At 36.7% G+C, this 144,179-nt stretch overlaps 1 protein-coding gene across 1 annotated transcript; it reads right to left on the reverse strand.

Moving 5' to 3' along the window:
• Window positions 1-48,523: 48,523 nt before the first annotated feature.
• Window positions 48,524-100,365, reverse strand: GNAT3 (G protein subunit alpha transducin 3). Its single transcript, XM_002918261.4, has 8 exons — window positions 100,248-100,365; window positions 79,833-79,875; window positions 74,530-74,671; window positions 67,909-68,066; window positions 62,585-62,713; window positions 52,132-52,261; window positions 51,783-51,936; window positions 48,524-48,714 (listed from the first exon to the last, which is right to left on the reverse strand). The coding sequence occupies exons 1-8, from the start codon at window positions 100,363-100,365 to the stop codon at window positions 48,524-48,526; spliced, it is 1,065 nt and encodes a 354-aa protein (XP_002918307.1).
• Window positions 100,366-144,179: the final 43,814 nt, after the last annotated feature.

The following is a 144,179-nucleotide window of genomic DNA, read 5'->3' on the forward strand; positions in this document are numbered from 1 at the left end:
AAAATACCACAATAAGTATAGTTACCATTTGCTGTAATACAAAATTATTGCAATATTATTGACAATAATTCCCATGCTGTATTTTTTCTCCCTGTGATCTATTTATTTTATAATCGGAAGTTGGAACCTCTTAATCCCCTAATCTGTTTCACCTATCAGTTTGTTCTCCATATTTATGAGTCTGACTTTGTTTTTCAGATGTCAGGTACAAGTGAAATACATGGCATTTCTTGGGCTCTGGAGGACTTATTTCATGTAACATAATTTGCTCTAGGTCCATCCATGTTGTTGTGAATGGCAAGATTGTATTCTTTTTAATGACTGAATATTCCATTGTGTATCTATACCACATAATTTTTATCTATTCATCTATTGATGGACACTTAGGTTGCTGCCATATGTTGGCTATTATAAATAATGCTGCAATAAACATAGTAGTGCACGTATCTTTTTGAATCACTGTTTTTGGTTCGTCCAAGTAAATGCTTAGAAATGTAATTACTGGGGGCGCCTGGGTGGCATAGCGGTTAAGCGTCTGCCTTCGGCTCAGGGCGTGATCCCGGCGTTACGGGATCGAGCCCCACGTCAGGCTCCTCTGCTGGGAGCCTGCTTCTTCCTCTCCCACTCCCCCTGCTTGTGTCCCCTCTCTCACTGACTGTCTCTATCTCTGTCAAATAAATAAATAAAATCTTTAAAAAAAAAAATGTAATTACTGGATTCTATGGTCTATTTTTTATTTGTTTAGGGAATGTCCATACAGTTTTCTGTAGTTCCTGCATTAATTTACATTCCTAAAAATAGAACACAAGTGTTCCTTTTTCATCACATCCTTTCCAACACTTGTTTTTTCTTGTCTTTTGATGTGTAGTCATTCTGATAGGTGTGAGGTAATATCTCATTGTGGTTTTTATATGCATTTCCCTAGTGATTAATGATGTTGAACATCTTTTCATGTATCTGTTGGCCACTTGTTTGTCTTCTTTGAAGAAATGTCTGTTTGGGGCCTCTCCCCATTTTTCAGTAGGATTGTGTGGCTTTTTTGGGTTTGAGTTACAGGAGTGCTTTACACATTTTGGATATTAACCCCTTAACCAATAAAGCATTTGCAAATATCTTATTCACTTGGTGGCCATTTTTGTTTTGTCCATAGTTTCCTTCACTGTGCAGATATTCAGTTTGATGTCCTAATTGTTTGTTTTTGCTTTTGTTTCTCATGTCTGGAGAGACAGGTTCAGAAAAATACAGCTATGACTAATGTCTAAGAGATAACTGCCTACATTTTCTTTTAGGATTTTTATGGTTTCTGGCCTCGTATTTAGATCTTTAATCCATTTTGAGTTTGTATTTGTACATGGCATATGAAAGTGGTCCAGTTTCATTCTTTTGCATGTAGCTGTCCCATTTTCCCAGTACTATTTATTGCGGAGACTCTTGGCCCATTGTATATTCTTGCCTCTGTTGTCATAGATGAACTGACCATATAAGCATGGGCTTATATATGGGTACCCTACCCTGTTCCTTTGATCTGTATGCCTATGTTTGTGCCAGTACCATACTGTTGTGATTATCATTTTGTAGTGTATCTTGAGATTTGGTGATAACACTGCCCTGTTTCCTTTATCAAGATTGCTTTGGCTATTCAAAGTCTTTGTGACTCCATATAAATTTGAACATCATTTGTTCTAGTTTTGTGGAATAATGCTGTTTGTATTTTGATAGAGATTGCATTAAATCTGTAGATTGCTTTGGGTAGTAAGGACATTTTACCCAATTTGAATCCTTCCAATCCATGAGCATGAACATCTTTAATTTCTGTCATCTTCAATTTCCTTAATGTTTTATAGTGGAAAGGTTAAATAAGAGTTAAAAGTATTTGATCCATTTTGAGTTAATTTTAACATATGGTGTGAGGCAGGGATACAACAGACTTTATTCTTTGCTTGTGGCTGTCTTGTCCTAGCACCATTTGTTGAAAATATTATGCTCCCTGATTTAATTTTCTTGGGTTCTTTGTCAAAAATTGTTGTAATTTGGGAGTGTCTGGGTGGCTTAGTTGGCTAAGCGTCTGCCTTCAGCTCAGGTCATGATCCCAGAGTCCTGGGATAGAGCTCTGTGAAGTCATAAGGCTCCCTTCTCAGCGGGGAGTCTGCTTCTCCCTCTATCCCCCCCCCATTCCTGGGGTCTTACATTGCCCCCCTCAAATAAATAAATAAAATCTTTTAAAAAATCATTGTAATTTGGAAACATTAATATAGTATTTTAGGTTCTGGTGTATAACTTTAGAATAAATTCTACATTTATTTGGTTATTTCGTCTTTCTGGAAACTTGTAGAAAAACACATTAGTAAAATTCAAAACAATTTAATATCAGTCCTTTTGTGTAGGAATTTTTATACTCCTATGCTAGGCCTTTATTCTGACATCCAACTGGTGGCAGTTTTACAACATCTGCAAATCTTCGACACTACTTCAACACAGAGGTGGGGTCTGTGTCCTATCTGCTTGAATCTGGCCTTATTTAATGACTTGTTCATAACTGATAGATACATTTTAAATGATGTTATGTGACCTCCCAAGAGTAGGTTGTAAAAGTGACATAACTTCCACATGGCCTTTTGAAGCACTCACGCTGGTGGCTTGAGCCACAATGTAAACAACTTGACTACCTCGTAACTTCTAATCTGTGGGGAAGGCCAGCCACGTAGAGACCAGATGGAGTTCGTATGGATTCAGCTGAGGTCACCGCTACACGATAGCATCAACTGGGAGACATACAAGTGAAGATGGCTTCAAATGACTCACCGTCATTCAGTCACCCGTACCCATTGACTATTCCCGGTTGAGGGCCCGGAAACTGCAGAGACCAGGCATTCTCACTGTTCCCTGTCCAAATTTTAATATTTTTTTAGTTTTAATTGAAATTTCAGTTAACATCTAGTGTAATAGTTTTAGGTCTATGATACAGTGATTCAACACTTCCATACAACACCATAAGTGTACTCCTGAATCCCCATCACCTATTTATCCCATTCCCACTACACACCTACCCTCTGGTAACCATCAGTTTATTCTTTATAGTTAAGAGTCTGTTTGTTGGTTTACTTCTTTTTCCCCTCCTTTGCTTGTTTTGGCTTTTAAATTCCACATGTGAGTGAAATCATATGGTATTTGTCTTTCTCTGACTGATTTCACTTAGCATAATAGCCTCTAGCTCCATCCACATCATTGTAAATGGCAAGATTTCATTCTTTTTTATGGCTAAGTAATATTGATTATATATATCATATCTATTTTATCCATTCATCAGTCAACAAACATTTGGGCTCCCTCCATAATGTGGCTATTGTACATAATGCTGTAACCATTGGGCATGTAACCCTTCAAATAGAAACTTCTTTACAGATATGTTCCTTGAAGCAAGGCAAACAAAAGGAAAAATAAACTATTGGGATGTCATCAAAATAAAAACCTTCCACACAGCACAGAAAACAACCAACAAAACTCAAAGGCAACCTACAGAATGGGAGAGGATACTTGCAAATGATATATCTGATAAAGGGTTAGTATCCAAAATACGTGAAGTACCTACCAAACTCAACACCCAAGAAACAAATAATCCCATTCAAAAATGGGCAGAAGACATGCATAGACATTTTTCCAAAGAAGACCTACAGTTGGCCAACAGACACATGAAAAGATGCTCAATCTGATCATCAGGGAAATAAAAATCAAAAGTACAATGATATATCACTTCACATCTGTCAGAATGACTAAAATCAACACAAGAAACAGGTGTTGGTGAGGATGCGGAGAAAGGGGAGCCCTCTTGCGCTGTTTTTTGGGAATGCAAACTGCTGTAGCCACTCTGGTTGAGTATGGCCGTTTCTCAAAAAGTTAAACAAACAAACTACCCTATGATTCAGCTATTGCAGTACTAGGTATTTACCTGTCCAAATTTTAAACCCTGAAACTGTGAGCATGATTAAAGGATTATTTAAGGCAGCTAAATTCTAGGGTATAGCAGTAATAATGATTGTTTCTATTAATATAAATAATATAATATTTACTGTAACTTTTGTGATATCTGGTACTATACTTCGTCATTGATGGGTGCTCTTATTTTCTTTGTGCTGTATTTAGAAATTTCTTTTATTTTCTTTGTATTGTATCTAAGAACTTTTATTTTCTTTGTACTTTATATAGAAACTATATAATATCACATATTTCACATTTTAAGTCACATCTGTATTTCAGAATCTGTGAACATAGGTTTATATTTTTTCCTAGAGAGGTTGGAATCTAGGAGTTAAAGGAGGCAAAGGAGGTGCTGGGCAATTCTTTTACTCACAATGCTTTGGGCCTGACTAGTAAATTAATTACAATACTTTCTGTTGACAGTACACTTGGGGAATTTATTTAGATCTACTCTCAGGGCTGACTTCCCAAGAGAATGCAAGTCAATTATGGTTCTAGCTCTTCCTGTCTCATTAGCTATTTGAATAATAATATATTTGAATGATGGCCCAGGAGACTAGAATTAGGAACTGCTTGTCTCAGTCCCAAATGAGCTTCTTAGTCAGATAATCCTAAGTGTCCATTATTAGTTCAAGTTGTGCCATGACTGACTCCTGGATGTTCTACTCAATTCCAGAAAAACTGGTGGGATATATAGCTTTATTTCTTTTTACTAAACATCCAATTGTACTAGATATCTGCAGCTTAGCAAATTTTCAAATCATCAAAACTGCTAAATCAAGAGATCTAAGTATACGTCAGTTTTGCTCATTTTCAACTTATAAACATAACTACTGTGTTCTAAAAAAATGGAGTTTTGAAGATATTTTCAAAATGACTATTTTTCAGTAACCAAAAGTAACACCGAGTGCAAAATTAGGTTATTGTGTTATTGGTAGCTAGATATCCTTTGATGCATGGTTTGATAAGATGCAGATCGATCTATAAAATTCCAAATGATGATGACCTAGGTAATTATTTAAGTAAATTAAGAGAAATTATTATTTTAAAAATTGTATTCCAAATGCTTGAAAAAAAAAAGGGCAAAGCACAATACAGTATGAGTGAAGTAAGAATATATAAAAGAAAAACACGAACCATGCAGTAACAATGTGAACAGTAGTCCCAGGAAAAAACAGGATGGCTCTTATATAAGTTGCAATTTTTAGTATCTGTAAAAGTGAAACTAAGAAACAAAATCAGCCTTGGAATTAATCTTTATAAAACTCTAGAGAATAGCTGATAAAAGATAAAAAACTCAGGACCATTTCCCATTCCCAAAGGAGGTGTTTCCTATGTGATTACTACTCCATTTTGGTAATGTATTTAGCCAACTTGAAGACGTCATTGCTTATTTGTAGTAAAATCTCTCTCCCATCCTGTGAGATGCTGACCCTCACCAGCTGGAACATTAACCCTTTGTCTCAGAAACCTCAGAATTTACAGGTAACATGAACTTCATTATCCTCTAGTTCTATGTAAATCCTGTATCATCATTAAATTCTTCCTATCATGTGTTGATACAAAATGTTCTCATAGAAACGCTAATACTAGAAAGGCCTACCTTTCTTATAAAGATATTTCTATTTATTTTTTTCTACAGAATTTATGTACATTTTATGTATGTTATGTACTTTTTTTAACGTAATACCTGATACGGAGTATAGGATTTTATGAGTTGATAGATTACCCATGCATGTGAAATGACTAGATTATAGGTGAGTTGACTATTGATATTGGCTTCTTTGTTGATAGATGGGAATTACCACACTAGCAGTGACCTGTGTTGATTAATATTGATCAGCACAGAAACTATAAAATGGAGCATACCTTTTGCAGGTGCAGTGACCAAGTGAAAACCTAACTACAGTGAGCATATCTCATTTAAGCATAAAGAGCCCAACTAAAATGGAGATAGAATTATTTTATAAAAGATTAGCATTGGGGTGCTTGGATGGCTCAGTCAGTTAAGAGTCTGCCCCTGGCTCAGACCATGATCTCAGGGTCCTGGGATCAAGCCCGCTGGGTTGCGCTCCCTGCTCAGTGGGGAGCCTGCTTCTCCCTCTGCCTATCCTCTCCCCCTGCTTGTGTGCTCTATCTCTCTCTCTGTCATATAAATAAAATCTTTCCACAAACAAACAGACAAAAAGGATTAGCATCCTCATTCTATGATAAAATCTATTTAGCTCATCTTTCTGGTGGCCTGTCTTTGGATACTGTCTGTAAACACACAGAGCTTATTTCAATTATTTTCAAAAGGTGAAGAAACTTTACTTATAAATGATGTTTTAAATAGATCCCTAATGGTAAATATTCCATCGTAACCTATAGCACCCCCCGTCTGTTGTCATAGTTTAAAGACAAATATCCTGGCCTATGTAAGTCTATGTTTTCTCATGCTAACTCAAGAATCTATTCTCATTAAAGAAAATAACTTGTATGTATTACTACTAGACTTCGGCTCACTTGAGTACTCTGAAAGCGGGCTGCCTATAAAAATATGATGACAGTTCTCTCTAATTGTGCAGATGCTGCGGACTAAATTGTGTTTCTGAGAAATTCATATGTTGAAGCCCTAACGTGACTGTATCTGGAGATAGGATCTTTAAGAAGTAATTAAGTTTATATGAGGTCATAAGGGTGGAACCCTAATTTGATAGGACTATGGCCTTATAAGAAGAGGAAGAAATCTCTTCCTGTCCTCCTCTCCCCTTCTCCTTTCCCCTCCCCCCTCACCACCCCCCAAGTCATGTAAGGACTCAACAGGAAGGTGTAGGTGGCTCTTTGCAAGCCAGGGAGAGAGCTCTCACCAGAAATTGAATCCTGCCAAACTTTGAACTTGGACTTTGTAGCCTCTAGAGATGGGAGAAAATAAATTTCTGCTGTTTAAACCACTCAGTCTATGGTATTTCACAGACTAATACAGCAATTTATAATTAGCGTGTTTTGATAGAAGATCTGCTGGCACATTGCACAAGCTGCATCACAAATTTTAAAACAAACTGATTAATTATGAATTGTACTTAATTGGGCAATAGCTACAGACAAAAATCAACACTTTCTTACAATTATAGGATGAAAAGTCTCTTCTAAAATGTCACTGCTATATTTAACAAAGGTTTTAAAATACTGTGCTTACTAGGTGTATGTCCATAGCATCTGTAACAGCAGTCGCAAGCCTTTAAGTGTGATAACTATAGAATAATTAAGATACCTCCTACTTCTTGAGCGCATACCTCCTAGGAGACAGTCACATTATTTAAATCTCCTCTTATAAAGTAGATACTATTTTTCCCTTTGCTCAAATGATGAATTTGACCATGGGCATGCAAATGAGAATAAAGAGATTACGCTTAATTCATTTAAGACCATGGTAACCAATGCTACACTTTTATCATAGATATACATACCTGCCACCTAAAACATGTGTTTATGGAATAATGCTGAAGATACCATGCCAGTTTGTTGTTTGTTCTCTTTTTATAGATGATGTTTAGACCATTTTTCTTCCATGAATGTATTTTTTTTCCACTTCAAGCAGAGAAAAAGAATCTACAAAGATAAGAGCTTGCTCACTTATAATCAATTTACAGTCTTTCATCCTTGAGTTTATATTCAGGGTTTGATTGAATACTTAGGTCATTGTTTGCAAAGGGCTAAACTTAGTCCTTAGAAAGTTTCAACCTACAGGGGGGCCTGAGTGGCTCAGTTGGTTAGGCGTCCAACTCTTGATTTCAGCTCAGGTCATGATCTCTGTGTCCTGGCGTCAAGCCCTGCAATGGGCTCTGTGCTCAGCAGGAAGTCTGCTTGAAGATCCTCTCCCTCTCCTTCTGCACCCCCCGAATACATAAATCTTTAAAAAAATTATTCCAAGTACCATAATTTCAGTTTTGAAAATGCTTTACTCTTTACCTACAGAGAAAAAGTTAAAAAAAAAAAAAGGTAGGAGAGAACCATCTGTCTCTGTAGAGATTCGTTTTAGATATCCAAAACGGATCAAGTATGTCTCCCTTTTTCTTAGATTGCCTGTCTCAGTGAATTCAGGCAATGGAGAGTTTCTGAAAATTTGTGGGTGACACCAGTAGGCAGGCAAGTGACCCACAGAAACCCTTTTCAGGATAACCTCCTGTCTATTCAGCTTCTTCTAGACCATCAAAATGGAAGGGGGTAGTGAGAGTCATGTGCTCAGCAAATTCTCCCACGGCCCTTAGGAAGGGGAAGAGGGCCAAACTGCTAAGAAAAATGAGCAGGAAGCAAATGTTAAAATGATAGCACTTTCCAGGGCTTTCTGCCACGAATGTCTACTGGGAAGATCAGTACTACCTGGTCCCTCGTTATTTCAAACATCAGCTTCTTAGCCCAAATAGGCTGTTGCCATATTTTCTCCAAGTCTAGGTTTATAGATGTCACAAAACATGTATTAAACAAGTAAATACAAACACAAACTCATCATACAATCAGATGTCTGTCATCCAATAACAATACTTTAAGTATAACAGCTACACAGAGGGAATAACTTTTCCTCGGAGGTGAAATGTATTATTCCTAGGGCTGGTTATGATAAGGACTTGTGGAAAGCATTCCTTGAGAGGATAGGCTATCCGTGGGAGAGAGCAGTAGCTGTATGGACAGCTGAGTCAGAGCGGGTCTCCCAGATCCCTGACTTCCTCTGTAGACTTGATCCATATGCTTAACCCATGACCATATTTATGGTGGCCATCTTAAGGAAATTTAAAAAAAAATAGGGAAAATTAAAAAGTAGAAAGCAGGCAGTTAAGGTACACATAAAAAGAGAAAAAAATTAAATAGGTACAAATGGATGAGAGTATTTAAAGGGTAATCTGTGATTTAAAAAAATTGGAAATCAGAAAAATAGTCATAGACACATCGACCAATGGAACAGAATAGAGAACCCAGAAATGGACCCTCGGCTCTTTGGGCAACTAATCTTTGATAAAGCAGGAAAAAACATCCGGTGGAAAAAAGACAGTCTCTTCAATAAATGGTGCTGGGAAAATTGGACAGCTACATGCAAAAGAATGAAACTTGACCACTCTCTCACACCATACACAAAAATAAACTCCAAATGGATGAAAGACCTCAATGTGAGACAGGAATCCATCAAAATTCTAGAGGAGAACATAGGCAACAACTTCTATGACATCGGCCAGAGCAACCTTTTTCACGACACATCTCCAAAGGCAAGAGAAATAAAAGATAAAATGAACTTATGGGACTTTATCAGGATAAAGAGCTTCTGCACAGCCAAGGAAACAGTCAAAAAAACTAAGAGACAGCCCACGGAATGGGAGAATATATTTGCAAAGGACACCACAGATAAAGGACTGGTATCCAAGATCTACAAAGAACTTCTCAAACTCAATACACGAGAAACAAATAAACAAATCATAAAATGGGCAGAAGATATGAACAGACACTTTTCCAATGAAGACATACAAATGGCTAACAGACACATGAAAAAATGTTCAAAATCATTAGCCATCAGGGAAATTCAAATCAAAACCACACTGAGATACCACCTTACGCCAGTTAGAATGGCAAAGATAGACAAGGCAAGAAACAACAATTGTTGGAGAGGATGTGGAGAAAGGGGATCCCTCCTACATTGTTGGTGGGAATGCAAGTTGGTACAGCCACTCTGGAAAACAGTGTGGAGGTCCCTTAAAAAGTTAAAAATTGAACTACCCTATGACCCAGCCATTGCACTACTGGGTGTTTACCCCAAAGATACAGACGTAGTAAAGAGAAGGGCCATATGCACCCCAATGTTCATAGCTGCATTGTCCACAATAGCCAAATCATGGAAGGAGCCGAGATGCCCTTCAACAGATGACTGGATTAAGAAGCTGTGGTCCATATATACAATGGAATATTACTCAGCTATCAGAAAGAACGAATTCTCAACATTTGCTGCAACATGGACGGCACTGGAGGAGATAATGCTAAGTGAAATAAGTCAAGCAGAGAAAGACAATTATCATATGATTTCTCTCATCTATGGAACATAAGAACTAGGAGGATCGGTAGGGGAAGAAAGGGATAAAGAAAAGGGGGGTAATCAGAGGGGGGAATGAAACATGAGAGACTATGGACTGTGAGAGGCAAACTGAGGACTTCAGAGGGGAGGGGGTGGGGGAAGGGGATAGCCTGGTGATGGGTAGTAGGGAGGGCACGTATTGCATGGTGCACTGGGTGTTATACGCAACTAATGAAGCATCAAACTTTACATCGGAATCTGGGGATGTACTGTATGGTGATTAACACAATATAATAAAATAAAATTAAAAAAAAAAAAGAAAAATAGTCATAAAAATTACAATATAAAAATATTACAAGGAAAAGTTCATAATATGTAAAAATAGAAATAAAATATCTCAATGTTTATATTGTAGGTAGGTAGAATTGTAGAATGAGAGTAATAATTTAGAACTAAAGAGGTCGAACATAAATTACGGTAAAAAAAAACCTGACAATAAACACAACCAAGAACAATTTTAAAAAGTTAATGATTAGACAACTAGGTAATAGAATTAAAAAGTTACATGAAAAGTAACAGAACTCAAGTCAATAAAAGAACTAAAAACATATCAAGACATTAAACTTCATTCTGGACCTTGATGGTATGCTATGGATCAACAATGACGGGCCATGAGCTTAGTATGGTGATCAAAACTTCTACATAGCAGATAGTAATTCCACAGAAGAAGAAACTAGTCTACATCTGTCTAAATACACTTATCTGTTTGTTTTTAAGAGATTAGCATTTCAGACTGCACAGAAAAAAACTGTTTCTGCTAGATGGGAAAAGGAAAAACGTTTCCATTTTAGTACAAACTGAAGTGTTTAATGTATGATTATCCATATCGAGATAAACGGTCTCAACTTGGGCATATTTCTTTGTGAATCTGTCTTGGCACCCAAGAATGATCTTCAAGCACCAGAAAAATGAACTCTGTGAATCAAACAGCTGAGCAGTTTAGTTAAGATAAGGCCTTTCAAAGTTTCTTTGGTCTTGATCCTGGTGTGGTGTCCTTTTCTGGATAAAGAAGAAATCTGCTCTGTAATTTTTGAATTGCGTATGTAGCCTTTCCTTTGTTTGGAGTTCAGTGGAGGAGAATGATACGGCCAGCAGCCTTGGGTTGGTGGGATCATGAGTGTGTGTGAGGTTTTAATGCCTACATTAGCTTGCCCATACAAAAAGGAATTGAAACCAGAGAGACAGCAAGGGAAACAGGAGGAAGCTCTGGGCTGTAGTGAAGGGCACTTGACAAAACGTCTGAAAGATGAGATGCATGGATGGATAAGCTGGTCATTGGGGAACTTAACTAATGCTCTATAGAAGTCCAAAGGTTATAGATGAAGATGTTTGTTTTCTACCTTCCTTGTCGCCTTACGGACCAGTCCCCTAGAGAGACTCAGGTCACAGTTTGGCTTTGGCTTCATCCCTTTCATTGGCCCAGGCCAGCTTGGAGCACTCTCCTCTCCCCGCTCTTGGGCTCAGTGTCCTCTTCTGTCCAAAAGCACCTGAGGCACCAAGAATCCACACACGGCCGTCTTCTTTACTCCCTTGGAAGCACTCTGTGCTAAACCCTTTATTTCCACTCAGACTCACGGCCTTCCACTCAGTCTGATGTCTGCTGGATCTAAAAGGAAAGCAACTAGATTATATGAATTGATACCAAAAGTATGAATAGCTGATAACAACCGACACCCACTCACACACCTTTTGAGAAAAATTAGCATTTTAAAATAAGACACTTTAACCTCAAATACTCATTTCATGGTAATTCAGTAACTATGAGCAATTGAGAAAGGGGAAAACAGGGCTTGTGAGAGAACTCGGAAAAGGAAGGGCATAATTAATACTTTCTAAGGTAGGTGATAGAAGTGGCTGTATAATGTATGTCCACATCCCATTCTTGAAATGCTGATATTTGCCCATTAGTGCCTGGTCACGTATTTCCTGTGATTTTTTGCCCAATTTTGCATACTTTATTTAGTAATATTGTAGGTACAAGATTCCTCTTGGTTACTTCTTTGATGAAACGCTTGGTCTTTATTGGCAGTGCAAATTAGGAGTGTAATCTTTGTCACGTGCCAGCTTCTTTCCAGGCCACAGTAATTTAATTTCTGCTCATTAGATGAGTGAATTTTTGTTTTTGGTAGAATAAGTTCTATTTTGTTAAAAGGACAGCTGTAAATACAGGTGAAAATATCTCTTACAGATAAGAACGGAAGAAAAACCAACGTAACTATTAGTATAATAATTCATAGATTTCATTGACTGAAGGTTATGTACAGATATTATACACGCACATTTCTCCCTAGTCTTTTCCATAATGAACATTTCCCATTCTGGAAAAACTATGCGTGTGCAGCAGAACTGTGACAGGAGCCTTGTGTGTTTTCTGCTGGTATTTCTTGTTCTCTAAGTTTCTCTTCTTTCACTGGGTATAAACGCACAGACCAGACTTTTGTCAGTTCCAAGGAAAGGGACACACAATTTGGCAATTGTCATATCTGAATTTGGAATGAATTTTGGGGGAAGTATAATGTGGAAAAAAGGTGAGACTGAGCAAACAAACAGGTACATACATAGTCTGAAGACAATCCCAGAAGCAAGAGAGCTCGTTTTAAAGTGAACAGTTTAACTGGGGATGTACTGTATGGTGACTAATATAACAAAATAAAAATTATTAAAAAAATAAATAATAAAGTGAACAGTATACACTTCCTACAGGGCCCCTTCTTATTTCTGAGTGCATCCATGAAAATGGAAAATATTAACCATGGACTCCTACAGACCTGGGCCTGAATTTCAATTATAGTCCTTACTCGAATGTGAATTTGGAGTAAATCAATGGCTTGATTTCCTAATGTATGAAAATATGGTTAAATGTGTTTACTCTGTTTTTTTCTTACTTAATCCTTGGACGAACCAAATAGGATATTGATGTGAAACTTCTGTAGGCTATTAACTTTTTCTTTTAAAGATTTTATTTATTTGAGGGAGGTAGAGAAAGAGAGAGAGAGAGAATGAGCGGGGCGGGGGGGGGGGCAGGGAGAGGGAGAAGCAGACTGCCTACTGAGCAAAGTGCCAGACTCAGACAGAGATCAATCCCAGGACCTTGGGATCATGACCTGAGTGGAAGGCAAACTCTCAACCAACCGAGCCTCCCAGGCACTCCTGCTATTAACCTCTTTAAGCACAAAAGTATCATTCCTTCAGAGAATTTCTTGCAAGAAACAAATGTTAATAGCGCTACTACTTAAATTGATAAATGTTCGTACCAATACAGTTATTGATATCTGGAAGAACTGCTAAGTCAAGCATACAATGATTCATAAAGAATATTCATTTTGGCAATAATTTGATAATGTTTTACTGGATCCATGTGGTAGATGACTATATGTCCATTCAATTTTCGATGTAACGTGTTTCTACTAATAGGGAGTATTTTACAAATACAGTTTATAAAAACGGTTTGCAGGAAAACATATCTTACTGTTATGGGTTGAATGTTTGTATCCCTCCCAAATTCATAAATTGAAGCCCTAAACACCAGTGTGATGCTATTTGGAGATAGAAACTTTGGGAGGTGATAAAGGTTAGATGGGGTCTTGAGAGCGAGACCCTCATGATGGCATTAGTGCCCTTACCAGAAAAGATACTAGGGAGCTTGTGCTCTTTCCCTGTGGGCCTTCAGAGAGGTCATGTGAGCACATAGCCAGATGGTGGCTCCCTGAAGCCAAAAGAGGCCTTAGAAAGAACCTTGCCTTGCTTGTATCTTGGACTGATCTTGGACCTTTCATCCTCCAGACGTGTGAGAGCCATATTACGTTGCTTAAGCCACACAGTCCACGGTATTTGTTACGGCAGCTTGAGCCAAGATAGTTACACAAGTTTACTTTGGTAAGAACCCTAGTATGTGTGTTTTAGGGCAATAAAGTGGAAGAAGAGACACCATACACTTAACAGCAGGTAGCAGTGGATTTAACATTCAGGGCTTCTGACTTTTTACTCTCTAAATTTGCACAAGATAGAAATATTTTCTAATGTGCGTGCATTATCCTTCTGACTTCAAAAGAGAAAAAGATACATTGATGTAAAAAGTAAATCACAATTAAAATTTTAGAAGGAATGCTTGAGTTTAAGGTTAAAAGAAGTGATACTATTCTTGATGGTGTTAACCTCATGGATACCTTAGGCAACTTTGTCAAGCTTTCTAAGCCTCAACCCCTTCATTTGTAAATTACATATAATGATATTAGCCCTACCCCAAATCCTGGAATTTTGCAGGGGGAAAACGGAGATAAAACATAAGGAAATTTTTAGAAACCATAGAGTATTTTTCTATGTACAGTGTATCATAAATAACTTTGTTACTACATACGTTAAGAAAACCTATTTCTGAATAAGAAGGTAGGAGGAAACGTTACCTAGACGCGAGAATTTTAAGAATCAGCAACACACAAAGATGTTTTTAAAAAGTTACTCAACTGTATGGAAAGGAGTGAAGATTGAAGCTGTTAACTTCACCAATCCTATCTGGTAACGGAGAACACTTTCCTATTATTCTGAGATGTCACGCATCTCCAGTGGTATGCTGTTACCTTGTTTAAAGCATTATTCAGGTCTTCTCTGTCTGCTAATCTTACCTTCTATTCTTTCCAATTTCTCTGCATTTCAGTCTTTGTGTATTTCAGAAAATAGTTTATATTCTTAGTTCTGATCAGACTAGATTTCAACAGTTCAATAGGACCTATTGACAGAAAACAATACTCTGGATTTTCTTAAGAAAAAAAAATATGTGCCATTAAAAAAAAAACCCCAAACCCGTCTTTTATATCTTAATTGATGCTTAATTCAGTGCCGTGTACAGTAAGAAATTAAAAACAAGCTAGGGTTGACGTTGAGCAGCTTTGCTGTGTATGTGATTGATCATTTACTCTGAAAAATACAGTACCATTTTCCTGTCACTTTTTAATATAGGAGTAAAACTCTTAGTGAAGCAAAGGTCATATATGGCATTAATTGAAAAAAAAAAAAAAACCCTGACATTGCTTCCTTAGAGGACAAGTTTTCTATGGAATAACTGGCACTTGTGGCTGAAGATAAGTCTGTCCTTGGTGTCTTCTCTTCCTCAATAAATAGATACGTTACCTTGTTAGAAGACATGGCCACCCCGTCATATGTATATAGTCATGGCCACACAAAACTTCATATTTTCCATTGGAAAATTAGAAGAATAGAAAATTTTCAATAAAGAAAACTCAGGGGTACAGGCTTTGACTTGTCACTACAGATCAAAAATGTAGTATGTAGTGTTTTCACATTAAGTATGGAATGAATCTGGTGTTCTATTATTAGTTTCTTAAATCTATGCTTTATAAGAAAAATGTAAATAAAAGTAGAATTCTCTCTCCAGGTTCTCTGGGTTCAAAGACTGCCTGACAAGCTAGAGAAGGAATAGGTATTGATATAAAACACAGGAAGATGCGAAAGCCATAAGTTGAGGTTTAGAAATGAAAATGGGGTTAATTCAGAAACCCTTTCAAAACGAAAATGCCTTAAGGGAAAGTGATTTTGTAAAAGGCTACTTGATGCTTACTAGTGTTTTATTTGTGTATGTACTTACTTTAATTTCAATAGCCTTGAGACCTAATTCACATATCCTACAATTCACCCATGTAAAGCATCCAATTCAGTATTTTAGTATATTCACATGATTGTACAACAATTACCACAGTGAAATCGTAGCACATTTTCTTCTCTCCTAAAAGAAACTCTGCCCGCGTTAGCACTCAGTCCCACCCTCTCCCACCCTCTAACTCTGATGAATGGTTCATCTAAATTCTGTCTCCAAAACATGTGGCCTTTTGTGATTGGCTTCTTTGACTTAGCAGAATGCTTTCAAGGTTTGTCTTTGTTGTCATGCGTGCCAATACTTCATATATTTTTATTGTGAAGTAATACTCTGTTTTATAGATACATTGTATTTTATTCATCATTTGGACATTTGGCTTGTTTCCACTTTTTGGCTATTGTGAATAGTGCTGCTCTGAATATTCGTCTTTGTTTTTTTTGCGTGGCTGCATTTTTTCTCTTGGGTGTATACATAAGAATGGAATTGCTGGGTTAAAATGGTGGGTGTCATGGGATACTGCTGGGGATGGTGGATTTGAGACTCATTTTTAGAAGGATGATGAGTGATAAGATAATACACTAACAGTACAGAGCAAAAAAGAAAGGGGAAAAATGCCTCAAGGGTATGTCCATATTTAAGCAGTTGATGGAAAGGTGACATTGAGGAAGGGAGTAAAACAGAGCTGCTGGGAAACTGAAGAAGAAAGCCGGTGTCCATGCTGCAAACAGTTCCAAAGAGCAAGAACGTGGGTACTAAATGTGGCACAAAGGAGATCAAGCATTGGTGACCTTGGGAACAAAAGTTTTCATCGTAGATTGAAAAAAGTAGTCCTACATAACAAAGGTTTAAGGAGTTAAGAGGCAGGGAGGTGGCCACTGTGGGGTAGTATTTAGCAATTTTGATTTTTGAATGGAAAGACTGTGACAGGCCTACCATTCAAAGTAGGAAAGCATGTTTGTAATCAGAGAAGAAAAGTCAGTACAAAGAAAGGAACTCTGAAAGAAAGGGAATTGTTCATTGAGAAAAATGCCAAATGAGGTGATAGAGCATAAGGCAAAGAACACAAGTAAAGTGCCTGGTGGATCCTTTGAAAGAAGGAAATACCATTCTAACAAGTACACATTTGTATTTGGGGAGGCAGGGAAGTTATTCTGTGAGGAATTTTTATTTTAGTCCCAGGGAACACTAAGTAGCTCATTGAATGATCATTTGACATTTATTAAACATGCATTTTGTTCTAGAAACTATGTTAAGTGCTTTATGCATGAAATCTAATTCTCACAGCGATTTTTATGGAATAACATTGTTAATCGCAATTTACAGTTGATAAAACTGAGGTTTAATGTTCAGGCAACTTAAAAGATCATAGAAAAATGAGGATATGATTTAAAACCCAGGCTTGTGTAACTTTGCTTTTAACGGTATATTTGTCTTTTTATTATGTCGGCCTTCGAAGATTTCAGTTGCTGACATTTGGAGTGTGATATATGGTTGACTGGATCTGTGACTGTTTTAACATGTAGGCATATAAATCTAGAGTAGGTTGGAATATGAGAGCAGAAGATATTTCCGCTTTCTAAATGTCTATCTTCAACAGTCAATGTGAAGACAATGACGTGGAGTCTTGTTGAAGCAGTGTCCTACTCATGAAAACCTAGCTTTGCCCTTTTCCAGTAGGGGGCAGCACACACCAACATACACCCTCGTTCACTGTGCCTGCAACCAGTACAGGTAATATCAAGAAAGATCTTTGAAGAGCCCACTGTATAAAGGTAGTAAAAAAACGGAGCCTATAGTAATAGGCACCTGCCTTGAGGAAGCATTTTGTGAAATATGTAGATTAGTTTAGATTCTTCCTATATGATTTTATTCATTGGTTAGAAGAACTATGTTGTCGATTCAGCTTGAGAGTCATCATAGAGATACTAAGAAATTGAACTGATAATAAATTAATCTCCATCAAATAAATTGAATATAAAAACATAGTTCTTAGAACTCAGAATAAGGAATTTCATAACATCAGTGCTTGGAAATTGATGCATTTAAGATCTTCCAGCATCTAAAACTTTGGGGTGTGTGTAAGGAGATAATAATAGTTATTGGCTATATGAAAGACAACATAATAATACTACAAAATGAAATTTATTTTTGTATTTCGAAGGCCACGCAACTATTTTGGGTTTTCGTTAATACAGCACATCTTATGTTTGCTATTGTATTACTTGGGTTCAAATCACCATTATTTCATCAAATACTTTGTTTTAAAAAATTATTTTATTTTGGTGTCATTAATGAACAGACCAAAGGAAAAAAATATATATATATGATTGGTTGCTGAGAACACAGACTAGGAATTTTAGAAATAAAAGGAAAATAGAACCTATCTTGTGATAGCTTTTGCTTAAACTTCAGGTTTCAAAGCAATTTTTGATATTTTCCTTAACACAAACTTTAAAAATACATTAATTTTAGTTTGAGTGTTCCATTACCCATAGAAAATAAGCTTAGATTTGCTGAGTGACCTAATTGTGTATTATTTAATAGACAATATTTTATAGCTGGAAAAAAAGGGTCTTACATGGATTATGTACTTTCCCCAGTGTCACATAGCTGGTAAAGCTAGGATTCAAACACAGGCCTAACTCCAGATCCCATGATCTTTCTGAAAACCACACCACATCATTCCCACGATCCTACTGTAAGTATTTGAATCTACAATACAGAATGCTTTCTCACGAGGTAAGAATCCTAAAGATCGAGACCAAGAGGGCTCAGAAGAGCCAGTAACAAAGTAGATTGCCTTCCCAAAGTTTCCTTTTCCACCCTTCTGTCCAGATACTTCAGAAGCCATTCCCTAAGTCTAAAAGCAAGGGTGGGGTAGGAGGAGAACTCTAGATACAGACTGTCTATCATCCACAAAAGCAATGAAGGAGCCGTGTCTTCAAAGAACACCCTCCTCCTTTGGTTCCTATGCCTCTCTTCCCTGGAACACTCTCCTACTCAGGAAGCCAGTTTCCTTCCATCTTCTTCTTTTGGTCATTCCCTTTCACAGGCTGTGCTGGGCTTCCTTCTCTGACTTGTCCCTTCCAACGTTTTAGACAAACTCCATACCAAAAAAATTCCAGGCTTTGCCACACAGATTAATAACCAATCTGTGAGGTACATTTAACTATGGCTGCACCTTGTAATAAAGTTACTGCATATTTTATAAATTTACTGAGGCATAATTGAAATATAGTCAACTGTACATATTTAAAGTATGCTATTGGGTTATTTCTGACATTTGCATATATCTGAAACACCAACACCTTAATGATGGTAACACATGTTTCTGTAACTCCGAAAAGTTTCCTTGTGCCCCTTTGTGATATTGTAATTTATGATAAAATAGATATTTGGCTTTTGTCCCCCATCTCTGGTACAGAGCTCCTAAAACCCTTGGAATTTTCAAAGTGATAAGATCAACAAAGGTGTCTTTTGTTATTCATAACAAGCCCTTTCAACCACCTGAGTTCAGGTCAGTGAGGTGACTTTTGGAAAGCCCCTAGATAACCGCAGGATGGGGGTTCAGTTGCCAAAGGAACCCACAGTGTAAGTAGAGGGTGGAAACTTTCAGCCCTGTCGCATGGTTTTGGGTTGCAGGGAGGCACTGAAGGTTGAATTAAACATCAGTGGTCAGTGATGTAATCAGTTATTCCTATGTAATGAAACCTTCATAAAAACCAAAAGGATGGGTGCCTAGGTGGCTCTGTTGGTTAAGCATCTGCCTTCTGCTCAGGTCATGATCCTGGGGTCCCGAGTTCCAGTCCCACATTGGGCTCCCTGCTTAGCAGGAAACCTGCTTCTCCCTTTCCCCTTTCTCCCCCTCCCTACGTGCCTGTGTCTGTGTGCATTCTATCTCAAATAGATAAGATCTTTAAAAAAAAAATTCCAAAAGGATAGGTTCCGAGGACTTTGGGGTGGTGAGCGTGAGGACGTGCTGTCAGAGCGGGTCTGGAAGCTCTGCGCCCTTTCCCACCTACTTTGCAGATGCCTCTCTTCAGTGTGGCTGTTTCTGAGTTGGATCCTTCTGTAATAAGTTGATATTCTAATGAGTAAACTGTTTAACGAGTTCTGTGAGCCGTTCTAGCAAATGATGAAGCTGAAGGAGGGGATGCGGAACTTCTCATTTATAATGGGTTGGTCAGAAGCATGGATGACAGCCTGGACTTTTTATTGTCATCTGAAGTTGGAGGAAGGCCTGTGGGACTGAGCCCTTAACCCATGGGATCTGATGCTATATCCTGAGAGATACTGTCAGAACTCAGCTGAAGGACACCCAGCTGGTGTCAGGAGAATCTGAGAAGTGCTTGGTATGGCAAAACAACAAAAACAAGGAAAAAAAAAATAAAACCAACAAAACCCCAAACTCATATATCTGGTGTCAAAAGTAAAATACTGAGAGAAGTAATGGAGTAATGAGTAAACAGAAAACAGGAGTGTTTCTTTGTACCCTTGCAACCCAGGTATTACTCCATTCCTGTCCACAGGCAACCACTGGTCTGTTTTTGGTCATCATATGGTCAAAAAACACATGCAAAGATGTTCAATATTTTTAGTCATCAGCAAAAAGTAAATTAAAACTGTAATGAGATACTGATACATACTTATTTAATTAGCTATAAGTACAAAGCTGGACTTTTTCAGGTGTTGGCAGTGATGTAAAGCAAACCAGGCTCTCAGGTACGTACACTACTTTGGGAATGTCAAATGGTGCAAGTGCTTGGAAAAAACAGTTGGACAATTTCTTAAAAAGTGAAATGACACCTACCATATGATCCAGCCATTCTACTTTCAGGAATTCATCTGAAAGGAATGAAAACATATGTCCACACCAAGACTTGTACATGGGTATTCATAGCAGCTTTATGTCACAGCCCCAAACTTGAAAAACAGAAGTCCATCCATATGTAAATGGATAAACAAATTAAAGCTACTGTCTGCCTTCAAGAGATTTTCAGTGAGAGGGAGGAGGGGAAGAAATGGAGAAGGGAGATCTGGCTTTATGGTAATCATTTGAGGATTTTTCCCCAAATATACATACACACAAGATAGCCTCCCTGGTGTATATCAGGTGCAGGGGGTGGTATGCAGAGATGATTTGAAATGTCAGCCACCCTTTCTGTCTTTCCTGTCTCCTTTCCTCCTGAGCAATTTCAAACATGAAAGGAGTATTGAACCTTCTTGGCACGTCTTGAGTCAAACTGCGCAGCCTCAGATCTTCTCAGGCACAGCTAACTCTAGACAGTAACAACACGAAAGTATCATTTTAAAGTCTTTGCCCAAAAAAGCATCGGTCTGTGAGGAGTGACAGACAGCTAAGGAAACTCGGGAGCATAAACTTCTACTTGAGTTCCCAAGGCCCAAGTGAAGATCCAGCAACATCCTGAGGCCAGGGTGCATTTTATTTGGGTAACATTACTTCCGGTACTTGTTCTACTTTGAAGAAGTCCATCTTGAGTTAAAGCAAAATAGGAACTATTTCAAGGTTAAGCTAAATCACTCTAGTCCTTTAATTAAGAGTCTCTCCCATAGCCTAATTTTTTCTATAATTTGTCATCTTTTTCATAAAGCTCTTCTAATTAGATAACCTCTTGCTATATATTCAGCCATCATCTCTTTTTGTGTTATTCATACCGAATCAATGGATCTTCCTATTATGAAAAATTCTTGATGATCCGTTTGGACGTGGTCTGTTTCTCTACAGGCTTCCGGTTGTTTCATGAGTCCTGTGTCCTTTATTTTTCTTATTAAAAGCAAACCCTGCTCTTCTCTAAGGTTTTTAATTAGAGCAATTATAAAGAAACAACAGAAGCTTTTCTTTACCCTTTCACTTTTTCCTGTTAAATTTCATCTCACTTTGTTGCAATAAACCAAATTCTTAGCTCTCAGGCTGGTGGAACGGCACGTATGCAGTGGCTCCCACGTCTCGCTACGTGACCCGGGCCAGGGTCACTTCTCAAGCCAGTCCTCCACATCTGCATGCAGCCTAGATATTTCTCCATTTTTGTTTTATCCAGATGTTTTGTAATTGCTCTCATTCTCTGTCCTACAAAAGAAGGCCCCATAATATTAATACAAAGCAATCTTCTGCTAAGATCAGTTAGGCCAGCTTATGAGAGGCAACAGCTCCTGATGAGAACAGGACTAGAATCTTCATCCAGGTTTGGAGAAGGCAGACGATTTGGAAAGGCTCGATCAGCACGCACTCAACACAAATTTGAAGGCGTGCTTATGGTTGTAAAGATTTCGGTAAAAGTAGAGGGAGAATAAACAGCTCCATACATTTTACAGCAAATAGGAAGAGCAATACATTTTCATTCTTTTTAATATGATAAACATTTGAATCTGATTGAGATTATTCACTTCTGCTTATATTTTTAATTTTTTAAAGATGTTATTTGACAGAGAGACAGAGCATGAGAGGAGGGAGGGGCAGAGGGTGGAGAACAAACAGACTCCCCACTGCGTGGGAGTCAGACACAGGGCTCCATCCGGAACCCTGAGATCATGACCTGAGCTTAAGTCAGATGCTTAACCGACTGAGCCACCCAGGCAACCTGAGCTATTCATTTCTGTTTAAACATGCTATCACAAGGTTGTAATTTAGAGTTCAAAAACATGATTATTAGGTTTTTAAAGATCTTTAACCAAATCAAATACACTAAAAATTGAGAAATGTAAATATGTCTTACATGTATGTGTATATATATAGATATATATATATTATACGTATACATACACAAAGATTTGTATTTTAGAGTTAGAGAGTGGGGGTGAGGGGCAGAGGGAGAGGGAGAGAGAATCCATAGCAGACTCCCACTGAGCATGGAGCCCAATGTGGGGCCCAATCCCACAACCCTGAGATCATGACTAGAGCCGAAATCAAGAGTCGGATGCTTAACTAATAAAGCCACCCAGCCTCCCCTGTTTTACATATATTTTGTCCTAACTGGAGTTTTCCAGGGAGCAAACCTGAAAAGAAAAATTCCGTAGGAATCACTTGTTTGGGAAGTGATCCTGGGCAGTAGGGATGAGGGCTAGGAGAAGTGAGAATGTGCACCAGAGAAACACAAGGTAAGGAGGTACTGTTGAGTTGGCTATTACTCTACCTGGTGCCCCATCCTTACGGGCCTCTGAGGAGCCTAGCAACTGCCTCCCAGAGCTGTCTATCCAGAGAGGATAAAAGAGGAGAGCGTTATGGATAAGCTTCTCATCTCCTTTGATGATGGCTGGCCTCATCAGCGTTAACCACCCTTACTTCCCAGTTGCACTTCTCTGAATGTCCAGTGGGCTCCGGAGGGTGTCCCCTACCATGGGATTAGAGTTGTCCCCAGTCAGGAAGCAAAGAGATGCTGCAGGGCCCAGACATAGCACTGTACAGTTTCACGGGAATAAAGCTGGTGAAGTACTGGCTGAAGTAAGAGAAAAGGTCAAGAGGATATGAGTAGGTTCCGATCCATAGCCATTGACGTAAAGGTCAGTACCAGTGGCAGCAGATAGGAGAGCTTATGAGCCACTTGCCTAAAATGCAAATGTTACAAGATAAAAGTGTATTTCCACGTCTGCGTAGAGATGTAGGACTATAGTGATCTCAATGTTGAGAGTATACAAACGTGACTAAATACAGTGATAACAAAAATAGTGATTACAATATAAGCTAGCTTAGAAGCAAAGTTTGGTTAGTCAAATCCCAACAAACGCAAGACTACCAGACTGTCTCTGCCATTTTGTGCTTTCTCAAAATGTGAATCAAATGTCCAATGGTTCAAAAAATTTTTATTTCCTTAAACATTTTATTATACAAGTAATACTGTGATGACATCAGTGAGGTTTCAGATGGTTCAGAAATTGAACTACAGTAACCTATCACCTAAATGGTTATATATATCTTTTTAGCATCTAATCCTATGCTTATAATGTGGACAAAATTGCAGTCAGACTGAGTATTCACTTTATATTCTGTTTTAATGTTTTCTCGTTCTGCAGTGTTCATTATGAGTTTTAATCTGAACATTTTATATCAAATTGAACTATAATTTATCTGGCTAGTCTTCTACCATTGTGCCCCTAGTATGTTTCAAAATATCCATATTTAGGCCCAAAATATGTTGTATTGAACATTTTCATAGCCATAATCTTTTCCTTATTTTGTATTACTTCTGTGGATAAATGTCTGGATTTTAGACAACTGCATTTAAAAAGTGGGCATATTTATTCTTAGGATATATTGTCGAAAAGGCCTGTATAAATTGTTATTAGCACATTCTCACGAGCTTTAGGAGTTACATCATTATACTCATTAGCATTAGGAATTATTTTAAAATTATTGTTGAATTAATAGTTGAAAAGAATTCTTGACATACTTCGTGGTTTTACACTTTACTCTTTGTTATTACCAGAATTTTTCCTTTTGACTTTTTTGTGGGTGTTAATTTTTTAAAGCTACAAATAACAAACTGAGTGACTTGAAACATTATAGTTTTATTATCTTACAAATTCTCTCCATCAGAAGTCTGGGTATTGGTTAGATAGATTTTCTACTTCATGTCTCACCAGGCAGAAATCAAACTGTGAAACAAGGTTGCAGTTTCATCTGAGGCTTGGAGTGTTCTCTTCTAAGCTCAGTTTTGGGCAGAAATCAGTCCCTAAATGCTATGTGTCTGAGGTCCCTGTTTTCTTGTTATCAGCTCCTAGAGACCACAGATCCCCCACCCACTCATAGAACTTGACAAAGTACTTCATCTTTCAGACCAACAGAAGAGCATCTCTCTGGCACTGCATTTTTTTAAAGAGCTCGTCTGATTAGATCAGGCCCACCCAGTGTATTATTCCTTTTGATTACCTCAAAATCAACTGATAACCAGCCAATCACCAGAGTGATATCATATTCACAGTCCTGCCCACGCTCAAAGGGGGTATTCTACAAGCTGTTTACACCAGAGGGTGGAAATCTTGGGGCCATTTTAGATTTCTGCCTCCTACATTGAGCTAAACTTAGAAGATTCTGTATTGAACAGGTAGAAAATTACATATTGAACAGGTCAGGAGATTAAGATGAAATGGAAGACAAGCATAATCATATAAGAAATAAGGAAGTAAACATTTTAACCTCAGTTTCATGATGGTTAGGATAATTGCCTTATTTTTTCACATGGATTTGAAATGTCCTAATGTTAAAAGTTGCCAAAGAACTATCCATTTTCATGACATGGAAAACCATTTGATTATAGACCTGTCAGTCCAGGTGATTACTTTAAAATACAATTTAAACTATAGGCATAATAGCAACATGATAAAAACTGGAGAGAAATGAGAAAAGAAAAAAAATGATGACGTCAAACCCAGGCCTCTCCACCATATCCCACTGACCTCCCTAATTCTTGCCTGGAGGGCTTGCTTGTGATGTGCCTCCTTACCCTCTTCCCCTCCTTCCTCCTCTGAAATGGGTCACACTCCAGACAGAACATTCACTTGCTTTTTCTCTAATTGCACCCCTTTGACTCCAGCTCATCACCCATATCTGTTCCTGCCCTCTGCCGTCATGCTGAGTACGTACGGAGTCCCACTGAATTCTTCCCACTACCATGTGCCATTTCACAGGATTTCCTGTATGGCTCTATGTATGAATACCTCTAGGTCACGTCCACTGAGCTTCCACATTGACACTGAAAAAAACTGCCCATCACTTGTCCCTTGAGAATTAGCTGAGGTAGACACAGGTCTTGGTAGTGCCTGGTACACCTTGGAGATTTTCTGTTGGTCAGCAAGGTCAGGTTTCCATGTTGTCATTTCTGTATTTCTCGGAAGGCTGAAATCACCAATACAGCATTTATCTGGTGTTTAATATGTCTCAAGCATTGCACAGTGTGCTTTATATACGCTACTACTTGTACCAGCTCAGGAAATGAGAAAACCACTGCTATGGATTGTTTGTGTCCCCCTAAAATCCATACTTTAAAATCCTAACTCCCAGTGTGATGGTATTAATTGGTGAGGTATTTGGTAGGTGACTAGGGTGTGAGATGACTAGGGTGTGACCCTCATGAATGGACTTGTGCCCCACCCCCTTTCGGCAAGTGAGGATGCGGTGAAGAGTGAACCAGGAAGTAAGCTGTCACCAGACCCTGAATCTGCCCCCATCCTGGCCTCCAGAATTAAGCAGCAGAGTCCTGTTGTTTGTAAACCCCCCAGTCTTTTGTATTCTGTGATAGCAGCTCCAACAGACGAAGACATACACATTAAGGATGAAGAAAGTGAAGCTCAGAGGTGAGGTCGCACACTTAGCAAGTGGTAGGGCTGGGGTTTGAACTCAAGGAGACTGCATCTACATTGGCATTCTAGATCTGACATGCTTGGCAGTGGGCTGCGTTACTCTGATCACACGGTATCATTTTCTTCAAAGACTGGAGTCCAGGAGAGCAAGGAGAGAGTGGATACTAGGATTTCTCTCACTTAATAGCCTATGATTCCCTGCCAGGGTTCCACTGAATGTAGGGGCCTCTCCTACAGAAAGTTAATGATTTATTCTCTAAGCTACAGTCTCATAAATGTTTTCTTCTTATTTATGTCCTGTTCAGTTAATCAAGTGTATAAAAATCACCTACCTCTATTACTGCTACCTCAATTTTTTCTTCCTAGAATCATGCTCTTATCTTGGAAATTTTCCAACTTTACACCAAAATTTAATGAGAGCATAAAGGGACATTCTTTTTATTCTTTTTAACTTTATTAGATCATCTGTTTCTAGTTTAGTTATTTATTTCTTTTATTAGCCTGTAATATATGTATTATTTGTTTCAGGGGAGCAGGTCTGTGATTGATCTGTCTTACACAAATCACAGTGCTTACCATAACACATACCTAGTTTAGTTCTGTTTGAGATCTCAAAGACCCATCATTCACACAAAGAAAAATGTATACATTTAAAAAATTAATATGTGATTTTCCACCATTCTTTGGTAAAAAGGCTCTTGATTTTTCTCCTCTGTTCTTTTATTTTTCCATATATAGGCTTGTTTTTCCTGTTTAGTTTGCGAATCCAGGTGAGTGAGTGGAAATTATGTCTCCACTCCTCTGAATGGAATACTTTTGCCCATCCCTAATATTAAAAATAAAAGTGATAAACTCTCAACTTTAATTTTTGTCACATCATTGTTTTCAAATTTATTTTTAAATTCTCAAGTGAAAAAAATTATAAATCATCAAATTATGTTAAAGTTAACCTCTTAATCTTTCAGTAAATGATAGGGATAATGTACATGACTTGAACTAATCTACCCTCAGTTTGTTTTTTTGTACTGGATTCAATTAGTTGAGTCTAGGAAATTGACCTTGCTTCACTTCTTATCCTAAGGATTTACAGTTCTTACAGATTAATGTGATGAAATGGGAGTTGAAAAGACAGAAATAATCTCATACTGCAATGGTAGCATTAAAATATTCATGAAAATAGACATGAGATCTACATACCAAATGAATAAAATATTTATTCTCCAAAAAAAACCTCTTAGATTGGAAGAGCATTCCTCTAAATTATAAAATTTAGAGGAATATTTTGTGATTCAACTCAATTTGAATTGCTATTTAAAGATTAATTTTCTCACCTGCATTTAGATCATTCCTACTCACTTATACATGTAGTTATTGAGTTACTGAGTAAATAAATGAATAAATGATTTAATAAATGCAAGATTGGAGATAATACCTTTATTATAGAATTCCTCTTAAGATACCTGGCTTATTTCTTTACTACAATAGTTGGTTTTGAAAGTAGACACTAATCTAATCCATTCATTTCCCTCGGAGGTCTGAATTGGAACATAGTTTAAGTGCTCTGTTAACGTTTAAACTAAAAAAATTTTTTTAAATTCAACTGAGTTAATTTTAAAGATTTTACTAGCTATGTTCAGTGACTTATGAATCACACAAGATCCAATCTAACAGATGGAAAGGAGCTCCAAGGAGCAGTACAAGATGAAAAACTTCTATAGGCAGAAAGGAATAGGAACAAGGAAGTCCCACTAGGCAAAAAAAACAAGTTGGTTATTGTAAAGCTGTTTTCCTTTAGGGGATGGTGGGGATCTATCAGGCAGATTACCTAATTAGTTTCAATCAGATGATTCCTGGTTGATTGGTTTAAGATTCCATTTCTTGGAGAGGCCGATACCAGTCTGTTTGGTGACACAGAGCTTACCATAGTCCATTTTGGGCCTACTGCCTCATTCCTAACACTGGATGAAAGACATCAGGCATAGATGAGTCAAATTCAAATTCAACTGATGATCATTGAGATCTACAGTGATCAGGAAATAAAATGAGCCCTTAGGATTCATTATTTCGTTCAAATTTCATAGCAATCTATGAAGTAAGCACAACACTTCGCTTGTAGTTGAGCAAACCGTTCAAGAGAAGTTACATAGTGAGGGTTAAGTTGTTAACTAAATGGTAGAGCTAGGGTGGAACTTCTATGGAAATTAAGTCACATGCTCATTTGGGTAGAGGGGAAAGAGAGCTCAGGGTACCTGCCTTGGGGAACCATGGGGCCATTGAAGTCCTGGTAGAGAGGATGAGTTACAGCAAGACTACTAGCTTCTGTGACAGAGAGGCTCATGGTATGTTTAATAGAAAAGAAACATAAAAGGAAATTAAAAGGTTGAATAAGAGAGTAAAGATGATGTTTTGGGAAATAATGTATTTGAGATGTTAACTGGCCTTTGAAATCACCACCTCTTCTCTCATCTTTTTTTTTTTTTTTTAAGATTTTATTTATTTATTCGACAGAGATAGAGACAGCCAGTGAGAGAAGGAACACAAGCAGGGGGAGTGGGAGAGGAAGAAGCAGGCTCATAGTGGAAGAGCCTGACGTGGGGGCTCGATCCCATAACGCCGGGATCACACCCTGAGCCGAAGGCAGACGCTTAACCGCTGTGCCACCCAGGCGCCCCTCTTCTCTCATCTTTATAGTCAGATTAAAAAAAAAAGTCAATGTTCATCATCACCATTATCCTCTTACTATTTCTGGGTTATCTGACTTCCAGCCACACCACTTTGCCAACTGTCATCAGTAACATCACTGTCCCTAAATCTAGTAGATATTTTCTAGGCTTCATCTTTGTTGACCTTTTTTCATGTATAGAACTATTTTTTTTAAAAGATTTTATTTATTTTAGAGAGAGCGAGCATGGCCAGGAGTGGGGCAGAGGCAGAGAGGGAGAGGAAGAAGCAGATTTCCTGGCTGAGCAGGGAGCCCGACATGGGACTCGATCCCAGGACCCAGGGATCACGACCTGAGCCAAAGGCAGATGCTAAATCTACTGAACCATTCAGGCATCCCTCCTGTGTAGAACTACTGGTAGTTCTCCTCTGGTTTTGAAAAATTCTTCCATGTTGTCTTGTCCCTGCATTCTCCTTGGCCTGACCCTACCTGTATTTTTCTTGACTTTTGACTCTCTTCTGCAATCTCCTCCTCTTGGCCAAGTAACTGTTAACAGTGTGTCAAGCTCTTTTTGATTTCTACTCTGTATCCTCAAACAATCTCATTTGCATCCACGTTTTCTATTACTCTGTTTCTTGATGCTTCAGAAAATACCTATCTCTGGTCCAGACTGCTCTTCAAATTCATCATGTTCAACACCATTTTCATGTACTCCCTCTGCCTTCCCTACACTTGGTGCTCTTGACCATTCCTTACCTTGTTAACTCACCACCAACCCTAATATTTTCTCTCCCTAACTGTCCACTAGCCTTACCATATCTCATAGTGATGAATTAATCAAAAGATCTGTTGCATTGGCCTTCAGAATACATTATAAGTAGGTCTGCCATTTTATTCTCAATCTCTGTAGTCCTAGGTTAGGTTATTATCTCCTTTTGGAGCATTTTGAAGAACTTCCCACAGATCTGTGCAAATCCAGTCTTCTTTTAGTCATTTTTCCACAGCACGGCCAAGGTGAACTTTTCTAATTGTTAATCTTATCACACTGTCTCATTTCTGAACACTCATCTTAAAAATAAAGGCAAAAATCCTTAATGTATATTAAAAGACTCCGACTAGTCTAATCTTTTCAGCCTTAATTCATTGTATTCTCTCTCGTCCTCTTTGAGCTCTAGCAACCATAGTAATTTACATGCCCCATGATTTCTCTGACCTCAGGGCATTGGCACATGCATTTCCTTGGCCCAGAATAGTTCCCTTCCTCCTTTCATCTCATTACTGCATCCTCATTCCTGGATCAAGTTTATTTACTTAGAAAAAACTTGGTGGCCCCATCTGAGTAGATCACTGTTTGCATGTTATGTGCTAATGAGATCACGTTCACTGCTTTCATAACATACATTGCATTTTATACTGTGTTATTAATTTGTGTAATGGCTCTCTCCCACCTAGAGTAGGAATTTGATGAAGGCAGAACTAGTGCTTGTTTTTGCTCACTATTATGGGCCCCTAATTTGACATAATGCCTGTGCTGTAGCAGGTGAGTGATACATATTTACTGCATAAAAAAATGAATAAGTAAATGATTTAATAAATGCAAGATTGGAGATAATACCTTTATTATAGATTTCCTCTTGAGATACCTGGCTTATCTCCCTTACTAGAACAGTTGGTTTTGAAAGTAGATACTAATCTAATCCACTCACATTTCTCTCAAATATTTAAATTGGAACACAGTTAAGTGTTTCATTAACATTTAAACTAAAAGAAAATATATAAGTGGAAATAAAAATTTAAATCAGTGTTTCCTTTTTGATGTTTTAAGCAATGTTTCACCTACAACCTAATCATAACAATCACAAATTCATGGATATTCTTCAACAGAATCAGAGTGTAACCTCCAATACATTTCTAAACAGTCCTCTCTGGTGTTAGCAAGGCAAGTTTGAGGAATACCATTTAATATCGTTAACGTATTTATATTTATAATAGATATAGTAATGAGCAAAAAAAATGACATCATTCACATGTCTTAAGAAAAAAAATACACTCTTCTATCTTTCCTACCTTCTTTTTTCCATCCACGCATTCATACTGATGTATTCCAAAATCAAAATCAAGTTTATTTACAATAGACTTGCAAATTGTGTCTTCTTTTCCCTGAATCATAAGTACATTTGGGATTTGCTGTATCAATTTTTTGCTAAAGGCAGAAATATGTTTGTCTTCCTGAGTGATAAAGGAATTGTTACTTACGTCTTCAGGTTGGAGATATGCTACTTAAGATTGAATGCTGATAGTGTGGTTGTGTTTAGTGTGTAATTTATTGTAATCCGCAGTGGTGCAATTATGTCTCATACATCTTACTGTATATTCTTTTGGGAACGCTCAACCTAAGCGCTAACATTTTTCTAGGTTCAGCTGTGTGGGTTAAATTGTCTGGAAAATAGCTAAGCTGAGAATGCCATGTTAAGATTATTAACAGCATTTTAGTGAAAAATTAAGAGTGTCATGGAAGAGTTGTACTCAGATGAATGACCTCACATTGATTTTATACAAAGGGGCAAGTGGTTTCCTAGGGAAAGAGAGAAAGGATCTTGTCTCTGGCTCAGCATTTTAAAATGATAATAAATCAGATTAATGACATTCTAATGGTTTCAGTCTTAGAACGGTTAAGATTTCTGCTAGAGTTGGATCTGGGTTTCTGAATTAGGATTTCAAAACTTAAAGATGGCTGTTCAATGTAGTTCAAAGAGTCAGGATGAAAGTCAAAGCCCTGGAGAACCCCAAGGGCCTCCCTTTAGTCACAGCTTTTTTTTTTATTAAGAAAATTGCCACACAAAATGGTATCTGTGATCCATTCTGGGGGAAAGGGAGTGGGGGGAAGGGCAGTGCTGATTCCCAGCACAAAAGCATTACCTACAAGATGGCCAGACCATACCCAGGACATGGCTCCCTATCTTGCTACCTGGACTTGGTCAGTTATCAAAACTGCTTTTTACTGTGCTGAAGTCTGTTTCCCGTGTGTGTGGTCTAAAGGAATACAGTGCCCTTATTTCATTGAAATTTAGTCTGTGGCCATGTCACCTTACGCTGACCAAAACTGAAAACCAGGAAGTAAGTAGAAAAGGCCTTTGACCAAAAAACCTGTCACAAAATCCATGCAATAATGTTATTGCTGTGAACTTATTATATAATATTACCCAGACTGTATTTCTCAAAACTACCTGCAACGATAGGAGTTCCAGAAAGGAATCTTTACAGTGTCTCCTCAAAAATACACAGCATTAAAGAAATGTTGAACTTTATTTAACCTACTATGTTAAAAATTTGTCTGACAAAGCTCACCCCTCAATCCTTACTTTTACTGATGTTGTCCTATGTGGGAAGCTGTTCTATTAATTTGAAAGTATCTTGGTAACAGAGACCTCCTATTAAACTTGAATGATTTCACAGGAACCTTCAAAGTGCCAATTTGCAGTAGTTCTTTGTTGAAAAATTTAATAAATGAATGGGTTAGTGGATGGATGGACAGATGGAAGGATAAGCAAGTAAATAAATTAATAAAAACTCTTAAGCCTAATACAATGAATGTAACATAGATATAGTAAAGATGAAAAAAAGTTTGCTAAACTCAGATGGTACCAGTAATATGAACCAATATTTGCAATAAATGTATGTATATATTCTTTAATATCCTTTTTAATCAATGTATTAACCTTGTAGAGGGCATTTCTTCCAAATCTTTTCCTTTTTTACCAATACTTTCCTTCAATCCCTTCCTCCTCCCAAGCAGGTTCTCTGAACCCTCTTCCTGTTTCTGCATGCAATATTACAATTGCACATTAATTTTTCTGCTTCCTCGATTAATAACCAATAATCTCTAATGTGGATCAGGCATTCTTCTGAGCACTCCACACATATTACCTCATTTAGTTCTGGACTCTGACCTGTAGTTGTTGTTATTCTAATTTATGGATCTGGACCCTGAGGAGTTAAGGACCTTGCTGCAGGCTACAGCAGCTAATGGGTGAGATAGAGTTGAGTTACCAACCCAGATGTCTAACTGCAGGACCCTTACTTGGCACTGCTCTTTTCTATTTGTATTCTCTGCACACTAAAGAGGAGGGCTTCTCTTGCTTCTTTGTCTTTAAAGCCAAGGGCACTTTTTTTTTTAATGATTTTTTATTATATTATGTTAGTCACCATACAGTACATCCCCTGTTTCCGATGTAAAGTTCTGCTTCATTAGTTGTGTATAACACCCAGTGCACCATGCAATACGTGCCCTCCTTACTACCCATCACCAGTCTATCCCATTCCCCCACCCCCTCCCCTCTGAAGTCTTCAGTTTGTTTCTCATAGTCCATAGTCTCTCATGTTTCATTCCCCCTTCTGATTACCCCCCTTTTCTTTATCCCTTTCTTCCCCTACCGATCCTCCTAGTTCTTATGTTCCATAGATGAGAGAAATCATATGATAATTGTCTTTCTCTGCTTGACTTATTTCACTTAGCATTATCTCCTCCAGTGCCGTCCATGTTGCAGCAAATGTTGAGAATTCGTTCTTTCTGATAGCTGAGTAATATTCCATTGTATATATGGACCACAGCTTCTTAATCCAGTCATCTGTTGAAGGGCATCTCGGCTCCTTCCATGATTTGGCTATTGTGGACAATGCAGCTATGAACATTGGGGTGCATATGGCCCTTCTCTTTACTACGTCTGTATCTTTGGGGTAAACACCCAGTAGTGCAATGGCTGGGTCATAGGGTAGTTCAATTTTTAACTTTTTAAGGGACCTCCACACTGTTTTCCAGAGTGGCTGTACCAACTTGCATTCCCACCAACAATGTAGGAGGGATCCCCTTTCTCCACATCCTCTCCAACAATTGTTGTTTCTTGCCTTGTCTATCTTTGCCATTCTAACTGGCGTAAGGTGGTATCTCAGTGTGGTTTTGATTTGAATTTCCCTGATGGCTAATGATTTTGAACATTTTTTCATGTGTCTGTTAGCCATTTGTATGTCTTCATTGGAAAAGTGTCTGTTCATATCTTCTGCCCATTTTATGATTTGTTTATTTGTTTCTCGTGTATTGAGTTTGAGAAGTTCTTTGTAGATCTTGGATACCAGTCCTTTATCTGTGGTGTCCTTTGCAAATATATTCTCCCATTCCGTGGGCTGTCTCTTAGTTTTTTTGACTGTTTCCTTGGCTGTGCAGAAGCTCTTTATCCTGATAAAGTCCCATAAGTTCATTTTATCTTTTATTTCTCTTGCCTTTGGAGATGTGTCGTGAAAAAGGTTGCTCTGGCCGATGTCATAGAAGTTGTTGCCTATGTTCTCCTCTAGAATTTTGATGGATTCCTGTCTCACATTGAGGTCTTTCATCCATTTGGAGTTTATTTTTGTGTATGGTGTGAGAGAGTGGTCAAGTTTCATTCTTTTGCATGTAGCTGTCCAATTTTCCCAGCACCATTTATTGAAGAGACTGTCTTTTTTCCACCGGATGTTTTTTCCTGCTTTATCAAAGATTAGTTGCCCAAAGAGCCGAGGGTCCATTTCTGGGTTCTCTATTCTGTTCCATTGGTCGATGTGTCTGTTTTTGTGCCAGTACCATGCTGTCTTTGTGATCACAGCTTTGTAGTACAGCTCGAAATCCGGCATTGTGATGCCCCCAGCTTTGTTTTTCCTTTTCAACAGTTCCTTGGAGATTCGGGGCCTTTTCTGGTTCCATACAAATTTAAGGACTATTTGTTCCAGTTCTTTGAAAAATGTCCTCGGTATTTTGATCGGGATAGCATTGAAAGTGTAGATTGCTCTGGGTAGTATGGACATTTTAACTATGTTAATTCTTCCAATCCATGAGCATGGAATATTTTTCCATCTTTTTATGTCTTCCTCAATATCTTTCAAAAGTGATCTATAGTTTCTAGCATATAGGTCCTTTACGTCTCTGGTTAAGTTAATTCCAAGGTAACGTATGGTTTTTGGTGTTATTGTAAATGGGATGGATTCCCTAATTTCTCTTTCTTCAGTCTCGTTATTCGTGTATAGAAATGCAACTGATTTCTGGGCATTGATTTTGTATCCTGCCACCTTACTGAATTGTTCTATAACTTCTAATAGTTTGGGAGTGGATTCCTTTGGGTTTTCCATATAGAGTATCATGTCATCTGCAAAGAGAGACAGTTTGACTTCTTCTTTGCCGATTTGGATACCTTTGATCCCTTTTTGTCTTCTGATTGCTGTTGCAAGGACTTCTAGTACTATGTTGAATAATAGTGGCGAGAGTGGGCATCCTTGTCGTGTTCCTGATCTTAAGGGAAAGGCTTCCAGCTTTTCCCCATAGAGAATAATATTTGCAGTAGGCTTTTCATAGATGGGTTTTATGAGATTGAGAAATGTACCGCAAGGGCACTTTTGCCAGATCAATCATATTCGCTCCTCACATGTATGAGTTCTTATGGCAATGAATAAAATAAAACCCACATGCCTAAAACGAAACTAAGGCTATTGTTGCGTTACAATATAGTAATTATTGTTCATCATAATGATGACAGGACATTAAAGAAAGAATAAAATATGTTGAATATGTTCTATCTCAGAAGACAGAATAGTCTATATAACAGTTGAATAATTCATTATGGTTTAAGATACCAGGGTTTGAAAGGAGCAAATACTCTAGTAGTTTGAAAACACCCTATTTAGGAAGCAGTCTCCCATATAGACAGATGATAATGTCCTTTGAGTTCCAGATGGCACCGTTTTATCATATTCTGCTTATACAACTTGTGTATCAAAACAGAGATTTTTTTTGTTTAAAATTCATACTCAGCTATACTATTCTTGCTCTCCTTGTTGGAATAGTAATAAAGTATGGCACTCGATGAGTTACTTGATGAAGCGATTTAAAACTGTGACCTGTTTCCAATACAGTTCTAACACCTTTAGTCAGCTGATGGCTGCAGATTAATGTCATGATTAGTATGTGGATGTTTGATATGCCAGTCTCCTAGGTTTGGAGCCCTTGTAAAATGCCATGGGCTCAGCTGGGCGTTGTGTGGTCATTGCTCACAAAGGTAATATAAACAGACAACTTCTGGGCCTTTGCTGAGATGGGGTTTCAAGATGGGCCTCTCCTGAGGTAAGACTTGATTTGACTTACAAGGGAAAAAAGACTTCCAAAGTAAAAATACTTTTTTTTCAGAAGGCAACTATCACACAACACCTTTTATGGACAGTTAATAATCATCAGAAAGTCAAATTGTGTACATTCACCATTCACAGTGTGGGAGTTTAATAGATTGCAAAGCTGTTATAGTTTGGTCATTATGCATGAGAGAAAATCTGTCCCTTCAAATGTCTTTAAAAATCGAAACTTAACGCTGGTTATATTTTTACATATTTTTAAAATACAACTGAGATAGCACAGAGTACATACACAGTAAATTCATTGAATCTTTCTTAAAAGGTTTTTCTTGAATTTTTTTTAGATTCAATTTTTGACGTTTTAAAAATTCAATTTTATTGAATTATTTAAAAAAAGCCCTGTGAATTGAATAAAAAATTTACAACCCCTAACTGGTTGGACTTCAGCTTCGGATTTAAAGAAGGACTAAGTAACTGGCAGGTTTCATTAGCTTAAAAGATACTTTTTAAACTGTGTTTAGCAAAGGTGTTTTAGGTTTTCCTGAAGCATGAGATGATGTAGGCAGTTATATTTAGCAACTTGGCTGCATACTTCAATATCAAGAAGATAAAATTACTGAAACTTGCTAGATTTGATGAGTTTATAAATTTAAGGGAAGACAATAAAAGAACTCTCTCATGTTTATACACCCCCTACACACATGATCAATGGAAATGATGGAATTCCTAAATCTTTATTAAATAGATCATGATCGTTAAACTTCATTGAGAATAAGTATTGATTTTCAACTGAAATCTATCCCAAACAACTAAATATATTCACGTATATTTCAGTGAAGGAATTTTTTTTTACACAAAGATACGTTAAAATGTGAGAAACTTAAAAAGAAAAATTATATTCAGATTATAGAATATATAGAAATAAGTATTTCACTATTACCTACCCATGTTTATAGGCATTAAAGGGTAATTTATTCGTTAACTTTACAAATTATATCGTAAATTTTATTTACAATTAAAAATTTAAATTTTATTTAAATTTTGAGATGTAAGCATTTTCCAAAGCTCTGTGATAGAATTTGGATTGAGCATATGATTTGTACTCTTTTGGAATGTTACAGTTAAGGGTCATTTCTACTACAGTTGGTATTAACTTTAAAAGTGATACTTTGGTAAAAATCTGATTTATGTTTGTAAAGTAGTTGTGTACATATGTATGCAGTTCAAAGTCTGTCCTGTTTTTAAGGGGACAGAATTGCTTTTGCAAGCCTTAAAGACAGTTTTTGTTTTTGTTTTTTTGAAGAACATAAAAATATTAGTAAATCTAAATAGGTTACTCTCTTATTATAAAGTTAGCATAAAAAGCTTCCAAAAAAAACATCTAAAGATTCCAAAGGTTGGTTCCTTTATTATTGTGTTTTGCTGTTCTACGGACAGTGCTTTATACAGCAATTCTATCTTTATAAGATGGTAGACAAGAGAAATGCTCACATTTTAAGGTTTGTTTTTCATGTAATGGACTAATCATTATGGCTTTTGTGATATGCTGCTATTCATTATCCAAACAAGCCTTCTGAGGTAGTCCAGAGTGGTTTCTTTTTAGGATGGCATCCGTGTGGTCCAAAGGCAAGAGTGGTGTTGCTTTCTTTTCAAATGTCTTTAGGATGATACTGTTATTTCTTAGAATAGTGATGGGTTTGACTTCTTCTCTAGAAGCTTGTGTAATTCATATTGATACTAATAAGAAATGGTAAATAGCTTTGAAAAAACAGAGATTGCTAACATTCATGAAGCCTCCTTTGGAATAGAACAGAAATAGGTGAAGAATGACTGATTGGGAACTTTACCAAATGCATTCATTCAAGATCTTTTCTTTAAGTTTGAATTGAGTAGAAAATTGGGGGGTTTTCTTAGTCATGATACATGACTTTCTTTAGACTTTTATTATCTTTGCTGCCACACCAAGAACATTGACAGAGCTGTGAGCTTTAAAACACATGGCCACACATCACACAGTGTAAATACAGCATACCTGCAACTATGCTTATCTTAAAGTGGATTATGTACTCTTCACAGGGACCGACACAGATTTACTTGACTTCATTAACATGATAAGGCTTACAAAGAAGGAGATGCAAGGTGGTCAGGGAGCACAAAGGACATTCAGGTAGCCAAGACCTGGCAAATAAGGAGAGAACGTCTGAAAAAAGTAAAAACTTAAAGGTTGAGTTAATCAGTCAACAAATGGGGAGAAGGAGGGATATTCTAGGAAGGAGCACACTTGCCAGTGGATTTAGATTGAAGAATGGTAAAAGATTGAGCTAGAGAGGTGAAAAAGTATCAGGGCATAGAGGACATTTAAACCTCATGGCAGTTGGACTTGGTTCTGTAATAGTGAAGAACCCGGAAAGCACTTGAAGCCCTATATGAAGTTGTTTTGCAATTTAAAATGAGTACCATCATTTTGTCAGTTGGATGGAAAATAGATTGGACGTGTGAGAACAGATGCAGTGCAGACAGTTTAAGGAGCTGTCCCAGAAATCTCTGCAAGAGAGAGACTTGAATTCAACAAGGAATAATGATGATGGAAAATGTAGGCAATTAAAGAAACAATTAGCATGCAGAATCACTAGAACTTGTGATGAGGGGGGAAAAGGGGGCAGAAACCTAAAGTTGACATTAAACAACTGAGAGACGTCATAAGAGAAAGGATAGATTCAGTGAGTTTAAATTTAATTAAACTCATTAAATCATGAGTTTAATTTTGAGTATTGAGTTTTATTTGTATATGTCTCAGGAGGCAGTTGAGATAATACATGTAGAGATCAGAAGACTGATCGTACCTACAAAAGAATGAAGTCATAAAAGTAAGATTCCTAGTAGAGAATGCGTAGAGTAGTAAAAGATGGTCTAGATACATATTTTTAATAATACTAATATTTACAGGACGGTCAGAGGAGTTGGAGAAGAAACTGGATAGGAGGAAAATCGGAAAAGTATTGTATTCCAAAGGCAAAGAGAATAGAAGCTTTCCATGAGGAATTGGTCAACAACCATTAATTGATCCATTAATTTCATAAATACTCAAGAAAGGGCTATGCCCTCAGGGAACTTACAGAAAGGTGGGAAAACAAATGTAAATTAAATAGTCACAAACATTTCATTGTAAATTTCAATTAGTCAAAAAAAGTAAAATTATCATAAAGAACTATAAAAATACAAAGCAGTTGAACTTCTATGAGTTTTGGGAACCCTTGTCTGAAGAGGTAAACTCTGATTTAAGATTTAAGGAAGAAGTAGGAGCTAACAAGGCATGAAGTGGGAGGGGGCAGTTCTGGCAATGAAATAGCAAATATTATGCACCTACTGTGTGAGCGATTTGGCCATGTACCCTGAACTCTATGAGTTAACCTGAAATTTTTAGCATTACAATGATCTCAGCTTCCAGGAGTTTAAAAAAATAAGTTATTACTTTTAGGCAACCAACCATGCAGGGAGGGTGGTCCTAGATCATCAGGGATATAGGAGTTTGGTACATTTCCATTTTAGGGTGAGAGGTAATTAATTGTGGGAAATGTGAACTTAATAACTTATTAAATATTCCATTACATGTAATACGTGTGCAATACTTTGGGGAAGAATTAGTTCCATATTTTTATTTATTTATTTGTTTTAAAGATTTTATTTATTTATTCGACAGAGATAGAGACAGCCAGCGAGAGAGGGAACACAAGCAGGGGAGTGGGAGAGGAAGAAGCAGGCTCATAGCAGAGGAGCCTGATGTGGGGCTCGATCCCATAACGCCGGGATCACGCCTGAGCGGAAGGCAGACGCTTAACCGCTGTGCCACCCAGGCGCCCCTAGTTCCATATTTTTTAAAACTGACTTTATTATAATTTGAGGAACAATTCATACATTCACCCATTTTAAGTGCATAATTAAAAAATTTGGTAATTTTACTAAGTTGTCACATTTTCTTTAAGAAAATTTTTATACCTTAGTTGATTTTCCTCCCTTGGATGGCAAAAGGACTCTACCAGGCTTAACAATGAAATCTTGCCTTGTGAAGCCTTTACTAGGGGCAGTGTTAGATGCTTGGTTCTTCTACCCAGCAATAAATAACATTTCTAAGCCCTCAACTTAAAACTGAAAAGTAAAGGAAATCACAAATTTTAAACATCCAGTCGCATTTTAAATGTTAATTAAAAATCCATTTGTCTTCCTATTTCTATTTTCTTTAAATAACTTAATTCAAACAAGAAAGAAAAATAGCCACCTTATAAAATTAAGAACTGTTCAAAGTCCCACAGGGAAAGAGTTCGTCTTAGAACTGATACTTAAATTCAAGTTCTCACGCATAGTGTAGGGTTCCCTAAAGTTACCATATCACCTGTTCCAGAGACAAGATGTAGTTCAGGAGAACTTTTTGCCACAAATTTACAATGAAATACCCGATGAATAATTGGCTGTTGGAATCTCTGAGTTTCGTGGAGGTCCTTCTAAGCACGGTGGTCCAGAATACAACTGCCTAGATATTTGCATTACTGTTTTATAGCAAAGCAGTACCTCTTTTTATATTTAGAAAAAAAGCAAAATTATGAAAAAGGAATATGTTTGTGTCTGTTTTGCAGTAATGTATATGATAGACATATATATAGAGAACTGAACTGAGATCGAGTCGGATGCTCAACCGATTCAGTCACCCAGGTGCCCTGGATTACATATTTTCTATAATGAAATTTTCTGCCTTTTGTTTCAAGAGGTGGGGATGGTTATACATCACCGCTACAGCTATCATTGGGGAGCGCACCATATATGTGAATAAAAATGTGAAGTGATTATTTCTTGAATGTAATAGATACTAACTAAAGATTTGTAGACTCACTATGATGAATTAACTTGACTTTACAAGGGAAATAAAATTGTTTCTTTGTTGGAAAACTATCTCACATGATTTGTGCTATTGCAGGCCTCTCTCAGAGATATTGCAGGTTTGGTTACAGACCACCACAATAAAGTAAATATCATAATATAGTGAGTCCAATGAACTTTTTGGTTTCCCAGTGCATATAAGTTAGGTTTACACTATTCTGCAGTCTATTAAATGTGCAATAGCATTATGTCTAGAAACAATGTACAGATCTTAATTAAAAAAATACTTCATTGCTTAAAAATGGTAGCCATCATCTGAGCTTTCAGTAAGTTGCAATCTTTTTACTGGTAGAGAGTTTTGACTTGATATTGATGGCTGCTGACTGATCAGGGTGGTGGTTGCTAAAGGTTGGGGCGGCTGTGGTAATTTCTTAAAATAAGACAATAGTAAATTTTTCCTCATCTATTGATTCTTCCTTTCACAAATAATTTTTTCTGTAGCATGCAGTGCTGTCTGATAGCATTTGACCCACAGTAGAACTTATTTCAAATTTGGGTTCAATCCTTTCAAAAACCCTGCTGCTGCTTTTTAACAAAGTTCCTGGAATATTCTAACTCCTTTGTAATCATTTCAACAGTCTTCACAGCATCTTCACCAGGATTAACTTCCATCTCAAGACACTACTTTCTTTCCCATGCATAAGAAGCAACTCCTCATTCATTCAAGACTTCTCATGAGATTACAGTCATTCAGTCACGTCTCTAGGCTCCACTTCTAATTCTAGTTCTCATGTTTCTACCGCCCCTGTAGTTACCTTTTCCACTGAAGTCTTGAACCCCTCAAATTCCCTCATGAGAGTTGGAATTAACTTCTTTCAAACCCCCGTTCAGGTTGATATTTGACCTTTTCCCATGAATCACAAATGTTCTTTATGCCATCTAGAAAGGTGAATCCTTTCCAGAAGGTTTTCCGTTGACTTTGCCCAAATCCACCAGAGGAATCACTATCTGTGGCAGCTACAGCCTTACGAAATGTATCTCTTCAATAATAAGACTTGGAAGTAGAAGTCACTCCTGGATCCACGGGCTGTAGAAATTTCGGATGCTGTGTTAGCAGGCATGAAAACGTTAAGGTTGCCGTACTTCTCCATCAGAGCTCTTAGATGACCAGGTACATTGTTAATGAGCAACGTTATTTTGAAAGGAACTTTTTCTTTTCTTTTCCTGAGCAGTGGTTCTCAACAGTGGGCTTCAAATACAGTAAACCACATTGTAAACAGTTGTGCTGTCATCCAGGCTTTGTTGTTCCACTGATCGAGCACAAGCAGAGTAGATTTACCATAATTCTTAAGGACCCTAGGATTTTCAGAATGGACAATGAGCACTGGCTTCAAATTAAAGTCATCAGCTGCTTCAGTCCCTAATAGAGTCAGCCAGGCATTGACTTCTCTCTAGCTATGAAAGTCCTAGATGACGTCTTCTTCCAATATAAAGCTGTTTTCTTTACATCAAAAATCTGTTGTTAGTGTAACCACTTTCCTGAATTAGTTGGGTCTTCTGGTGAACTTGCTACAACAGCTCTTGGTGCTTTGCTTTGCACTTTTATGTTATGGATATGGCTTCTTTCTCTAAGTCTTAATTACCAACTTCTGTAAGCTTCAAAGTTTTGCTATGCAGCTTCCTTCCCTCACTCAGCTCACATAAAATTAAAGAGAGTCAGGGCCTTGCTCTGGATTAGGCTTTGGTTTAAGAGAATGTTGTGGCTGGTTTGACCTCCTATTCAGACCACTAAAATTTTCTTCATATTAGCAATAAGGCTGTTTCGCTTTCTTGTCATTCACTTGTTCACTGGAGTAGTATTTCTGATTTCCTTCAAGAACTTATCTTTTGAGCTCACAACGTGGCTAACCATTTGGTGCAAGAGACCTGGCTTTTGGCCTATCTCCACTTTGGACATGCCTTCCTCACTAAGCTTAATCATTTCTAGCTTTTGATTTTAAAGTGAGAGATGTGCAGCTTTTTCTTTAACTTGAACATTTGGAGGTCATCATGATGTGGGAAACAAAGGCAGAAGAAAAATTATTAAATTTCCTTACTACTTACAGCCCATTGACATGTCCTTGAAACAGGCAGAGTGACATTCCTCTAGGGACTCAGCTGCATAGATGCTAAGACTGTGCTAAGGGCAAAAAAAAATCTTAGCCCAACCCTCCAGGATCCTCTAAGTCTGCTTAACATATAAAAAGTCCTTTGGAAATTTTATCTCTACCCCCCAAGGTACATGTTAGCAATCATCCCCCGAGCATATGACCCACCCATATACATCTGAAGGGTCTCATGACTAAGGTTCTAGTAGATGGTAATAAATGACCTTTTCCTAATGATAGCTAGCCTCAAGGTCCTGGAATCCTTGCTTTCAAAATTCCTTAGAGACTTATCCCTAATCCCTTCCCAACTTGAAAGTCTATCATCAGCCCTTCCTCCTGATCCCAGTGCAGATCTTTCTGCCCAGGGGTCCTGTTCCCATGCTTTAATAAAACCACTTTTTTTTTTTTTTTTTTGCACCAAAGAAGACCTCTCAAGAATGCTTTCTTGGCTGTGGACTGCAAACCCTAATGTCTTTCCTACATCAGTTGTAGGGTGGATTAGTTTCCTAATTTCAATCTTACTGCATCTCAGAGAACAGGGAGAGTGTCCAAGGAGAATGAGAGCGATGGGGGAATGGCAGGTGGGCAGAGTGGTCAGAACATACACAGCATTTATTAATTCAGCTTGCTGTGTTATATGGTTAGAATTCATGGCACCCAAAATGACTACAATAGTATAACATCAAAGATCACTGATCACAGATCATCGCAACAAATAAAATAATGAAAAAGTTCAAAATATTGCCAAAATTACCAAAATGTAACAGAGACATGAAGTGAGCAATGCTTTCAGAAAGGTGGCCCTGACACACTTGCTGGAGGCAGGGTCAAACCTCGAGAAACCTACAAACTGTAAGCAAAATATACAGCGAAACACAATGAAGCAAAGTGCAGTGAAACAAGATACGCCCGCATGTGACACTTCTACAACAGTACTTTTTAAATGTAATTAAATATTCAGATTTTAATTGGATAGGATAAATAATCTTAGCCTACAGCACCTTTTTCTTTGGCATTCTGCATGTGGGGCTTTTTATGCCAAACTTTCTTAAGCTAACTCTGAGCACAATCATCTATTGTTTTCTCCAACGTAAGGCTTTTAATATGTTAAAGTAGAAACAGTCACCACTGTTTTTGATACTGTAAGAGCATGTCTTATTTGGCCATTTTTCTTTTTCAAAAAAGAAAGCACCACAATCTATACTTTTCAATCACATATATGTACTGGGTTTGGTTCCAATCTGATGAATTTAGAAAACATGAATGTCTTTCAAATAATCACTTTGCTTGTGTGTCTCATATATTATCTGCTTTCTGAAGGGTATTAAAATCAGAGGGCCATTACTGTCCATCTGAAGTAAATTAGGGCCTTTTTATTTCCTCTTTCTTTCGTGTGACTCTATTTACTTAACTAGTGTGACAAATGTGGTTTAAAGTAAAAATTGTGCTATTACTAATGAAAAACGTGTTGGCAGCCCCAGAGCTGGGAATCGCAAAATGTCACAGAACACTTATTTTCCTGTTGATTTGGTGGAGTGGTGGTTAAGGAAAAAGTTGTAATCAACGTAATCATGGGATGGTTAATGCTCTAGCAGAGTGGAATTTTACTTTGATTTACTGAAAAGGAACACATCGATAAGCAGCCATTTAATTACTATTCATGAAACATAGTTGTTAAACATCAAATTATTTTTCCCGTACATTTCACTGTAAGCTAATCAAGATTTTAGAAGCAATATAGATGAATGGAAAAACACACTGTACAGAATTAATGGTAACTTAGATTTAAACAAGAGTTTGGAAATGGCAAAATAATTTAAGAGCGTGAGCAAGGACAGTATCTGTGTAACACTGAACAAATCTGGAGCCGTTTCAATAGCTTTGTCATTCACAGATTTGACTACAGTAGCGCATATTATGATGATCAGAAGATTATCGTAGGCTGCTCAGCTGGCAGCACGAGACAAGCTATGCTTCTTCACAGGATTTATCTGTCTCTTTCAGGCTATTGGTAATCTAAATTTATTATGTTTCCAACATTTGGGTAGAAAAACACATGATGTTAGTGTGCCCCCGTGTGGCTGCAGACTGTTGGGAAGAATGTCAGAAAAGGTCGACAAAGAAAGGAGGCCGGAACTGGTTAGATGATCAATGGAATACTTGCTGCGTCCAGGTGGCTCCTACTTTTACTATAACTCTGAGAGAGTTCACAAGTGCTTCTCTAGTTCTTTTTAATTTTATTTTTATTTTTAAAAAGATTTTATATATTTATCTGACAGAGCACAAGCAAGGGGAGCGAGAGAGGGAGAAGCAGGCTCCCGCTGGATCCCAGGACCTTGGGATCATGACCTGAGCAGACGGCAGATGCTTAACCACTGAGTGACCCAGGCGTCCTGCTTCTATAGTTCTTACGAATCTTTTACTTTCAGTAGCTACTCCTGCTAACTAGCGTATCCGCCTGTGATTGTGAAATAGCATTGCTTAGGAAAAACACGTATCTCCACACGCAAGATTTCTTTCTCCTCATGTGCATAGCGTGTGATGAAGTCAAGCCTGAATGATTCTGTGCAAGCATTTGTAAATGTAGTTCGTGATTCAATAGGGTAGTGGATCAAGTAAGAAAACTTGTCTTAGGACAGGCCCATGGCCTGAGAAAAACCGGTTTGCCAATTTGTATGATGTACATGAAGACTGGTATTTGTTTATAAGTTTTGTGAACCAGTAGAATATGGGATATCTATAATGTACGTTGTAGATTTCACGGAATTTTTTTTAAAGGTTTTATTTATTTATTAGAGAGAGGGAGCACAAACGGGGGGTGGGCAGAGGCAGAGGGAGAGGCAGGCTCCCTGCTGAGCAAGGAGCCCCATGCAGGGCTCAATCCCAGGACCCTGGGATCATAACCTGAGAAAGCAGATGCTTAACTGACTGAGTCACTCAGGCGCCCCAGATTTCACAATTTTGAAGCCCCTTTTTCTATAGAGCTGCTTTTTAGAGTCACCAGCTTTAATATTTTGACTACAGGGTATTAATACCAATGAATACTCTTCTTCATTGAGCCCTTTAGTCACTAGTCCCAAAATGCAAAGACTTATCTGTTGACCAGTTCATGCTTCTGGAAAAACTGCAAGGACCAGTTGTTCGTGACTCTGTTAGCTGTAAGCCTGCACCTGAGCTCTGAAGTAGTGTGGCGTATCTACAGTTGGACACATTTTTGAAATGAATGAGTTGGGAGTGTTAATCTGAGGCAAGAGGATTTAAGGGCATTCTGAGTGAGAAAGAGAAACCTCAAATAACAGAAAAGCAAAATAGTATAATAACATTTGAACTTTGACCAAGACCAAGACTGCTTCTTTGAGACACGTCAAAGCCAGATCACTAACTGTACAGTTGGAAGGTTGAATTTTCCATTGAAACAGGTGTTTGAATTCTAACCAACTAAATATTGCAGGTCTCAGTGCAAGTTTCTTCCGGCTAAAGCATGGTTTTCCAGATTTTCCATTTTTTATTTTCTTTATTTCAAAATACTGTGCGTCTAGGCCGACCTTTTTTTATTAAAAATTTAAGAAGTGAAATCAGAAATAGACTCAATTTTAAGGAGGGTGATCATTAAAGAAGTAATGCAAACATTTATTTTCTCCACTAAAAATTTCTCTTTTTAGTTAAGATGAATTGTTTAGCATAACAATGATTTGTGATTGTGAAGGAATTTAAAAAATTCCAATCATTGGGTTGGAAGGAATAGGTTTTGTTTTGTTTTGTTTTCCTGTAATCCAAAGTGACCTCTAATTTCAGTTGGATCATTTAACATATTTTTTTAAATTTCTCAGAGAACAGTATTTTATAAATATTGATACTTGTCAGTTTTTTGCACATATTGAAATGAGTTACATTTTTTTAAAAGAAAAATCGAAACACTTCTGACACCACCATTTACACCAAAAAGAGAAATCCTAAGGGTTAGACTAAGTCGAAATCCAAATAATAGTAATATTTCACAAACTGTCTTACTACTTTCTGTAAAATTCTCTTCACACTGTTAGAGAAAAGCAGGTTAAAGTAGAATGGGGAAAAAAAAGACACGGCAAAAGATGAAATGATAGTGTTCGTGATCTTAATTTAGTATCTCTTAGCATTGAATATCTCCTAGCAAAATGTTGGGTTTTTATCATATAGGTATTGGTTTTTAGCCAGAGAACTTTGCTGAATTCTTGAACTAAGTGTTTTCTCTTTTTTTTGTCCTTGCTATCTTGGGCTCCTTAATAATTTATATTCTGCAAAGAAATTTCCAATTAATTTTTCTTACTATGACATTTTTATTGGATTGTATTTGTTGATAACTCCTTTGTGTTTTTGAAAGTAAAGCCAGAAACACTCCAGTCAAGGCTGTTTATTGAATAGTGGTCATTCCTAAGTGTCTAGAATGGAAATGTTACAGAACCAGGAAGAAGTGACCCCGAGACAGTGCTACCTAAATCCATCTGAGCTACAGATCGGCAAATTGCTTAATTTCTGTTTTCCTAATTTAGCTGGCAAAGCACTAATTAGCTCCTTTTTCAGGGTAGTTATAAGTCTCATGTACTGATCTATTCTGACCTATGTATCACCTTCTACTAGGATAGAGAGAGAGTAAACAATATCGAGACCTGCTTGAAAAGGATATGTTGTAAGTGGTACATACGCTTTAAAAAATAAAGGTCATCTTTTCTGTTTGCAAATGAGAGTTTGGTTTGTAAGGCACCAAATTAGCTATTAAAAACTTGACCATTAGCATGCAGTCAAACACTCAGAATGGACCATACAACACTGAGAAGCTCAATGTTTCTCTTCTACAAAATCTCCTAATTACTCACTCTTACTTCCTACTTCTTATTTACAAAACCTAAACATACTAAATGCCAAGAAAGTGAATTATTTTTCCCTTTTGTGGTCTAAAATTGTTGTCCCTCCACCATCAGTTGTAACAATGCTGCATGTCACTCTGGAGCAAAATGTGGGAAATGAGTACTCCATTAAGGACTGTTGTTCAGCCTGAACAGCCCTACGCTGTGTATTGACTGCGCACAGTCCCATTTTCAATTAGGCTAGTACAAAAAGATAGATTGTTAAAAGCTCCAGTTCTAAGGGTAAATTCGGCATGAATGACTTTTTTCCCTAAGATTAAAATGTAGCAGATAAAATTGCATGCATTTCTTTTGCATATGGAATTTCCTATCAACAAGTACATGTCTAGTGAACATTTCATTAGCAACTTACTGATTAGGAGGAATTGACCAATTATGAATGGTCTTTATAACATAGGCACAGTTACATACCAGTGAAGACAAATGCCTCTCAAAAATGTGGCCAATGAAATAATATGGAATACCTTGCATTTTTCGTTGTTCTATGATTAGAAATAGATCACAAAACAGAAATTTACTACCAAGCAAATTCACTGTCATTGATACGTACCGATAGAGCATTACCAAAATGTACATTTTCAGACTTGAAGATGTGAAAGACACCCACCTCCCCGTCCTCAATGTTCCAGAGAAATTGAAACTTACCCAGATACAGCTGGCAATATATTAAAATTTTTGAATGAAAACTTTTTGCTTTATAACACTAATCTGTTAAAGCTAAACACATCACACAGCACCTTCCTTTTGTATCTTGAAAAGTGTACATGAGCAAAAGTGGAAGAAGAGGATTGATTAGAAAAGCCCACAGTCTTTTAGATTCTCTTTGATTATTATATCTGTAACTGCATCAAACACGAACTTGACATTTTGGGTATCTGTAGCACAGGTCATGTGGGAATAAATTTCCTTATCTTCTTTCTTTAAATTCAGGTCTAGAAACTGGTTTTTGATGTAGTTCCCTGCATCTTCGAATGTATTTGGTCCTTGTTAAAAAAAAAAAAAAGACACGTTAATTGCATTTTAAAAGGAATAAAATGAGAAATATCAGTTAAGTTTTAGGACTTTACTTCGTGTGTTGTTCGATATACTCAGTGTTGAAAAATCAAGATGGCATTGGTGAGGTCTGGGATTTACGCGATATTAAATTTGTGTTCGTAACTATGCTTGCCCCACTGACCAGGGGCTTCACTTGGCCTAAAATACTCACAATATAGTAAAAATACTAAAATATATACATAAATGAGCAATGAAGTCTATATATATGATAAAGGTTGTGAATATATCTGTGTATGTGGGGGGTGTGAGTTTTCATATGAACTAAAAGAAGACTAGAAATTGTAAATGAGCGGATATGGAACGAGGTGGTGTTCGAGTTGGATCTGGAGGGGTAGCTAGAAGAGAGAAGGAAGTAGTCTGGGTGAAGGCCAAAAAGTGGCAGTGAGAAAGGCCTGTGTCACTAGACTTGAGGGTAGGGTTGAGAGTCAGATGTGCTCTTTGTAGAGTCTAGCTGGATGGAAGGGACAGATTTTTGCAGAGGTACTGTAGCAAATCAAGTAGAATGGATGGTATGGGCCAGATTATGGGCTGTATTGCTAACCGAACAAAGGAGCTGAGGCGACATCTGTAGAACTAGGAAGAGCTGTTCTTGACTGATGGTTCAATAGAGCTAAATGGAGCATTGATGAAGGGTGGGCTCGGGAATGGTTAGCCTCATAGCAGGACACACAGTGGATCAACTGGGAAAGGCAGCAGTAAAATACAAATGCTAAGAAACACAAGGCAGCTAAAAGTGACCTGTGTTGATGGGCTTTATAACAGAATATACTTTGAGGGAACCTAACATAGGATAGGGCAGCAGCATGAAGATTTTCCAAGGAGATATGATTTTTGTTCCTCACTCTATTGTAACTAGGAGAAAAATTCCATTGGGGACCATCTTTAAAACCATGTAACGTGGCTAAAATCCAAAGCACTAACAACACCAAATGCTGGCAAAGATGTGGAGCCGCAGGAACTCAAAATGGTACAGCCACTTTGGAAGGCACTTGGGCAGTTTCTTACAAAGCTAAACAGAGTCTTACCATACAGTCCAGCAGGCGGGCTTCTAGATACATACACAAAAACTTACATGCACACAAAATCCTGAAATAGATGTTTATAGCAGCTTTATTCATAATTGGCCAAAATTGGAAGTCACTAAGATGTCTTTCGATAGGTGAAAGATCAAAGAAACTGGCTTATGGGATGAAATATTATTCAACAGTAAAAGGAAATGGACTATCAACCCATGAAAAGACATGGAGGACATTTAAATGCATATTGCATTTTATAATGAAAAGTGAAAGTCTGTCAGAAAATGCCATATATTGTATGATCATAGCTCTATGACATTCTGGAAAGGGCACAACTATAGATAGAATTAAAAGATCAGAGATTGCCACAAGTTGGAGGGGAGGGGTAAAGCATAGGTTTATAGTGGAACACAGATGATTCTGATGGCAGTGAAACTATTCTGTATGTTATTGTAATGGTGGGGACATGACATGAATTTGGCAAAACACAGAACCGTATAACACAGAGTGCCCCTACTAAACTATGGACTTTAGTTATAACATATCAATACCTGTTAGTCAATTATAACAAGTGTTAATAGTAGGGGAAATGGGAAGCTGACCAGAGAGGGAGTAGATGAGAACTCTGTGTTTTCCATTCATTTGTCCTGTAAACTAAAACCTGCTCTAAGAAATAAAGCAGTTTATTGGTTAGAAGAAAACATGCAGAGCCTTATTGAGTCTATATTTAGTTTGTAATATTTAACATGGAATCATGATTCTATTTAATCACATGATAGATGTGTTAACATATAATTAATATTTACAAAGCTAGAAGAAAGATAGAAGCACCAGTTTTAGATTAGCATGAATAGCTACTCTGACAGAATGCCATGCTTCTAATAACATCTGGCTACCCATGAAATGAAGTGGTGGAATTGGACTTCTACTTGTGTTTTTTTTTTTGTTTTTTTATTTTTTAAAAGATTTTATTTGAGAAAGCAAGCGTGCACATGAGTGCGGGGGAGGGGCAGAGGCAGAGGGAGAAGCAGACTCCACGCTGTGCAGGGAGCCCCATGTGGGGCTCAATCTCAGGACCCTGAGATCATGACCTGAGCCAAAGGCAGACGCTTAACCAACTGAGCCACCCAAGCGCCCCGTTTGTCATTTAAATTATAAGTATTTCCATCTTACACACAATTTCATTAATGGAGCATGTAACTATATACAAAAAAAAAAAAAAGAAAGAAAGAAAAAAGGAAAGTGTCTCTGAAGGAAAAAAAACCCACTTACAGAGCCTGACATTTGCAGTCATTAACAGGATCAGCACAAGAATTCTAGGACCTAGGAAAACCGAAAAGGAAAACTGGAAAGAGAAAATGTCACTATTCTCAAAATCATTCAAACTGTCCCTCAGGAAACTTAATTCAGACTTTGAGAAAACTGCATTATAAAGTTTCATTAGGAAATACATAAAAAGTGCCAATTTGGGGGGGGTGCCGGGGGTGGGGGGCGCAGTCAGCTGCGTGTCTGACTCTCGGTTTCCGCTCAGGTCATGATCTCCGGGTCTTGAGATTCGGCCCGCGTCAAGCTCCACACTTTGCACCGTCTGCTTCGGACTCTCTGCCCTTCCCTCTTGTTCTCTCCTCTCTCTTTCTCTCTCTCTCGAATAAAATTAATCTTTAAAAAATGTCAATTTGGAGTATATTATATTGTTCATAATGTTTACGATGATATAGTTCACAGTGTTGTGTAATACGCAGGGTAGCAACACCGACCGGTCCACCTCATCTGCCATGCATTCATTAGAGCTTTGCTCTAATGCCGACAGTGTAGAGAGGGTTTCCAATTTCTCTGCAAGAGTCCTTCCAGTCTGGATCATACACGTGACTCAGGCAATTATCAGAAGCCCTAACTTCGTAAATGTTACCTTTCAAGATGAAGATAGGAAAATATAGGTCTATATAAGAATTTTGTAGGGAATTAAAAAAGTATCTTACCAGTGTATTCTGGAAAGCAGATACTAAGGTGCACTTTGGTTACTTTTTCTTGAAAGAGATCTTTTTTATTGAGAAACAGCACAATGGAGGTGGTTGCAAAGTACTTGTGATTGCAGATACTGTTGAACAGGTGCAGGCTCTCATGCATTCTGTTCTGTCAGGTATAAAGGTGAGCGTGTGTAGGATTATTATTTGCAAAACGTTAACATTGGGCATTATAAACCAGGCTCGAGAAGTAACATCTATGTTTGGAGGATCTTCCTGAGTTGGGGAATGTGGTAGTAATGTTGGGAAGCACAAATGCTTTGTGTTTTGTTTTACCCTGGCTTTATTTTCCTTTGAGACTCACCACTTCCTCATCTTCCACTAGGACCATGTCATAGGCACTGAGTGCGGCACAAAATATAATGCACGTAACGCCTTCAAAGCAGTGAATCCATTTCTTTCTCTCCGATCTCTGTCCTCCTACGTCGAACATTCTTTAAAAAAAATAAAACAGAATAACAAGTCTTACTTAGAACTACCCACCAAATGTTACATTAGTATTGACATTTAGAAGTATAAGTGAACGCTCTCATATCTTTAAAAGATAATCTTTTGATTTTCATTGACTATAAAATATTTTATTTGCCCAATTTGCAGCCCAAGGACTACAGAAAAAGAGGAAGTTCATCTTTTTTTCTTGTTCTGTTCTTTTTTTTAATTCATGCAAGCTAGATAAAATTGCATACTGACTTTGAGGGATTGGGTAATTTTTAGCAGTTTGCAGTTTTAGTAAGAAATTTAGTAGACTTGAGAGATTTTTGATGGAAGTCTGTGCATAGGGTAGAAGTGTTGCATCACTGTATAGTACACCTGAAACTAATAGAACACTGCGCGTTAACTGCACCGGAACTAAAATTAACCAAAAAAAAAAAGGTCTATGCATAGTCTTAAATGAACAGAATCTACAAAAAGATTGGAGGCTAACATAGTTCTGATACTAAGATTCTTCTTCTCTTAGTTCTTCCTTCCTTCCTTCCTTCCTTCCTTCCTTCCTTCCTTCATTCAATTATTGTTCACATTTTTTGTGCGAGACACCGTGTTAGGCCTTCCAACACAAAGATGAAAAGATACGGTTACTATCTTCAAAGAGCTTGCTGTCTTGGAGAGAGAAAAACAATATGTTATTATAGGATTATATGATAAATGATATTTTATTTTAAAGATTATACTTATTTGAGAGAGAGAGAGAAAGCAAGGGAAGGGGCAGAGGCAGAGGGAGTGGGAGAAGGAATCTCAAGCAGACTCTTGCTAAGCACGAACCTGACAGAGAGCTCAATCCCAGGACCCTGAGAACTTGACCCCAGCCGAAATCAACCGTCGGACGCTTAACTGACTGAGCCACCCAGGTGCCCAGCCCTATATAATAACATACGGATACACAAGGTAAAGTGTGAGCCCAGAGGGAAACCTGAGTCAGCCTGAGTCATCTTGGAGCTTACTCAGAGGAGGTGTTTGAAAATGTGGCTCGACCTTGTAGCTCAGTAAAGACACTAGGAGTTATGTTTAAGAACTTCCTTTTCCTTACCCTCCATATAATACATGTGCAAAATGCATTTCCCAATTCATCCACTTCTTTCCAAGGCCCCTTCTCTTGTACAAGCCACTGACATTTCTCAGCAGGGCAACAGCCAGAGTTCTGCAACTTCCTACAGGCTTCTCAACCACAGAACCACACACAGGCTGATCTTAGGGCTCTGGCGATGTGGGTTCCTGCTTAATTTTCCCAGCTTAGTTCATACCACTTTCTTCTTTAATACAGTCCAATCACAAGGCTACTCTTGAAGGTCCTTTAGTATAAACCTAACTTTTTGCTGCTTCAGGACTTTGGTACAGCCCGTCTCCTTCCCAGGTGACTTGACTCCTTTCTTCATGACATGACCCTGCCTCTTTCTCACCTCGCAGGTCTTACAGTCATTGTCTCCACCACAGGGAAGCCGCCTTGAGCCTCCATGTGAATTATGTCTTGCCCCATCTCCATTTACTTTCTCTCACATCACTTTCTTTCCTATAAAGGATTGCTTTATAGGATGGTTTTAATGGGATGGGGAGGGTTGATATCAAGTGCATATGTCAGTCATCAAGGAATGAGAGAACATGGCATGTCTGGGGAAAGCACATAATTTGTATTTTTGGGAACGTGAAAACTTAGGTAAAACCATTGAGATAAATGGCCTGATAATTATTCATTTATTCAATGAATATTTATTGATCATGCCAGGCATTAGAATCTAAAGAAGATTCTAATCTATGTGGAGGTGGTGGTGGTGGCAGTGGTGGTGAGGCCTGTGTATGTGTGTGCATATGTCTGTGTGAACAGACAGGATATAAATATAGGGAGTGCAGGGGCGAGTCACAATTTGAACTAAACTACCTGGAAACTGCTAATTAAACACTTAAGGAGATGAGGGATTGAACCAAGCGAATGTCAGGGAAAACGTTCCAGGTAGAGGCAGCAGAGGAAAGAGCAAGAGCACAGGATCTGAGCAGGTGGAAGTAAATTGGCATGTTAGTCCTGAAATAGATGAACTGGGTCTTTTGTATTACACAAGAAGATGACATTTATATTGCAATCAGTGGGGGAGCTATGGGAGATTTGGGGGCAGGGAATTAACATTGTTTGCTTGTTTGTTATGTTAGGTCACTTTGATCTGAGTCCAGAAGATAGATTTGGTAAGGAAGAGACTAGAGGCAGAAAAATTATGCGGCTTTTGTAATAGTTTACCCACAACATGTTAATTACCGAGAAACATGCAAGCTGTACAGAGATTTCAAAGGCAATACCTGTACCTGGGGTAATAAATGCCAATCATCTGACTTGTTGAAGATAACCAAAAGTAGAATACGTTGTAGAGTACATCCTATTACTTTAGGCTTCAGGCAGAGAATAGACATATAGAGCTGAATTCCTCAAATCCGTATGTGTGTACACACACACACACACACACACACACACACACCCAAATGCTAAAAGACTTGAGTAGTAGATGGAAAGAGGAGATGCTCTCAATATTCAAGATAATGTTGAAGAAATCAGTAGTTAGGTGCTTTGGAAACTCAAATTCAGGGTCAATAAACACTATTGTAGGTGCTGCTAATACCAAACCGTCTGTAGTGTCAGACTTGTAATATAAATGGAGGAAGAGGACAGAATTTTGACTTTAAGGTTATATTATGTGTAAACCAACCGACACATTTAATTTTTAAAAACGAGTCAACACTCTTATAGAAGCAAAGATAATTAATATGCAGTCAGACCTTTAAATTTTAGTCAAATATTTTGTTGATCTATAGAAGTATTCTTAGTCTTTTTTTCAGACTTTGAAAAGATTTCATCTATAGCTTTATTGATATTATAAAATGTAGGACAAATGGAAATAGTTTAGATCATAACTTATATTTCCTCCATAAGTTCCCACCAATTATAGTGTCTTAAAATTAACACATCTAATGAGAGTTTATTTGCCAGGGCGTGAGCAGTCCACAACAACTGACTCAAATTTTAAACTATAAACTTATCAGTTAATACCTAGTGTCCACGGTTAGCTTTTAAACTCTTAAACTCTCACCAGTAGGTTGGAATTGCCTTCACTGTAAAGTCTGTCCTTCTTCCCCTAGGTCAGACAGTAGTTATGTGTTGTCAAACTGGGCAAAAAGGTAAAACTCCCCTTCCCAGATGTTTTGTTCTACGATTTTAATGGTAATACTATAGACTGTCGGGATTCTGGGTGTTGTGTATATTCTCCATTTGGTCATAGACGAATATGTGGTGGATCATTTGTTGGCAAAGAAATGTAAAACTGTGGTTGAACAAAGATACGTGAACTTGTGGATTTTGGTGTGCTGAAGATTGACTATGCATCAGTAGGTTTAAACTCCTGGTAAGCTTTTCAAACTAAAACCACCCATTGTATCTCCACCCACTAGATTTGAACATGTAAGTATCTCCATAATCCTTGTTTCCTCTTTCGTTCTAGTCCTCTTTTCAGGGTTTGCTTCCATCGTGGGCATCCCACAATGGAGAGCTAACTAATTGTGGAATGAGGAGAAAAGTTGCTTGATGGATAGATGTCTGTGCTAGCATAGTCCAATATTCAGTTTCCACAGTAGAAATGATACTGCTGTAGGAACCAAATTCCAGGACACCTTGGTTAAGTTTTCCCCACCCAATAGGACTTGGTTTTGTCTAACTATCGTTTCTTTTTGAGCCTCTTTTTCTCTGCTTTTATGGCCAACTAAGTAAGCTATCTCCATCTATCTGATTATTTCTTTTTTAAATTACATTTATATTTTCAATTTGATTATATTCAAAACTCATAAATCTGAGGATATTCTATTAGTGGAACTGCTCAGATTCCTGGCACAGTGATCAAATATTTTATCTCAAGGAGGATAACCTTATTTCTCTCATGTTAATAGTTTTAAAATCAGAAAAAAAATTGCAGGGAATCCCTTGCAATGAAAACAGTAATAAGAATTATCAAGATATGGGTATTACCAATTTATGAACTCTGGAGGGAATTTAAACTCCCCAGGAAAAGGGAGAAACAGAAACTTCACGTACTTTCCCTATTTTTCTTTTCTACAATGTAATGCTCTCAACTGGCTTTCCCAAGAAATAGAATGCTTGGAAAATCTTTAAGATGAAATTCAGAGCAAGCCCAGCAATCTCGCTGGCTCCCCTGGCTTTCTCTGATCATTCAGCTTCTTCACAGCCTACTGTTGACATTAATATCTTTGTGTAAGGGTAGCTATTCTCCTCTTCAGGTAAATATATACAATTAGCGAGGGATATAATGTGTAATATGACCCTTAGCCCACTGTTCTTTTAATGTATCATGCAGTCTTCACTAAACGTGTTTTAATAGGCTTAGCTTTCTCCTGAGGAAGGGAAGACAAAGATTTGTCCTGTGAGGGTTTTGTCATATTGATTAAAAATGGCTTTTGAAAGTCTTAGACTGCATGCTAATTACCTTCTCATTTTATGACTCAGATGTATGCGCATGTGCTCAGGTTGAAGTTAGAGACAAAGGTCCAGGGAGCATAGAACATTGCTCTGATGCCACCTGCCATTACAGAATTGAAATGTTCATTAGCAAATCAGACCACAAGCTGGAGTTTTGTTTTCATACTGAGTCTATTGGATAATATGTTAGCTCTAAGAAGTTATGTGTTCTTTTGCTGCTGTTGTAATAATTTCTTTTCATACATCTCTCTTCACTTTTAGCTCTTCGTCTAAAGTTTAATTTGGTGCTTATTTTAGAGTTGTGAAGTATTGAAACCTATTGAAACAGTTTAGAGATTCCTGAAGTAGAAGCTTTTACTTAAATATTTCATTGAATAAGAAATATCTCGTATCTAAAAATATATGTAAATATATAAATATATCAGAATATACATGAATATGAACACATATATTCTATCATGACCATTTTGTGAAAAACAAAAGGAAAACTATGAGAAAAACATGCATTCTTGCTGACTGAATATTTGGATTGGTCAAATCTGCAGGGACTATCAATGAGGTAAATGCACATGTGATACAGATTGAGTAGCCTTGATTCCCTGAGGAGTGAAAGTAACCAGAGCATTAATGATATTGAATGGAATGTGCAATTCTCATTTGGGTGAAGAAGTTTTATTTTACTTATTTGTTTGTTTGGTAATACATATTTCCTTATTAAGTCTGATAGCTCAGTTGGAATTCTTAAATTAAAAAAAAGCTTTTTAAATGTCTGAGTTGTATGATACAGCTAAAAATCCACAGGCAAGGCTTTTAAGTGACAGCTGAACATTGATTATTTGTTTAACTACTCATGGCATTAATGTAGGGCAAGTCATCAGGGCTTTATGGCTTTATATTCAGCAGTTGAGTTGTGTAGTCTATTTTAAACAATTGGGAAAGCTGTTGAGTTTTATGGCTTTGTGTCAAACAGTTGGCTAAATATTTAACCATACCAGATTATTCACACTTCATATTAGAATAGATTATAATGAAGTAATCTGTACTTTGTAATGCTTACAAAATTATTACATAATGTAGGATAGCCAAAGATTGCTAATGGTACTGCAGCTAATTTGTTAGAAGTCTTTGCTCTTCCTATGAAGTATGTGACTTCTCTTGGAAAAAAGGGAATTTCTGACATCTATATGTTTGACCACAGATAAAGCAGACCTAATCTGGGTTGGAATTTATTTTAAATTATTTTGTTGAGTGGAATTGTTCTAAGATACTTGGTTGTATCAGAATTGGTATAACTTCTTAAGATGGCCACATATGAAAGGGCCATATACATCTGTGTCATCACTATACAGACATAGCAAAGCAGCCTAACCAAGTCTTTCCCTACTGTGCCAAGTTCTGAAAATAGATCAGGGTAAATATTTGTGGATAAGAGAGTTATGCACAGAGATCATTCTAAATCCTTTAATTGCTAGTGATAGAAAAACAGAATCAAAAGGACTTATAACCATAAAAAAGTCAGGTCTCTAAATGCTCATAGTTGTTAATAACATGATATACTTTCTACTCAATGTGTGGTGTCTGTTCGGAAATTAAAATGCCCAGTAGATAATTCTCTTCATTATTGAATAACATAATTCATAAAGTCATTAAAATATATCACTAGAATAAATTAGACATGTTATAGAGCTTACTGTTTGGATAATATTGACTATGCACATACTGAAACAAATAAATAGTTATCTATGAGTTATTGCTCTGTGAGATTTAGGAGACAACGATAAAGCTAACTTGGGATCTAGCAGCTGGGTAGACAATCAGACTCACTCTTAAGCTGACTTACACCCCCACAAAGAGGAACACAGTGCACATGATCACCTTAAAATTCAAGAAAATTATAATTTATGTCCTATCACAGATCCACTCGAACATTATTGAAAATAGTTATGTTGAACTTAACAAAACCTGAAGCTCTACATTGTAATAGTTGCTGACTTCTCTTTGACATAGTTTTATGTCCTTTCAATCCTCTTTACTTGTGGAACAACTAGGAAGTGACTTCTCTGTAATTGTTTGATAAGCCTTGTAAATCTTTAAGTTCTTTGCCCTGAGGAATTATTTTATAATGATAAAAGAGCTCACACTTGTATTTTCCATTTACATAGTACTTTAACATCTGTAAAGATAATTCTGTAAAGATAATTTCTTTTATGTTAGACTGTTGGAGTTCTGGTTTGATAAGAACTCTAAGGTAATTTCCATTAAATTAGGTGATACAGGAAGATGGTGCAGTATATTGGCAGAGAGAATTTTTCCTTTTGATGCTCCTGTTTAAAATTCTACAGTTCTCTAATTTAATATGCAAATTTAATCTTTAGTTTTAAATAATCATAGGATGATGTATGCTATGTGAATACAAATCAATGCTAATGTAATGTATTTTAATACCTGGGCACTTACTGAAATGAAGTTGGAAGGTATCTTATTTTTATACTTTCTATTTTGAAATACTACCAAATTTTACACTACAAAAGCCTGTGCACCTTTAGATAATCCTATTCAGCCCTTCCAAAAAAAAAAAGTGATTTAACTGTGGGAATTTATTAAGGGATTAATATATCTCAGTTGCTGTGATCAAACTTAAACATGTGATTAAGTGATTTTAAATAGTTCCTTAAGAAAGTAGAGTTGCCTTTTTTATATTTTGTAGTAAAATTTAAATATTTTCAAGATTTAATTGTTTAAACACTTGTGTTTAGAGAAACTCCCTGCATTTTAATATTCTCCATTTCCTTATTGAAGATGCCTTCTAATAACAAACCCTCTTTAGTGGGAGGAAAAGCAAAACCTATTAAAAAGAGTTAAAGACCTGTTCTAATGAATGGCAAAGAGGTCATAGTTGTGTAGTGTAGATAATGTTACTTCAAAAAGAAGTCCTAACTTGGCTTTACAAGCCAGTTCCCAGACACCTCCTTTTCAGCATTAATGCTGTCATAGAGAATTAGCAAGCCCTTTCCTAGGCCTTCCTCAGGCCAGCGAGATAGGAAAGCAACAGAGGCAATCACCTACCTGTGGGACTCAGTGCCTCACAAACCATGGAGCTGAGAAAGGACAGGAAAACGATGATGCACCAGTGGGGGTTTAGAGGTATAATCTGAAGAGGCCTATTATGAGGTCCCATATCTTTAAAATAAGGTTTTATTTTTTTAAAAATTAATGAAAATGCTGTATTCTACTCAATATAATTTTTAAAACTTTATGGATATTATTTGGTACTGAGAGAAATAGGTGTTCCAGGAAATGAACATGAGTTTCTGAGGTTTGGGGTGTTCTTTGGCAGTCGTCATGTCTCCTGGTTTTCAAAGGTACCAGAGCCCTGCCAACTGAGAGAGAGCTCCCCAGGCTATCACTTTATCCCCTGTTCCCTCTTGTCTCTGAAGGGAGTAATGAAGGATCAGCTACCCTGGAAGGAGCACTTGATCTATGGGAGAAAGAATGGTTTCTGCTCTGATTTATTTCACAGCCACAGAGGTATGTAGTGTAAGAAGTGTGGTCTTGGAAGTTAGATGTGTTCTAATCACATTTCTAGCACGTCTATGTATGATCTTGGGGAAATCTTTTACTCCATTTTAGTCTACATTTTTTTTTTTTTTTTACTCTTTGTCTAACGTAAGGGCAGGAATACTCAGTTCAACATGTTTCAAGGAGTGTGTACGAATAGGGTCCATACAGTGATTGGCGTGGCACATTTATTCATCCGGCAAGAGCTGACCATAGGCCTAATCTGCGCTAGCAACCGTGATAATCACAGAGATGGTACTGTAAAGACACGGCTCCTACCCTCCCGGAGCTCAGAGCATATGAGACAGAAACAGAAACAAAAGACCAAACAAATAAAGAAGGCGATTTCATGTATTAGTAAGGTGTTTTTTTTTTTTTTTAAAGAACAAAATAGTGTGACATTTCAATGTTGTAAAAGGCATTGGCTCACATTGGTAGGGCAAGTGAGAGCTGTTTGCATTTCTTCCCCGTACTGTGTTTAGTGACCTCACATTGCTAAGTGGCAATTAGCCATTGTTACGGTATTTTTATACCAAGGGAATCTTCAAGCACCACACATCAGGCTTTCCTCTTCCCCTGTCCCAGAGAGCTTATTGATACGTTTACCAGCACATTACTGGGTATAGTAGTGACAAGTATACGTGGGGATGGTAGACAGAACGATCAAGGCTCTGTGAGGAGACAGCAGAACGATCAAGGCTCTGTGAGGAGACAGCAGCTCGTTGGGGATCTTAATGATAAGAAGGAGTCAGTCCTTGCAGAGATCCAGCGTCAGAGCATTTTAGGCAAACAGAACAGCAAGTGCAAAGGCCTTAAGGTTTGGAATGTTCAAAGAACAGATACATACAACAGATAATTTATGACAGTGACCACTTCTGAGAAGATACTAAATTGGTGTTGCATGGACTGACTGGAGTTGTAAGCTTCTAGGTATTCAATATGTGATAATAAATTTTCATAGCTGGTTTATGATCCAGTCTAAACTCCAGAAAATTCCATTAGCTTGTGTAATGCTTTGACAGGCTTAGGACGGGCGAGGGTCCTAGCAATTGGACTTGGATTCCCATCGGAAAGCCTTAGAGACTGGATCAAAAACCAGGAATCTGGAGAAAGGAGTTGCCAAAGAGGAACCGCACGACAGCCATGACAGGACTGAAGACAAACTGCTCACATTTGCCAAGAGTAGATGTTGATCCAAGTCTTGGCAGTCCCTTTGTCCGGGTTTGATCTTTGACTCATCTGTCAGAAAATTAACTATTTGAGGACCTGATATTCAGGTGTAAATTTTGAAGAGCTTTCTTTGATATTAACTTGAAAATATCTTGGCTATCTATGTAACATGCATTCTAATTAGATATTCTGTCTCACCAATTTTAATAATAAAAACATTTTTAAAGCTTTTATCCCACCAAAGTCAGTTTTGCTTCACAAATGGATACAGATAATTCATGTCACTTTTGTTCGGTTTTTCTACTTTGAAAAAATATTCCCAGTTTGCATCCATGAATGAATTTATTAATTGCATTTTTAATTAATTTTTTCATTTTATTAAGTGGTACATCTGGAACCTGGTTTTAATGTTTAACAGTCCATCTTATCCACAATCCACAGGGAGAGGCACTTAAGTGTTGTGACATTTTATAACACTACGGTTTGGATTTCCATTTCTTGGTATAGTAAATGAATGGTTTTGCAGTAGCATTTCTAGAAAGGTCTTGATAATGTGACAGCAATAAAAATAGTGGACTCATTTTCATACCCAAAACATTCTTATAAAATAGGTCTTGTTATTTCAGTAAATAGCATCACATTCAAATAGTTCTCTCAATTATTTGCATTTTTTAAATTAAGGGAATGAATAAGAATATTTCAGGCAAATGGGAGACTGGAGGGCAAAGGACATAGTATCTGTGCCACCTGTTACCTAAATTTTATTTAAATATTTTCTCTCTCTTTCTCTCTTTTTTTTTCTCCAAAGTAGGATATCAATTTCAAGAGGAAATTGAAATCTAGCTCCCACCTGGTCAAGAGGAGGCATGTTTCTAAGGAAGGGGTAGGGCTCAGGATGAGGGGTGGGTGTAGGACCGCAGGAAGGCAGTAAGAGCAGGTGGTACTGAAAGTGAACCAGGTCTGGGAAGGATAAAGCACTCCCTGAACTCGAATATGGGTTAGACCTTTCTCTGTGAAAAAATATTGAATATTTCCGTTGATGATTAGAAAAGACAAGGGTGCATACCTGAAATGCAAATCTTTAAAGGAGAATTGAGTTTCAATGATTCCAGTTGTTTTCACTCGAGAATGTAGCACATCTTGCTCGTTTGGGACATATCCAGGAGCTGTGATTCTGTCGACATCATTAAGGTAGCTAATAAAACAACAAAAATAGCGTACATTTTTCAAATTTATGTTCGAAGAGACCAGGATTCGGTACAAATGAATTTTTACTTCAGGGCCCATTAAAATTAGTGAGCTCTAGACCAGTGCTTTCTGAGTTCTGCTCATCGGAGCTCGGTGGACAGATGCGGCGGAATGCTACGTGCGGCCCACAGCTAACCCGTGGAGGCCTCTTAACAATGATTGCTAGATCGATGCTGCCTAAGCCTGTGTTTTAGGAGGTGTATGCAACAGAATTGATGGCGTATGGACATATTTCAGAGAAAAGTTCTATTTTCGGGTTTTGATCATCCAAAAACAAAATGCTATCTTGTAATACTAGGCACTAGACTATCCTAAAAATGCTGTAGTTTGAATTTAGGCACCTTGAATTTTAAGAGAGTAATTGGTTGCAATAATGTTGTTCTCCACAGATTATCTAGTTTAGGACTCCAGACCATTTGTGTAAAGTGCCAAGATTATATACAGTCATTGCAATTAAAATAAAACAAAACCCTTTGACTTTCTTGCTGGTTCACAATGGAACTAACTCATGACATTGGTGACCCAGCCAAGGGACAGAAGGCTGGACTTAGACATTGCATTCACTCCTACTGTTCTCTTCCACCCGTGTGTCAGTGTCCTTAACTCTTTGCTGGAGGACTTCTTTAAAAACCCTACCATTACCAAGCTGAATACTGCCCTCCCTTTGTCCACAGGATGTAGGGTTCGTAAGGAGGAGGAATAGGTCTGAGTAAACTGGGTGCTCTATGAGAGTCTGTTAGATGAGAGGACAGAAACTGCTCCTGGCCTCCTTTTTGAAACCAGATCATGTCTTTAAACTAGAAGTATTTCATTGCTTTCAAAACAGTTGACAACCACTATTCTAGACTTTCATTACTAACACTTTAATAGCTTAGCAAAATGGCTACTTCTGCGAATATACTAAATAGAGATAGTTTAATATAATGGCCAATTTTGTCATAAAAACCTTACAGACTTTTATTAAGTTCACATACGTAGCTAAATAGGAAGATCTCAGGGGGCATCCATCCATCCAGATGGAATTTGAGGGCTAGAGTCTAGCTAAATATTACTTATCATTCAAAAGTTGAATTTTTCAATTAGGGGCGCCTGGGTGGCACAGCGGTTAAGGGTCTGCCTTCGGCTCAGGGCGTGATCCCGGAGTTCTGGGATCGAGCCCCACATCAGGCTCCTCTGCGAAGAGCCTGCTTCTTCCTCTCCCGCTCCCCCTGCTTGTATTCCCTTTCTCGCTGGCTGTCTCTATCTCTGTCGAATAAATAAATAAAATCTTTAAAAAAATAAAATAAAATAAAATAAAATTTGCCATTAAAAAAAAAAAGTTGAATTTTTCGGGGCTAAGTTGAAGAGTTATTATGTGTTAGTACCTCACACAATGCCTTAAACAGCAAAACTATGTTATCATTTTCAAAAAAATTAACAGCAATACGGATAATTTATTCTTGCAGTATCTTTCTGCTTTTGAGCTGAAAAAAACTGAGTGAATGCCCCAAAGGGATTTTGGCCAAATGAAATAGGGAATCACAGTTCAGAAACACGTGTATGTGTGATGTGAAAATTTATCACCATGCTTTATTCTAATAAAGCTGAATTTTTCTTAAATGCAAAAAAAAAAAAAAAAAAAAAATCAAGATACAGATATGTCAGAAGAAAATACTGCAAGATTTTTCTGTTTTCTGTTTTCTATTTTGTGAAGCCAGGTCCTTTGTGAATTTCCTATTGACTAATTCTGCATATAGGGGATCTAGCGTTGGTCAGTTGGTTCACAAGGAACAACAACAACAAAAGCAAACCTGTCAACATAGCGATTAAATTCATTTTAATGATAGCTAAATGAATACTTTGGTAAAGACACAGTTAATGTACTTTCATTTGCATGTACAAATGATTTCAAGCAAAGCAGAAGCTTTAGCAGAGTGACAAATTTGCATTTAAGATGCCTGCTTTTAATAAATATAAGATTGGAGTGCTCAGGCTTGTGGTCTAGAACTTAAACCAGAAGCCCAACGTACATATAGCTCAAATCGTTAAACAACAAAAAACCCAATCAAACAAAACCTTGATTCTTTTTCTAGTCATGTAAAAATAGTATTTTTTTTTTTCCTGGTAAAGTCTTTGTTAAATCTTATGGCTTATAGAATTTAAATAGCACACTAGATTTAAATAGCACTCAATCAGTAAACCATGAAGTATTAATGTAAATCTTTCCCCTTTTGTCACTGTCATGCCCTTTTCCTTTCAGTTTGCTAATACTGTTGAGGGCAGGTTGGTGTTGTGTTGTCAAGGACATTGCCTTCCATGCTCTGATTAGGACTTACTTCTTTGTTAGCCTAAACTTGAAGGGACTATAGGTTTGTTTGTTTGTTTTTTTTAAGATTTATTTGAGAGACAGAGTGCACGTGTGCATTCACACGTGAGTGGGGGTAGGGTGGATGGGGGTGGGGAGTCGTGGGGAGGGGCAGAGGCAGAGGGAGAGAGTCTTAAGCAGACTCCTCATGAGCACAGAGCCTGAGCTGGGCTGGTCTCACAATCCTGAGATCTTGGCCTTGACCCTGATCAGGACCTGCGCCGAAACCCAGTCCGAAGGTCAACCGACTGCACCACCCAGGCTCCCTGAAGAGGCTCTAGGTTTGAAAAAATAATAAATATCCTATTTTGACCAAAAAAAGAAAAAAGGCAAAAGGGGAAAAGGGGGAGAGAGGGAGAAGAGAAAGAGAAAGGGAGGGAGGGAGAGAGGGGAAGTGGCCATTGTCCCATATAATACATATGAAATAAACATGGGTGTGGTACCTATCTGATACTATATTTAGTTGTAATATGTGAATGTAATGCAGTATTTGAAAAAAATCTGTGAATTTTTGGAAGAAAGCAATGGCCATTCAGCTGTTTTCCTTTGTGTTTTATTTCATCCTTCTTTTAAGGGCCTTTAAGGGCAGAAAATGTTCATCTTTAAATTTGGGGGTGTTTTAATAAACATCTTTGTAGACACGGAGGTGGGAGTGAAGGTGGAGGGTTGGATCAGATTTCTTGTTCTACTGGTCTGTAAATCAACCAGGGTATTTAAAACCATTACGAGCAACATTCGCAAAATGGGTACAAATGTGTAATTGTGTTTAATTTGAACAGATAAGTGTTTTTAATCTGAATCTATAATGTGATAGTTCCATCGTAAATTATATATTTTGTGTGTCAAAACAGGAAAACTAAAACTGAAGGTTAGAAAGAAAAGAAAATACAATAAAAGGTTATTTCCTTTTCCCATTTTAACAATACAATATATATATATATTGCTATTGAAGAGCAAAGTATTTGGTAAACATAATGATGGTATAATTGCAAACATACTTCTTAGAATATTTGAATGGAAAAATAATGCTTAATTGCTAATGTATATCCCAAACTACATCTGTTAAGTACAGCTATTGAAGGGGTTCAGGACAGCACACCCCCTGTATACCGGAATGTGCCACTTTGGCATGTGGATTATTTTGAGCTGAAGGCGCCGGGACCCTGCAGGTTCAAAAGAACCCTTGCCCCTCCCTCCACTACCTAGAAGAATCTAAACTGAGAGTCTTTGCCCTCGGTGTAGCAGAGATATGTTTTATCTCAGGGACCTCTGCATGGCAGGACAAATATCTAATTACCAAACATCTCCTCTTATCGCTCTGTGAAACACATTCCTTTCCTCTCAAGTCCCAGACCCCTACCCCCTTCTGTTTAGTTCGGAATACCATGCATACCTCATTTCACCTGACTGAATTTTCCATGCCCTGTAGATTCCCTGTATGTACACCTACAAGATTTGATTTTCTCCTATTAATCAGTCTCACATCAATATGATTTTTAGGCCAGCTAGAAGGACCTTGGAGGGGACAGGGATTCATGGTCCCCAACACTATTTTGTGCTCGCTTCGGCAGCACGTATACCAGCACCATTAACCTCTCTCTTCTTCCCTAGAACTTAGGAATCCCACAGTTCAGTTTTTTATTGTGACTGCCCGTATCAATGATTTATCTAGAAAAGCGGTGTTTTCTATACTACAGAGAGTTCTGTTCGTTCGTATTACAACGTGGCTGGGTACTGGGACACATAAAACAATTCTTTGAGTTTATGTAATCATATGATGATACGCATTCTTTACTCCACCAAAGAGACAAGAGCAGGACTTTCCTCCAAGGGCTTTGGAATTTAAAATGAACATGAGTGAGTAATCACAGAAGACTGTTAGCTTTTCCTAAAGTTTATATGGTTTGTTTTCTCTCCATAATCCTTCTGACCATCATGATCAGAAATCTGATGTATCAAGCAAGTTTCATTGTTCTGTCCTCCTATAACCTTTCATTTGGTTCATCTTTACCGTATCTTTTTTTAAAAGTACTACTAACACGTTCTGTTTGGGAGTTCATCAAAAGGGCTGTATTTATACCTTTTTAGACATTGGTGTGCATGGACATATAGTGTAAGTGATTATATTTGCATACATGTGCACACGTGCTTGCAGGCATAAAACCACAGTGTACGTTAAAAATTGCTTACTAAACTAGAAATTTAAAATAATTTTGATAATGAAATTATACCTATTGTCATAACCTCCTAATTTCTTTGTGGCTGATAATTGCCAACTGGATGATATTAGCTGTGAATATTTTATAATCTTTCTTGAGACTCAGAATCCCATAACACACAAATATTTTGGAAATCATTATTTTCTTCTAGAATTCTGTATCCTAATCATCGAACCGAAGGAGCCAACGAATGTATCATTAATAAAATTATTTTAGACGATGATTTCAGTAACAGGACTAGAAATGACACGAACAGCCCAAAACCACAGTATGCACGTCAGCGATCCGTGCTGGTGTTGAGGACAGTGCAGGGTGATTAATTCTTTCAACTGGGAAAAAATATTTGTGAAATAGGGGTCTCAGGCAGATAGTTTCAAAGTTAGTTATTTTAAATGCTCTTTTGCTTAGATTTTTAAGTTTCACGATGTCACCTGGATCTTTATTTCTCTTTATTTTAGTCTAACAAAATGTAAAGCTGTTTGCTTTCCTTATTGGTGATTACAAATGCAGAGTTTGAAGAATTAGAATTCTTAATATAAAATGTTTCAACTATAGTTGCTGTCAAACGCATTCACTTACTAAGCTGCTGAGTCGTTGAGGTGATACTCAGATGCTCTTTCAAAGCAGGCCTGAACTCCAGGGTCCCTCCAGAGTCGTTTTATTACCTCGGCCAGTTCCGGTGTCATGCCACCATCTTGCAGAGTGGTTGCCATCGCACAAAGTTGTTGTTGGTCTTCCTAGAGCAATGTTTTTGTGGCAATGATATAGATGTGTTGTTATTTGGAATCACATATCTTTTTTTCTAATAGAGCATTTCAATTTTATTATTTTTATCTTATTAGGTAATAATTTTGTTGAGCATTATTCAATGTATCTTAAGGTCAATGGAATCTTAAATTTCCTTATAATGGCTGAATGAAGAGTTCTGTATTGCAAAAAATATGTAGTGTTATAGGGTGAAAATACGATATTTTGATATAAATCATTAACTTCTGAATATGATGTCAAAGGGATTAATAGTACTTCAATGTAAATCCATTGAGATCTCAGTCAAAATGCAAGGAGAAAATACAGTGTCTTTTACAAATGAATTGAAAACTAGGAGGTTAATTGGCCAAACCAAGAAAGACAATGAGCATCAGAAGGGTCAAACTCAAAGTGCTTTGAGCAGTGTCATGTGGCTCCCAGTGAAGAATGGCCAATGAGAACTTGCTGCTTTTCTGATACAATATTAATTTATTATTTTAAAATAGTAATAATGGTTTATTTCACCATTTTATTAAAAATCTGTTCTTTGCATTAAAAACGAAAAGTATGTGTCTCATTGTTAAAGACAGGCTAAAAATCTCATTAAATCTGTCTTTGTATTCAGATTTTATTCTAACCCAAATTGATCAGATGACAAACCAAAAATTGTAAATGGCCAAAATCTAAGGATTGACCCCATTTTCATATATTGGTATGGAGTAAATTTTGAAGTCCTTCCTCCTGATAAGGTGGATGTGAGAGAGGGCTGCAAATCCAGCGATGTATAACCCAGCCAGCTTAGCGGGCATCATCCGATTTGCCTTCTTTCACCGTTAAGGTGCCATTTAGGACAAAGGATATAATGAAACAGCTGCTCAAACTAGTTTGTCCCTAAAGGGACAAAATGACATGCCCTATTAGCATACCTTTACACACCAAGCTAATTTCTAATACACTCTTTCACTAAATTTTTTTTTCCAATTTCAGTTTATAGTTTATTTGAGTAAATACCATGAAAATAGTCTTGTCTTGAATGTGTAAATGTCATAAAGTATTCTTTGACCACCACTTCTGTCCTAGTACTTGCCTCAGGGGCAGGACATCCTATCAGCTCGGTTTTTGTCCTGCAAGACCTTTTTTTTTTTTTTTTTTTTTTTTTTTTTTTTTTTTTTTTTTTTTTTATCTTATTGCTTGCATAGGTAAAGGCAGTGGTGGGGATTTTCAAACCAGGCTGTGCATTATAAGCATGTGGGGGCATTTTTAAAAATGCTGATACCAGGACGTCAATTCAAACAAAATGAGGCAGAACTTCTGGGTGTCAGGTTCTATAAAGGTATTTTTAAAAATCTTGCAGGTGACTCAAATGTGCAGCTGAGTTGAGAATCCCTGGCAATATACAGTTTTCTTTAACTATAAATAATATCTTATACGGTATTTTAATTTGTGAAGTCCTTCTACAGTTATTAAATGTCTGACATGGTAATTTAAAGAATCAAAGTTCATGTGTTTAAGGAATTGGGCCCCCAATTACATTTGAATTTTTAAAAATATAATACCAAAATTAACCAGTATTATGAAAAGATGTCTTCTACATAAATAGTCAAAGTGATGGAAAACTGAACTCCTACTGATAATCTTACTCCCGTGCTTTAAAAAACTCTGGTAATTTCCCATCACACTCAAAACCCAAATCCTATGCCATGGCTCACAGGGTTATACCCTTGTATTCCTTTTCAACTTTCTTTCTCTCAATCTCTCCCTCCTGCTACAATTTGTCTCTCTTTCCTCAAGATGCGCTAGATTTCTTGCTGTTCCTTCACCTCACCAAACCCCCATCTGAGAGCATTTGAATGGCTCTTCTTCTATGTCCTCGCCATGGCTCATCTCCTACTTCATTTAGGTTTCTTCCAAAATATCACCCCTTCAAGAATGCCTTCCAGGGCCACCCTTTCTCCCATTCTTCCCTTACTTTCCAGCGCCTTGCCCTCCTTGATTTTTCTTTATAGCACTTATTACTACCTATATAGTGCATATTTCTTTATTTTGTATCTTTTATGTTAGACTATAATCACATGAAGGTGTTGATTTTTTTTGTTGTTGTTGTTGTTCTGTTCATTTCTAGATCTTAGGTTCTGCTCTCAGTCTTAACACATGGTATATGTCCCAGAAATATTGTAGAACATTGAATCAATAAAATGAATATGCTGATTAGCTCAGACCTCAGTTTCTAAATTACATGGTTCTCCAGTAATTTCTCACATTTTTCAAATAGCTCCAAGGAAGTTTGAGTGGCATTGTGGAGAAATTTTGTTTCCTTGTGATATATTTGGAAAAGCTTGAGAATTACGGTGGTCCTGGAATAGTTCATTCTTCCAAGGTTATGTTCCTCTGGAACAATGTTGCATAGAAAGCAAAATACATTCTCCACAAGTTACCCATACTTTCCTCGTCAGTATTAGGCGGTGATGCTAGAAACTTGTGGAACTCATTTTAAACCCTTGAGTCATATTTCCAAAGATTACAGAACAATATATCAAGGAAGGAAGAGATAACAGAACCTTGTAATCTTGGAAAATGTCAGGTTGAGAAATGCCCGATTTTGTTACTTCGAGACTTTTGGAGCCTTTGAGTCCTGCCATTTGCCAATTTCCAAGAAGTTGTTATATGTTTTCAAACTTGATCACAGAACTTTTATCCTAGAATATCTTGTGAAATCAATGCTCATTGGTTCGTATTACAGGGTTCACTTTGTAGAACACTGTCTCAAGGATGGTCACAACAATACCCAAATCATGTGATAAAGTGTTAAAACTTTCAACATTTTTTCATGTTGGTCTAGTGGATGTTTTAGATGCTCTAAGATAAAATATAATATTCAGAGAGGATAAATTGAAATTTACTAAGTGCCTATATTATGCCCCCCTCAAGTTTCTTCAACTTTATCCTTTACAAATTCTGTATTTATGAAATTAGTCTGTTAAGTATTGAACCAAAATAAGAACAAGCCTCTGTTAGCTGCTTTCCTCCTTCAGCTACAGATCCTCTCTCTCTCTCCTACTCCTCGGCTATAGTTGCTAAAAATGTTTAAACTCTGTTCCCATATTTCCCTCATTTCTCAACATACATCATTGGATTCTGCATCCACAACTCTTCTAAAACCCATCTCATAAAATCCCCAGTGATCTCTATATTATTAAATATAAATGTAAATTAAATATACTTCTTTCTTGACCCCTCAAGATCTTTCAGCTTAGATAACTTCCCTTTGGAACCCTTGTATTGAATTCTGTGATTTGATACAAACTTGGTTTTCCTCTTACTATCCCATCATCTCCTCCAAACTTCCCTATTCCTCCCAAATGACCTGAAAATGTTACTTTCTTTTTTAAAGATTTTACTGACTAACTTGAGAGAGTAAGTGAGCAAGAGAGAAGGGGCAGGGGGAGGGACAGAGGGAGAGGGAGAAGCAGGCTCCCCTCTGAGCAGGGAGTCTGCCAGGGCTTGATCTCAGGACTCCAGGATCATGACCTGAGCTGAAGGCAGGTGCTTAACCAACTGAGCCACCCAGGTGCCCCAAAAATGTCACTTTTTCAACACGGGCACCTAACTCGCCACTCTCCTTTTTGCCCTTCTCTACTCTTTCTAAGCATTTGACTTCTTTGATCCCATCCATTTCCTAATATACATTATACACCATAGTGCAGTGCCAATAGTACTGAGATTTTGGTCCCTCATCAGATTATCTCGTTTGAACTTGAAATGCACATTTTCAACCACTTACACGTGTGGACATGTTACAGACTTTACAACCAGAACATTTCTCAAAAGAAATGTACTAGTTCTGTCCCATGCCCACAGGTGATAGTACTATCTTTTTCAGGAATTCTTCCCCAAATGAGGATTTGGCTCCTCATCCAGCTGTGCTGCACTTTTGAAATAGCTGATGCTTTGTAATTACTTGTTCAGTGTCAGACTGCCCTCTCTTGAGGGCAGATACTGTTTCTATTTTATTTACTGCTGATTCCTCAGTGTATCCCGTGTCAAGTGTCTGCCATGTAAATAATAGTTTAATGTGTTATAGTTTAATGAATAGTTTAATGAAATATAATTTTTTAAATGATGTTAGATGTGTAGACTTTAATACATAATACATTCTAATGAGCTTGCATTTGGAGTGAAAATTGGAAAATAAATACTCAGTATTTACCAGAATCTTACAGTATTTTGTTTTTAAGTGGATTTCCTATATTTCTGTTTGTTTCTGTAATAGTCCTTGAAACTCAGTGAAAAAAACACTAATGTTTTGTGGATAAAGAAACCCAAATGTAGAGAGATTAAGTAACTCGTCCAATTACAGAACCAGTAACCAATAAAGCTTATCATTTTTCTTTAGGAATGTAAAAATATATTAATTGTATAAATAGCTAAATTAAAAGCTCTAGAACAGTAGAACTCTGAAAGCCACACACACACACACAGATGTTTAGCAATTAGTCTCTTAAATAAAAAGTTTAAGCCAGGTATAGAGTATATTCATCTTAAAATCAATTACTAAAGAAGATCACTGAAACTACTATCGTTTTCAACAACCGAAATCAAAATTTGAGTTACGTAGTACCTGCCAACTGATGTTTGACACTTGAGGGTGTAGGTCCTCCTGAAAAGTCGTATCAGTCCTTCAGTGCTGCATAAATTACTGTTTTTACCGTTTAATGTATAGTTTGAATAAATTGAGTTTATTTTAATTTTCAGTCAGCATAGTGGCAGCAATCTACAGAGTCTATATTATTTTCACTCCACCTGCATGCCAGATCATGAAGATATTAACCAGTGGAGGATTAGCAATCATTTCTGATCATTAAAAGTATTTTTATAAAAATCCTTGCATCAGGAAAAGCACTCTAATGGAAGCCAGAAGAAAGGGGTTTTGCTCAAAACACTAGCTATGCAATGCAGGCCACCTTGCTAATCCTCTTTGGCCCTTGTTTTTCACATCTTTAAATATCGGGCTTATACCAGGTTGTTTTGAAGGGCCAATTTAAAGTCTCAGATCCTTAGGAACAGCCAAGGTCAGAGGGATAACCAAACTACCCTTAAATAAAAGGGGGATCAACAAGTCATGGAATGATAAAGAATGCAAGGATATTGGAGTTGAGCTCTTCAAGTTCTCCTCCTACGTGTGAAAGGGGAACTGTAACCAAAGAAGAAGGTGACTTACTGGAGCCAATTTTGAGGAAAGGTAAAAATGGAAGAGCCTAGCTAAACTCCTGACTCTGCTTTACAAAACATCTGCCCTAAGGACATACTTAGAATTTCTGTGTTCTTTGTTGGAAAATGGCAGAACAAGTTGAGGTTTTACCATTTCCTTTAAAATTAACAGGATGAAAGAGGTATTTTTCTTTTCATCCTAATGGCATCCAAATGGTAATTTACATGGTCTAACCCTAAACTCCTGGAGGGTTAGGAAGAGGAAAGTACAAGGGTCATACTCTTCTCCATACTTAACATGCTGTTCCTCTCTTTCTTATTGTTAGTGTACAAGGTATCCAAGTTACACTGGGAGCAGTTCAGTTGATATCATCTGGGGGCAACCAGCTGCTCCAGGACAGGACAAATGGAAATGAGTGTTTTCCTGTTGATTGTACACTATTACTCCTTTCTTGCGTGTGGCTAACTATTGTTCTTTGGAGAATGCTATATGTTCCATTTGTCAACTAAAATTGTTCTATCTGTTGGCACATAAACTGTTTGAAACTAAGTGGGTTTTTTTTTTTTTTAAGATTTTATTTATTTATTCATTCGACAGAGATAGAGACAGCCAGCGAGAGAGGGAACACAAGCAGGGGGAGTGGGAGAGGAAGAAGCAGGCTCCACAGCAGATGAGCCTGATGTGGGGCTCGATCCCGGAATGCCGGGATCACGCCTTGAGCAGAAGGCAGACGCTTAACCGCTGTGCCACCCAGGCGTCCCGAAACTAAGTGGGTTTTTAATGTATTTTAACATAAAATACTTATATTACAAAATATAAAATAGAATGAAATGAAACTGTTTAGATGCTACCTTATAAACATAATTCTTAACTACTTGAGTTTATTTATTATACAAACATCTTACTTAGTCACACAATTTTGAATTCTTTTTAAAAAAATTAACACTATAAAATAATCATTTCCCTGCCCCATATTGTCTTATAATTATTGTTGAACAATAATGATAATTATAACGTTCTAAAGGTTTGATTCCAAGGAACAGTTAATGCTGAATAAGATTATGGCACACAGAAAATTTCATTTAAAGAAAAAAAGGATATCTTACACTAAACAGAATTAAAGTTCCCCAAATTCATATTGTATATTCCTAAATTTTTGGTGTAGATTAGTACTACAAACTTAGTTCTGTTTTATGGGTCAAACTCTATTGTAGGACTACAACTGTCATTATTTGCATACTTACCGCACTTGTGGGATTTATATAATCAATCCCAAGGGTAGTCATGGCTTTCACAATAGCTAGGATGGATTGCAATGTATTACTGTAAATTACTGCTTTGAACTCCATGCATTCTTGCTCACTGTAACCATTCTTATGGATGATCCTATAATTTAAACATGAAAAGCTTTTGTGAGCTGAGCAATTTTTTTTAATATCAAAACACATCAACAATACTTGGCTTGAAGAAAATTACAGTATATATTTGTTACAAAAAATATTGTCCATATGGATGGGTTAAATCTGAGCAATTTTATGGCTTTGGACTTTTATCATCATCATTGGGACTTAATACAATAATTTCTTTCTGAGTTCCTCTTGCTAAATATAAAGAGGACCTAGGTAAACCAGCATTTAAAATGAGTAAATCATGAAAAATTTACTTAAATTTACTCAGAAAGCTTATTTATTTTCAAAAGAAAAATTTCCAGATTCCCAGGACAAAGATACATACAGAGTTCTGAAGCTAATCTTTATAATGTGATGTCTAGAGGAAGCAAAGTAATTTAGTAGAACATTTCTTTTCCCATCACTTAAGACACACTGGAAAATAGGAGTGCCTGCTTTCTATTTATAGCAGTAACAAAGGCATCCTTTTTTTAAATGTAGGTAATTAACCTGTTGTTAATTAAATCCCTTGTTACTTTTCCATCTGTGTATGTGCCACTAGTTCTCAATGTCGAAAGGCTCACTTTATTTGGCTGAACTCTTCTTTTCCTTCAACTCAGACCTCAAAGTTTTATAGTTTTGGGATAATAGATTAAAATAGATTTACCTTCAAAAGCTAAAATCTCTGTATATGGTAATTACTTGATTGCGTCTTTATTGTATAATATGTTCTTGCTCCTTTCTGTTTCTTGCTGTTGTTTTTGAAGTGGTATGTGTACATTAGGCATCATTTTGGAGGTCATATTCTGAAGGATTTGTGTTTTGTCTATACACAGAGAGGCTTTAGCATAGGGGGAAAAGAATACAGATGCTCCCCAAGATATTAAAACTTTCAAATACAAGAATTTCTGTAGTGAAAGGAGTAGAGGTAGCCCCTGTGTCCATTATTGATTGTTTTTTATATTTGCTTGCCCATTATTGCTGTATTTCTATTAACTATGGCCATGTCTAGCTGTATTAAACAAATTAATAAGTAAATAAAGTAGACAACTAAAGGTTGTAGAAAAATGCCGTTCATGTCTGTGGATAGATCAAGAATAAATTCATTAAAGAGATCTCAGTTCTTTCTCAAAAACAAATTGGAAAGTTATTTTAATTAGTCAATTAAAATGACAGTTACCAGTAAACATGGGGGCATTTAGGGTTGCTTTCTGGACCAAGTTCTGATTCCTATCTTTTCATCATAGGATAAGGCAAAGTGGCAAAAGCATACTTTAAAAAATCCAGTTGTAGTGGGACTTTAAGCAGCATTGTTTTTCTAGGGACTGCATAAATACATTTCTGTGAGATGGAGCTTTTTACTTGCAAGTTGATTCCTAAATTGGTTCCAATTATTGAGCTTCCACTGGGGATTTTCTGTAACATGCTGCATTATGTGCTGAAAAGAATGAATTATACTTTCTCTCTTCCCCAAAAACCTATAGACTAGAGTTCCACTGTCCAATATAGTAGCCACTAGACATTAATTAAAATTAAATTGATTCCTCATTCCCACTAGCCACATTTTAAATTCCTAACGGCTGCATATCACTAAGAGCTGCCATATTGGAGAGCCCAGATAGAGAATCTTCTGTCATCACAGAATGTTCTGTTGGACAGTACTAGATTATAGAAAGGTAGAGCATAAAATCCATTTTTGTGCAGTGTGATAGTATATAGTAACAATGTCTCCAAGTGGTACGATAAACTAGAAAAGAAAAAGTGATAAACTTTATTGGGAGTAGGTGTAGGAGATCACGGGAGACTGCCTGGGAGCAGTGATGATCAGTTGAGTTTTCAAGAAGTTACTTCCAGATAGTGCACAGGAAGGGCATTCTAGGCAGAAGGAACAGTGTGACTGAATAGATGGTTAATTATCAAGCTTTCAGTGTGTGCCAACCGCTGTGTGAAGTGCTTTAGATAGACGTCTTCTCATTTCTTGCAATAAGTCCTTTAAAGTAGGTAAAATGATTACCTACATTTTACAGGAAAGAAATGTAGGCACAGATAAATGAAGGAACTACCCCTAACTTATTCAGCTGGGCAACGAACGCAGTCCGATTTGGGAGCCTGTGGTCTTAGCTGCTAATCTGTACTGCCCACGGTCGTCCACGGAACTCTGCGTTCAGCATTTCCAGTGTAGAAAGCAGGGAGGGGGAAGTCATGGGACATTAGAAAGAAGAGACAGATGAGAGCTGGATTCTAAATTGTCTTATGTATCCTTCAAGGAGTCTGTTCTTGATAGTTCATGCAGAGTACAATTCAGGAAAGAGATACAGCTTTCTTTTTAAAGAAATCGGTTGGTGTTGGTGTGGATACTGCAGTGGAAGAAAGAGGAGGGAGGGAAAAAGCGCTTTGCAGGATATTGTATTAATCCAGTTCAGAAATGCAGGGTTTTTAAGCTAAGGCAGTGACAATAGGATTAAATGACACCCTTGAAGACAAAAGTTGCAGATGTGGCAAAACTTAGAAAATGAATGTCAGCATATCTACACCCAGATTAATTGCTTTAGGCCGCTGCTGTAATTCATTGTAGGGACATGGAGGCCGGATGGGGAGACAACTTAGTGTTGTTTATTCTGTTTTGGACCTATCCATAGACTGTGGAGGTAGTTGTACCTGCTTCCCTAGTTTAGATAAAGTGAATTTGAAAGAAATATTCTGGGACAGTTTGCTTGAAGATGAGAGTGAAAATCACTGTACCTTAGCAGTTTTCATTTGAGGGTATAGAGAAAGCAGAGAAGGGGGCCAAGTGCATGAGATACACCAGCAGTTGGGATGTGGTCAAAGAATCAGAGTAAAGCAGGCAATTAGGAAGAAAACTCGGAAAGAGTTATTCTAAAAGCCAGGGTGAAGTTTTAGAAGAGAAAAGCCCAGTGGAGTCGAATAGAATTAAAATAGGAACTCATGAGCATTGCAGACACAATGGCAGTTAGGAGATAATATTGATGTTTATAAGGGCAATTGATGGGGCAGGCCCGAGGCAGGAGCAGTGGAAATGGTTTAAGAGTAAAGGGCAGGTGGAAGAGTGAAGAAGGCTAGTGCAGACTATTCTTCATGGAGTCCACTGAGAAAAGGAAGGAAGAAGGAGATAAATCGAGGAGACTCTTTGTTAATAACAAAGTTATGAGAAATGTGAAAAGCCCAGCACTATTCAAAACGAAGGTACAATGTAACTTCAAATCCCAGTGTTGAGAAATAAATATCATTGGACATTGGCCTATATTCTTCCATTTAAAAAAACTGTCTATTTTGTCATAATTGAGGTAAAGATGTTTATGCAATTTTGAATCTTAGTTTTTCAGCTGGCGAAGTATTTTCTGCTATTAAAACTTGCTCATATACATACAACTTGTAATGGATGCAAAATACTGCAATTGAAAGGTGAATTGTCCATACTTTTGCAATCTGCTTCCTTATGTTTTATTTTCATTTAGGGTACTTTATTCTATCTCATGTTTCATTATTTTAAGTAAGACTAATCTAAATCTCCTGGTGCGTAAATGTTCAGATTTTCATGTTTAAATTATTTTATTTTTGTGCTTTTTCAAATATAAATTATTTTACTAAAATTCTCAGAAATATATTTAGATCAGTATTATTTTCCCAGTTTCCTATGTAGATTGCAAAAAAATACTTCTATAAATTTGTTATAACAGATTATTTTCCTGGTAGTAAAGAGAAATATTAACGTCTCAAAATCTCACCCTTATTGGGTAAAACTATTTAAAATTCTTGTTTGCTAGTTTACTAAGATGAAGAATAGCTCATTATTGCTTTAAAGAGATATTTGAATTTTGTCTTGTGTGAATTGTCTGTTTATAGTCTCTTCCCATTTATATATATTGGGCAGCTTATTTTTCTTACCAATCTATATGACTTTTTATGATGGTCATTTATTTATCATATTTATTATAGATTTTTTTCTAGTTTTCTTTTTAAATTTTATTTATGGATTAATATATTTAAAAGTTTTAATTGTGAGATAGCCACATAATTGGTTATGTCTTGTTTTACTGCACTTAAGTTCATAGAGACTGGAGAGGTAGAAAGGACAGGAGGGATTTGAGCATTATTAGTACCAGAAAGAAAAGAACAGGTGAACACAGTGGGAGTGTGATGGGGAGTGTGATGGGTGGGTGTGAGATGATTTGGGTACACGGATGAAGCTGAGAACCCAAAAGCAGTCTGAGCAATGATCAGGAGAGAGGAGTGTCTTGTTCTTCAAAGACAGAAGAAAAGTAAAAAATTTGGTTGCAAGTACATATGTCAGGAAATTCCAAAAGTGGGACTTTAAATAATTGTTAGTATGGAACTTGCATGACATTATTACCTGAAAATAAAGAAAAGACCAGGGATTTAGATTCTAAATAGATAATCACATATTGACTGGGATGATGCCCTCATGTGACATGTTCCAAAGAACAAGATCCTCCAACATAGAATGAAAAATAAGCCTAAAAAATGATTATCTTCTTTTCCTATAACAATAGTTGTCCTTTAAAATCCTCCAGCAGTGACAGAGATATGAGGTTTTACATAATCATCTCCACTTACCAATTGAAATTTTATTCGTTTAGACATTATATTCTTGAATTTTAAAGCTTTTGTATTTGTTGTCTCATTAAGAAATCCATGTCTAGTTATTTCATTATATTATAAAAAGATTCTTAAAAAGTAGAGAAAAGAGTGCAAAAATAAATTGGAATCCATGATAGTAATAACTTTAAGCACTTTATTCCCAGGTAGGCAAAATGCCAATTAGGTTAAAAATACCATTTCTTCTTAAATTCAAATGGGTAATCAATGGACATATTTTGAAATGTTTATGGCTTATACCCGCAATGCTGAAGCCTAGATTATGCCCAGATTAATATATTTAAAACATGCCTGCTTTGAGTATTCATCTTGTTGAGAGGCAAAATTTAGAAGAAAGATGGAAATTAAAATACCACACATGAGTTATGCTCCCTGCTAAAGGATAGAAGGGAGGCTTGCACAGGAAATATGACAGGTTTGCTACTACCTGCATATACATCAGATTCTCCCGAAGTATTTCTTTTGGACTGGTCAAGTACACAGACTTTAAATAGCAAACATTTAGAAGAGTGTATACGTACTTCATTTGTTTAACGATTGTACTTTTTCCGGATTCTCCTGCACCTGCAACAGAGAAAGAGGGGAGTGTCATCAATTATACACTAAATTCATTTAGATAATAAAACCTGGGATTGTCACTTTCTTGTGGGTAAATCTTGACCAGACAACTCTCCTATATAAAGAAGGAAAATAATCTCTGTCACATCTTGAAAGGTATTAGCTTCCTACTTTCTAGGAGAACAGAAGAAAATAAAACCCCTCTATATTGATGTTAAATTCAGATACATGTCTGGCTTCAAGGTAAAGGCTATCTTCAAAAACAAGGAATGTATACTCTCAAGAAAAAAAATATATTATGGCATTTGAACATTATTTGGAAAGCTCATGTCTCCTGGGTTTGTACCCCAAGGAAAGTGGTCCCAACTTTGCAGTCTCTAGAAAACTCTGTCTCCCAGAATGTCTCCTCATATATCCTATTAGATTAAATAGCAATAAAAAAAGAACATTAGGCAATTGTCTTTTATTTCCAGAACTGTTTGAAGCCTATTCTAATTGAAGAATGGACTCTAGTCTTTATTATTGTGTTTACCTTAGTACATAGGTGTTTTTTCCTCTGCTTAAATAAAGGAAAGTTAATAACAGTAACAACACTAAGCAAATCTGAAGAGCCTCCAGGTAACAGTGATGTGGGAGTATCTGAAAATTGATTATACACTCCAGGGGGAGGAACAAGGGGTGGCAGTAATACCATAGAAAACCAGTTGCATTTACCTGGAATGTTTATTTTATTGGATGATATACAATATGCAACTTTATTTTGGTCTGTTTGGCAAAGGTTGTATAAAGAGATGCAAAATTCACATGATTTTTTTAAAAAGATTTTATTTATTAGAGAATGAGCAGGAAGGAGGGGCAGAGGGAAAGGGAGAGGCAGACTCCCTGGTGAGCAGGGAGTCTGATGCGGGGCTTGATCCTAGGACCCTGGGATCATGACCTGAGCCAAAGGCAGATGCTTAACCAACTGAACTACCCAGGCACCCCAAAATTCACATGATTTTTAAAATATAAAAGATGAAATTTTGATGAAAATATCTAATCGTTTCCGGCTATGTCTCAAGGTCTTTTGAGAATATTTCTTGAGTGTCCTTTGCCATTAATGAGTGTTGACTTGGGAAATGAAACCCAAGAAGTACTGAAATGAAGTGACCTAGGTTTGAGGGTTTGGCTCTGTGCCCATGTGTGCACACATGTGCATTTGGGTGCAGCTGTGATATCTTTGGTAAATTTGTTAGCCCCTTAATTTCCTTATCTATAAACTGAGAATATTTACCTCACAAGATTATTAGAAGACCATAATGACATAATAAGTTTGAACTTACCTTCTAACTACCATGCAAAATAAAACATAAAGCAATGTATTTAAGAATCCAAGGATGAAAGAAATTCTGCAGTGTTTTGTAAAGAGAACAGTGTCAAGAATACCCTACATGTACTAGGTGAATGATGATGAAGCAACTGGGTGTTCATGTGGAAAAACAACACTGACTTTTATATGACAACAAGGCCAAAATTAATTTGAATTGATCCATAAACACGTATATGTTTTTGTGTATAATGAGACTCTGAAAGTTCTACAGCAATGTATGGATGAATAATCTTTCCTAACTTGAAGTAGCCAAAATGTTCTTAAATAAGACATAAAAAAACCCAAAACAACAAAAAGTTGAAAATTGATAAATTGGACTTGTTCATTGTTAAAAATATTTGCTCCCCAAACACTATCAAGAAAATGAAATGACAAGCCACTGACTAGGAGGAAACAGTCACAGCATGTATGTCAGGCAAAGGACAGGTACCCAAATTTACAAAAACTATGGTTTAGAGTTCATAATGAGAAGACCTAAAAATCCAATAAAAATTAGGCAAAAAATAATTGAACTGATACTTCTCAAAAAAAGATATATGTGACCGGTAATCTTATGAAAAGAGGCTCAATATCACTAGTAATTCAGGAAGTGCAAATGGCTCCATAGGGAAATGGCATTACATATGCAGTAAAATTGGCTAAAATTCAAGAGTCACAATACCAAGAATTGACAAGGATGTGGAGCAACTGGAAGGCTCTACCATTGCTGGTAGAAAAGTACATAGTATAGCCACTTCCAAAAACAGCTGGCAGCTCCTAAGATGTTAAACATAAACCTATTACGATCCAGTCATTACACTCTTAGGCCTTTACTCCGAATAAATGAAAATGTACATCCTCACAAGGATTTGTACATGAATGTTCATACAAGCTTTGACAGTTCCAGAGCAGTAATACCCAAAGGGCCATTAGCAAGGATAATAAACCAAATGTAGCATATCTTTATAATGAAATGCGCAAGCAGTAAAGAGGAACATACTATTGACTCATGCAACATTAGTAAACTTAATTATGCTGAGTGAGAGAAGACACACAAAAGTATATTTATCCCGTATATTCTGTAGTATATTTGTTTCATTTATATAAAACTCTAGAAAGCACAAACCAAAGCATACTGACAAAATGCAGACCAGTGCTTCCTGCTCGTGGGAGAGGAGAAAGGCAAGGATTGTAAAGGCACATGAGGAAAATTTAGGGGTGATGAAAATGTTCAGCACCTTTAATCATGGTAATAATGACTTCATGGATGTGTACGTCTGTCAAAACTCATCAAGTCGTACCCTTTCAGTATTTGTAGTTTATTATATGTAGATTTCATCTCAATAATCTTGTTTAAAAAACACACCGTCACCAGCTTAGAGCAACAACATTGTAGGTCATTATCCAGAAGAATACAGAACATAAAACACCAACAATTTTTAAGGTCTAATAGTACCATAGTATCGTTAACGTGTGTTACATAAAGTTGGATATTACATATTTATAGTTACATTTTAAACAGGATAAATGCAGTGGGACTCAGGAACGTTCATGGAAGGGTGTTGATTAAAATGATGACTGATGTGAGGACGGCTGCCGAATGAAGAGTCTACAAATGGGTATGACTCGAGTGAAAAGGATGGGAAAATTTGGTTAAAATTACTGCAATATGTAGGGCATATTGTATAGAGTATAAAATGGGATAGAAAGAAATACTTTTTAGTGTATTTATCTGTGAGTCCCAGACACGTGAAGGAGGAGGTAAGGAAGGAGAAAATTCAGGCAACCACTTGAACTTTGAATGTTCTGATTTTACAGATGGGAGAAAAGCAGAGAGTCACCAAGAGTTGGCAAAGCCTGATAGTACAAGTTTGTTCATAAAATTTTTAGATAATCAGCAATAAATATTGAAAGTATTGGGGGGACATTCAGTATTTTGTAATTGATATGAAATCATAGTTTTTAGAATGTATCCTCAGGTTACAACTAACCCTTATGCATGCAAATAGGACATTAAAATAAAGTATTGACCAGAGACCTAAATTAAATACCAATGAGTAGATTTTTTAGCTTTGTTATCCTGATTTCTGTATCTTGAAGAGAAGCAAGGGCCGTGATATCACTGGCAGCTCCAAAAACTGGGTCACAGGACATCTTCGAAGTCTCAGTGTGCCTGTTAATTTTGGACCGATTTCAAAATAGCACAGCTAAGGCAGTTTAAAATTTCCCAGGAAAAATCCAAATTTGGGAAAACTAATAAATACATATCCCTTACCAGCATGGCAGTCAACTGCCTTGTTTTACCTCTGTTTTTACCTAAGCAAAAGTAATATGACTTTTGCTAACCCCGAATCTCAGAATTTTATTTAAATGTGTATCAAAATATATGTTGAATTGAAGGACCCTGACTACCCTGTTTCAATTTTTAACTCCACTGGCACCCATTTTATTCTATTTTCCCTGGTCCACTTTTTCCTAGCGCTTATCTTATTCTACAAACTTACAAATCACGCACATGCTGTTTTTAATTTTTCTTGTTTGTCTTCCAGTGCTGTGAGGTCCACTGCACAGGGCGGGGGTCTTTGTTTTGTTCCCGGATAGATCTAAATGCACCTAGAAGAGTGCCTAATTGTAGAATTTCAATGAAATATATGATTTCTTTAAATTCATGCTTCAAAAATAAAATTTTGCCCCCTGTCTTGTATATTATATTTTTCACATTGCAACATTTTTGCCTGATAGGCACTATTTTCTTAAGCTGTGATAAACAGATATGACCCCCAAATTTAATTCTACTTCACAGCAAATTTGTATTGTCTCAGCCTATCTAACTGTATCTAGTTCTGCAGTTATCTGAAACAGCTGCCCACCCATATATATAGCAAGGATAATCAGAGTGGTAAAGCTGTGAGAAATGAAATTTTATTGCCTGGTGGGATTAAATGGATTCTTCCTCTTGGGTAAGCCTCCAGCGTAATTCTCCTTACAGCTTTATACTAGTGTGGTCTACACCACACAGCGTAAAATTTGACAAATGCAAAATCGACCACAACACTTTGCTAACCTTTCTTTGTAGACTCTTAAAAATGTAATCAAACATGAACTGACCGATGAGGCAAAACCATCTCATTTAATAGATACTGCTATGTCCAAGAGTAAAACTTTTGGGGATCAAATAAAAATCACATTAAAATATCACCTCACCTATCTTCGGAAGACAACTGGCTATATTATTTTGCAAGGCTGAGAATTGCTTGTTTGCAGCAGTGGTAAGAGCAAATCAAAGAGCTTTGTACAATATCTTGGTTTGCTGGATTCAGAAAATTTGCTATTTCGCTCCAGGCTGTGCATCACTTTGGAAAAATAAAAAAGTTTTCTGGCAAGATTATAAAACTGTTCCTGGTAGTTTTGTTTTAAATTCTCTAACAGTAGATGCAGTGGACACTAGAAATTATAGCATCATCCTCTAGAGGTGACAGATTTGAAGAATATCTCACTTCTCCATATTTATACTTATATTTATTTATATTGAATTTGCTATATTGAAAATTACAGAGTCATAGGGATGTGGGAGGAAAGCCAGTGGGTCCAGTAGGAACTCCCTTGCTTTTTTATTCAAGTGTATTTTGTGTTATATTTTGTTTAATCAGAATGGAAATATTGGGGAGAAAGAACTTTGGAGAAAATCAGACTGAGAAAAGGAACTCCTCTCTGATTATTACTTATATTGGTAATCATACAACACTAAGATCTGGCACGTTTCCAAAATTATTTTGAGTCTAGAGGGTATCTTATTACAAAATGATTCTTTCTAGTTTCGTTGATCCTTCATGACCTTCCTTGGGTAAGCAGAATAACCAGTCATGTTTAAAAAATAGTATGTAGGTTTTTTTTTTCTTTTAATGAAACTACATATGAAATAAGAGTATTTTCTTTGGAAGACTTTACAAAAAGTATCTGGAACATTTCTTGCTCTATGTAGTGACTCCAGTCTTCTATATGAAGGTCCAGTATAGTCAGCTACAGCATTAACAGGAAAATTGCTAAAGAAAAGTCACTCTCTAAAATCTTACTTATTATCTGAAACTCTATTATAAAGTTATTTCCGAAATAAATTATCAAGTCCCATTCTCACAATGATTCTGGGTCATAGTTCACAACAGCCATTCCATTCTTGTACGATGAGATCATGTTACAGAGTCAAATATAGACATCAAAACAGCGTGTTCACATAGGCTGAGGGCGTCCTGAAATAATCTCTTCCTTCCAAGCTGGTCATCACTAAAATTATTTTCTGGGTCAAGGGGTACTAAGGGAATTTTATTTCTTGGAAGTGGATAATGTTTCAAAGAATTAAATATTTAGGTTTATGCCTCATATTTTAATACTCATAAATTATTCCGAAGAATTAGAGATTTTATTCCACATTTTTATTTGCATATTAAAAACAATTTTAAAGCTACGTGGTATCTATACTTGTAACTGAACTTCAGCTGAACACACTCCAGGCTTGATTGTTCATTTGCTAAAAGAGGCAAAATGAGAATAAGGATTTCAGCTTGTTACCCTGCATAAGATCTCTTGTAGGTGGTTTTAAAAATCACACAATTGTGCAGTAGCATAAAACCTCAGAAGTCAACCAACTATGCATATCTCTTTATGCATGAGAAAAATGGGTGTAGTAGAAATTGTGATACTCACCCAAAGTCCCCCATCTACCTTAAAACAGAGAAACTGTCTTCTGACTCCATATTAATGCTGTAATGTTGCTTTAAAAAAAAAATAAGTACTGGCAATGTCAATATCAATATGATTTCAACACAAATTATTTTAAATTCCTTTATTTTAAATCAATATGAAAGCAGTGTACTTTTCATAGATACTGGTATGCTTGTCATCCATTTCTAGACTGCAGGCATGGAAGGTTCTTAGGGTAGCTCTTTTGAACCAACTTAATTTTATTGCAGTGACTCTTCCTCTTTCTTACGGAGCAACAACAACAAAATTACCGGTCTCTTCCCACATGATAACCCTTCAAATCTGGGTAGGAAATGTGATAAGCATTTTGGAATTGAACATATGTGAGCTCGCAGTTATTTCTGACTTTGGGTATCACGATCAAATTTAATCAGAGAGTCAGTTTTCTCTTTTATAAAATGGGGCTATTAATATCTACCTCTTAGGGCCCGGGCAGGTTAAATTAGAGATAGGAAATACCCAGGACGTACTTTAACTTACGGCGAGTCCTCAACATTTTCTCCTAATTGAAGCATGCTCTGTCTCTTTTCGAAGAGACTTCAAGTTGAATATGTTCTGTTCCTTTAATCCTTTCATGTGGAACATGGTATTTAGACCCCTTTCCACTCGGAACTGGGCTCCGTGTGAAAGCCAGTGTCTGCAATACTGGTACTGAAAATTGGGCCGTAGATATCAGGAGGTTATCAACAGCACTGATATTCTGATGCAGTAGGATAGGAATGTAACCTAGGCTGCCCTTGCTCTTGGTACTTGTTTTTAAATAGAACACTTAATTCGGACCATGATTCATTCATTCATTTCTTTCTTTCTTTCTTTCTTTCTTTCTTTCTTTCTTTCTTTCTTTCTTTTTTCTTTTTCTTTTTCTTTCTTTTTCTTTTCTTTCTTTCTTTCTTTTCTTTCTCTCTCTCTTTCTTTCTTTCTTTCTTCTTCTTCTTTCCTTTCTTTCCTTTCTTTTTCTTTCTTTCTTTCTTTCTTTCTTTCTTTCTTTCTTTCTTTCTTCCTTCCTTCCTTCCTTCCTTCTCCTTCCTTCCTTCCTTCCTTCTTCCTTCCTTCCTTCTTTCTTTTCTTTTCTTTTTCTTTTCTTTTCTTTTCTTTTCTTTTCTTTTCTTTTCTTTTTTCTGTAGCTTTATCATTTTCTTTACCTATATTGAGTTTGGAGTATTTAAAATTTTTATGCTTTTATTCCACACTGCCTCTTAGCAAACAGATTCTTCCACATACATACTATGCATGTATCATATTTTTTAAACCTCAGGTGAAGATCTCTGTTAAATTCCATTTTTATTTGGACCAGTCATTTTTGGTAGTTGAAGTTAGTTAGAATTTTGACTGTCAGTATATGTTGCCAAACTCTGAATCTTATTTGAGTGTGAAATGCTGCCTATCCACCTTCACCCAAATCCCTGATAAGAGCATTGAATAGGAAAGGGTGAGGGGCAGGAAACTGCGTCACTGCCCTTGTTCACTATTCGTAGTCAACAGTGCTAGCGGTGTAGTAAACAGGGCTAACAGTGGTTAAGGATGACATCCACTGAAGGGATGTTAATGGATTTGCCTTTAGAGCTTGTTTGATAAGAGTTTTTATCAGGAATAGATGAAAGAAATTTATTGTTTGTTTTGGGTTCAGGTTCTAACAAAACTGTAATTTTTCTCCTTTAATGCGATAATGTAGTGAATGATATTGTTCTAATACTATTTTAACCATGTATTCTTGGGATAACTCCCTCCATCCCCATTTTTTTTTTTTTTTTTACATTTTATCCATTGTTAGAATCAGCTTGCTAATACTGGCTTTGGTCTTTGTTTTTATGTTTCTGAGGAGGGAAATTGACCTGTCACTGTCTGTTAAATTTTGTTTTCAAGGTTATCAAATAACACATTAAGAAGTATTTCTTTCTTTATGTAATTTTTAAATGATTTGTTCATGAGGTATTTGGTAGGATTTACTTGTAAAGTCAGACTGAATTTGTAGATAAATTTGTATATTTCTTTTGCCAGATAATAAACAGTATCTCAGTGTACACTTATTTTTCCCAGATATTTAATTCTAATAATCTGGGAATTGCAGTTGTTTGAGAAAAGAGTACATTGGAAACCTATTTTATTTTATAAATTGAAGTATAATTAACATACAATGTTATATTAGCTTGAGGTGTACAACCTATTGATTCAACAATTCTGTACATTATTCAATGGTATATATTGAGTATATAATAAATGCTCACCAAAATAGGTGTAATCACCATCTGTCACCATACAATGTTATTACAGTAGTATTGACTATATTCCCTATATTCCCTATGCTGTACTTTTCATCTCTGTGACTTATTTATTTTGTAACTGGAAGTTTGTAATCCTCTTCATAGTTTTGCCGATCCTCCCAACCCACTGCTTCTCTGGCAACAACCGTTTCTCTGTATTTAAGAGTCTGTTTGGTTTTTGTTCATTTGTTTTGTTTTTTAGATTCCACATAGTGAAATCATATGGTATGCATCTTTCTCTGACTTGTTTCACTTAGCATGATACCTCTAGGCCCATTCATTTTGCAGGCGGCAAGATTTCACTCTTTTTTATGGTCAAGTAAGAGTCCATTGTATTTATCGCATCTTCTTGGTGCATTTATCAATTGATAGACAACTTGGGTGGCTTTTATCTATTGCCTATTGTAAATAATGTTGCAATAAATAGACGGGTGCATATGTCTTTTCCAATTAGTGTTTTCATTTTCTTTGGGTAAATATCCAGCAGTGAAATTACTGGATCATACAACATTTCTATTTTTAATTTTTTGAGGAAACTCCAAGCTGTCTTCCATAGTGGCTGCACCAATTTCCATTCTCACCAATAGTGCGTAGGGTTCCCTTCTTCACATCCTTGCCAACACTGGTTATTTCTTGTCTTTTTTGATACTAGCATTTCTGACTGGTGCGTGGTGATAGGTCACCATGGTTTTGGTTTGCCTTTCCCTACATCCCATGGTCTTGATTTGCATCACTAATGATGATTAGTGATGTTGAGCATCTTTTAATGTGTCTGTTGGCCATCTGTAGGTCTTGGGAAAAACGTCTATTCAGGTTCTCTGTCCATTTTTTAATTGGATGATGATGATGAATCGGTATTAAGTTTTATAAGGTCTTTATATATTTTGGATATTAACCCCTTATCAGAAATAACATCTGCAAATATCTTCTCTCATTCACTAGGTTGCCTTTTTTTGTTGATGGTTTCCTTTGCTGTGCAAATGTGTGTGTGTGTGTGTGTGTGTGTATGTTTTTTATTTTGTTGTAGTCCCCGTTGCTTATTTTTGCTTTTGTTTTCCTTACCTGAGGAGACATTTCCATAAATAAATTGCCAAGAGCAATATCCAAGAGATTATTGCCTATGTTTTTTCCAGGAATTTTATGGTTTCAGGTCTCCCATTTAGTCTTTAATCCATTTTGAGTTTATTTTTGTATATGGTGTAATAAGAAAGTGGTCTAGTTTCATTCTTTCGTATGTAACTCTCTACTTTCCCCAGCACCATTTATTGAAAAAGCTGTCTTTTCCCCATTGTATATTCTTACCTCCTTAGTCATAGATTAATTGATCATGTAGGTGTGCATTTATTTCTTGGCTCTCTATCCTGTTCCATTGATCTATTTGTCTATTTTGTGCCAGTACCATACTATTTTGAATACTAAAGCTCAATAGTATATGATGAAATCTGTGATTGTGATACCTGCAGCTTTGTTCTTTCTCAAAATAGCTTTCATTATTCAGGGTCTGTGATTTCATATAACTTTTAGGATAATTTATTCTAGTTCTCTGAAAAATACTACTGGTATTCTGCTAGAAATTGTATTGAATCTATAGATTGCTTTGGGTAGTATAGTCATTTTAATGGCATTAATTCTTTCAATGCATGAGCATGGTATGGCTTTCCATAGGTTTGTGCTGTCTTCAGTTTCTTTCCTCAATATCATATAGTTTTCAGAGTACAGGTCTTTTACTGCCTTGGTGAAACTTATTCCTAGGTATTTTATTCTTTTGGGGGCAGTTATAAATGGGGCTTCTTTTTTTTAAATCTCTCTGCTACTTGATTGTTAGTGTATAGAAATGAAACTGATTATGCATATTTATTTTTTATCCTGCAAATTTACTGAATTCATTTACCAATTCTAGTAATATTTTTGGTGGAATCTTTGGATGTTTCTACATATCGTAACATGTCATCTGCAAATAGTGAGTTTTACTTCTTCCTTATCAATTTAATTTCTTTTTCTTGTCTGATTGCTGTGCCCAGAACTTCCAGTACTGTGTTGAATAAAAGTTGTAAAGTGGATATCTTCATCTTGTTCTTGATCTTAGAGGAAAAGTTTTTTGTTATTCACCATTGAGTATGTTTCGTGTAGACCCACTTTGTTAAAAGTTCTTATAGTGAATGGATATTACATTTTGTCAAAAGCTTTTTCAGGTGATCATACATTTTTTATCCTTTCCCTTATTAATGTTATATATCACAATGATTTTGTGAATATTGAACCACCTTTGCCTCCCTGGAATAAATTCCACTTGATTGTGTTGAATGATTCTTTTAATGTATCATTGAATTCAATTTAGTATTTTTTGAGGATTTTTATAGGTATGGTTCATCAGAGATAATGGCCTGTAGTTCTTTTTTTTTTTTCTTTCTTTGTTTCTTTCTTTTTTTTTTTTGTGGTGTCTTTGTCTGGTTTTGGTATTACAGTATGCTGGTCTCATAGAAGGCATTTGGAAGTTTTCCCTCCTCTTCTATTTTTTGGACTAGCTTGAGAAGAATAGGTATTCAGTCAGCGTTTGGTAGAATTTACTTTTGAAGGCATCAGGTCCCAGACTTTTGTTTGTTTTTTTAATCCATTTGGTCACCCATATCTTTTGACTGGAGCATTTAGTCCATTTACAATTTAAGTAATTATTGGTAGGTATGCACTTATTGCCATTTTGTTAATTGTTTTCTGGTTGTTTTTGTAGTTCTCTGTTCCTTTCTTCTCTTGCCCTCTTCCCTTGTGATTTGATGGCTTTCTTTAAATGTTATGTTTGAATTCCTTTTTCTTTATTTTTTGTGTTTCTGTTACAGGTTTTTGATTTATGATTACCTTTAGGTTCATATATAAGATCTCACATGTAGAGCAGCCTGTATTAAGCTAATAGTCATTAAGTTCAAACGCATTCTAAAAACACAAAATTTTCCCTCCCCCATTGATGTTTTATGTATATAAAGTTATACTGTATATCTTTTCAGTTAAGCCAACTGATTTTTAAAGTAGTCGGAATTAAAACCCACAGATTGTAAAACCTCTCAAATTTAAGCCCCACCGGTTTTCAAAGCCAGACCTTATGGAAACTTGTCCTCCCAGTGTGCGTCCCCAGTTCCTGGGGCTGCCTGGGGTGGAATTTAATCTGCTGGCTTTGCTGCACTTGTGGTGCAAACCTCCTGTTTGTGGTTAGTCTCACTGGGGGTTTGGTTCACAACTGCGTCTCCACCCCCTCCTGCTCTTTTCAATGTGGACTCCTCTCAGCAATTAACTGTGAAAGGTCTGTTCAGCCAGGCTTCAGGTCATTCATTGTCAGCGTTAGTTGCATGTATGTAGCCATTATCTCTGTGTGTCCAAGGAACGAGGCAAGCTGAGCGTCCTCCTACTACTCTACCATCTTCCCTCCACTCCCCTAAAAACCTATATTTTATACCCTTTACCAATTATTAATATTTTGTCACGTTTCCTTCCTTTCATATGTAGTAATATATGTATTTACATATATATATATAAAATATGCTTTGTTTTGCTGAACCTTTGAAAACAACACTTTACCCATAAATACTTCAAAATGCATAAGAATAAGGTCTTTTTTTCTATAAAAATCGCAATACTAGTTTCATGCTTGAGAAAATTTATATGACTCCAAAATGTGATCTAATATATATTCTATATTCGAGTTTATCTAATTGTTCCAAAAAAATGTTTTTCATACCTTTTATATTTCTTGGATCCAATATCTAGTCAAGGTTTATATATTCCCTCTGGTTATTATTCTCTTTAAATTTGTTTAACTTAGAGTATTTCCATTTTCATATTGTTTTTATTTCGTTTTCATTACATTAGCATTTTTGTAAAGTCTAAGGTAACTTTTTATATAATGTCCAGTATTCCATATTTATCTGGTTAGATTCGACATAAATATTTTAGCATAAACATGATATAAATAATACTGTGTTTTTTTTTGTATATCACATCAGTACGCTTATGGTGTCAAATATATTTCTATACTATTAGTATCTCTGAGTACCTATTTCTGTGATAGGCATCACAAATCCGTAAAATACCTTATCAGGCAAACCAAGCATATTTGTCAGAAATATTGGGGCTACGTACTATCTTTTCTAATGAGATTTTATTTAAACAGTCTTCCAGATTTTATACTTCTTTTAAAAATATATTTAAAAGATTATATGAGCCATTTTGGATTTTAAGAAGTATTTTAAAAATATGTCATCTTATCTTATTACTATACATTTCAGGCTGAAAAAGGAAGAAACTAGAATACAGAATTATGTGGTTTTCCCCCAAAGAAGCCCATTTTCATTAGAAACATAGATGATAGATAGATTTGTCTAAGTGTTCATCAATTGTGGAACAGGCATCTATGCATCTTTTTTTTAAATAATTTTCAAAAAAAAGGCCTTGGTTAATTACATGGTTATTTTATAGACATTGGATAATTGGACAAAGAAAAACAGAGGATTGAGTATATCAAATCTCTAGTGCTTACTGGAGTTGTCCCTCTTAATTTCCAGACCCATATACTCATCTATTTAATAGATATCTCCACTTGGTTGTGCTATAAATATCACCCATTTGAATGTCCTAAATCATTTCTCCTTTCATATTTTCCCCAACCTAAACTTTGTCTTGCCTTTCGCATACCGATGAATAAAATAATCACCGTATTCAATTCCACCTTTAATCATTCCTCTCACTTAAAACCCATATCAGTCAGCTACCAAGTTCTGTTGACCTTGTCTCTGGATGTCCCTCAAATCTTACTTCCAACCTTGTAATTTCTACCTTGCTTTACAATCTTATCAAGTATTTGCATAGTAGTGACAGTTTCCTGGTTGGCCCACCTACCTCAACCATTCTTATAAAATCTTTGTCTCATAGTATAGCCAGGATGATTTTTGACACCCCCCCCCAAAAAAAATCCAAATATTATCATTCTCACATTCTGAAAACCTATCAACTTCTTCCAACTGAATTAAGCTCTTTATGGGAAGACATACAGCTTTTTTCGAGCTCTGTTTCCACATACCAAATGTATGTGTATATTGTAGACACTATGAACAGCTTACAGAAATATTTCAGGTTCCGATTCTGTCATTCTTCCATACATACATCATACATGCATGCATTCCGTGCTAAGCCATGGGAATTCAATGAAGAACAAAGCCTGACATGTTTGTTTCCATACACCTTAGAATGCAGATAAAAATTTAGAACTGACAGGATAAAAACAAAAGGCTTTGTTTTCTTGTAAACAAATTTGTAATCTTAGAAACTGAATTATCTTCTTAATTTCTTATTTAAGATTCTTATCTGTATAATGAAAATAATATTTATTTCATAGGGATGTTTTCGTAGATTGAAAACAATAGCAAGCAGTGGAGAAATGAGATCCATTTTATCAGAGATAGAGATAAAACTCAACTTTGCCACAAGGTTGCCCTTGGGCAGTGGGCAGAGAATGATCACAAAGGAGTTAAAGAAGATTGAAATACAGAGTTAATATAATGGGGACCCTCATAAAATACAAAGCTTAAGGATAAATAGGCAGCAAGATAAACCTGAAAAATAATTTTGAGGTCTCCTAAGGTGCAATCAATTCACTAATAAATAACAGGAATTTTACAAATATGGATCAAGACGTGGGCAAAAGGAAGGATATTAGTGTCATTCTTCAAGAAGAGATTAAGTTCTGGTGTGAGGTCCCCAAGAGACAGGACAGATTGCAAAACACAGGATCCAAGGACAAATCTTGATTGGTGAAGCCACTTAAGAACAGGGAGAAGCAGCAAGTTTCAATAAAGGGAGCAGTGAGGGGGTATAAAACACTAGAGGCTATTGCAGTGTTACAGGATGAAGAAGGACGAGAGAGGCAAAGTTACTGAGGTCTGTGAATTGGGGCTTATCAGGGCTCTATGAGAGAGAATGTTTTAGTAGAGAGGAAGATACACAGGTAGATTGCAATTAACCTAAGAGAATGTGGAGGATAAGAAAACAAGTGGTGAGCAAACACAGTGAGAAGTATTTGAATACAAAACATGTTTAAAAAAAGATACCTATGTAAGGTAAATTCAAGGAGATTATGAAGTCAAAGAATGGTTTTTAGGCTAATAGAGAGGAATATCTCTATGTGCCAAGAGGAAGGAGCCAGTAGAGAAGAATTCTGAAAATTCATTTAATAAACTTCTATTGGTTTAAAAAAAAAGGAAAAAAATAATTCATTAAGCAAAATGCTTAAGATATGGAAGAGGATAAAATTTATAACACAGCAGCGGAAATTAGCTTTAAACTGAAAATGGAATATTTCAGTGAGATTTGGAGATGATGATTGATCACTATCTGGTACATGGTGTTCATCTTGGGCGAGGCAGAAGGGAGGAGTTCTAGATGAAAGTGATATTGGGAATACAGAAACAGCTGCCCTTTGGATGATTTAGTAGAAAACTAGGACCGAGTAAAATAATTATTGGCCCAGTTAAAGTTAAAAGCAGAAATTTGTCAGCCAGGAAACAGAAAATGATACCATTTCATTCTATAACACCTGGAAATGAAGGAAATTGGAGTATGCCTGGGGGTCAGGGTTAGATCATTCCTAAGGGCTGAAAAGATGTTGAATAGCATCATTTTGGTGGATTTTGCTTGGCTCTAGTGTATTAGAACAATGGTGAGTGGAGAATTTTGAGGAGTTAGCTTGGGTTGAGGTTATGAATCTCAAGGCAGCAGATTAAAGGGACATGGTATTTCAGAATTGTCAGAGGAATACAGTGAAAATAGCTGATTGCAATTGGAGGGGTCAGGAAGGTATATGAAATCGAAGAATTAACTCAGAAAGTTTCGAAAAGAACGAGAGAGTATAAAATGCTGGTTGGAGACTGAAACTTTCAGGTACCTTAAAAAAGGAACAATTCTAAGTCGCACATTCATTTTATTTGGATATAAAATACTGAGGCGGGAGTGAGGGCTGTGACACCTGCTTTAAAGCATCAGGATAGGCGTTTTTCCACATCTTGATGGGTCTCCTCAGTTTCACTTGAATCAATCCTTCCGTAGGTTCAAGTCTACACTGGCGTATTTACACATCAGTACTTGGAGAAAACTTAGATAAGCAGATGGATTCTGAGTTTGAGTCTAAAATCTTAACTGGAGGTATATTTTATGTGAAATCTGTCAGATCATTATGCTCTCAAATGTTCACTACCCTCCTACCTCTCTAATGGTTTGGAGGGTTTGGAGGGGTAAATAACTTCGTTGGCTGCTCATGGTGTTTATATAAAGGTAGACAGTATCGCTTGCTCTTGAATCAATAGTTCTGAGTTTCCATGAAAAAATGTGAATACAAAAAAGTTCTGTGATACTACTAGAGAGATTCTGTTAAATTAGAGTTAACAAGAGTCTTTTCCAGAGTATTTAATCTCATTAGCAAATACCGTCATTTTGCTAAATATGGAATGTCTTAATAGACAGTTTGCATCTTTTCTGTGAGAGACTTGAGTCTGTGTATGAGGTGTGCTGCTTATTTAAGATAGATTAACTTAAAACAACCAACCAAATATATGCAAAACATTTGTCTAAGTGCTTTTTGCCTGTTGGAAAAGGGGACATTACAGAGCTATTTGATACTGCCATCTGCCATTCTTGGTAAATAAATACAACATTATAAATATTTAGCTTTGCTTTTGGAACTTTCAAATTGTTATGGTGCAAATAGTTCCTTGCATTTTGGAGAAAATTTGAAACTCACCAAGTAGACTTTTTCCACCTGTTTTCTCTTTACTGAAAAGCAATTTTAAACTTTTGCATTAAATACATTTGTGTATTCACAAGATTGGATATCTTTAGTAACATAAAATTATTTTATAATATTTTAAAAGTACGCTATTAGAGCAAGGGAGGGATGGCTTTAATTTGAATACATAAAACAAAAAATTGAAAGCATTATTTAGGAATATGTCCTACATGTTGTTCACTTATCACTAGTGATCAGAAAGAAATTCATTGGTTAATCCTAAAATAATTATTCCAGGGGATCTCTTTGTTTGATCACATCCATGGTCAGGCATTAACTCTTGGTGTAATGGAAATTCAGAATAGAATTTCTTACACTTGATGAAATTATAATCTAGCCAATGACTCAGGAACACCTCCAGTCTCCCGCATACTTTCCCACTCATATTTAGAGATACTTTTAAAAAATAAAAGTAAAGACCTACTTAAGAAAAAAAAAAGAATAAAAATAAGAACTTCAATTTGACCTGAGTTTCTGTCCTCTTTTCTCTTAGGTATGCATAACAGGAAAACAAAGGGAAGAAAAATTTATACATTTAATGACATTCAATTTATTTCAGTTTTTGCAAAAAGAAGTCACATTTGTCTGGATTTTTACAGTTTATAAAATACTTTGACACGTACCATTTCTCTGAGGTTATGTGGCTAGCCCGAGGTAACTCAGAGATGTGAAAAAAGCATAACATAATGAAAGCATTAAATCAATTTTTAAAAAAATCTCAGATGACTTAAAAACACATTGTACTCTACTTGTTTTGAATTATATTCTCTCCACTCTGTCAGGTTGATAAATCTATTTAGTCAATTCTGTGCAGATTTTAACAATTATTTTGTAATAAGCTTTTATTTTTTTGATTTTTTTAAAGATTATTTATTTATTTATTTGATAGAGATAGACAGCCAGTGAGAGAGCTAACACAAGCAGGGAGAGTGGGAGAGGAAGAAGCAGGCTCCCAGCAGAGGAGCCCGATGTGGGACTCGATCCTGGAACACCGGGATCACGCCCTGAGCCGAAGGCAGATGCCTAACGACTGCGCTACCCAGGCGTCCCTGTAATAAGCTTTTAGACAGTGTCAGAATTATTATAATTCTCTCACTGTCATACTGGAAAAATGATACACTTTCCGAAATATCCATTTGTTGAATAAGTGGGACCATTTGAAAAATTTGAAAATGTTGATTACCTAAGAAAATAAAAGCATATTTAAAGTAGATATTTTGTATCTTTGGATGTTCAAGTTCACATTTCTAAGAGTCAGATAATTGCAGTAATATTTGAAAACAAGAAAGCTCAAATGGCACCATTAAAAAATGATGTGACATTTATAGTATAGCACACAGAAAAATAAAGAATAGGGGGTTTAGATCTAAAAGAAAATTAATGAAGGGCAGTCCTGGATAGTGCTGGAAATCACTGGCTAAAAGCTAATTATAATATCATAACTGAAAATTGTAGAATGAATGTGACAGTATTTCAAATAGGGAGAGAAAACAAGCTAATTTTTCCTTACACTTGCCATTAAGTGCTGAATCTACAAAAGTATAAAAGAAATTAAAGTATAAAGAAGCAGAGACATAGAAAGAATGGAAACGATCCACACTGATTCTGCAATTAAATGACAGGCATTTCTTCTGAAGAGAAAGTTTAATCAAACATTTATAAATTAAGTCTTTAAAAAATAACTAACTTAGAAATTCTCCAAATAGAACATGTTATTCCTTAGAATTTGTTCTTATTAAAATGTACTCGTTCTGGGGCATCTTTACAGGGTTTTTTTTTTTTTTTTTAAGCACATGACATTGTTCTGATAGCAATTTTCAAATGTGCCAGGAATGTCTGAGTCATCGCCAGTGTTTCCCAGAAGCCTGCTTTTTGCTGACGAAAAAGATGTGGTCTCTCTTCTGTAATGTTACTACATGTCTGAAAGGCATAATAAAGAGGGAACCTGTCTGCAAGGTGACCCTTATTTGTAAAACAGCAGTTAGCTAGTTGTTTAACTTCAGCGAAGTCTTGTGTCCCATAAGAATACCAAATGGGATATCTACTTTACAGCACATGTTAAATTTGGTAAGTTATGTTATGAGTTTAAGCACCTAGAATTTATTAGACAAGAGGATCCGCATAAAGCATGAGTTCTCTCAATAATATTTTTCCATTTGGAACTTTTCAAAAATTGAGTTAGAATGAAGATCTGATCACTAGCCAAGGCCTAACTGGTCAGTCCCACGTGACATACACGCATTGATAAACATAAAAACTGTTGTTTAGACTGCTCTCGTGAATAGGAATCATTGTTTCAATGATGGGAGAGGTTAAATAGATTTCATTCGTGAGGGGATTTGAGGGTAGGAGAATGGGAAAGTTTAGGTTAGCTCCACTGACCGCTTGATGTCTTCATGAGGCCACATTGCATATAAAAAATTACCGTTTGGAGAATGAGTTCAAGTAAAAAATGAGGATTGAAACAGAGTTTTTACAAGACTTTGTTGTTTTGAACTTGAAAATTGAACAATCTTACGTAGAACTCAGAGTCCAGATGGGAAAGCTTAGACAAATATTTGGAATACACTGGAAGAGGAAGACTTGAGAATTTGATTCACTTTTGTAAATAAGTTCAGTGCATGTAATGTCAGAACCAGATAAATCCAAGCATATTGTATGGTAACTTTGGAACTGAATTTGTGGAACCGTGACTGTCTAGGAAAAGTAAAAGATAAAATAGTGCTACTGATGATTCTTTTTATATTTCTGGTACTTTAAGTTACCCTCTCTTCTTGATATAACCCAACCACTTTAATCTAAAAGTAACTGGTGTATTGAGAATAGGTCTAGTCTTTTGAAATGTTATTCAAACATAGGGATTTTAAAATATATTTTACCATTACTCTTATACGACTGTTTCTTAGTACAAGAGGGACACTGAGTGCATTTGTAGGAGTGCTTGGCTTTCCTCTCATCTTTTATTTGCTTTTTCTATGTCCACATTGCTTTTACTCTTGATCAAAGCCTCACAGAATGCTCTGAAGTATGAGGGAAAATATATTCAGTGCTTTCATAAGAGCTGGCCCCAATGTCTTTCTGAGTTACGCACCCCTAGCTGGTTACTTGCTAGTGCTGTGGGCGGGTGGGAGCCACAGAACTTGGGTAGAAAAGGGAGAGAGCATTTTCTTCTATCTGAGGAGTAGGTGCTGGGAGTCCCACAGTTGGTTTCTGAGACGCTCCTGCTACGGGGAGCAAACTAGACACAGGAAAGGGGGCTCTTAAAAAATTGAGGGTATTTCATGTGAACAATACACAATTCTGAAATAAAGTGAAGTCCTTTTGTGTGTAACTAAGCAGGAGGAACCCACAACCGATTGAAGTTCTTGTTTTGATCTCTTTATATAGGTCTTGATTTTTATTTCAGAAACAATATTTATCTTGCTGTGACCACTACATGTTCGATTTTTTTAATGTTTAGAAAAATGTGCAGCATATAGATTTTCCTTCAATTCCTTAAACATTTGCTGAATTTAGAGTTGTGGTAAAACATTGTGCTGAGTTTTGAAAGGATAAGAAGATGGAAGGTGCATAATTCCTGACCTGAATCAATATATAAATATCCTAAAAGACCTTAAATGGAATATTTTACAAGTGTACAAACAGTATCACAGGCAATACTCAGAAAGCTGGAACAATGTTACTAATATAAAGTAACTTATCATTCATTACTCTTTAAATAACTTGAGACTAATTGGTTTTCACAGCACAAGTAATTAAATAACATATTAAATTTGGTATCAAACAACTCAACATATTTCTGTTCAAACAAAATAATGTAACACTTTATAACTTGTAATTAAAGGATTGTTTTTGGTATTAAATAACTGATATTCAGAAAATGATTAGGGTGGGATAAAATAATAAATGGATATGAGTTTTCTTTTAATAATAGTAAATTGTAGTATTGTCAAAGAGGAATCATCTCATAAATATTTGTCTCTCTGCTTAAGCAAAAAAAAAAGTTAAATACTAAACAAGAAAAGTAAACATTTATAGAGGACACATAAATTCTTAAGTTTCCAAGCACATATTCATAATAAATCCCCCGTAAGATAATATCCCTGAAATTAAAATTTGGGAAAAGGAAATATATCATAATTGAAAAAAAATGGGGGTTTTGAAAGCAAAAGGGGAAAAAAAATATTACCTAATAACAGCAACTTTACAGTTCTTGCATCTCGCTCGGCGTCTTCCTGAAGCTTTCTCTCCAGTTCTCTTGATCTTTTGGCTGACTCCTTGCTCTCTGAACTAATTCTGCTCCCCATCTTGTGGTGTTAGATACTTAGTTTATTTGCCCAAACTTTTTCAGACGTCGAGCACAGCTCTGGCTTGGATGTCTGGCGCAGAAGCAGTGCTCTGCTGAGCTTCCTCACAGCCCATCCCTCACTCTCTTGAGATTCTGCTTTGACTAAGGGGATGCTTTCTGAGCTGTCACCTGATCAAAGGGTAAAACCACACAACCCCATGGTTGTATGGCTGGAAGCAAAAGAGGCAGTTAATTATGCTTTCAAATTAAATGACCACTTATGGCACATCTTCAGAAACTTGCCCATCTTTCTTGAAGAATAGTGTATAATAATGTAGAATGTAGTCCAAATCTATACACTAAAGATAATCTGCAAGAACAGTTCAATTGGAACATACTGTTAATTACTGCGATTTAAACTTATTACTAATCAACAAGCTTGTATCTCAGATATTTGAGTCTTCAAATTCTTCATGGTCATTCCAGTATCACTATCAGAATATTTATATTGACCCATCCAAATTGATAGTCCTGTATATTCAGATTATCACTCAAAATTATTGGGAATCTCTTAGTAATAACTAAAAAACATGTTTTGTTTTGCTTTTTAAAAAGGAAACATATAAATGTAGTTCTTATATTTATACATATTGTTGTATTGCCACAAACCTAGAATTCAACACAAACTGCTTTTAAATTATTGATTCTAGTCTCATAGGAGACTAAAAATTGAGCTTTTACTGCTTGTGAGAAAGCCAATCCATCAACATTACTTGAGGGCCCACTTGGTGTAGACACTGGACTGTGTTCAATTTAGGCAGTGCATTCACTCTTTGGGGCCATTACGCAACAGCTGTTGTGCTGGAAGGACTTTTATTGATTTGGTACCAAGGAAATAAAAAACAGTGTTCTTGGAAATGGTAGGTAATTTGGTTCTTCCTGAAAAGTAAGAACAGTAAGTATGTTTAAATATGTTCCCTGCCTTTCAACTATCCCAATAGATACCATGAACCTGAAGACCTGCAAGGTTGGGGACAAAGATTATGTTGTTCAAATATTTGTTTATAGGAGGCATAGGAAAGCGCTTGTTAGGTAGTTGAGATATGGTTATATACTATATATAATAATTACATAATTGAGATATATATCTCAATGGAGATAATATATAATTATATAATTGAAATATATAATATATATAATTTTATAAACAGGGTTGGCTACCTGTGGTAGCAGGCAAATCTTTGAATGAATATTTTGAGATTTGTGAATGTGCCCTAGTTAGGAAATGATAGAATACAGTCAGTCCATCCACATGTCAGTGCTGTTCTTTTGAGATCTTAGCAAAGTTTGAACAGGTGGGGTTTTGCATATTCATAAAACAAGGAAATTTTAGGCTTCCAAATTAAATACACATTCCTGATTTGTTTACTTTTTCACACACAATATTAGGCTGCAGATATATAAGCATAGTCAAAACTCCTGGATTTCACCTCTCCAAAGCCATGTTATGATAGCGTAAAGATGTGGAAAGGTAGGTATGCAAGGCTTCGTGCAAATCGTGTGGTATTGTTTTTACAATGCAAAAGGCCTGCCCCAGAGGAACAAGATTTGCACTGCTTCGTTTATTTATACCCATCCCTGAACACAGAGTTCGCTCTGATAGCAATGCAAAATAGCAAACATTAAAATAAATCTGTTTCCGCGTATAGTTTTTATATCAAAATCAAATATACCTAGTACCTTGAATATACAAGATTCTTGTATGTTTCATAACAGTCATAAACTAAGATACTTCATATAATTTGCATTCAAGTAAATATACCCCGTAGTTTTTTGGTGGGGACATACCTGGGCTTTGAAAAGGTATGCATTTTACTCAGCCTTCCTAAGTAGGTTATTAACTTAAAATGACCAACTCCTTCAGGGCTGTATACAATTTTCTGCACTGAATAAAATTATAAACTTCTACATTTCTGTCTGACCCAGAAGGTTTAGTCATCAACTTGGAGATTATGTGATTCTTTTTTCAACAGTAATTAAAATAAGATTGATATAAAATTCAAAATGTTTCTACGTAGAGGGGAGGCAGCCTGGGGAGAACCAGGGAAAAGAGAAAGGTTCCTTTTTCAGCTCTCTCTCCTGAGTACCTGGGCTAGAGCCTCACTAATGAGCTGGGGTTGTTAATACAGCTATTAGTCCTGTGGCTTCAATTAGGATTATAGTTTTCTGGACCTAAGAAAATGATGAAAATAAAATAATAAACTCCACTAGAGTGGGGACAGTATCTTCCTAGCTTGGATGTGTTCTGTGGTATTTGGCAGTGTTAGCCACAGGAAATGTTCAAAAATTATTTCTTGCTAATAAATTGAGACCTGGAGTCCTTTTTATTTCTTATGCTCTGCTGAGGTGACAGTATGGTTAGGGTTCCTTTCCAAGGTTCATTTTCATAGTGCGTCTATCTCTACAACCTAGAAATTTTAGTGTCTCCAAAAACCAGTGAACAAGCCCAATTTTGGTCTAAAATAACGTCAGTATATACAATTACAACTCTCAGCCCAACATTTACCTTTTTTTCCCATCAGCCTTAAAAATAACATTAGCATACGTCCTTTCTATGAGTAAACCTCATTTCATTATGAGAGAAAATTGATAAAAGTTGACAAAGGGAAAATGCAACTAAATTAGATGCTTTTTATTCAGGGGGACAATGTGGCCATAAATTTCGTTCTTGAAAGCAAATATAAAGCTATGAAGACACTGTAATACTGGAGTTCTCTGTATTAGCCAGCTGCAGGGATAGGTTGCTCTGTGTACCTACACACACACACCCTGAAAGCAAGAGACATTGTATTGGAATGTCGTGGTTTTTTAGAATAATCATTGAGAATGACTTCTAAGAATCTTGTTGCTTTTTGTTTCTCGTTTCACAGCATCAGCCTGACCAAGAATATCTTTTTTTTGGCGCCAGGCTGTGCAAAAGGAAATTGACTTGAGGTAAAATACAGAGAGAGTCTTCAGCTCTAAAAGTCACTGAAATACCACAAGCTTTGTATGGTGTGAATAATTTTTCTTCTTGGTATTTTTGGTCAGGGTCTCAGTGTAATCTTCAGAAGGGGACATTAGCCTTTAAAAATGTTTGAGTAATCACTATTTTACATTTATAATTCAACATCTAGCTTGAGATGACATGCAATTGTTCCCTACCTGCTTTTCAGAATGAGATTTCAAACCATGTTTTTGTAGATGTCCCTTTTGCCAGTTTGACCTGGGCTTCAAGCTGGATTTCCTCCAAGGATGTGGTATGTGGCTGACTTTAATAAGTGGCTTCAGTGGCTCAGCTCCTTCTGGAAATTATTAATATGGGCTACCATCTGTATTATTCTTTATTTTGTTTCCACATATTATAGGAGGTGTTGACTTCAGACATTGGGTCCCTGGGTGATTTGAGTCCTGTTCGCCTTAGCAATGACCTTTATCCTTATATATTCCCATGAGATTTGAGGCAAACCATCTCCCTTGCTAATGGTACTCAAATGTGCACTTCTGGGAGCTCTGTGCATGGTATTTCCTCCAGAGAGTTCACATCTTTGGGGACTTCCTGAGAGCAGTCTTTTGATCTTGAGGGAATAAGGCAAAACTTGCTGTTTCAAGTTAGTACATTCATGTGGTGCAGTAAATTTACAATACCAGCATTAAGCAGCTCTTATGTCTTAAGAGGTAATACAAATATGTATTTTTATTCACTGGAGCAGATTTCCACATTTACTTATTCGACATGTTCTTCTTTTTAGATTAGAATATGCTTATATATAATGATTATTTGAAATTAAAACAATGCTATAAGCTTAATCGACAAAGGAGAGAATCAATTATCTCCCAAGGGGCCACTTCCTGTTCCAAATTCTGATCTTATTTAAGATTTTTTTTTTTAAACTATGTCTCTTTAACACACTATTTCTACACTTACTCTCTTAATCTTACTCCTCAGTCACTTCAGTTCTAATTATTGCAGCCACCTCTTACTTCGGTTTGCGGATTCTAGTCTCTGCTCTATTCCACTCTGACCTGATTGCGCCATGTTAAGTTCCCTCAAACCCAAGTTTCATGATTATACTTTTGTTGTTGAAAAACCAGAGAACCCCTTCACTCTTACTGCTTCCTGCCGCCATATACTCAGTAATCTAGTTAGCGCTCTCCAACTATCCCAGTACATCTCTCATTACTTCTCATAATACATTCTCCGTTACAGCTGGGCTTTGATCCTTTTCCAGCTAGATTTCCCAACTCAGCTTTCACACATGCTTTCTTGCCTCGGTAGGAATATCTTGTCTTTCCATAGCTGACTTCTTCCAAAGTACCCATTCTTTAAGAACCTAGTATGTATATGCTCCATTATGCCCCACAACTGCTACCACCCACTGGTGATCCTTTACTTCCCAAATTCCTAAGAGAAATTTGTTACTGGTTAGTTTGTTCTTCCTTATGAATGAGGCAGAATACTTTCCAGTGACCACACCGTCTGCTTCTCTTCTTTTTACAAGCTCCAAACTAAGAGTACATAGAATCTCCTTATTAAAATAATTGGTGAATAGTAAATAATTTTGGAAATACGGTATTTGACACCTCTTCGCTGTGTCTTAGAAAGGAATAATTCTCCTTTCCATGTGATCGCAGGTGTGAAATATTACTTCTAGAACTGCAGAAATTTATTGAACAATTGATATATTCAGCAACTGTTAGGTACCAGGCATGGGAGATTCAGCAGTAAACAAATTAGATAACACCTCTTACAGAGTTTAAATTCTAGGGTGTGAGTATATACTGGGGTTCACACAGACAATAAACATAAATATTTAAAGTGTGCAGAATTATAGATGGTGGCAAGTGTTAAATAAAACAGAATGAAATAAGGAGTGTGAGAGTTGTAGTGAGGATGAGAGCAATTAAAATTTTATGTAACTTGTCCAGGGAAGACCTAACTGAAAAAGTAATTATTTTGGATCAAGTTTTTAAAAATCTGACTTTAATATGAAAAAATACATGCAGAAAGTTTACCAGAAAGTGTTTTTTGGGACAATCCATGTAAGTGAGTAAAGGAAGCAATATGGCAGAAGGAGAAATTAGATTGCAGAGCAGTTGCAACAGAAAACTCAGCCATTCCTATGGCGAGATCAAAAGCTGAGATAGTCCTTCAGATTTATATTGAAATGAAGCACAAAGACTGGACCAGTACACCTCTTTTAAGGACCGTAACAGCCAGAGACTGGATGGGGCAGTATCACAGGCATACATTTGATATTCACTGTGTTAACTCTGACTGTATAAACCAAAAAAGTGATATGAGGATTTTGCCAACTGCCATGTATATTTATTCCAATTATGCATTTAGGGACTCGACAAATGAGTAGTAGCTGAAGCTGTGAATCCAATGGTTCCACTGTAACCTCAATATGGTCCCAGATACCATTTATTACCTGCTTCCCATATGTCTCCCTTCTAACATGAGGGTCGTGATGCTATTGCTGGTCCCCAACTATCACAGACCCAATAAGATATCTTACATGAATCTTCATCCTAAACATATGTCATGGTGTTGAAGTTTTGTCATTCGTGAAGATCTTTCAGTGATTGGGTGCTGGCTTTGAGAAATAGCTCAGGTATAGAAATAGAACAAGAGTTCATAACATTTTTTTAGAGTGACCAGTCTTATCCTCCTAATGATTAGCCTTCACTCTTTTTGGTTGTTTAATTTGAGCAATAGTCGTATTCCCTACTCATTTATTTGGGCTTTAAGAACATTTTGTTCTATTAACTTTTTTATGTAGATCTCTGCACATGAGGGTCTCTTAGCTGCCACTCTGATTTTGACTCTCATTACAATATTACACTAGTTTTGCTCTCATAATTAAGTGCTGAAAGCTGGTCTGTCTTATTTTGGGATCTTATTATTCTTATTGCTTTGAAGAAGCCTGGGTCTGTAATTCAATTTTTTTTATTAACCCCTGCTTATAAAGAGCTATCTCAAGAATGCTGAAATTTTCTTCACTAGTGTATTTGTTATTATTTTAATGCATAGAAAACGATTTGGTCATTTCCTAAATTCTGATGGTTTTACAATCTAGAAGGCCAACTTCTTTAAGCCTCTTGTTGCCATTCTCTGCCATTTTCCATAGGAAAACACTATATCCAGTCTTCTAAGAGCCACCCTATAAAATGTGTTAATACCATCTCCCAGGGTGTTGGCATCCTGTATCATAGGAACAAGCTTCTGTATGGTACCTCTCCTTTATCTAAGTTTATGTCCCAGCTTCCTTTGATCTAGCATCCTTAGAATCCAGTTGTATCCATATATGTATAAGTACATGTATACGTATATGCATTCCAGCTCCTGTACATGTTGGTTAATTTCTGTAGCTCTTTTGATATGTAGTCTCTTTCTTCTGATGGAGGGTCCAGAGCTTCCCTGGCCAGGTTATGTCAAAAGTAGGTTATAGTTATTTACCTGATCTCTAGGAACAGTGGATATAGATCTTCACTAGGTTAAATAAGACAAAGGCCTCTGCATTGTCTTCATGCAAGGGGAAGTGCTTGCCTTTTAAAAGGAAGAGTATCTTACTTTTGCTAGTCCACATGGTCCAAATCTAAGGGTTCAAGATTTTTTGATGCATCAGACCAGACACTCCTTTCCAATGAGGACTTTGATTTTGGTGTAGTAGTCTTGCCAAGGTTGAAAATTCAGTCATCTTTAGGACTCTCCTACCCTTATAATTAAGTCCCACACCTGATCATCCCTTTTTCCACCCTCATATCTACCAAGAGATTCGAGTCTCTTTCTATGCGGCACGAGAGATCTGTTGGCTTTTGTACTTTGCATTTGGTTGTTGATTAATCACTTTTGGCGTTTCATTGTCTTTCTCCAGTGAATCAGTAGTCCACCACTACAGTCCTTATAATTTCTATTTCCCTTAACTCAAACACTAAGATTTTGCTCACCTATATATTGACTTTCCCTGGTATGCCATCTCAGGTGAAAAGCTTACAAAACTAAACTGCTACTGAAGCCAGGGGCTATCAGTGATATACCTACCACCCGTAAATGGGGTCCAGTTGTTCAGCTGGTTGAGGTAAGGGGTGGGTAATCTTTTTCCTCAGAGGTTGAGGTTGAGGTAAGGGGTGGGTAATCTTTTTCCAATATCCCATTTTAGAGTGTGCTTCTTAGCTACACTCCTCATACCAACTCTCTCAGGTTGTTTCCTGGAGACAGAATCTGAGACAGATTTACATGACAGAGTGGAGTGGGGAATACCCTTGGCAGGTATGCCTCTATGGAATTACAGTCAAAGCTTGGCAGGAGCAAAAGCTGAACTACAATGAATTTACAAGGAGTCTTTAACTAGAATAAGTCTTCAAAGCCATAACTGAGCAGGGAGATGAAGCCTTATACTCCAAGTTGTCCAATCATTGGATGGGAGATTCCCACAGGTGGGAGTTAAAGCCTTGGGAAAGACAGCTCCTTTTGGTCAAGCACAGTTCCTGAAGAGGGACTCAGCTGCCGACACTCCTATTAGCTGAAAGAACAAGTGTCTCTGTCATGACAGGAGTTCTGAGTGGTGAAGCAGAATGTTCACTTCAGTAACATTTAGGCAAGGACATCAAAGAGTTGAGGAATAAAAACAAAGTCATCTGGAGAAAGACAAATCTGAGCAAAGGGAATGGTATTGCAAAAGCCAGGAAGCAGACACTTGCCTAGTGTGGTTGAAGAATTGTAAGAGAACCAGAGTGGCTGGAATAGAATGAATATAGAGATGGCAGTAGAAGACTAAAGCAGAGTTATTGGTGTAGGGGTGGGTGGTTCAGATTATTGAGAGACTCCTAGGTTAGCTCACGACTTTGACTTTTTCTCTGAAATATTGGAAAACATTGCAGAGTTAGCAGAATTCTGGATAGCATGTTGAAAATTCATTAGGAAAATTTCACAATAATGAAAGTGAAAGGCAACATGACTTAAGCTAGATTATCACCATGGTAGCAAATGGTCAGATTTTGGATACAAGTTACAGGTAGAACTGACATGGTATGAGAGATGCAGCCTTTGAGAGAAAGAGAGAAGCCTGAGTAATTGTAAGAGTGTAGTTGATATGTATTGAGATGGGAAATACTATGAAACAAATTTGTAGGAGAAAGATCAGGAGCTCAATTTTGAATACCATATATTCGGAGTAATTATTAGACAGCCACATTAAGTGTTTAAGCAGGCCATTCATTCATGAGTCTATGGGTGTAGGACTGGTTTGAATAAAACTCTAGCTAGAGTGTAATTCTGGATAGAATATAATTTGGGATTCATCAGCAGATGATGGTATTCAAAGCATTCAAAAGTAGATGATCTGATCAAGGGAATATGTAAAGATAGAAAAGTTCAGAGGTTGTGTTCAAAACTTTAAAAAGTTTTATTTGAACTCATGGAATTTGTAGGCGCACTATTCTCTCGGTAGTTGTGTCACTCTTTGCAAATTTCTTATATTTAGAAACTGATTTTTCTTTCCTTGTAAAATGAGAGAATTACACCATTCTTTTTGTTATTTGAAGGTTAGATACAATGTCTGTAAAACTCCTTGGAGGATCACAGGATTTCAATATAGAGTAGCATTATGACTTTTCCAGATGCAGGAAACTGCATGTCCTGAGAACCAGAGGCAGGAATTTCCACAGACACAAGAAAGTTTGAGAGAGCATGGTGAGTTACCATGAACAGATCAGTTTGGCTCAAGGATTGTGTCTATTTGGGAGCAATGTGAGAAGTATTTAGAAAAATAGATAGAAATGATTGTGAAAGGCATTTTATTCCAAGGTAAGGAGTTTATCACGTAGATTGGAAGGAGCTGATGAATATCCCTCAGTAACTCAGTAGCCAAGTCTTTTAAGAATAGAAACTTACCTACCAAACTTGGAGGAAAGAGGAATAGAAATAAAGCTTCAAGTCAGGAATCCAGTACGGTAATTGAAACATTAGAAAATAAGGATTAGAATTAAGGTATCGGGGTGCCTGGTGGCGCAGTCGTTAAGCATCTGCTTTTGGCTCAGGGCGTGATCCCAGAGTTCTGGGATTGGGCCCCACATCGGGCTCCTCTGCTAGGAGCCTGCTTCTTCCTCTCCCACTCCCCCGGCTGTCTCTGTCAAATAAATAAATAAAATCTTAAAAAAAAAAGAATTAAGGTATCAAATGTGGAAAAGTAACTTGAAGGTGATATACAAATAGAAGAAATAATACCTACAGAAAGGCAATAGATGCTTGATGAAAAGAGGAACATGGAATGAAAATTTGGTGTAATGAAAGGAATTTTTTGGAATGAGAGTCTTAGGCTCAAATCCTGCCATCACTCTTTGTATGAATTTAATCACATACCCAATCTCCCTGAGCCACGGTTATCTCCTCTGTAAAATAAAACTAATGATACCAGTGAATTTGCTGTGCAACTGTCATATGGTGGAACGGTAATGCATTTTGTATTCTGAATTGGAAAGATGATGGTGTAAATAAACAGGATTTGGAAAACAGAACAACATATTTGAAATAGAGAATAAGACTAACATTTATTTAATTTGACATAATAGAAGGATCTCCTTGAAGCAACATATAATAGGCATTTGAAAATTCATGACTAGTACTCAAGAGAGATACCATTATTTTATGTTGGAAAATGGAGGATATTTTGGAAGAATGGGGTAGAAATCTTGGCCTGGAATGTCAGAATTGTGAGATTCATGAACATCTGTCCATCCCTGAGTACAGCTCAGGATGAAATCTGATGGAGACCCAGGTAATAGATTTCTTAGCCTGTCATTCTTATCTTTCCCATTCAGTCTCCACAATATGACTCATTTGAAAATCTCCATTGATTTTGGAGACATGGCATTCTCCTCTCTCTGCTAAATAGCTCCAATATCCCATTTAGTCTCATACCGTACCATATTTCCATAAGTTTTTTGCTGTTCAAGGCAAAATCTCCCAGGACTTTTCAGTCTTCCTCAAAAACAAACTCTTTGCTTTATCTTTCTGTTCCCTGAAGCTATTTCTATATGAAATGCCATTATGAATTCCAAACATGTCCAGGATATCAGGGTTATGCAACATTCATCTAAAAGTTGAAAATGTGGAGTATGTAAATTAGAGAATTTATTTTAGGGAAGTGCAGATCTAGCAGTCAGGGTAGCAGATATATATTGCGTTCTGTGTTGACTCAAACAATTTGGGTCAGATGCAAAAAAAAGTAAGAATTGGGTTTTCCTTTCTCCTTCTTAGCTTTAGAAAATAAGGTAAACCCAAACATTTCCCACTGAGGATGACAATGGATCACTGGCACAATGCAGAAAAGGCTTTATTATCCACCACAGTGTTTACCTGGAATGAAGAATCAACATTACTAAGTAATCATTCCCTTAGTTTTGTTTGACCTGAGATCCATGCCTTTAAGGAGAGTCACCCTGATAGGAAATGAGTGACATCATTGTTTGCCCCACCCTACCTCCCCCTTGTGAGAGCTTTTCTTTTCCTATCTCTTGGTACAGAGACCCACAAAACTTCCCATTTTCTAATGACACACTTCCTTCAAACCGTGCCACGAAACAGAACCTCTTAATTCAGACCTACTCTACTCTCTAGAGATCATGATATTAAAGCTGTTTTAGTAAGCAATATAGGGAAATGGAAAGTCAAGCAGATCTCACCGAGTTTAAGTAATCTCTAAAAATGACAAAAATAAAACCTGTTGTCACAAATGAACTACCACATGTGAGAATATTAAAACAGTGCCTTGCCTATGGCAGTTTTTTAAAAAAGTATATTCTTCCCAGTCCTGTGCCAGAAAGAGATGTTCTGATAGGACTCACCTAAGTAATCACCCCTGATGATTATATCTCCAGCACAATTCTTTTATCCTGTGGGTGGCCTATTGGACGTGTTTACTAGGATTTTGCATAGATATCCTGTTGTTGATCCTGTGCCTAGTCACCCACACCCTTATTCTGGGTTGAAGGTTACTCCCCTTCAATCACTAGAATGTTGTTGCCTGATGATAGCTGTGGGATTGTTAATATTTTCCAGAAATTTCCCGCAGCTGAAAATATCTACTTCACCCAAGGTCATACATTCCAAAGGGGTCTGTCGTCCAACGACTGGGGCTTCCAGTCAAGACAAATCCAAAGAACCATCTGAGTTGCAGAGCTCCCTGTGGGCTCTGCAGAAACATCATTACTGCACGGCACCCTAACTTCTCCTTCTACCTAACTCTTAATACTTTTACCTCCCTCATAGATGTTGATCCTGGGAGCACTCCCTCATAAACTTCCTTTACAATAGTCTTGTTTCAGAGTTGGCTTCCTAGGGAACCACACCAAATAGCATGCTCCAAGCCAAAACAGACCACCACCAGTAACAACAGCACAACTTCTAACAAACCTGTAGCTTACATGGCATTTTGTGCACTGAGTATTTTGACTCAACCAAGGTGTTTTTGCCACTTACTCTCACTTTATTGCCACATCCAAGGAAAGAAAGAGTCTATTCAATTTTAACAGACTTTATTTTTTAAACAATTTTAGATGTATAGCAAAATTGAGCAGAAAGTACAGAGATTTTTCATATACCTTTGTCCCTATAGGCATAGCTTCCCCCCGTTATTACCATCCCCACCAAAATGGTACATTTGTTATAATTAATGAACCTACATTGACACATCATTATCACCCAAAGTCTACAGCTTAAATTGAGGTTCACTCTTGGTATTGTAATTGTTTGGGTTTGGACAAATATATAATGGCATATGTCCATCATTATAGTATACAGAGTAGTTTCACTGCCCTCAAAATCCTTTGTATTCTACTTAAACATTCCCTCTCCCCCAACCCCTGACAACCACTGATTTTTTTTTTAACCATCTCCATAGTTTTTCCTTTTCCTGAATGTCATGTAGTTGGAATCATTAAGTATGTAGCCTTTACAGATTGGCTTCTTTCACTTAGTAATACGTATTTGTTTTCTCCATGTCTGTGGTTTGACAGCTCATTTCTTTTTAACAGTGAATAATATTCCATTATCTGGATGCACTACAGTTGTTGTTGTTTTTGTTGCTGTTGTTGTTGTTGTTGTTTTTGTCACCCACTGGTCAACATCTTGGTTGCTTCCAAATTTTGGCAATTATAAGTAACACTACTATACATCCACATGTAGATTTTTGTATGGACATAAGTTTCTAACTCTTTTGGGTAAATACCAAGGGGCACAATTGCTGGATTAAATGGTAAAAATATGTTTACTTTTGTAGGAAACCACCAAAATGTCTTCCAAAATGGCTGTACCATTTTTCATTCCTACCAGAAATGGATAAGAGTACCTGTTGCTCCACATCATTGTAAGCATTTAGTGTTGTCAGATGTTGGGCTTAATGCAGAGCATGAAATAAGCCATAATACCTGACTTGCTAAAATGTAACAGAGAGGCAGCTGAGGGCAGGGAAGGTTTTGGAGAAGGACGTAGGCCTTTGGAATGCAGAGGCCTACGTGACCACTCTGCCATTGGAATACCCCATGGAGTTGCCTTCCCCAAGCTTTCCTAGCCCAAACGGTCACCCTGTGATCTAAGAGATGGAGGCATTGTCCCTTAGTCTGTGTTTAGCAGAACTCATAGAATACACGCAAATTAGCTTATCGTATCTTCCCCGTAAACAGATCTCCCAGTTTCAGTAAGACCCCGTGTCACACATCATGTGCTGAGGAACAGTGTGATAAAGGATTTGTGATTATCCTGAAGGACCAACGAAAGTGTGAGCAAAGAAGAGGAAAGGGTCTTTGTCTCTGAGCATTGACCCACTTGCCCTTCTTCTCTCTTTCATGGCAAAGTTTGGAGTAATCTTTCATCTGTTGGTACAGGGATTGCTGGCCATTCCTGGCAGTCAGTATTCTGGATTTTGACCATTTTCATAAATGAGTAGCACTATCTAGTTTTTCAGTTTGCACTTCCCTGATGACATCATGTGGAGCATCTTTTCATATGCTTAATTGCCATCTAAATATCTTCCCTGTCTTTCAAGGGATTGGTCTAGGTTATCAAATCACTGAAGCTATCAAATTTGTGGGCATACAGCTGTTCCTTCTAATGTGAATGGGTAATGATGTCATTTCTTTCATTTCTAACATTAATGATTTGTTCACTCTCTTTTTTCTGTTAGTCTGTATAAAGGCCTATTGATTTTATCGATCTTTTCAAAGAACCAGCTTTTGATTTTATTTATTTTTCTCTATTGATTTCCTGTTTTCAATTTCATCAATGTTGTAATTTTTATTATTTGTTTTATTCTACTTTATTCTACTTTCTTTGTATTTATTTTGAACTTTTTTCCTAATTTCCTAAAATGAGAGCTTAGATGATTAATTTTAGATCCTAATTCTTTTGTAATATACGAATTTAATGTTATATCCTTCACTTCAGCCCACAAATTTTGATAAATTTTGTGTTCATTTTCATTTAGTTCAAATATTTTAAAATTTCTCTTGATATTTCTTCTTTGACCCATGTGTTATTTAAAAGTGTGCTGTTTGATTTCCAAGTATTTGGTGGAATTTCTACCTATCTTTTTGTTACTGATTTCTAGTTTAATCGCATTGTGTTATTTCTACCCTTTTAAATTTGGTGAGGTGTGCTTAATGTACAAACTATGATCTATCTTGATGAATTCCATGCAAACATGAGGAGATGTGTATTCTGCTGTTGTTGGATAAAGTAGTCTATAGATGACTATTATATCTGGTTGATTGATGGTATTGTTTTTTCAACCATGTCCTTATTAGTTTTCTGCCTTTGGATCTGTCCATTTCTGATGAAGGGTGTTGAAGTCTAACTATGCTGGTGGATCCATCTATTTGTCTTTGGCAGTTCTACTTTTATCTTGTTTTGTTGCCAGGCACGTATACCTTAAGGATCATTATGGAAAATTGACACCTTTATCATTATGTAATGCTGTACTTTATTATTATTTCTCCTTCAATTTTGAAGAATGATTTCTTAGAGTACAGAATTTTAGGTTTTTCTCTTTTTCTCAGCACTTCAAATATTTTCATTCCACTCTTTTCTTACTTAAATGGTTTCTGAGAAGTTGGATATAATTCTTTGTTTCTTTATAGAGAAGGTATTTCCTCTCCCCTCCACTGCATTTTTCGGGATCTATATTTTATCTTTGATTTTCTCTAGTTTGGATGTAATATGCCCAGGTGTAATTTTCTTTTTGTTTGTTTGTTTGTTTGTTTTGGCATTTATCCTTCCTGATGTTCTCTGAAGTTTCTGCATTTGTGGTTTTCTGCCAGACATTAATTTGGGGGAAATTCTCAGTCATTGTTGTTTCAAGTATTTCTTCTGTTCTCTTTTTTCTCCTGGTATTCCCATTACATGTATTTTGTACTTGTCCCACAGTTCTCGAATACTCTGTTCTGCTTTTATTCATTCTTTTTTCTCTTTGCTTTTCAGTTTTTGGCGTTTTTCTACCAAGATATTCTCGAGCTCAGAAATTTTCTCTTCTCTTACTTGCTCATTCATTCAGATGACCTGATAGAGAGCTTGCTTGATTTGGAATTCAGTTCAACAAGCAGCAGTCTGCCTTACTACAGTGCACAGGGCTCTTCAAGATCCTTCTCTTCCTTCACTCCCCAGTCACAGTTCTTGTCATCACACCACACCCCCACTGTAGTCATACTAAGTTGCTTACAGACATGACATTCTTTCTCTAAACTCCAGATATTTTGCACAAACTGCTCCCTCTGCTTGGCTTATCTTGCTAATATTATTCACCAATACATAAAATTGCATAGCTGTTAATTTCTTAAATTAGGTTCCAAAATAACTAGAGACGATTCTAAGTATTATTTCCTATCCTCGCCTCTAATCTTGACATAATGCCTGATGTGGTATACACTCAAATTAAAAAAAAAATTAGTGATTTCTGTGTTGAAATGAGTTTTTGTGTGTTCGTTTGTGTTTTTGGCTAACTTGGTATAATCAAATTGTTTTGAATGTGGCTAGGCATAGTTCTAAGCTACAGACATTTTTTTGGGAAGTTTTCTCTTAAGTTATTGATACAGTTTTAGGGTTCTGCAGCAATCAAAATAGAACAAGAAATAATGCGTTAACAAATAATGTCAAAATCTCAGGAACTTGGAACAACAGTGATTTCATGTAGTCATTACAGGGAGACAACATTCATGGAGTGAAAAGACCAGAATTCTGAGGACAGAGTACTGGAGAATGTTTCACAAGTAAAATAAAGAAGAACCTTTGTCTGTGTTCTAATATAATTACACGAAGGTAATTATTTTTATATATTCTACTGCACAGAAAATGCATTTATGTGCACCTATATGAATTTATAAACTCATACATATAAAGTTTCTAATTGAATGTTTAAGAATATTTAGATATCTAAGCCATTGTTATTAATTAGATTTTTCTAGAAAGTGAGACATTTAGATTTTGAATTATATAACTATTTTGTTTAAAAGAATGATTTAGTTTACTTCCTAGTAATATTCCAGAATAAACATACATGAAGTATATTTTCTTTTTAGGTGTATGAATTAGCAAGAATGAAAAGCTTTCTCGCAGAAGACTTTAGTGATAGTTTGCAAATTGTTTGCATGTTACCATATCTTTCCAGGTTTGGGGCTTTAGATTAGTTCTCCCCTGCCCAGGTTTGTTTGTTTGTTTGTTTAATTTTTTATTATGTTATGTTAGTCACCATACAGTACATCATTAGTTTTTGATGTAGCATTCCATGATTAATTGTTTGCGTATAACACCCGGTGCTCAATGCAATACGTGCCCTCCTTAATACCCATCACCAGCCTATCCCAATCTCTGCCTCCCCGAAGCCCTCAGTTTGTTTCCCAGAGTCCATAGTCTCTTGTGGTTCATTCCCTCTTCTTTTTTTTTTTTTAAGATTTTATTTATTTATTCGACAGAGATAGAGACAGCAAGAGAGGGAACACAAGCAGGGGGAGTGGGAGAGGAAGAAGCACTCATAGCAGAGGAGCCTGATATGGGGCTCATCCCATAACGCCAGGATCACGCCCTGAGCTGAAGGCAGACGCTTAACCGCTGTGCCACCCAGGCGCCCCCATTCTCTCTTCTGTTTACCCCCCTTTATTCTTCCCTTCCTTCTCCTACCGATCTCCCTGCTATTTCTTTTTTTTTTTTTAAGAGTTTATTTATTTATTCGACAGAGATAGAGACAGCCAGCGAGAGAGGGAACACAAGCAGGGGGAGTGGGAGAGGAAGAGCAGGCTCATAGCAAAGGAGCCTGATGTGGGGCTCGATCCCACAACGCCGGGATCACGCCCTGAGCCGAAGGCAGACGCTTAACCGCTGTGCCACCCAGGCGCCCCCATTCCCTCTTCTGTTTACCCCCCTTCATTCTTCCCTTCCTTCTCCTACCGATCTCCCTGCTATTTCTTATGTTCCATAAATGAGTGAAACCATATGATAATTGTCTTTCTCTGCTTGACTTATTTCACTTAGCATAATCTCCTCCAGTCCAGTCCATGTTGCTACAAATGTTGGGTAATCGTTCTTTCTGATGGCTGAGTAATATTCCATTGTATACATGGACCACATCTTCTTTATCCATTCATCTGTTGAAAGGCATCTTGGCTCCTTCCACAATTTAGCTATTGTGGACAGTGTTGCTATGAACATTGGGGTGCATATGGCCCTTCACTACATCTGTATCTTTGGGGTAAATACCCAGTAGTGCAATTGCTGGGTCATAGGATAGCTCTATTTTTAACTTTTTGAGGGACTTCCACACTGTTTTCCAAAGTGGCTGTACCAACGTGCATTCCACCAACAGTGTAAGAGGGTTCTCCTTTGTCCACATCCTCTCCAACATTTGTGTTGCTTCTTTCCTTGTCAATTTTTGCCATTCTAACTGGTGTAAGGTGATATCTCAATGTGATTTTGATTTGAATTTCCCTTATGGCTAATGATTTTGAACATTTTTTCATGTGTCTGTTAGCCATTTGTATGTCTTCATTGGAAAAGTGTCTGTTCATATCTTCTGCACATTTATTTATTTATTTGTATCTTGTATATTGAGTTTGAGAAGTTCTTTATAGATTTTGGATACTAGCCTTTTATCTGTAGTGTCATTTGCAATAATCTTCTCCCATTCTGTTGGTTGCCTCTTTGTTTTGATGACTGTATCCTTTGCTGTGCAGAAACTTTTTTTATCTTGATGAAGTCCCACAAGTTCATTTTTTCCTTTTGTTTCTCTTGCCTTTGGAGATGTGTCATGAAAGAAGTTGCTGTGGCCAATGTCAGAAGTTACAGCCTATGTTCTCCTCTATGATTTTGATGGTTCTTCTAATCAAATTCTAAGACCTTGTTATTTTTATTTATTTTTTAAATATTTGGTTATAGCAGTTATTCCAGTTATTTAGAGAACTGTTGGTTTTCTAACTGGTGTGATAGCATTCTCTAGATTATTTCCTAGAAGTGGAGAGAATGTCTTACTTTAGGAACTTTTATTTTTTAGGTCTATTACTACTGAGAATGCAGGTGATAGCACTTTCGTTAAATGAAAGCATGTATTACCTCCCAACTCTTTCTCAGTTTCTTCTAGCTTATTGCTTCTTTCTATAGGCAATATTCTCAAGAAGGGATCACTCTGTTTATGAGTAGATTAAGTGGATTAATAAGCATACACTATCTTTTGAGTGGCTCCACATTTCTCTATCACCCAGTTCCAGTGTCACGTTCCCACACTGGCCGGGCTTTTTAAGAAAAGCTATTTTGGCACGTTTATAATGTTGACTCACACAAATGTTTTTTATCTGTTTTCTCTATGTTGTTGCTCTGTTTTCACATTTTATTTATCAGAATATTAAAAATCAATGTTAAATTGTTGAGTTATTTTATAACTGTCAATAAAAAGGAAAGGAATAGAGAGGCTTTAGTCATAGGCCAGAAACTATTAGCACAGCTCAAATCAGTCACTCTCATGTTCTATAAGAATTATAGACCAAGGGAAGATTAGAAAGGGTCAAGGAAAGCTATCCTTCTTCCATGCCTTAGGAATACCTCTTTTTTTCTATGAAGAAGGATATATATATATTTCTTAATCCTCATTTTATTCACTATTTCAGAGTCTTCCAATAATATGTCTTTCTCTAATTAAACTGAAATGTAAATGATAGTGGAAGTCACCCGGTTCCATTATAACTATTTCCAACTAATCTTGCATAGGTAAGATTATGTCTCCTGAATTGGACTGAGAACTTCCTGGGTAGAATGATTTCATTTTTTTACCCTTTCAATTTCCATAGTACCTGGTGTGTCAAGGCCTTTGATAAATCTTGCTAGAGTAATGAATGAATAAATAAATTGATTGATATACTTTAAAATGTTACTCAATTATTAAATAGCTTTTGGAAATAAAACCTAGAAAATCTATTCTTTTGAGTATTTTTAAAGCAGATTTAAAATTGATTTCCCAGCAAGTAGTTCAGAACACTCAGATGAATTCATAAGATTGTTGTGAATACTAAATAATGTGGGTCAGACATCCCTCTGTGAAAGACACAAGGTGCTCAGTAAATGAGTTACTTTAAAAAAAAAAAAGTCTTTTCTAAGGTCCTTTTAACAAGTGAGCCTGGATATACCAACCATAGAAGACACATTATCTGCTGACGAATTCCATCAGGCAAACCACATCCATATCTGTCCCAGTAGGCAATGATTGGGGCACCCCATATCTCCTTGGGGGATATTAATTGCAGTGTTTATAGAAAGCTGGTTTGGTAGTAAAGTTAATTTGGGGTTTCTTTTTTGAAGGGGCATGACAAGAGCCTCATAATGACAGGAGCCATGACAACTCCACTGAATGCACTTGGATCTGCTGTGTTACTTAATTCATGCTTATTCCTCTGTCTCTTCTTCCACATGACTGCATCTAGTCTTAGTTGTACTGGGCTCATCAACTTTGGGGGTCTTAAATATGGAGATAATTATCTTTGTGGATATATGCAAAAAGTATTTATAAACATGTGCTTTCGCCTTTCTTCAAAAAAAAAAAATTTCAGTGCAAACTTGTATGAAGACTAAAAAATCCTTACTGTGTAGACTGGTTATCAGGCCTATCTGAAAGAAATGCAAAGGAATCACATGAAAGAGAATAAAAAATTTGAATTTAGGAAATCAAAGGAAGGCAGGGCCTTATGCTAATTTACCTTCAATCACTCATGCTCTCATTTTTACTCAAATTGTCATCGACAGATGAGAATTAAAACATTTTTATTTTTGCTATTTGTATGCAGTGTTGTTCTATAATAATATCAGTAGTTTTAAAAGTTTGGTAAAGAAATCCTACTCTAAAGTAGCTCATTTATATCCTTGAATGTATACCTTGAAATAAACTTTCTTATGTTTCATTCTTTAGAGACAGTGTGAGTGCAGAGGAGGATACTGGGGCATCCCTGGACCAATGAGACACTCTAATTTTTTTTTTTCCTTGACTACATCTGCTATTTGCTTATAGTCTGATTTCTTTAAGGCTGTCTTCCGATTGACTCATCTTGACAACCAGCCAAAAGGAATTTCAAGGCAAACACAGTGAAAAGGCACATCGGCTTTTTCTTCACTCCTGATCACAAAGCTATTGTTGATGTCTCTTAGTTAGAAATCTCATCTAGAAAAATTTAAGGGGTTAGAAAACTTGGGGATTTGGAGTTTTAAACTTTTGGAAACTCATTATGTCTTCCTGAGGCTCTCATCCTTAATAGAACCCCACTCTCCCTCACCTCCACCTCCAGACCCCAGTAGTTTTCCTGCTTCATCCTCAATTTCCTGGAGGTTTATTTCCAACTGTGGGAGTTGGTAGCTGGAAGAGACTACTGAGCAGGGAATACGTTTATGTATCATTTTTTATTTTGTCTCCCCTAGAGTCCCTGAGGCGTGAAAGACCCTTAACATATACTGTTTTTTCTGACTGTTTTACTATATATCCACTTAAAGGAGAGAATAAATAAGTGAATAACCATAGTTTTTATTACAGATACTTTCCTACTTTGCCCTTCCTCTTATTCTTTCAAGTTATTTTAAGATAACAGTCAATGTAATTAGCAGCTTTTTCATTCTATTTTGAATTTTTAAAAGTAATTCTTAACATTCTTGTGGTTTTTAACGTACTACCACTTGTTATTTTAAATGCTTCAAATATAATATTAAGCTTTAAAAACTAGCATGCCCTTATAAATATTTGAAACTAGCATTGTTTTCTTTTCTTGCGTTCTCTCTTTTCCTTTGTATTTCGGAAACAGTAGGCCCAAAGAAAGCAGTTTGTTCCGACCAAGAAGGTATTTATCAGAGGGAATATAGTCTGCCTTCTTGTCATTCTTTATCCTTTCCTATCAGGCTTTCTATTTTTTTTAATGTTTTTTTATTATATTATGTTAGTCACCATACAGTACATCCCCGGTTTTTGATGTAAAGTTCGATGATTCATTAGTTGCGTGTAACACCCAGTGCACCATGCAATACGTGCCCTCATTACTACCCATCACCAGCCTATCCCATTCCCCCACCCCCCTCCCCTCTGAAGCCTTCAGTTTGTTTCTCAGAGTCCATAGTCTCTCATATTTCATTCCCCCTTCTGATTACCCCCCCTTTCTTTATCCCTTTCTACTCCTACCGATCTTCCTAGTTCTTATGTTCCATAGATGAGAGAAATCAGATGATAATTGTCTTTCTCTGCTTGACTTATTTCACTTAGCATTATCTCCTCCAGTCCCGTCCATGTTGCAGCAAATGTTGAGAAATCGTTCTTTCTGATGGCTGAGTAATATTCCATTGTATATATGGACCACATCTTCTTAATCTAGTCATCTGTTGAAGGGCATCTCGGCTCCTTCCACGATTTAGCTATTGTGGACAATGCTGCTATGAACATTGGGGTGCATATGGCCCTTCTCTTCGCTACATCTGTATCTTTGGGGTAAATACCCAGTAATGCAATGGCTGGATCATAGGGTAGCTCAATTTTTAACTTTTTAAGGGACCTCCACACTGTTTTCCAGAGTGGTTGTAACAACTTGCATTCCCACCAACAATGTAGGAAGGATCCCCTTTCTCCACATCCTTTCCAACAATTGTGGTTTCTTGCCTTGTCAATTTTTGCCATTCTAACTGGCGTAAGGTGGTATCTTAGTGTTTCTAGAAGTAATGCCCAGAAACTGTTATCCTTAAGGGCAGTTGGGCAATGCTTCATTTCACCTGTTGTCTCATACCTATTCTATGGCTTTACAGGTAATAAGAAATCTAAAAAGTGAAGACTTACCTGTTAGGGGTACAAATAAAAAGAAATTGAAAAGGAAACAATAAACATAATAGAAGTCTTACTATTAACAGAATGAGCAAAATGCAAATAGAGTATTGTGAAGTAAGATATTGACGTAAAAATCTGAGAAAAGCTTGCAAGTTTATGGAATCTGGGGGCAAGCAGAAGCTTGGAATTTTATGTCTAGATAATATGAGAGATTATCTAATAAGAAGGTTTTATGTTAGGGGAGCCTGGGTGGCACAGTCATTAAGCTTGTCTGCCTTCAGCTCAGAGCATGATCTCCAGGGTTCTGGGGTCGAGCCCCACATCAGGCTTCTCTGCTAGGAGCCTGCTTCTTCCTCTCCCACTCCCCCTGCTTGTGTTCCCTCTCTCGCTGGCTGTCTCTCTCTGTCAAAATAAATAAATAAAATCTAAAAAAAAAAGGTTTTATGTCATGGAATAGAGACCTGGGTATTTTTTTTTTCCAGTGTAATTCAGTCAGTTCACAGCCAAGACAGAAATAGAATCCAGGTTTTCCTATGTTAAGCCTGGTTCTAGGTGACTTTTATTTAATTTTTTAAAAACATGTTATTTATTTATTTGAGAGAGGGACAGACAGCAAGCATGAGTGGGGAGCAGAGGAAGAGGGAGAAGCATACTTCTCGCCTAGCAGGAAGCCTGATGTGGGGCTTGATCCCAGGACCCTGGGATCATGACCTGAGCTAAAGGCAGCTGCTTAACAGGCTGAGCCACACTGGCACTCCTCTAGGGTGATTTTTAAAAGATTGTTCATATTATTAACATAAGCTCTCTGAGAACAAGGATTTTTGCCTTCTTCACTGTGGTGTCCCTGGTGTTTAAAATAATGTCTGACCATATTAGGCAGTTAACTATTTTTGGGATATGTGAATATGCACTGAATGCATTGATTCAGTAGGACTTCGTTTCTGAAGGGTTTGTAACAAAGCTTCTATGTAAAAATAATACAGTCTAAGATATAGAAGCTGTAAAATATTTAATATCATTTTCTTTAAATACTTACAAATTTTTAGTAAATACTTTAGTTAAATTATATGTAATTACTGATATTTCAACATTTTTGACCTATAAAAATGGCAATATCATGTTTTAGTTGAAAAATCACTGACATAAATTCAATAATGTGTAATTCTAAGAATATGAAAAAAATAATAATGCTGTATAGTGTTGGAAAAATAACATATCAGCTCTGCTAATGATCTCTGCAAATTGCAAAAAGATTATTTTATCTGATCAATCTGGGTGATTTAACAGAAGAATTATCCTGGAAGCTTTTTAAAATGTACATTTCTGAATCCCTTCCAGGTGAGATTCTGCACTAGAAAATCAAATTGAAACTCCCCGGCATTCAAAGCCCTTTGTACCGGGTTATAGCTTCAGTGTGACACCATCACCATCTCTTCACCTGTCCCATTCTACCCCCTTCACTCCCAGTCACACATTATAGATCCTTAAGTCTCCCTGTCTTTGTTATCTCTATCTCAAATGCTGTATCACTTTGTCAAATTAAATCATTTCTAAGCCATTTCCTCACAGATTTATTTATTATCTGTCTCCCCCAGTAGGGAGAAAAGTTCCTCAGTGGTAAGACCATTCACCAGCATTTTCCAAGATCCTGGTAAATTTTTCTGGTAAATAGGATGGAATTAATAAATATCTATGATATGCATAATTGAATGACATATGCCTACATTGCTATAATATGAAGCATAATGATGTAAATATGAAATAGAAATGCAAATTTTATGCAGTAGGACAGCAGAGGGTGGGTTTATTAGTTCCCCTTGGGTAGAGGTCGGTTATTAGGAAAAGCTCCATTGAATGGGTGTCACATCAAGGTCTAGTTCATAATCAAAGGCTAGGGATTTTTCTCTATAGGCAAAGACTGACTGAGATTCTGATTTTTAGTTCTCTTGCTTGCTTGGTCACTCCTGCTGCCATTCTTAGTCTCTCTCAGAATGGCATGTTTCATAAATAACGGATTTGTTAAATTAATTTCTCAACTGTTACTATCTACCCCTTACTACAGCTTGAGAGCTCAACTTTACCTTAATTGATGGTTATGCCTTTTATATGTTTGTTTAATATAACCAGCTTATTACATTATGAGTATTTTTCTCTTTTATAGTGAATTCCTACTGGCTCTAATTCTCTTGATATTTGTGTGCAGTGTTAGAGGGAGTTGGCTTTTAGAAGCATTCTAGGATCTGTGACCTATGATTTACAACATTTACTTAATGACACAAAAGAAAACAAACAAAAGAACATTTTTGAACATCCCCAGAGACTTTCCCCATCAACATCTAATTTTAGATTGTTTCAGTTCCTGCTATTGGCAGTCTTAGGAGCTGCTGCCAGTTCCCATAATGCTTTCAAATTTACATGAGAAGGCAAAGAGAACATATGGGACCAAAGTTCTGTTTTTCATATTCTCCATTTTAACCTTTCCCTTTAAAATGTAATCAGCATGAGAGGAAATAAACACTTTTTGCGCCCATTGTACAATGGGAGTGACATCCTCCTCCATTTCCCCCAGTGATAGTCAGGTTCCAGACGGCTGCCTTAGACTGCGAATTTTAAATCAGGTTGACTCCTAAGAGCAGCTTGGCTAGTATTTTTGCCAAATGGGGTCCAACTCTTTTTTAGATGGTGCCAAAGGGCTAAATACTAGTCTAGAACTATTCACAGGACTTAACAATTCAAATTTGTAACGAGGTAGCATGTGTCAAACAGCTGTTTTACATTTCGCCTGAGATATAACCCAGAAAGGAAAAATAATGAGAAGTCTTAGGATTCATGGAGCATTATGTAGCTGTCAAAAAACTGGGATTTGTACTACAGAATGTCTTTTGAACAACAGATATCAATATGTAAAATTTAAAAGGGAAACAAACAGTATTATTAAAAACCCACTGCTTTTTCTGAGCTATTTCTTCTGCTTTCTTGGTGGGGAGGATGATGGGCAGCAGAAATACTTGTAAAAATCTATAGATGTTAAACATTTTTTGTATGTTAAACATACATTTTTTGTTTTTTACAAAAGGAAAACCAAAATTCATTAAATATTAATTGCTTCATCCTGGTTATTGTGTGAAATGGAATTGCCTAGATAGATATATATTCCCTATAATGTTCATACTTAATGGTACTTCATTTTATTGACATCAGTTTTTAAAAACCAAAATTCTCATTCTAAAACTTTAGAGGGGAGAAATATTCTAAGAGAGCAAGTTTTACCTTTCAATGATTATACTATTTTGATGAATCATTGAGTCTCTCTTTTTTTAAAGAAATACTTGACAAATTTCATCAACTTCTAGTTCCATAAGAATCATCAGGTAAATATAATTAGAGTTTCCTTAATTATTTTTGAGATATTTCCTTTCTATCTAAATACATTCTTTTTCTGGATAGTTTAGCAATTAGATTATTTCATCATTAAAAAAAAAACTTTTTCCAATGTATGAGATACATGAGTAATACTTGAAGTAGAAATTATTCTTGTTAACTGAGCTCCACTTGTGTATGAGAGACCATATCAAGAACTTTGCACACGCTATCTGTAACTTACTAGAATTTTCTTCTGTATAAAAGGGCATAGTATTTCCCTCTTTGTGGTGGTGTGCAGAATACGGAGTCATTGAATGAAAGCACCACCCCCCCATTCTTCCCTTTCTTCTACTGATGTTCCTATTTCTTGTGTTCCATAAATGAGTGATACCATATGATAATTGTCTTTCTCTGCAAAGCCCAGGCTTAAAAGCTGCCTCTCCTGTTGCTCCAGTATCCCCCACCCCACACAGCATCCCCCAGTATGTACAAGGTGAACGTGAGGGAAGATTGCACGGCAGCGCACGTGCTCAGTTATGGAGATGCCTATCTTGCTTCCAGGACAAACACTTCCCTGAATTGTGCCCTACACATAGGATCTTTCTTACCATTTTGTATTTACTAGATGCTATTCTTTCTTCAAGTCCTGTTTGTATTTTTGGTTTTTTGTTTTCTGGCTCTCCTGCTCATTCTCCCTCCTATTCCACCTTTTGTCTGCAAGCTAAGAGGAGCAAGGTTATTCTATCCAATCTCTCATAGCGAAAACCAAAATTTCTCTCCCACAACATCTTACGTCATCAGTAGGCATGGTGCTACCATTGCCTCAATTACCCACAAACCTTCCTTAATTTTAGTTTGCGATTTTTAAAGGTGATTAAGAATACCTCAAATAACTCTCAAAAGATTAAGATAGGTTCCCTTAAGTGACTGTGTGAATTAACATTGGAGAAATGAAATGCTGATGCATTTTTGGTGAATATGATCTTCAGAATCAACCAATGTGATTGCCGTGAGGAGGAAAGTTTATCCTTCCATGCAATGACTGACAGAAAAGTATTTTATTTCACTTGATGTGTCACATGATCTTTGTAAAAATAAAACCAGACAGACAGAAAGAAATGTTTTAGGCAAGAATCCACAAATCAGGAAGAAATTTTGGGGGGTGTACTACTTTGAGAATTAATTTTCATCTTTGATGGTATAGATAAACCTACCTCTCTAGGTAAAGAGACCCTTCTGCCTCTTTAGTTAACAACTTGTAAACATGTAATTACTGGGATAAAAATCAAGAGGAAAAGTCATTCTGCTACTTCCTGCCTTTCAGTCAGGAATACAGGCAGACATCCCGTTACTCTTCCTGTTCTGTCAGCATTAGCCTTCATTCTAATGACCTGAGATAACTTTTCCTGATAATAAAATTTTCCAGCAAGAATTATAATTTCTCCTGCAGAGTTGCTGTGGAAATTGGGGCTATTTATACTGCTCTCTCTAAAGATACTACTCTACAATGATTATGTTGAATAATTTCATGCTTTAAATGTGCTAAATTATCTATTGGGACATAGAACTTATAATTTCTAAGAAATCTAGAAATTCACACTGCTCCATAATTTAATAAGGTTTCTTTTTTTGCTTTGAGCCACAAATCTTGAGTGAATTGATCAGGTAGCTGACACAGCATATCTAACTTGGGAATAACTTGAAGGAGCCAAAACTATTTGTTGAGAATGACTAAATATAATGACTAAATATAATGACTAAAAAGAAATACAATGACTAAATATAAATACACTAAATATTTAGTGTAAAGTAAGACATTTATAGAATGGACTTAGGAATTTTTTTTAATGTACACTGAAAAGCTATGTAGAAGGTTCTAACTCACCTTCCAGGTATTCATCTCTCACTGATAACTTATTTATGAGACTAAATATCTTCTTGGGTATTTAGAAAATTAAGTTATCTTCTATGCAACTATGTGTCTTCTAGCCAATTTCTACAACTCTAATAAAAGATTTTTTTATTTTGCTCAACTAAACAAATTTTATGACCTTTAATTCTCCTCTCAGGACTCAGAATCTTATGACATGCACGTGTTTGAATATGTGATATGTGTGGCTATGGAGTTTGGGGATAAATTGCTGCTAATTTCACTTTGCTGAAAAGGCAGATTCAAGTCTCGATAGATACTTTTGAGATGCCAAAAATGATCTGGGAGGGAGTGGTGCTAATTGCCAGAATGTCTTTGGTCATCTAGAAAGTGTCAGTAATTTATGGGAAAATTTTAATTTTCTTTTCCAAAATTTTCACTGCCTTCTCGTTTTGAAAAATATTTCTTTATAGTGTTTCATTTTTGCTTTTGCTGTTGTCTGTCTTATTTTTCTTCAGTAATTCTTTATGAAGCTAATTCTACTCACAAGACAATGTGTCCTAGATAGGTATCTCTCTTTTTAACTCAATTAGGTATGCCAGATATTAGCTGTTATGGACTAATGATTGTGTTCTCCCAAAATTCATATACTGAAAACTTAATTTTCCATATGATAATGTTTGGAGATGAAACCTGCAGGGTGTAATTAGATTCAGATGATGTCACAAGGACATAGGCTCTAGGATGGGATTAGTGCACCTATAAGATGCAGAGACCAGAGCTTGCTCTCTCTGCGAGAAGGGAACTGGCTATAAACCAAGAAGATGGTCCTTATGAAGAACTTGACCATGCTGACATCCTGATATCAGATTGAGCCTCCAGAATTGTGAGAAATCAATGTTTGTTGTTTAAACTACCCAGCTTGTGGCCTTTTTGTTACAGCATTTTGGACTGATTATGATATTAGGATTTATTGTCTGAGTGACCTTTTTTTGAGTTGTTTATATCGTATACCTAGATGAGCCCCCATGGAGCTTACAATCTAGTAAGCAGAGATCGTCTAGATACACCACTTGGCTACAATACAAGCTGGAAATTAAGAGGTAGTATGAGAGCCACATCCCATCAGCCATGTTAAAAAAAAAAGAAAAAAGAAAAGAAAAAGGAAAACAGAGAAAGTGTATTTCCAGCTTGGAGGGTTGTTTTATTCTCTAGGAACACGTTGGAATTCTTCAAAAATTTTTTAATATTTATAATCAAAATTTCAAAAATACAGAAATCAGAAAGAACAGTACAGTGAAATCCATATGCCCAATCCTTTATCTTCAACTATTATAAACATTTTTCCATATTTGCTTCAAAAATTTAGAAATTGATGGTGGAAAAGCCGGAGTGTGCATTTTAGTTAAACTAGGCAAGGCACTAGGATAGAGTCACTCAGGAGTTCTTAGGGATAAGACATTTAAGAGGAAATGGAACAAGAAGGAAGCCAAGGTTATCATATAGCTGATATTTGAATTATATGAACACCAAGCTCAAGGACATGTGTATGTAAAACATGGTGGGGACAGAAGGGATCTAACCTCTTTTGCATCGAGCATTATGCTGCATGCTTTCATCTATATCGTGTATTTCATATAAGACATCCTTTACTTTTTCTATAGATAATAGAAATCTTTCTCTTTAGATTTGTTATTTGGAAATTCTAGCACACTAGGTTGAAAGGCTTTCAGAGAAGAACGAATGAAATCATGGAGGTCGGTGTAGGAGACGAGGTATGATAACTATGTGAGTGCTAATAGAGATGGGCACAGGGCATGGTGAAGGAAAAGAAGTTGCAAATACATTTTTGGGTTAACTTTCAAGGAGGTGGCAACTGAGTTGGTGTGGATCATGAAGGGAAAGGAAGAGGCAAGATGAGAATAGTAAGCTAATATTTACTGAATACTCACTCTGTAAAGCGTGGTGCTTAGTATTTTAGTTAAAATATTGCATGCGATGTTTACAAATTTCAAGGTCAAATGCCATTGGTTTTCCTATTTATAAAAAGAGGAAGTTGAGGCAAAGAGGAATTAGAACATTTATTTTAATAAAAAGAACTTACAAGCAGAAGACTCTTACAAGGTCAGTCCTGTTTGATGTTACAATCCCTCATTTTTCTACATTTACCTCCCCAAAAATGAATTTAACAATAGAAGATTGAGTCTTAGTGAAAAAAGGATGGCGCTGCTAATAATGAGAGGAGGAAAAAAACTAGCCATGGGAAACAATAATGAGTTTGGTTTGGATACTGTAGCAGAAACCCTGGTTGTCGTACCCATTCTCCTTTTCTTCCATAATAAATTACCTACCAATTTTTAACTGGTACCTGGCTGACTAGAATGAAGAATACATTTTCCAGCTTCTCTTGCAAACAGGTGCTGATGTGTGACCAAAGTCTGGCCAGTAGGAAGTAGGTGAAATGCTAAGTTCAGTGTCCAGGGAACGTCATTAAGGAACAGAGCTATGCTCTACTTCTGTATCTTCTCCTTGATAGAGGGAAGGCGAAGGCCATGGCTTCAGCAGCAATTCTGAGAGGTTTATCCTTTGGGTCATGAGACCAGAAGCCACCGCAGAGAATAGTAAGAGAAGTAGGTTGGGTCCCTTCCACTGTGAAGTGAAAGGAAGAATAAACTTGTAAATGATGATTACTCTAGAATTTCTGCCATGTGAAGCATAATCTTATCCTACCAGAAACTAATATATTGATTTTGATTCCTCTTATATTACTTCCTCATCCCTCTTCCTATTAAATAAAAGTAATAAATACCTTCAATGCATAAATACCTGTACTCCTATTTACATGTTATTCACCATCTTAGATAGGTTGAATTATTATTTTTAGCCGTATGGTTATTGTTAATGTTCTTTCCTTCTGTCAAAGTATTTTGTGTACTTGAAAAGAACTTAGATATAATTTAGAATTGAATCCATCTATGTCATAAAGTAGCTGTATATCCATGGACAGCTCCTCAGTCTCTCTGAAAATCATTTTTCTCATCTGTAAAATAAGGACAAGAGTGTCTGCCCTGCCTTAAACATTGCTGTGTAGAGTAAATGAACCAATATATAGAAAATACTACATAAATTTTAGTTCTCCTCTAGCTCATGAATAGTGCCTGGCACACAAAAGGTGGTATCTGTTGAGTGAATCCCAGTTTGACAGGTTGAAACCCTAAAATGAATGTAGTTCAAGTATTAGACTCAAGACCATATTGTGAAAACTCTGGACAAGAGAGGCTGAAGAGCTCTCACTACTTTTTATTTTTCTAAGAGTTGGCTATAACTTTATGCTTTATGTATCTTCTGATTTAAATTTTTATGAATGAAAAGACTCCACAGAGAGAGAAGTAAGCTCCTGGGTGAACAAGGAGTTAAATTTCTGTGTAAATTCTTCAAAATTTCCAGGATATAATCTTGGATAATACAAAAGTAGCACAAACACTTGACTTTTGTAACATATAATATCTAGTTCTGATTCTTAGTTTAACTCGTCTGGACTGCTCACATAAATTTGTAATACTGTATCACATTTAAAAGGCAGTGGACATTTTGAGATAAAGATGTTAATATTAGAATAATTTAGTTAATAATCATCAAATAATAACACTACTAATAAATGCATAAAGATGAGAATAGTTGGGAAACCTTCAGTAAAAAAGAAATGTTTCTGGAATCAGTAATGAGTTGTATATGGAGCATCACCATTGGCTACCAAATGACCATATTTGATTTCCAGGAAAACTGTGGGAACTTTAGGAACATATGTGTTTCTTCAGAATAAACTGCTAAGCATCTATCTAGTCCTTGTAGGGCTCTGGATTTCTCAGGTTATTTCCCTAAATAATATATAATGTAAAATAAATAAATAAATAAACAAGTAAATAAATTAATAAATAAAGTACAGTAAATAATTGAAGAAGGGCCTATACAGTCTGGATGTTCAGGAGAATTTTGGCAGGGGAAGAGGAAGAGCTTAAACAAAAGGGAAATGATTTGCTAAGGAATGTCACCTCAGTGGCAGGAAGACCAGCTTCTTTTGTTGTCTTGGGAGATGCACTTAAGATACACATTGCTTTAAATCACTTTAATTACTGGAATATGTTACTTTGAATGTCGCACTGAACACTTGGTAGGCTAGGTCGTGTTTGGCATTTAGGTTGCATGGTGGTTGTAACATGGAAAGGTATTTTTTATTTCCTGGTAAAACTGGGTTTTAAAGAAAGAAGAAATGTAAAGAAGTATTGAGACTGGTGGACTCTGGCTCAAAGATCCATCAGAAACAATCCGGAGCATTCATTCCAGGTGGCATGCATTGCTGGTGTATTACATGCCGGAACTCTGGAGCTAGGTGGAAAAGAATGATTGAATTCTTGGTAACTAACCTCAAAGTGCTGCATCTGTTTTGTACACATTCCTAGTATCCTTTAAGAGGGGAAAAGTAAAAGAACTTACAACAAAATAGGAACACATATGGATGTTTATAGATATAGGTATCATTTTTGCTCTTAGCTGGTCATGTAGTCTCATTTATTCTTAGTCTTAGACTAGAACTTAGCATATGGATATACTCCACAATTATTTGTCAAATGAGTGAAAGTGTAAATGGTGAATTCAAATGACCATCCCACACAATGCTAAAATATCTCCTTCTTCAGTTTTATGTATATATGAATATAAACTATGAGTGAGGGTTCATATATGTATGAATAAATGACATATACAAACATAAAATATGTTTATGTGTACACCTATATGAAAGATAATGAGATTGATAATAGTAATGATAACTGGTTAATATACATTAAATTTTCATTATATTCTAGACAGTGTTGGGCACTGCCATTTTCTGCTTAATCATCACATGATTCCATCAGTTGATAAATTTCTACAAACAATATGCCATTAGGAAAATGAATGTGACTGTCACATAGTTAGTGGTAGTGCCAAATTTGAATGCATGTATATTTGCCTGAAAAGACTACACTTTTAACCACTTGTATGTATTTATAAAGATGTCTGCTAGATCAAATGAACAGCTGTATTTCACTGCCTTTATCCATGAACTTACAACAAAATGTTTGAAAATGTTTTCGTTCTCTATTCGGCCACATATACATGCATAGAATAAAGAAAATGATGTGTCTTTCTCACCATCCCAGTTATATCACTTCCTTGCTTTTAGTGTGTTGCTCTAAAGGTGGTACAGTCTACACCAATGAAGCTGGTTAATTGTGAATGTGTTCAGCGTAAATTATACTGTAACTTGCTTTTTTTGAGTAAAGCAGGAATCTGATTCCTAGCAGTATTCTATTAGCAACACCTATACAGAGTCATACATAGAACATACATGTATCATTATATGGGTTAGGAAATCAGAGTTATTTTGGTCTCTGTTCCTTTCATTGGTTTGGACTCATAGATTTGACCTCCAGTTAAGTCCTTAGTCTGTGAAACTCTTAGCAGGTCTCAGCTCATAGCCTGGACATCCTCCAGAGTTCTCTCATGTTCTGGACTCCACTCAAAACTGGCAGCCTCCTGAGTCACCCGATAAATTAGTTGGAGCTGTGTTCTCAAATGTCATGTATGCTGCTTCCAAAATCCAAATAGACTAACCAAGCTGTGTACCTCTTTCCTAGACTTAGCAAGTGCAAGTCTAATAGCATGCCCTTTACCTGAAAGGGGATATCCTAAAAACCACCATGCCACTACACTCCTAAGATGCTCTCTGATGAGCCCATGAATCTTTGGGGCTGTATCTTCTACCCTGTAGCTCAAATGAGTCTAATTAGGCCACACAGAGTACTTGCTTGGGCTTTATACACCAGTTCCAATTTGCATGATGTTATATCCTCCCTCTCTGGAACCAGAGGGACGTTCTGCAGCATATGAAGATGACCCAGCATCCTGCATACTATATTATCACAGAGACAGCAAACAATTTAATGTGGCCTTGGACCATGACTGTGAAAGCTTATTGTTGCCCTTCTTGTGTAAAGGCAAGCTGACACTTTAATGATATAGGATTGAAAAATACCTGCTTGCCAGATGAACGGATCCAGACTAGCACCAGCTGTGGTGGTGATACGGTCACGTAAGAAGACCACATCTACGCTGTAGCGGCAATTGGTGGCACTTGGTTATGTTCATGGTGTTGCCATCATTCGGAAGATTAACGGAAATACAATGGAAACTACTACACCAGACCCTGTAATCTTTAAGGGGGGCACTACTCCTTGCAGTTTTATCCGCAATATGGTATTGCTTCTGAAGTTTCAAGAGAGAAATTTCAGGGCCTTTCACTTGGTCCTTTTTATGCTACTTGAATGGTTCTTACTCGCAGGTCAAGGGATCAGTGTTAGGGTTTTCCAAATACAAAATGGAGGAATCCCAAGTAGGCAGTTGGGGATTAAGGAAATAACCACAGAGGAGTTCTTTGGTTTAGGCCCTAGACTCTTTATATCACATGGTCTATTTTAGCCCACAGTTTAACTGAGAAGCCATGCTTACTTCTATGTCCCTGATATCAATGTCAGATTTTATATGTATATATACATATATACATATCTCGAAGAGAGGAGTATGAAAGTATTGGTGGACATACTTTAATCTGGCTATAATGTGTGATGGTAGAAAGTCCACGTTAACCACATACTTTTGTTTTGCTTCAGGAGATATCCCAAAGATACTCTTTAATGTATACTCTGTTTATCCTGTTTGGTGCTCTGTTTCTCTTAGAATTGATGGGAACAACAAAAACAAAATGACTTCCTGATCCTGGCTATCTTTAACATTTTTTGGCTGGATATTGAATTTTTTTCTATGTTTAGGATAGATTGTTTCCAGCTGAATCATCAGATTATTTCAAGTGGAAATAATCTATCCCAAACATAGATAACTCTATTAACTAGGTCAATGTATTTAAAATCTGGCTATGGAAATGTTTTGTTGTTGTTGTTGTTGTTGTTTAATTGTTGTAGGTTTTTTGTTTGTTTGTTTTGTTTTGTTTTGTTTTTGCGCCAAGATGTCTGCTATACCTTTAGCCAAGGAAACAGAATTTCTAAGCAGTGGGTCCAGTCATCTGAATTTTTAACAAACTCCACAGCTGATTGTTGGTCTATTGGGTTAAAAACTGTTGGAGTCAGTTAAGTTTCTCTTTATCTCAAATCATCACTTTCAAAGTTCTGTTTTGATGTTATTTTCCTGGTTCCCCAAGAGTCACAAGATACAGTCTGAGTTAATGGTCTACAGCCTAATAATTTACATTTCAATGAATTAGTCTTATAATTATGTCATTGTGGTCTCTCTTTCTAGGACTCTGTGGTCTTGACACAGTAAAATCAATTGCTGACATTGGTTATCTTATACAATGGACTTCTTTCTGAATTTCATAGAATCAAGTGCATACCGGAAGAGAGATTCGTGTTACTGAGAGTCTAGATTGTTTTCTGTGATTTTTAAGTTATGGTTCTTTAGCCCTAGGCTTTTCTTTATGTGCACATTTTGAAATATTACAGAGGGTGGTCATAGAACTATTTGAAGTTCAAAAATGAGTCTCTTGATACATGAAGGATCATTTTATATTTATGTAAAAGTTTTGGGGCTTTTTTGTTTGTTTTGTTTTTAACTCTAGCATAGAAACTTTCAGTTTTCAAACAGAAAACTGCCTTATGTGCTCTGTTGGGCTAATCTAAATATATTCACATTACTCAGTATCATTGAGCTGATATCATTCAATACCATTCAGCCCTCCTGTTTTTATCTCTTTTTTAAAAATTTTATTTGTGGGTTTAATTTTAAGTAATATTTGACGATGTTTTACAAAGTAGACAATATAGAACCTCTAAAAAGAAAATGTACAATCTATGTCCCATTTCGGCCTACCCCGCACTCCCATTTCTCTGAAATAACCTCTTTTGGTTTCTTCTAGTTTCAGGCTTGTAGCAGTTCCCTCCCCAGTTGTATGTGTAGTTCGCACAACGTAGTGGCTGGAAGTGTGGAGTCTGGAACTAGGCTACTAGCTTAAGTCCTGGCTTTGCCACTTAACAGGCTGGATCACTTTGGGCTTAACTTTCTAAGCCTCCATTTTCTCATCTATAAAATGGAGATGAGAGTATCAAGTTTGTAAGTCATAATACCTTAAAGTGTTTTAGAATACTGTTTGGCATGTAGAATACTAGCTGTTCTTAGTGCTTCCAGATCTCCAAATACTAAATAGTTTATAGCTATATTGCTACTTTAAGTTATCAATTTAAAATATTTTCTACTGGTGGGATGAAGATTTAACTCACATATACCGGGTTATCTGTCTGGTTCACTATAGTCCTTTCTATATGTATTCTAGGCCATGACTTCCTTGTTTTACTTCATTTTTCAGTAATTTCTAATCCCTTTACCCTTTTCCAGAAATGTGTTGGAATCTCCTGTACACTGAAAGTTCTCCTCCCACTCATTTTATTAGAGTTATTTATTTATTCGGTTTTTACTACTATTTGAGTGAAGTTTGAGAGGAAAGAAGGTAAATAATATGGGCTTCAGCGTCCTATAAAAAGATTAATGACTTCATGAGTTTAAAAAACATATGAATTTTCTTAAAAAATCAAGAGTGAGATAAAGAAGGCAAAATGATATGTACTTGTATGTGAACAGGGAAGATAGAGAATTTTTTGAAAATTACATTGAGTTACCTAATAGTTCTGATACTTAATCTCCCATCTGTACAATAAAGTGCTTGAACAAAATGATTTCTCAGTTTCTTCCAACTTGAACATCTTATCATTATATTAGGTTTTTTCCCTTATAAATCTCTATCCTCCTTCTCACTGAACTATGCTAGCCTAATCAGTTTCAATGAAACAATTTATACATACTGCCCTCTTCCTTTGTATCCTCACTATGTTCATATCTGCACATAAAATTTGAAAGATAACAGAAACATTCTGCCACCCTTCATTAACAATCAACTTCTTTTAAGATTAGTAATTAAAAAGAAATACCTTGTAAGCTTTTATCTTCATTGTTATTGAAGAGTTAAGCTCAGAAATGGCCATTTTAGTTCATGTATTTGGGAAATACTTAGTGACATATTTGGGGAATATATCTATTAGTGGCATCTGTACATTTTGACCTAATAAGTTGGTAGAATATTACTCTCTTCAGGAAAGCTTACTTACTCACCAAGCTTGAGTTAAATGGCCCTTCAAAGACAAGCATCCTGGGTTCATGAGGATTTTTCCTGTTCCTTCACACCCATCCAACATCCAGTCAATTCATCAGGGACTGTGCTTTACTTCTATTATATATGTATAAGAAGTTGACCCTCGAACAACACAGGGTTAAGGGCACAAAACCCCTGCTCAGTCAAAAATCTGTGTATACCTTTTGGCTCCTTAAGAATTTACTAATAGCCTATTATTGACCTGACCAATAACCAAAACAATTAACTTATATTTTGCATGTTATATGTCTTATATACTATATTCTTACAACAAAGTAAGCTAGGGAAAAAAAGTTTATTAATAAAATCATAAGGAAAGCATACTGTTATACTGTACTGTGTTTATTGAAAAAATCCACATATAAGTGGACCTGCATAGTTCCAACTCATATTGTTCAAGGGTCAACTGTTGTATGTATATATGTTTATTATTGTGTGTGTGTAATTGTGTGCATGTATATATATAAAATTCAGCCTTTTGTCAAGTTTGCTAATACCACCCTCTGTTGGGTCACCCTTATATCCCTTTAGCCTCCTACACTAATCTAACTAATCCCTTTGCTTCCACTCTTTCCCCTACGTTTCCCTAATTTGATGGCTTCCCAACACAAACAAAACTCCTGCCATGACCTATAAACATTTCTTAGTCTTACCTGGCCTCCTCCTATCTTCTCTTTATTCCCACAATAATGGCTTTGTTGTTTCTCTGATACGCCTACCCCCTTTCCATCCTTTGGACTTTACACTTGTGGTAGCTCTGCTCAGAATGATCACCCAGATCTTTCTATGGCTGATCTATTCTACATTCAGTTCTTTGCTTCAATGCATTACCCCAGAGAAGCCTTCCAAAAGAACTATGCTCTTTCTCACCCCTCCAACATTCTGTTGCCTTTATCCTAATTCATTCTCTTCATGGCACTTACCATTTTGTAGTATCACATGGAATTATTTATATTTATGGGTATATATTTATATTTTACTTCTGTCTCTTTCTGTCTCTCCATCTCTTTGCCTCTCCATCTTTCTGTCTCTGTCTCTGTCTTTGTCTCCTTCTCCTCCCCCCCCACTCAAGGAAGGGTAGGGCAGAGGTTTTGCCTGCTTCCTTTTCTGCTGTACTGCTCTTTACGGCACCTAGGATAGTGCCTAAAAAAATAATAAGCACTTAAAATATTTTAATATTCTAATTGCCTGTTTAATTACTTGTAATTACAAGTAGTCTGGAAGCGATTGCTGAGTAGGAAGCATGTCTGCCTTATCATTTGATTCCTAATACTAACTAGAGTTCTTTAACCGTGTTAAAAGACAAGAAATAAAAGTTCTGAATCCAACAGTGAGTCTTATTTGGAAACTACTTATGACATTTCTATGAAATGTTCTAAAAATTATAATACATTATTGGCTTCATGGCATTTCTAGGCTGATGGGCACTTTGTATAATTTTTAAAAAATGACAGTCAACTTTTAAAATTTCAAAATCCATCCAGATTTTATTTATGATGATGACTTTGCAAGTATTTGTGGTTTTCTATCTATTATACGTATAAGCATCTTGAATCTGTCATTGTCCTACACTACAATTAGACACACTGTATTAGAAATGAGGACATTTCCAGTAACCCTAGGAATTCAGGCAAGTCACTGAATCTCAAGGTATCCCATTTGCTTCATTTGTAAGCTGAAAAGAATGGTATACAGGATCTCCAAAATGCTGTTATTTTGCCATACCACATGTTTTATGTCATAATGATACTGCCTTTCCATGAAAGACTAGTGAGTCATCATTAATCATATAGTCACACTGTAGAACTACTTAGAGATGGGCTTAGTTCTGCATGACTGTTTCAGGAACATTGTTTGAGTGTGTGGGCAGTAGTTAACTAGTGGATTGTCCTTTCATGAGCTGAGTACACTAGCATTTGTTCTGCTGTCTGTATGGAAGATATGAACAGAGCCTCTTCAGTTCAGTTAGGCAAGGTTGCTGACCCTTGACTTTATTTGCCTGTTGGATTATCCAGCAGATGACTTTGAATTAAAGAAACCTCTAAAAATTTTTAAAAATCATGTTCATTGCTTTGTAGTATTGTTTAGCAATGTTTATAGGTAAAACAAATCTATTCTTTAGATTAGCAAATCATATGTTCAGTGATGGTTGCCCCTCAAACATATTCTCTTATTTACTATATACATAATCTTTATTCTAATCATTTTGTTTACTTTTCTAAATACCACTGTTTTGCTAATCATTTTTCTAGCTCTTTCTCTTGAGCTACTCTAAAGTTCTTCAAATTTTATCTAATATAAAACCCAAACTCAAAGGCCAGACAATGAATATGGTTAATAGAGGCCAAAAAGGAGTTCCTTTACAAGGTGTTAATTTTCTGCTCACTAGCATTTCAACATAATCCTATTTTTTTTTTTTTGAAATAACTAAATTGGTGGGGTGCCTGGATGGCTCAGTTGGTTAAGTGACTGCCTTCGGCTCAGGTCATGATCCTGGGGTCCTGAGCTCAAGCCCCACATCAGGCTCCCTGCTCAGCGGGGAGGCTACTTCTCCCTCTCTCTCTCTCTGCCCTTCCCCCTACTCATGATCTCTCTCTCTCTCTCTGTCTAAAATAAATAAATAAAATCCTTTAAAAAATAAAGAAATAAGTAAATTGGTGATATAAATCAATTTGAGCTCTACCAGGAGCTTATTAGTAAGCAGAAATAGATGTGATAGGCTACACCTAACGATTGGGGAATGCACTTTACTTTAAACAAATAAGAAGAAAAAGGAAAAAAATCAACAACAACAAAATCCATGCCACCATTATTGAGTCCCTTATATCTTTACAGTGTTTTGGTTTTATAAAGTCACCTTTTAAGTTAAAAACATCACCATATTACATTGAGTAATAAGCAGTATTCAAATGCTAGGAAGAGTGGGTATGGTCTCAAAGTTTTGAGTAGAGGACGGGCATTGTGCTCTACCAGTATCAAGATAAGACTAAATCAAGAGCAGAAAACAAAAGGCTAGAGAAATTGTAGATCAGAATTAGTGTTCTTTGTAAGTAAAAAGTGAAATCCTGGCAGATTAGCTTAGGCTGTCAAAAACGTAAGGGCAGAACAGCATAAAGACTCAAGAAAAGAGTAAAATTCAGGAAAGGGTAAAGGAAGGGGGTAGATCTTAGAAACATGAAGTTGAGGAGCTGGGACACCATCATAGCTAACAGCCATCTAGATCCTACCACTTCTCCCAAGATCCTGCAATGAAGCTGGAGGAAAGTCTGTTTTTTGGACTTCTGGAGTCCTACCCATCTACCCTCAATTAAAGTCACTTTTCCTTGTTCCTTTCTATGATAGCAGGCATAATCTCTTCAATGAGTTGGACCACTTAAAAAAGTCCTAATGTGGAGTTAACTTCAAATGACTTCTATCTGATGCTCTGCCAGAATATTTATGGTAACAGCATTCAGATGGCATAGCAATAAGCTTAGAAATAAGGGAAGGAAAAATGGAGATCAGTCACATATATGTAACTCAATAATTTTTTTTAAAGATTTTATTTATTTATTCGACAGAGATAGAGACAGCCAGCGAGAGAGGGAACACAAGCAGGGGGAGTGGGAGAGGAAGAAGCAGGCTCATAGCGGAGGAGCCTGATGTGGGGCTCGATCCCATAATGCCGGAATCACGCTCTGAGCCGAAGGCAGACGCTTAACCGCTGTGCCACCCAGGCGTCCCATAACTCAATAATTGATCTAGCTACTTCCCCCCACTAGTACACCTTTATAGCCTCTGAAACAACGCTTCTCATTCCTGTGTGACCATATACCATCACCGTAGTCGCCATTTCTACTACCACCAGAAAGCTGAAACGTGCATGTTATCCCAGATGGAGATGTTACCGTGGAATAGTGTGCCACGCGCCATCAACATCTCAAGAACTAGATTGGTGAGCTTGAGCACCAGGACAATGTTTGACAACCCCTTACAGGAGCTTACTTTTTTTCCTTAAGATTTTATTTATTTATTTGAGAGAGAGCATGGAAGAGAGGGAGAAGCAGACTCCCTGCTGAGCAGAGCCAGGCTGGGTCCCAGGACCCTGGGATCATGACCTGAGCTGAAGGCAGACACTACTGAGCCACCCAGGTGCCCCAGGACCTAACTTAATCTTCTTTCAAAGTAGCTCCACCCCACCCAGGCTGTCAGAGAGGTTCTAGGACCCCACTTGTCCTTGGGGAGATGTGTCTTAAACATGATTAAGGCTTACCTGAAGGCAATTTCCATCTTTTATTGGTAATTACAGCAAGCCACTGGATCCTATCCTCCAGCAATACCATGTCATCTTCCTAAACGTTCCTTTCCTTTCACCACACCTATATCAAGATCTCCTGATGATATTTTCCCAGATTAAGCCAGTTGGGCACCTTTTTCTCACCCATATGATGTCCAGACTTTCCAGGTCAAGAGAAGAATGGGAATATTTGGCGCATAATTCCTTATGCGGCTGGAGTGGTCTCCCCCTGTAGCTTACCTGAAAATTCCAGTGGCTCAAACCAAGCCTGAGGAGTCATGTGCTTGGAGAAAGTCCTAGCAGTTGCTCCTGGGATATTTCCTCTTTGAGTAGGACAGTGCCCTCCTCCACAGCAGTGTTTCTCAACCAGGTTCCTCATCTGATTCACAGAACAAATTTCCCATGCATCGTGCATAAGAAATGCCATTCTAGATGGAAAGCAGTTACTTTATTGCCCACAATAGACAACTAAGGGCATTAGGGCTTGATTCTATTGGGGAACTCCAGGTAAAAAAGACTGTAAGAGATCTGGTTTCTTTCTTTCTTTCCTTTCGTTCCTTTTCTTCCTTCCTTCCTTCCTCCTTCCTTTTCCTTTTCCTTTTCCTTTTCCTTTTCCTTTTCCTTCCCCCTCCCCTCCCCTTTCTTCCTTTCTCTTATGTATGGGCTCCTGCAGGGTATTTGGGTATGTGGGGGTGGGGGACAGGTGGGGGAGGGGTTGGAATAAATTTTAGGAAAAACAGCTTAAGGAGAACTACTTTACCTTGATGATGAACCCTTAGGCTAACCTGTCATATGTGTAGTCTATACCTGTGTTCTTGAGAGAGGGCGGCTGGATTGATCTGGCACATAGGAGGCTCTCAATTAATTGTTGAATGGGTTATTTTCCTTATATTCCTGTAGGCTCAATCTCTGCCTTTCTGCTGACTGCTTCCCAGTAGCAGTTCATCACGCTTTGTCTCTCTATCCCTCCATTTCAGCTCCTCAGATCCTTAGGTTCATCTCCACTGCTTTATCTCCCTTTGGTAGCCAAATTTCCTTGTGCTTGGCCTTCTCCTCCAAATTTTCATCCCTCTCCAGTCTGTCTCCTACCCCTAGAAGTGCCTCTGGTCAAGGTCAACCATTGCCCTACTTGCTAATCTCCTCTTGATCAATTCTTGTTGTACTTGTTCTCTCCACTTGTTGAGAAATGCTCTTCCATCAGCCTATGTGACCGCAGACTTCACTTGTGTTTTTCCTCTTCCTCTGCCTGAGGATGCTCATCTCAGTCTCTTCTGCAGGTCCTTCTTTCTCTGCCCAGACATTAAATGTAGTGGGTATTAACATACTCCAGGGCTCTGGCCTTGTACCTCCTCTCACACTGCAGTTTTCCTGGCAATTCTCACTTCCTTTGGCTTCAGTTATTAGTTATATTCTGATGTTTCCCAGTCTACCTGTAACCCAAACACACCTCCGAAGGCCAGAGGGTATTTTCTAGTACCTATCAGATGTCTCTATGTCCCACAGGCACCCCAGACTCAAAATCTCCAAAGCTGAACTTATAATTTCTCTTCAAAACCTACTATTTCTCTTTTTTTTTCTTTTGTTTTTTGTTTTGTTGTTGTTATTGTTCTTTTACCTTTGGACTCCCTTCACCCATTTCTCCCACTTCTGGAAACCACCACTCTTTTCTTTGTACTTATGAGCTTTTGTTTTTGCTTTTAAGATTTCACATATAAGAGAGATCAAAGGGTATTTGTCTTTCTCTGTCTGATTTCACTTAGCATAATGCCCTTGTTGCTAATGGCAAAATTTCATTCTTTTTTATGGCTGAATAATATCCCATTGTGTGTATGTGTGTGTGTATACTGTAATATATACTACATATACTGTTATATACATATATACTGTATACATATAATATGTACTATAATATATCTGTGTAACAATTTCTATATCTCTTCATCAATCAGTGGACACTGAGATTCCTTCCATATCTTAGCTATTATAAATAATGCTGCAATGAACATGGGGATGCATATATCTTTTCAAGTTAGTGTTTTTGTTTTATTCAGATAAATGTTTTCCATAGAGGATGCACCAGTTTGCATTCCAGGAGTGCACAAGGCTTCCTTTTTTTCCACATCCCTGCCAAAACTTATTTCTTGTCCTTTTGATAATAGCCATTCTAACAGATGTGTTTTCATTAAAGATTTTATTAATTTTTTTAAAGTAATCTTTACATCCAATGTGGGGCTCAAACTGACAACCCCCAGAACAAGAGTCACATGCGCCACTGCCTGAGCCAGCCAGGTGCCCCCTAACAGGTGTGGTTTTGATTCATTTCTCATTGTGGTTTTGAATTGCATTTCCCTGATCATTAATGATGTTGAGCATCTTCTCTTGTGTCCCTTTACCATGTGTATGTCTTCTTTAGAAAATTGTCTATTCAGGTCCTCGGTCCAGTTTTTCAATTGGATTGTTTGGGATGTTTTTTTTTTTTTCTTGCTCTTGAGCTGTATGAGTTCTTTATATATTATGGATATTATCCCCTTACCACATATATGATTTGCAAATATTTTCTCCCAGTGGTTTACCTTTTCATTTTGTTGATGGTTTCCTTTGCTGTGCAGAATCTTTGTTGTTTGATACAATCCCACTTGTATATCTTTGCTTTTGCTGCTTGTGCCTTTGATGTCAGATTCAAAAATTCATAGCCAAGACTGATGTCAAGGAGCTTACCGCCTATGTTTTCTTCTTGGAGTTTTATGGTTTCAGGTCTTATGTTCAAATCTTTAGTCCATTTTGGGTTAATGTTTTGTGTATAGGACAAGATAGAGTTCAAGTTTCATTCTTTTGCATGCGACTGTCCAATTTTTCCAATGCAATTTATTGAGAGACTGTCCTTTCCCCATTGATATTCTTGACTCCTTTGTTGCAAATTAATTGACCATGTATGCGTGATTTTATTTATGGGCTCTTCATTCTGTTCCACTGCTATGTGTGTCTGTTTTAATACCAATACTATACTGTTCTAATTACTACAGCTTTATAATATAGTTTGAGAGGGAACATGTTGCATCCAGCTTTGTTCTTCTTTTTTAATATTGCTTTTGCTCTTTGGAGATTTTTGTTATTGCATTCAAATTTTAAGATTATTTATTGTGCATCTTTGAAAAATGCCATTGGAATTTTGATAGAGATTGCATCAACTCTGGAGATTGCTTTGAGTAGTATGGGCATTTTAACAATATTGACTCTTCTAATCCATGAGTACAGAATATCTTTCTATTCATTTGTGTCTTTTTCAGTTTCTTTCACAGTTAGTTGTCTTTTCAAAATGCAAGTCTTTGACCTCCTTGGTAAAATTTATTCCTAAGTATTTTATTCTTTTTGATGCAATTATAAATGGGATTATTTTCTTATTACCCTTTCAATATTTTGTTATTAGTCTATGCAACAGATTTTTGCGTATTGATTGCATATCCTGCAACTTTACTGGATTTGTTTATTCAAACAGATTTTTGATAGAGTTTTTAGGGTTTTCTGTATGTAATATCATGTCATCTGAAAACTGATTTTGGGTCTGGGATGCCTCAAGTTTGGGACATTAGGTAACCAAAGAAAACTTGATTGCAGACAGAGTATATAGTGCCATTTTATCTTCTGTATGCCTATTTCCCTTCTCTGTGCTATTATCTCAGCTCTGCAGACATTCTTATTGGCATAT

Source organism: Ailuropoda melanoleuca, chromosome 1 (genome assembly GCF_002007445.2).
Source record: "Ailuropoda melanoleuca isolate Jingjing chromosome 1, ASM200744v2, whole genome shotgun sequence".
NCBI lineage: Eukaryota > Metazoa > Chordata > Mammalia > Carnivora > Ursidae > Ailuropoda > Ailuropoda melanoleuca.

Coding starts and splice junctions, on each gene's coding strand:
- GNAT3 (XM_002918261.4), bottom strand. CDS start 100,365: ATGGGGAGCAGAATTAGTTCAGAGAGCAAGGAGTCAGCCAAAAGATCA. Junction 74,672..79,832: donor ACAATCGTTAAACAAATGAA/GTACGTATACAC, acceptor TTTAAATTATAG/GATCATCCATAAGAATGGTT. Junction 48,715..51,782: donor CTGCTTTCCAGAATACACTG/GTAAGATACTTT, acceptor TTTTTTAACAAG/GACCAAATACATTCGAAGAT.